This window comes from Thunnus thynnus, chromosome 1 (genome assembly GCF_963924715.1).
Source record: "Thunnus thynnus chromosome 1, fThuThy2.1, whole genome shotgun sequence".
NCBI classification, from domain to species: domain Eukaryota; kingdom Metazoa; phylum Chordata; class Actinopteri; order Scombriformes; family Scombridae; genus Thunnus; species Thunnus thynnus.
The window spans coordinates 24,194,554-24,316,449 of NC_089517.1; the positions used below are offsets into that span (position 1 = coordinate 24,194,554).

Consider the following 121,896-nt stretch of genomic DNA (forward strand, 5'->3'; position numbering starts at 1 on the left):
TTTCACTCTATTCTATGATAAAGGCGTCTGTCTATATGTGTTATGTATGTCAGGGAGGCTGTATGTGTCATGAGGAGCAGCTGTTTGTTGTTGTCAGTCTTACCGGTGGTACGGCCGGAAGCGTACAGGGACAGGACAGCCTGGATGGCCACATACATGGCAGGGACGTTGAAGGTCTCAAACATGATCTGGGTCATCTTCTCTCTGTTGGCCTTGGGGTTCAGGGGAGCCTCAGTGAGCAGGGTGGGGTGCTCCTCGGGGGCAACTCTCAGCTCATTGTAGAAGGTGTGGTGCCAGATCTTCTCCATGTCGTCCCAGTTGGTGATGATACCGTGCTCAATGGGGTACTTCAGAGTCAGGATACCCCTCTTGCTCTGGGCCTCGTCGCCGACGTAGGAGTCCTTCTGACCCATACCGACCATGACACCCTGAAGGGGGAAGAAAGGGGGAGATCATGGAAAGGTTAGACGGGGACTTGAAATAATCCAAAAAGAGGTATGACCTTTCTTCTGGCCAGATTAAAGTCTTTACTGTGTGGAGCAAACGGCATGGTGACCGTGCCATAAATGTGCCAAATAACAGCGTGGGTCACAGAGATAGACAGAGAGCAATTGTGTGACAGTCAATTCATCTGTGGCTAATTTTGTCTCCAACAGGTGAAGGCCACATTGCTGTTTGTAAAAGGAGCCAAAATTACATGGCTCAAGATACAAAATGCCACACTGTTATCACCTAATAGTTTGTAATTGCACTAAACAGCTCAATTCTCGCATTAAAATATAAAAATCTTAGTTAAATATCTCTGTGACTCCAGTAGGATACCTCTGCCAAAATAGTGTACAACTGTCTGAAAGAATATCCAATATAATTTTGTAAAACTAGTTTTTAGACCAATTTGTATTTCTCTGTATTTGATAATTAATTGGCTGAGGTGTGATTATTATAATAATTTAAAAAATATTTTCATAAGCTCCAATCAGTGCTTCCAATTAGCCTCTCTTGTTATTGTATGGAGGTGTTCTCCGCTATTTACCTGATGACGAGGGCGGCCGACGATGGAGGGGAACACGGCCCTGGGGGCATCGTCTCCGGCGAAGCCAGCCTTCACCAGGCCGGAACCGTTGTCGCACACCAGAGCGGTAGTCTCATCATCGTCACACATGTTGGCGTCTGGAGCGGAAGAAAGGAGGGGAAGAAAAGGAGTTCAGGTTATTAAATCAAATCCACATTGTGATACATACTGTATGTGAAAGAAATGTTGCCCCTTTTCTCACTTTTTTGTTCCTTGTAAGATCAAGTCTGTGTCCTAATTGCTAAGACTAAAATTTATTGTAACATTTACTGGAGCATGAATATAATCAGGCCAGTGCCTTGCGCGCTAAATGTATCCAAGGCGCACTGACATCAAGCCATTACGCATGACGTATTAGCTTGAATAGAGCTATAAAATCACATTTAAGATGAACAATACGGAACTAAAGTACTGTTTTCCTTCAGAGAGCTATCTGAATTTGGTGAGTCTCGATTAATATCTGTTCTTTATACTATTCTAACTTGGCATAGTAAACCTATGCGAATGTTTAAGGATCTAATTGGTACTGAAATCAGGTAAATCTACAGGCTTTCTATCGCACTATACTTTTTCTCAGGTAAGCTATTCTGGTTTTTAATCGGTCTGGATGCGAATTGCATCTTACATTATCAATATCTTTTCAGGAATCAGTGTTACACCTATAAAGGTGCTGAATCATACCAATCTAACAGTCACGATACTCCACCTGCTTCGTCTATCAATCAATAATTTCCAGACTTGGAGAAAGTTCAGATGAGAACTTCTCCAGTCTTCTTTAATCTCTTTGACACCAGTCTGTTCTGGCATGAGTCAAATCTCAACTAAAGTTTTTTCTCTTTTCCTTTAGTAGCAGGTCTCTCCTACAGTCTAGCCTCTCCTCCAGTGGAGTTTCCCATGTTGCCTCCAGTAATCTTTGGTCCTAGGCGGCCTGACTTTAGCGGTCCTGGCTGACTTCTGCTCCAGTAGATGCTCCAGTGATGTTCAGATAATGGCCTAGTCTGGTGTCCCAACCTGGATGTGAGGCTTCAGGGGAGGCCGGTCCTAGCGGGTCTTACCTTAGGGAGTGAGTCTGCGGCTCGGAGAGAATAACCCAACCAGTGCTGCTGCTGAACCAGCTACGGTCCTCTGTGCTGCCCGTCCACCTTATATACCCGACCTCCACCATTCACAAACCGTAGCACTGGCCCCCATCCCGGCCCTCTGCCATATTAGGATGCTGACAGGCCGAGGATGAGGAGTGGGTGGGGGGTGCTGCGCGCCTCGCAGAGGGGAGGGGGGAGCTCCATCCATCGGACTTCAGCAGAGGATCAGGAGTGACGCTGCGCGCCCCCGACGAGGAGAGAGAGCGCGCGCCATATATGGAACTGTCGCTTTGACCTCCCATGGAGCCTCGCGGTCCCACCTCGAGGGCCGTATAAGGAGCGCGCAGCCACTGGGGGGTTTCTAGGGGAGACGCCAGTTGCTACCAAGCAGGGTTATAGATTTGCTGCTATAGGCCTCATACAGCCTTAAAATGGGAAAATGCTGCCCTCATCTGAACAGATTTAGGCCACAGTGAGAGCCATGACCTAAACTACTGACTGACAGGTCAACCAGGGAGGCGCAGCAACCATAAAGAGTCAATCAAGAGTTCAATCACATTATAATGATCAATTCAAGATGACACAAAATCACTTCATAAAATCTGAGGGAGAAAAAAATGCATGTAAACCATTAAATTTATGTACTTCCAGCTCCAGTCATCATATTTTAGTCATTAGGGTTTCAAGTACAGATTATTTATAATTGATTTAATTATATGCTGTGGCCTGAGTGACCCTGTGTTGCATAAAGTTACATAAAATAAACTGGAGGGCAGCAAACCTTCTCACTGTGGATCATAAATCTGTATACTAAAGATTGATAGACTTATAAATGCAAATATAGATTTTAAATGCATTTTTCACCATCTTCAAGTACAACATGTTATAATAAAAAAAAATCTATATCACCAAGATTATTGGTGCGTGTATGAAAGATAAACCCAGGTAGATGGGAATGTCTTTTTCTATATTAAACGAGTGCAAACTGGGAATCATTTTTATCAATTTCACGGCATACATTTTGAAATATGTACAATGACAATTTTGTTCAAAATCTACTGTTTTGTACTCAAAATCCACCACATGGCCTGATATGCAGACAGATCTGCCCAAGCCTCATTGAATAAATAAGGAAAGACCACTGAAACAGCCAACACCTGAAACCTTATCTGCAGGGGCTACTCTGCTCTGTCACTGGAGCAGTTGGATTAATAATAACTCCAATGGAGGAGGGGAGCTGGTGCCTGTGTGCATGCAGGAGAGAGAAATGGAGAAAGAAATAGTGTGTGTGTACATGCATACATGTATGTTATAGCATGTGTTGTGGCATGAGAGGCCTCAAGGAGTGGAAGAGGAGGCGCAAAAGGAGGTTAAAATAAACCCAAAGGATGTGATTGATGGCAGAGGAACAGAGGGAAGTGTAGAGAAAAAGACAGAGATTTAAAACAGGCTAAGATTTGATAAGTTAAAAGAACACACAAACCCCCCATGAGAACTGGCAGCGAGTGACTCCTGAGGATCCTTTGACAAAAGCAACAAATTTACAAAGACATAAAGTAGAAAATAAGAAAAAAATCAATTAGCATGTGGAACATTATGAAGCATATACATCATAACATGTTGGTCACCACCTTTAGGTCCCAAATAGCTTGTTAGATGTCCTACAAATAATGAATAAAACTTGGTACAAATACCATATTAAGCCTTCATATTATATTCTTAAAGCTGGATTCATGTGGGGGTGGAGAGATATGGTAACATATAGCGTTTCATGACCTGGGTTCTCATTATAGCAGCAACAGAAATCTTCAGTATGGATTGCAGGTGGTGGGGGGTTTGACATACTCACTGCCTGGGTAAACACCAATTAATAGAAAGGGACAACTGGGAGAGAAAAGAGATGTTAGGGCTCATAATCGGATCAGCTACTCAAACAGAAATGTTCAGCTGCATTGGTTGAATCTAGACATTTACAGAAAATATTCTTTATGCACTGTGTTGAGATACAATTTCAGTCCCACATTGTTCATTAATATTCCAAGAAAAATGAGGTAAGAAGAGGGAGGGAGGAAAATCTTCAAAGACCTAGAAGGAGCATGAGTGAAAATGGGGGAGGGCTTCATGCAGGGTGTGCATGAAGAGGTGTGTTGTGGGAGTGGGCAAAGGGGTGAGGGGGCAGAAGAGCAAGGTTGAGCTACTTTTATGCACTTGTTGTGAGCCATTTTGGATCAGAGGGCCTGTGAAACGCCTAAAATGTAAATGGGCTGGCAGTTGTTGGGGGGAGAGAAAGAGAGAGAGAGAGGAGGGAGGGGAGGAGGAGGTGAGGGGAGGTCAGAGGGGCCGAGGGGGAGGAGAGTCGGGAGGAGGAGGAGGAGGGGAAGGGGGAGGAGAGAGGGAGGGAGGTGAAAGGGCGTGTGTAGCAGGTGGCAGGAAAAATATGCTTGTCAGAAGCAGCTGAGGGAAAGGCAGAGACTTTGGACGAGGAGAGAATCTTCTAATGTTTTATAGGATAATTGTTGCAGTGAAGATGAGTCACACGTGATCATTTTAGCCAGTAGATTCACAGAGAGAGGTGGATTTTTAATTTTTTTTTTTTTGTACGTTGTTGTAAGGCACAGACGGCTGTTTACCTTGATGCCTTTTCAGTTAAATTTCTTTTAGCCAGAACTCTCCTGAGAGCACAGTGGGTGAGAGAGTGTCAGGAATAGTGTAAGAATAGCACAAGCCTCGATGGAACCAGTCCTACCTTTTTAAGTGCGTCAGTGTGCAGTAGACTGGTTTTTTAAAGAGCGAACAGACAGGACGCCTTGTTGCAGATTTTAATATGTTTTCTATCTTAGTTGTTGCAGTGAAGAATGACTGAGGATATTGTAAATGAGCAGGTAAAAGTGTGCAACAAGTAGCACAAATTCTGTACTCTGCTCTTATTTAATGGATCTCTGATGTTTCAGCACAGATCAGAAGAAGTTCCTGACTGAGTCTGCACCACTTTCTAATGAAGACAAGCATCACACAGAGGACGGAAATGTGTGACACTCTCTTGGTTAGACTTGTCCATATGCTAAAGAAAAATGATATTTTCTTTTGATTTGTAGTGGAAGGTCTTTCTTTTGAGAGTGTTGTCACACTCAAAGGTGGGAGCGTGAACCCTGATGAGCAAGTATGTTTTACATACAAATCATAGATGAAACCTGCTGATGTGCATCTTTTCCCGTGTAGTGGTGGGTTGTTGTTTCATTTATTTTTCTGTTTAATGTTGCTAGAAGCTTTCTGAGCTCCTCTGCATGGTTTCCAGCCATGATGGTGAGGCATGATTGAACTGAACCAAAATGCAGGTTGAACTTAATGCATTTTGGGCCAAGCTACTAATTGCACATCTTAGGTCCCCATTTAATGAGCAAACAAACACTTATTTGTTTAATGTTTTCAAGTAATAAACCAAAATGTCCTGTAATATTGTAGTGAAAAAGGTCAGAGCCTCATCTCCAGTAGTTCCTCAAATAGCACCGGGTGGATACAGACAAGTGAGGGGAGCTGTAGCACATGGAGTTGGAATTGGAAACCCACGCAGGGCCGAGCACCACTTGATCAGCTCCATGAGCCAGCTGCTAGCTTAATGATCACAAACAGGGACCAAATACTCCACAGAAACCGTATTATTCATAAAATATTTCCAATTGTTCTAACTGAGCTGTATTTTACAGCATGGCCTCGCCTCTTGTGCTTTTGTCTGACTTAATTTTTGTCTCACACCAAATATAAATCTGAATATTCTTTCAAATATCTGAACTGGTAGATTTAAACTTGATCAAGCTTGATAGTCTTAAACCTGTGACACAAGCACCCCCAAGAGAGGATAAATCAATATCATTTTCATTTGTCTGTGTGCCAGCAGAGGGGACAGTGAGCGGAGTCCTCTGATGCTGCCAGTTTAGCTTCTGGCACGAGCAGCTCACCACACTGTCAACATTCAACACAACCTCCCAACAGCTGAGTACACATTACTCACATCATTACCATGAGGTTTTATTTTAGTGGGATGGACTGAATGTACATTGATCCCACCAACCTGCAGCGACTGCTCTGAGTATGAAGCAACAGCACCACCTACTGACAGCTTGAGTCACTGCAGGGACACACAGGGTTACTTATGAGAAAGTTAAGAAGGAAAAACTGCGTTACAGCAAATGTAAAAGTGTTAAAGTGAATCATAAATGTGATCTAGATTAGAAAAATGAATGTTTAATTGCATCTGAAACATCAAAACCATCTTCAGACAAATAAAACCTATTAATATTTCACTTTATTCTTTTACATAGAAGTACCATAATTTAAACACACAATGGTTAAAAATCTATCATACATCATTTAGGTTTTATATATTATTTAGGACTCATGACATACACTTTTTAAACAAAATAAGTCCCCAACAGTCTGACACAGATTCATCATCATCTGACGAGCTTTCACACACCTTCAGCATTAACTTTAGTCCGGAGTGAGAGGCGACATGAGGTGAGGGGGCACATTTCATCTTTATAGAAACATTTTTATGGACTTTGGTCATTTTACCAAAACACAAAATGTTTGGACGCGTCCTTGTTCATCATGTTGCTCATTTTAAGTAAAATTTGAAATGCAACATGTTGTAAGGACATAAAAATCTGTTGTGATTCAAGTAAAAACTAGTTGCCTTTTAGGTGAAATAACAAGAAATACAGAAAAACTCTCCATAATAAATCATCTTGTAAGTAATATATGAACTGATAAAAAGCACAGAGGTCGAATTCTGCTGACATACAGTCTATAAACTGTAATAAATAAATATATATCACCAGAAATGATGACTATTGTACACAGACAACATTATGAGACTATTGCATTGGCCAATTACTGATTATTGTTGTTGCATTCATTAATTCTGACACCATCCATTGTTCAAATACCATCAACACTGATCCGTTTCTGTTTTTGGAGTTTTCTATGTATCACTGCCTTCAAATAGTTGATGAAAACTGACATTCATGATGATTCAAGTTTATAATCCTTGTCAAAAATAAAACAAATAAATGTTGCCCTTAGCACAGACCTTCAGAGAAATGTAGACAAGTTTGCAGTTTGATCTTTTTAGTCACATGTTGAAGAAAATAAATGTTATGTGAAAAAGATTGTTGATTATATGATGTTATATTTCTGCAATTATTAGAGTTAACTGATGTGCCTCCAACATGCCATCTAACCTCTGGTTTAGAAATCTGTGTGTCAGAAACAAACTATTGTGACAGATTCAAATAATATGTTGTCATTTCTAAGTGCCCTTGTGTGTAACATGCTGTACATAATTACTTGTTGTTGCTTAGAGATTCTAATCAGACATCTGCAAAGGTTAAAGATAAATGACTAGACCACGACAAACTTCACACAACCGCAGTTACATTTTCCTCTTTTTGTTCTTCATTAGCCTGTTGAATTCATGCAAAAGTGCATCAAAAAAGCCAAAAAGTCCTTAAAATGATCTTTTAAATGCAGCAACTAAAAACTGAGCTACTTTCTACAAATGTCAGCCTCAAAAACCAAAAAAAATTGTACTTAAATTCTTTTATTTTTTTTGGTTATTAGAAAAAAAACTCAGCATCAACATGTGGCTAAATTTCCTAGCTGCAGTGCCAGAAACAACCCAATATTTAGGAGCTGTGGGAAATTCAGACTAAGGGCATTTACATGATTGACTAAACAAGGAAAAAAGTCCTCCTGTCTACACTCCTCCTGAGTGATGAAGTGGGCATTTACAAACTAAATATTTACCGAGTAGAATCTTGACTTCTTAGTCGAGCTCTTGAAGCCAGTTATAATGTTTATCTGGTTTAACAGCACTGTGGCTAACAAGTACGAGGCTTCAGAGCTGTTTATGTGAAACTGAATGCTGGCTAGGTACACATCCTGTAAACACCAGCATGGAGGTGCAGTTATGTCACAGACTGTCAGACCCAGTGTTAAAAACTATGTAGTACACAGTTGACTAAGATTACATTCAGATTTATGCTGGTCAATTTTATGGAGAGAAGAGAAAACTATGAAGGAACTTTTGATTTTGGACAAGAGGGGTGAACATGACATGCAGACAGGCTGCACATTTGACAAACTTTGATGACATCTCTTCCGTACCCTCCTCCTCCTCCACCTCCTATTCCAGGAAAGAAGCTGCTTACGGAGCCTCAATCAACTTTCCTAAGTGACTGTTCACATTTTCACCAGAGTATGAGATGGTAAACTTGTAGTTCCAGGCAAGAAAAACTGAGGAGAGACTAAATGAGTCTAAATGCATTAGCAAACCAATCCCAACATAAATATGATTCACTAAGACCAAGACCTTTGTAAAAAAAGAATGATTTTTTTTTACGTGTGTAGCACCTCAGCAGACAGAATAGTGTTCAGCTTATGGTATAAACACCATGTTTAGTTGCTTCAATTGGCCTGTTTAAACCTTAAATGACTGTAAAAGGCTCTGTGTGTGAGCTTCAAGTAAAAACAAAATCACTTATACATAGACAGAAGTAGAAATACATACACAAATACATACTTAGCAGTGCTTTACGTGCCACATCAGACTGTTTTTGGTTTAGTTAGTGGAGAATGAAGGAGAGATTTGTCATTTGCACCAGACTCATACTGTTACATTTACACATTTACATGATTTGGGATTTTCCACAAAACCGTGGCAGCGACTTGAGTCACATGTCGGCCATGTGCTTCCAGTGTGACGAGCATCCGTTTTACTTTCAGCCTCTTATTCTGTCTTCCTCCCTCAGTGTAGAGTTAAATATTTTCCAAAACGAAGCATCTCTAGTAACTAGCTAATGCATGTTTCAGTTCTTAGGTCTTCACTGTGGATTTCTGTTTGTCCTCTCAAAATAGCTCTTTATGTTATTCTACTCAGTCGTGTCAGTAGTGAAAGGACACTTGCAGCGTTTAAGAAAATCCCATCTCCTCTCTCTCCAGTGCTTCTGCTTTTATCCATCTGTAATTCCAGGAAAAAAAAAAACTTTTGTTCCTTCATCCTCACCCCTGCTGTCTCTCAGCACGGGGGACATTTCAACCCCTTCTGGTGAAAAGCTCACAATTAATCTCACCTCTTATTCACTCTCTCGTTTTCATCCACTTGTCTCCTCTCAGCGCAGGGCTCGTTTCTGTTCCTCCTGCAGAAAAGCCTGTTTCTCCATCAGTTTCCTGAACAGTCCTTGTCTGTTGCCTAGCAGCTCTGTGTGCTGGCCACACTCAGCTATACGGTGCTGGTCCAGCACGGCGACAGCGTTCGCGTTCTGGATTGTGGAAAGACGGTGAGCGATGATCATGACTGTCCTCCCTGATGATTGGATGAGAAGGGCAGGAAACAATAAGAGGAGGGAAGAAAAAGCGGTATTTAATTTTAGCTCTATTATATTTGAGTGAGTGTAATGTGAAAGGGAGAGAAAGAAAAGAGAATTACCTTCCATCAGACGCTCCAAAGCCTCCTGGACCAGAAACTCATTCTCTGCATCCAACGCGCTGAAGAAAGGTTTTTTAGGATTTTCATTCACAAAATACTCAAAAATGCATCTCTAACAAACACAATGGAAAACAGTTTCTAAATGCATATTCATAATTTTCAGACTCATTTACATGGATACAGATTTTATGACAGTTCTTTATAAACAATCGTGTCTTTGTGTCTCTCACCTTGTAGCCTCGTCTAAAAGCAGGATCTTAGGATTCTGAGGACACAGAGCACAAATAGTGTGTTTAAGTAAACAGAATGATTAGACGCTAATGGTGACAGACAATGATAAATGACAGGAACATCCAGTTTTGGATCCAGGTTAATGAATGACAAATGTTGCCTGCAGATGACAGGTTGTGCTTTCTCTGAATGTTGATCAGAAGTAAAACAAATGATGCTGTACTTACCCTGAGCAGAGCTCTGGCTATGGCTATCCTCTGCTTCTGACCCCCTGAGAGACACACACACAGGTTAACCATGTATGCACAAAAAACACTATGTCTAAATATCTAAAAATGTGTCTACTGTAATATACGGAACCAGGTAGTTAATAGAAAGGTTTTAAAGATAATTAAAAATTATTCTACTAAGTGACACACACAAAAAGAATAAACACACTTTATGAAAAAGTGTAAAAGAGGATTACTACTGAGAAAATCTTTTGAAGTCATAGTTATAAAAAGATTTTTAAACAATAGGTGGTGTCATCTTTCAAAAATGTGAAACTAAATTTGTTTTAAAGTAATAAAATTAACATGAATGAATGATTTTGATATGGTAACTTTAAAAGGACTAAACAAGAATCCTTCCCAACACGATATATAATTACAACCATGTGAGAGTGATTACCAGATGAAAATCTGTATTATGAAAAATATCTGTATTGTCAACCCTACTAAAACTCAAGGAAAGCCGACTGTTGGAGGTGCAGGGTTCCTTCATGTGTTTCTTTCTCTCACCTGACAACAGCACTCCTTTCTCTCCCACCACAGTGTCGAAGCCCTTGGGAAAAGCCTGGATGAAATCGTAGGCGTTGGCCACTCTGGCTGCTCTGTAGATGTCCTCTGTGGTCACAGCATCTTGGTCCACTGCACCGTACGCTATGTTGTCTCTAATAGAGCAAGAGAACAGCACCGGCTCCTGGGAGAGAAGTGGGAGGAGGAGAGGGACCATGTGAGAAGGACTGACATAATCTTATGGTTCTCAACATATTACACTTTGAAATTGCATAAACTGAAATACAAACTGTCCGAATGTAAATTCAAAACTTTCTTCTTAACACTGAATCCCATAAATACTATAACAATAAAACTGTAGGGAAATGCTTGTAAACGCTTTTCTTACCTGGCTGACAGTCCCGATGTGCCTTCTGAGCCAATAGGGATTTAGATCCCTGATGTCATGGCCATCTATAGTGATGACACCTGCAGAAGAGAGATTATTCACAGAGATAAAACCACCACTTGACATGGTCTCATACTTTTTAATAACAGATTTTGGTTGATGTAAATGGGGTGAGGGAGGAGACAAAAGGAGACAAGTCTGCTCTCACCAGCATCTGAGTCATACAGCCTGAGCAGCAGTGACACCAGAGTTGATTTTCCAGACCCACTGGGTCCCACAATAGCCATGATAGTGCCAGCCGGGACCAGCAGACTGAGATTCTGGAAGATTGGAGCCTCCTTACGGGTCGGGTAGGCAAAGGAGACATCGCAGAACTCCAACCGGCCCTTCAGCTGGTCTAGAGGAAGAACTAGGCCCTCTTTGGAGGAATAGAATGGTTATTTAGATTAACTTGACAAACTCTTGATTGATTTAATACAGTAATAAAATATGAGGAGAAATTAAGTAAATAGAGATAGAATAGAGAGGTAAATGAGGCAAAAATGAAATGTGAACTATACATAATGGTTATTATATGCGTAGACAAATATAGGCACAAATTCAAGGCAAAACATGTTTGATACTTGATGAGACTTACCTCCATGTTTTGCAATAATAATACAATACTGACAGTGAATATACTGTACATCTAGTTATAAACGTTAAAACTATAGATGTGAAATGCCCCACCATACACTTTATACAATTATGAAATATTAATATTCAAAATATTATTGTTTTCTAAACGCAGATGTTAATAATGGGTTTATGGGACAGAACTGAGCATGCACGAGTGTAGTGAGATAAAACTCTCCTGCCTCTGTGTGTGTGTGTGTGTGTGTGTGTGTGTGAATACTGACCATTTAGTGGAAACTCAGGCTTTCTGTCCATCAGCTCCCACAGTCGGGCTCCTGCTCCAAAACCCTTCATCAACTCCGAGTAGAACGAACTCAGACCTGCACATCACACAGAAGAAGCTATTAGCCACCACGTGACCAGTACACACAACTCAGACATTAACAGTATAGATAAGGAAGTTCATATAAATAATAAAGTGTGAATAAATCTACGTGTGTGTGATTGTGTGTGTGTGTGTGTGTGTGTGTTACCTGCAATACTGATTCCCACCCAGAAGGTGTACATGAGGAAAGATGAGAGCTCTCCCACAGTCATGTGCTGGCTGGCCATCAGCAGGCCTCCTTTGTAGAGCACCGACAGGATCATGATGTTACCACTGAGACCAGTCTGAAACACACACACACACACACACACACACACACACACACACACACACACACACTTATTTGTTTATCATAACATCTGGCGTTATTGCTACTCTCTGACTGATTGATTAAACTGATTAAACTGATTACAGCCCATATGGGCACCAGCTGGATAGGGTAACTGGACACGTCTTGCCACCAGTATCATTTGATATCAGTGTGTGTTACAAAATAAAATTCACCGAGCATGAAAAGAGACAAATTGGAATATTATTCACCTGAAACATTGACAAACAATATGTGTGAAATAAAGAAACACACAGATTACACACACTGACACCAGCAGTGCAATTTTGACGGCAGAAAGAGAAAAAAAATTTTTCAACAATAATCAGATGAGAACTACATACTGATTTGCCAGTTTATTAGATACAGTTAGCTAAATTGAATCCAATTTAATATCCCTACAATGACTGATTATCTTATCTTCCAGCTTATGGTTTTTGCTGACACTGTGTTGGATAGATGTTGATTACATTTTATGGTCATTTTGGAGGCTGCAGTTTCCAGTGCTGATGAACTGTACTGCATTTTACTGAAATGTTTTTAATAGTTTGTTCACAATGATTGATATAATTAATTAAAGCCTGATGTTATCTTATCTTAGCAACAAATTCACATATGAAAAAGGCACACAGATGTCAGACTAAGTGCACAAGTCTGATTTCCAAGGAGATTGGATAACACTTTTTAATGGTGAAACATCCGTCATATACAGGCGTGGCAAAAGAAGAAGCGTTTGTGCAACTGGTCATTTGCTAACAGTGGATTTGGTTTGCATCAGTAACAGGACACACACACACATACACACACACACATACAGACACACTTACCACTCCAAAGAAGCCAGCTCGTAGTACAGCCTCCTTCCTGGCCAGGCTGAGGACCTGATCTGCTTTCTGTGTGTACGAGTTGACCTCTGACAGCTCTTTACCAAAAGCCCTCACTGTCCGCAGGTTGCTGATGCGCTCCTCTGCCAACTGTACACATATACACACATTGACTACCGACATAGAACATTGTCTCTATTTGCAGTGTGATTAAGATACTGGAGGCAGTGCAGCAGTTTAATCAGATAAACAAGAGATGCCACTAATATGAACTGCTGTTTTCAGCATAAAGCTAAATCATCTAAAGGCAACATTATTAATAAAATGAGTTTATGGACACAACTACTTTGCAATGCTATTTTGTCACAGCTTCCTTGTTTTTACCACATCCTCAAACAGCAACTTATTAATCCCTGCTGTTGAGCAACTACCAACAAAAATCTGATCATAAAACAAAAAATTATCACCATGGTGTTCAAAGTCCTGCCCATATTTCCTATACAACCCACCCCCCCACTTCTCAGCTCTTTACTCCCGTGTGTTTCTGTGCACTGTACCTGTGTGGCTTGTGCGAGAGCATCCTGAGTGCGTTTGGAGATGGAGCGAAGGTATCTGCCGTAGACCACAGCAAGAACGGCCACAGGAGGCACAATTAGCAACACAAAGCTTGCTAGAGTCGGGGAGACGTAGAACTGGAGGAGGAGAGAAAGAAGAAAAAGTAGAAGAGTTAATGGAAAAAAAAGAAATGGGAGAAAAAAAAGCTGGGGAACAGAGGAGGAAGACAGAAAAAAACTGTAATTCACACCAAATGGCTTTAACAAGAAATTACAGGAATTATTTCCATTCATTTCCTTGAACCTTCATTACACCAGGAAACCATTAAACTTCCTTGTAAGGAAAATGAAAAGTCTGTGGTGAGCATGCAGGCGCCAAATATGGAACTAGAAAAATTCCTGTTTTGTAGAGGAAGACAAAGTTACCATCAGTTACCAGACCTGTTGGTCAACAACAAACACACACACGCAACGCTTAGTGCCTCAAATTAACCACAGAGTGTGGTTAGGGTGTGGTGTTTTTTCTACTGAATCTATTCATTTCCTTGTATTGATAAGTGTTTTTGTAAACCTGTTTCCCAACAGTCCTACAGTCCAGTCTACAAAGTGTTAAGTTCAGGGAAACCCTCAGCTCACATACTGACAACACAATAGGGAAAGACACAAACAAAAGTTGTCAAGAAAATAACAACTACTTCCTTATTACATCCTATCCTTACTCCTTACTGCTCTACACTACACACACATTTTACTCTGTTATCAACTGACTGCCGTAAGTGACCAATACATCATTTGTATAAACAATTGGGACATTTATGACTGCAAACATGTGACATTTTAGGTTAAGACCACATTTCGCATGCTTCCTTATCCATAAAAGTAAGACTGATATCAGTTTATTTTGGCTATCATCAAAATAGTCGACACATTCGTGAAGAAATAATGATTTCACAGGCTAATAGAACATTTACTGTGTCCTTAATTCACAATAATTATCTTGAAGTTCAAAATATTCCATTTTCATCGGTAGTTTAATATTATAACCTTCATTTCAAGTTATAAATCCATCCCACAGGATGCTTGTTGATTTCTCTCTCAATCCTGCCCTGACAAATCACAGCCGACGTACTCACCATCATGCTGACGCCAGCAGCTGCCTGGGCGACAGCTCTCAGACCGTCTGACAGGTTGTCTGTGACTGAGCGGCCCACCACGGTTGTATCAGCAGAGAGCCGGTTGATAAGCTCACCGGTCCTGTTCTTGTCAAAAAATGCCACTTCCTGTCTGAGGATGGAGGAGAAGACGGAGGTACGGAGATTACGAACAATCTGTTGGCCTGAAGGGAGACGACAAGAGGCATTAGTCGAATGTCTTTTGTTGCTTTTTTTGGTGACTGTGTGTCTTAATGTGCTCCTGTAGAGTTAATCTCCCTCCTGGTCTCACCTGAGGCTTGCATGAGGTAGACTCTGGCAGCGTTGGCTGCCCCGCCGCACAGGAACACTCCTGTCAGCATGATACACAGCGATGTGAGGGAGGCTGTCATGGTCTCTGTGTCTGCTCCAGTGGTGTAAATGGTGTCAATTACTCTACCCAGGAAAAATGGAGCCGACATGGTTACTGCACTGGAGACAGTTAGGAAGCCTAGAGCAGCTGGGGTGGAGGAAGGAACAGATAAGACAAAAACAGAGAAAGACATCGATCAAAACAAGGATAAAATGACTGTGGGAAAAACGCACCAGCACTGGCATTTATAAAAGGAAGTCTTTACTTCAAATAAGGAAAATGTGTACCAGCAAACTCCAATTACTTTTGTATTAAGTACATTAACAGGGCTCTCCAAAGGAACATCAGAAACAGCTGACAGAAGCAGGGCAGCTTTCACCTCTTGCTTTTTTAGAAGAAAAAACAAACAAACATCCACCTGCCAGATAGAAAGTTGAGGGAGCTGAGGGGAGGCCTGAGAAATGTCAAGACTACATCCTCCAGTCTACATTTCTCTTAAATTAATATTTTCATTTTATACTTTGTCTGACTTTGAAAGAAAAGCGTGAACAAAACTTGCTCAAAAAACAGGAAACAACCCCTACTGTAACAAGCAGAAATAAGATTTAGCTACTAAATCAAAATCATACCTCTGTGAGGTAATGGGGAAATGATGCTGCAGAAAGGTAGTCATGTGTATATCCTCTCCTATATTTAGGCGAGGTGTAAGATAGATAACAGAGCCATGGAAGGAAAAAATGCAGAGTATCCTCATACTGAATTAAAGTTCCCAAAATGTTTATTGGTCTAAAAAAAAGTAAACTTTACTACTTAGTGTGCAGATACTCTCCATTTTTTCTTTTAATGGGAAATTATGCTTGAAATGGTGAGGTGAAATTAAGTGTTTTACCAGTAATGTGAAAGCTTTTAACATTTTGACAGCTCTCTTTCTGTTACAAGGAAAGACTGAGTTTTTTATTTGAGTGTGGTGATGTAAGGGGACAGGTAAGTAGAAAGGGGGGACTCAATATCTTGGTACACAGGTTTACCTGCCAGTCTCAATCTCTCAGGGTGAGCAAGCCGCAATATCCTCTTAACATCTTCCAGGGGGACGGTGGTCGATGTGCGGTCTCTGTCTGGCTGGGTCTTCACTGATCCGGATGGAGTGGGTGAGGAGGCTGCAGAGGAGCTTGCAAAGGCAACAGATGTGTGTGAGACTGTCCGTGCTCTGTCTGCTGGGTTGGAGGTGTGTGAGCAGCAGAGTAAAGAGAGACCTCTGAGAGGGCTGTAGCAGGGCAGGACCGACATGAAGGGCCCCGGTGAGGAGAGGCGGAAGGCGGGTGTCGGAGGAGCTGAGCACCTGGCTCCGGTCGGTTGTCTCTTCCTCCGGAGGGCAGCAGAGAGGGTCCGGCGGTACTCCAGCCATAACACTCCGGACTGTGGAGGCTTGAGTTTGGATAAATCCCCTCCGTGTGTGCACCGTGACATGCGAATTAAAAGCCTCATTGTCTGAGATACTAACTAAAGTTGACAAATATGAAAAAAACGATTTGCCCGAGTGATCCGGTTCAGTAATTTTCAAGTGTCGAAGTGTTTCTTCTCAAGAAAGTCCACTCGGAGAAACATTTTAGTCCCCCAGCTGTTTGGGTAAACGCACCGTAAACATAGCAGAGCCGCTGTAGAGCTTGTTGTCACTACATTGTCGAGTTTTGACCGTTATTATCCGTTTTATCTGCGCGTGACAGCCGCCTTCACCCAGTTTATCTCTTATCACCGAGCAGCTAACAACACCCTGCCTGTCACTGTCATCTGTCGCTCAGTATCAGGCTGGCAGGCGGCTGGAGTGGAGTCACAAAGCTGCCGAAGACCGACTTACCCCCAAATCACTCTCAGAAGTAAACCAAACACGCCCCCAAAGAAAGAGGTTAAAAGAGGAAAGGTGACCCTGATTCGCATAACGTACACACGACCGCTCCTGTCCAACGGGGAAATTCAATGGCTGATATTAGCAAACTTCCAAAGGCGTAACCAAGCAAACCCAGATCGTTCTATCGCCCAGCCATTAGCGATTTGTGAATTGTTATTTTTTAAGATGTCAAAAGAAATTTATAATATTTTTTTACGCAAAGAGAAAAAAGGCTAATATTTCTGTAAAGGTCATAAAATATGTTACCAAAGAATAGGGTGACATAGGATATTAGCTGAAAATAATCTTCTCTACGAACGGCAATCATATGTCATGTTTTTTTTATTTTATCTGTAAATGTATTTATTTCACCCTCATCCGCGAAACCTCCATTAAATATAATTCATTTATAATTTCTACCAGCTATGAGCGAATATTTGGTTGATAGTGGAGCCAACCATTGGCTGATTATTTCGATCAGCTATCTGTTGCTTTTGCCTGGCCGGCGGGGTGAAAGTTGAAAGTTCGTCCTAACGTGAAAACAGGAGACACGTGCAAATTGAAAAGTCGTAAGTCGAATGAGTTACGTTTTTAACAACTGCATGTAACTGTTCTTTTTATTTCAATTTTTGTGTCAGTTATGGTTTTCTTGCGTGCCGACGAGCAGCAGCCTCCAGTATTGGCTCATTAACTACGTTAGCAGAGATATGCTATCCAGCTAGTTGCCGTTCGCGTTAAATTCATTTTAATTGTGGGAATCGAACAGACAAGACATTCAGTTTTCACACAGGTGTAAAGTCATCTCTGAAATAATGTTAATACCTTTGTCCACCAACATATGTGTCACACTGTAGGGAGCTGTTAGCTTTGCAAAGTCTGGTCATACGTGTGTGGGGGGCTCAGTCTCAGCTGTACTAGTATAAGAAGAAGATGTAACTAAGCTGGAATAAGATCTACTTGTCTTGTAGCTCTGGGAACAAATTGTCCGATGACCTGTGTCAAAAACACTTATTGCGTCCTCAGCCTTGTGATTATTTACTCTATTTAAGTAGGCGTATGTTTACGCATACAAGTAATTTGACCCCAGTTTAGTGGCTCTCAATGTACTTACACAAAATAACAACAATCTTTAGAAATATACACGAGGAATGACTATATACAATGCAAAGAAGTGAAGAGTGCAAAGAGTGCTGAGATACATATAGTAGGAAGTGAAATGTATTTCACATTTTGTATTTTAAACTAAACAAAACATAGCAAACATATAATATGTAGGTGCAGTGGGTATTATAGTGTTTCAGGGCTATTGCACAGTGCCACATTGAATGAACCGTTCATAAGTGTGACAGCGAGGGGGAAGAAATTATTCTGTCTCTGGTGGTTTTGGTGTGCAGTGTTCTGTAGCGCCCACCAGAGGGGAGAAGGTAGAACAGGTTATGTCCAGGGTGTGAGGGGTCTGCAGTGATTTTCCCTGCCTGCCTCCGGACTCCGGAGGTGTACAGATTTTAAATGGTGGGCAGGTCAGCACCAATTATCTTTTCTGCAGACCTGACTGTCCGTTGTAGTCTGTCCTTGTTCTGTTCCTTAGTTATGCACACTGAGTTAATTTGTAACTAAATGTGCTGTATAAGTGCCTTGCCTTGCACTTGCTGCATGACTGACTTATGTTTTAGTCTGGGACCCAAATAAATACAGTCTCTAAAAAAAAAAGTCTGATACAGTAATACTAATATATTAATGTATCACTATGATGAAATGAATCCCACACTGATCACCACTCCATCTGACCAGTATTTAGGCTCCCAGTATGTTTTTCTTATCTTCCCCTCTATGCTTTATTCCCTCCCTGCAGCTCTGACCTCTCTCCTCCTGCCCTTCTCTTTAGGCTTGTGAAGCAGCATCTCCTGCAGCGATGGCTGCCATCTACTCAGGTATCCATCTGAAACTGAAGAGTCCTCAGACTCCATGGGAGGACAAGTTGAAGCTGGCACGTTTTGCCTGGATCTCCTCTCAGTGCCTGCTGCCCAACAAGGAGCAGGTAACAGGCCGAGTTGTGTTACATGATATTTATGTCCTCATGTGACGGTGATGATACTTTTTGACCATGTTTAGGGATTCAGGATTTGTAAAGTGCTATCTTATCTACTTGTTGATTGTTCTTCTGTCATTTAGTTGACAAGTTTATGAAAAATTCTCTCCCCATAGCTGATCAACAGTGAAGCACGGTGTCTGTTAAAATTCATTTAAAAAGCACATTAAGGATTTCTACCATCTATCTGTACACGTGTGTCTTGATCTTCTTTCTCCGTAGGTCTTGTTGGACTGGTGCACCCATGCTCTGACAGGCTGGTATAATCAAAAGGTCGATTTTTCCCAAAATGTATTGGAGGGCCTGTGGTGTTATCTTGATGATCTGCTTCACAGCAGGAAGCTCCACACTCCTCTCAAGCAGGGCAAGACCGTCAGCCTGAGGCTCAACATGGCACAGGTGTGTCCACAGTTAAAGAGTAGTGTTTAAAAATAACATATATACGTTCTTAAAAAAAAGAAAAAGAATAGTGTCTTTAATGCAGAAACACAGTTCTGATTTATTGTTGATTATTTGTGCAACTTTTCTGTGTCTTTTATCAAGTTGTTGTGGGACCTCTGCAAATATGACAAAATCTATGGGTCAAAAATACACTGTACATGCACCAACTAACAGTATATCATGAATACTGGTGGCGTAGAAAACAAAACTCTAAAATGTCATTTAACTTTTTGAGATTGCCTCTTAATGTCCTGTCAGTAATTGTGATTGATTAGAGTCACTACTTTTTGTGAAAAACAACGTGCATATTTCAATCATTCTGTTCACAAAAAAGCAAAACAAAGAAACGGCTGCATAAACAATTGTAATCCCAATACTGCCATAATATACAACTGTATGTGATTGTTCACTTGATAATCACATACTAGACACTGGCTGTAGCACATTCGCACTCAAGAAGATTAATTATCACTAAAGGCTGTGTGCTGAAATAACTGAGAATGATAGATGGAGTTTCCACCGACACTTTTTTTCCCTGTTTGCCTCTAGCTGCTGCTCGACCGACTTCAGGAGTGTTCACGTGCTGCCACTGGACCTCCAGCTTGTGTGTCCACTCTGCTGAGTGTGTGTCGGGGCATTCTCTCCTCTCCTGCTCTCTCATCTGTCTTCACCACCAAATACGAGCTCATGGTCGACCTGCTGGCCAAATTCTGCTCCCTTTCCTGTCGTGAGCTACAGCAGCCGGTGCTCACCGGATCCTGTCAGCCTGCAACTGAGTGTCTTCAAACTCAGCCTGGTAGCGATTTGGACTCTTCCCAAACTGAGCTGATGACTGAAAGTCCTCCAGATCACCAACTGTTAGATGCTGATAAGTCCCCTTCCAAGCCAAAGGAAAAACTCGGTTTGGCTAATTTGTTTGAGGTGTTGCTCCAGGTGTTATCATGTTATTTGTCAGTTCAGCGACAACAAGCCAATCCCAACAGAGTCTTTACTTTGGTAACCAACCAGCTGATCCAGCCATTGGTGCTCCTCAGACACCTGCTGACCTCTGGTGAACACTCACCTTCTCACACACATCTGCGTCTCCGTCAGCAGCTGTGCAGAGACATCCGTGTCAAGATAGACGTGATCCTTCAGTTAGCTCTTTTCCCCTCCGAGCACCTGACGTCCTACAAGGAGGAGCTCTTTCCATCCAAAGAGGATTCTGGGAAGCGTGGTCCTGGAGGGGCAAAAGGCCCCTTGAAGCCAGTCAGTGCTATACTTGGCAAACTGAGCGCCGAGGGCTACTGTGAGCCGCCACTATTCTACTCTGTGAAGTCGAACGCGTTGTCTCTGCTGTTTAAGTTCTGTCTTGAAAGCTACGGAAAAGGCAGCAGAGAGAGCGAGGAAGAGCAGAGGATGCTGTGTTTCTATTTTCTCACCAGATTGGTCCCGGTCTTGGATGTGGGTCTGGATGGACACTCACTCTCACCTGCCAAAGATGACCAGACAGTCTCTGTGTCCTCTGGGCAGAAGTCTCCCCCAGCCTCCCTTTGTTCCCCAGAAAGCTGGAGTCTGGCCCTTCTGGCTGTGGAGTCCCTACTGAGCCAGGCTCTGTCAGCTGATATTTATAACGTAGCAGCAGACAGGATAAGACACAAAGAGGTGCAACTCAACTTTTACAGAGCGCTGGGACAAATGCTCTTCAATCAAGCACAGCCAAGGTAACATAAAGTGTTCACTACCTCCTTGTTTGTGTTCTAGGGAATAAAAACAACTCCTCTAGATGTGGATCAAGTGTTTTTTTTGTCATGTTAACTTCTCATCATGTAGAAATCTCCTTGGTCAAACAGTGAAAAACTTTCCTATTTTGTCTTTTAGCATTCCAGCATGGTACCGCTGTTTGAAGGTGCTGTTGAGTCTTAACCATCTGATTCTTGAACCAGACCTGGACCAGTTGTTGTCTTCAGCCTGGGTTAACGCTGACTGCATGGAAGCACGAGTGCAACGTGCCAGACAGGTCTTGATTCAATCAATCTTATATTTCATTGCACATTTCAAACAGTAAATGCTAAAAAAAAATGCAACATGACTGGTAATTAAATATTTTTGACTGAAGATGTTTGTTTCCCCAACAGCTCACGGTGTGTAGCCTCCTCCAGACCTACACCAAGCTCCGCCAGCTGCCACGCCTCTTTTCTGAGCTCCTGTCTGTGATCTGTCAGCCAGCTATGGATGACCTCCGACCTCCTCTGCTGTCTGAAGGGATCTCTGCCTCCCTCAGGACCTGTCTTCTGGACACACCCGCTTCCCAGGGCTTAGAGATCTGCTCATTAGTGTTAGAGAGCATCAGGAGATATATTCTACCTGACCTGGTGAAGGAGGACGGAGAGGCAGAGAAGATGGAGATTGATGGAGGAGGAGATGATGAAGTGAAGGTGGATCAAGAGAGAGACTGTGCATCCCTGAAGCTCTTCTCCCTCAGCCAGCTCCTTCATGCTGTTTTATTTAGCCTGAAGACTCTTGACAATGCCTCTCCTCTTCCTCTAGTCAGACAGAGTCGAGGCCTGATGGAAGAGATGCAGAAGGTAGTCAAGGACTTGCTGCAGCTGTTGTCAGCAGAAAAGACAGCTGTAAAAACAAATATGAGTTCAGTTAAAGGAACTCCAAGGAAAGGCAAAAAGAATTCAGACCACAAAGAGTCACAGAAGTTGTCAGACTCTGAAATGAGGATAATGTGGAAACAGAAGACCCAGGAGGCTGCTCTCCTCCTCAGATACACCTGGGTGGAAGTGGACACACTCTTTCATATTCACTGTAGCAAATATACATCTCTTGACTCAGCCCAGACAGAAGCTGAAAGTGAGACTGAAGACCGACCTCTCCTAACACATATAGAGAGTCTTCTATCCTGTGAGATAGAAGAATCTGTCATTTCCCCCACCTGCAGCCCCATGAGCTGTTTGCTGCTCAAGCTCCTCACTCTGCAACAGATGAAAAAAGTTATGTTAGATACCCCCTTACTCACAGAGCAAAGCACAGCAGCACTGCTTAACAGGGCAGCCCAGTTTATTTTAGCTAAAGAGGAGCTTGAAGGGAGTCTGGATGGAGAGCAGGTGTGGGACGGACAGATAGACAGCGTGAATGCCAGCTCCTATCTTGTAGCTCACTGGTATCTTGTCACGTCTAATTTGCCTTTGATTGCTCCCCACCTGAACGGAGAAGATGTTGGCTGTGTGGCAAACGTACTTGTCGGATCGTTGCTCAGCAGACAGACAGACAGAGGCAAAGATGGCTGTCTGACTATCTCCCTCTTATCTTCACAGCTTGTCCAAAGCTCCGTTCTCACTGAGTTGCCTTCACTGTTCTCTGCCACAGTTTGTTCCCTCACGCAAAGGATTTTTAGTGTTCTCGTAGCAGCACACGCACCCAAAGTTTGTCCTACGCTCCTGAAGTTTCAGGAAGCAGGGAAAGGGAAAGGACAGGATCAGCCTTTGTCCACACTGGTGAAAAAAGAGACTATAGTTGAGGATATAATAACATCCTCGAAGACTGGAGAGGTGTTTGCATTGCTGACTGGCACACAGACCAAGGAGCTAGTAAACTTACTCCAAATCTTAACAAACCTAAACCCAGATGGGATGAACTCTGAGGATCTCTCATCCATTTTCCTCCTCCTTCTCTTCTTGCTCTCTTCCACCTCCTGTCATTCAGACCAGATGGCTGCAGACCCCCCTGACTCTGGAGATGATGCTGTATTCCTGGAGAAGCTGCTCAGAATTCTTGCTTGTCTTGTGGAGGGTAAAAACTTCCAAGGAGTTTTAAAGCTCATCCACGGTGGCACTCTGCTGCAGGCTGCGGTGTCGTCTCTCCTCTGGCATAGCAGCAGTGGAAGATTTTGCTCCACAAGCAGTTCTGATTGGTTGGATTTGATCAAAGCAGTGCAGGGCTTCATCAGATCCTTGGTTCAGTTGATTATAGTCAGAAACAGCAGCGTTCGCCTCAATCTGGAGCAGTTTGCCTCCTATCTTACCAGTAAAGAAGTGGCAAGCAGGCAAATTGTGGCACCCACTGTTTCAGAACCGGATCCTGGAGCGTCTGTTCTGTCCGTTCCTCTTCTGCTGGCATCACTGACCTCTTTCTCCCAGACAATGACTTCTAACCTGGGAAGAAGCAAACCAATGGATCAAACTTTGACTCAGATGCTCACAAGAACGACCGCTTCGCTGGGACCAGCTGTTGAGTCCATCCTCAAGCTGCAGATTGTCGGTCAGCCAGCCACCGCCCTCAGTCAAGCTTTTGTTGTGGAAGTTGTTACTGTCATGCTGAACTGTGAACTGTCTGTGCTGTCAGCGGAGGATGAGAACAAGCAGAGCGGCACCCAGCTTACCCTGAGTCACATCACCCTCTATCGGGGTTTCTGCCAGCAGATTCTTAAAGAAATCAGCTCTGCCCCCAGACCCATGGACTTCCTGATTTCCTCTCTCCATTTCCTTTCGGCTTTCTACCAAGCAGTGGAGAAGACTGGACGAGAGAGGGAGGAAGAGCAAGGAGAGGAGAAGAAGGGAGGAAAGGAGTTGGATGAGCTGTACATTCAGATACTGCAGAATGTGCACAGACTGCTGACAGGTAGATGGACACATATTAAGAACAAACAATCGATAATTCATTTGTGAAATCACCTCTACTTATTGAACATATTTACATAAATTTACAACTGATGGTTTTTGTTTTTTTCAATGCCAGCTCAGGAAAATTAGCATTTCTGTTTAAGTAGCTACACAAATATGACATATATCTATTTAATATAGTTGTTGACCATATTTAACTTTGTCACAGTTAGAAGCCAAAGTAACTTATTTACAATTATTTTAAAGACAGACACAGAATTTCACAAAATAACAAGAAAAAAAAACAAAAAAATTCATCACACATCACATTTTTCTTACAGACCTAAAGATTTAGCAACAGTTCAGAATTACATGTATGTACATACGTTTAATGACAGGATATTACATATATGTACAGTATAGTGAACTGAATATCTTTGGGTTGTGGACTGTGATATATATTATTATTATAAACCTCAGGTAGAATTCATTGCTGGATATTTGTAATGCATAATGTTGTGTTGTTGTTTCTACCCCTTTATCAAATAGACTGATTTACTTAATTAATTAATTTTAACATTTTTAACATTTTAGGTCAGTTAGGAACTTATTTTGTGAAGAGAGTATCAGTGCAAAAAACAAACAAGCAAATCAGTCAAAAAAAAGATAAAAGCAGTATAAATTCCACTTAAGAACAGTATTAAAATTTACCGGAGTGGATGGAGTTTTATGTTTTAAGGAGTCATCATTACACTGAATGTAACACATTCTCACTCTGCCTTCAGCTCCTTGGTTGTCTGCGACTGATTTATGTGAGCTGGAGCCGACTGTGCAGGAGCTGCTGCGCCGCCTGGTGGAGAAGAGCACTACAGGTCAGTTCAACCTGCTGCTGCTGATGATCAGAGAAGGTCTGGACACTGGCAAGCTGAGAGCTGGAAACTACAGGGTGAGGCTGAGATTAAATTTAATACCTTGAACAGTCTTGTTGTTGCATGTTCACACATCCAGAAACTGATTAGATATTCTTTCAAGTGTGTTACGACACTGTTGTCTTATTATGAAAAGCTCTCTTGGGAAATTTGTATTCAGTGTTGAAACTATGAATCCGATTTGCTGCGACATTATATATCTGTCAAATTAACTGTTTTCTCACTACTCCTCCACCTCCTCCTTTACTCTGCTCCAGGAGGTGCTATCTGCAGTAATCATCATTAAGCTGCTTTCCTGTTGTCAGTTACCTGAACCCTCCTCTAAAGCTCTGTGGCTCATTGCACCACAGATCATATCAACTATGGTGGTGAGGAAACACACACACAAACACACACAAACGCAGACATATTTGTCTTTATATCCTTGTGAGGACGCTCATTGATATAATGCATTCCCCAGACCCTTACTCTAACCTTAACCATCACAAATAGATGCCTAAACCCTTACCCTAAACTGAACCTGAACCCAATTCTAACCTTAACCTGAAAACCAAGTCTTAATCCTCAAATTGCCCTTTGTGAGGACCGGCCAAAATGTCCTCACAACACAGAAATGTCCTCACAATGCTGGTTTTCACCTGAAATTGGTTCTCTCAAAGATAGAAAGACATGCACGCACGCACACACACACACACACACACACACACACACACACAGACACACGAATGTACAGTAAATACAAGACACAGACACATAAAACTCAGAGACATGTATATGCACTTGTACTAAGAGTATCATGTTTGTAAGATTAGATGTTGCTTAGGCTAATGAATTAATTTTGTTATCAGCACTAAACCAGTCATATCAGTCTTGCTGACTATTTGAACTATTTTGAAAATGCTCAAATCTAAACTTCAGGAGTGGTGACAGTATTTCAGTGACTACAGACGACTGCTAGTGGATTGAAAACCCTTCTTTTTTTAACTTGCGTAATGAGGAGAAATGTATATAAGGGAGATTAGTTTCTCTGTCACCATTGAACAGGTAGGGTGGAGACAACCTGGCAAGAAAAGCTGCCTTCCAACCTAAAAGAATTTAAACTGTATTGTGTCGGTCCAGTCCTTTACTACAAATGAACATATCTAGTTTAAAATCACTGGAAAGAGGATACACTCTGTAATGTTTTTAGAACATGCCCCTCTGAAGCCAGCTTTGTGTTTAAGGCTACTCAGAGAAAATCTGAAAGTGCACCTGTTGGACGGATTGAGATTGTGATTGAAATAATTATTCTTTTGATGTGTAGTCAGAAAGAAAACCAGAAAGCTAAAGTGCTCAGTACAACCACATCTGTGTTAAGACAAGCAGGGAACAGTGCCACACTTTCTCTGAGAGCTTTTTACAGTTTGTTCCTAGGCCCTACATCAGTAATCGTTTAGCGACAGCATGCTGGAAGTACATGTGACAGTTGTCTTGAGTGATTCAGCAGCCAAATGACAATTACAGTCTGCTGATTTCTGCTGGAATGCCTATTCATTTTAATTTCGACTCAGGCTCTTTTGGTCAATGTGTTTTCCATCAGGCCTGCTGGGTGGAGCACACAGACAACAAGGCAATCTGCTTAACCATACTGTACACACACACACACACACACACACACACACACACACACACACACACACACACACACACACAGCACAGAGTACTTTAATATGCTAACCATGCTGTTCTGTCCTCTGTTACCCACACTCACTATATCCATATGCCTGTCATCTATCGTTTCTGTATTTCTTTCATACTCTTTTAAACATAATATGGTTAATGCATTGCAGTGTTTTAAAGGTCCTACTTTTTTGAACATGCAGCTCTCTTACAACATGTATTGAGTTAATAAAAAAGTAATATCCAAAATATATATTCATCATAATTTGTTCAAACACAATCGATGTTGTCAGCTTTGTCAGTTTCTTAATTTTTATTCTTATTTTTAAATTAATTACTCCTAGAAAGCTTTAAGAAGTTGAAATGAAATTTGCAGAATATAGCTGGCTTGTTTACACTACACATCTGTGTTCGCATCTCTCTGTGTTGCAGTCTCTAGTAAGATCGTCCAGTCAGGACGTCTCTCTGACCCTTCCCTTTACCATCCCAGCAGTAATGTCAATGACATCACTGCTGCGTCAGGGAGAGGGCCTCATCAGCAACCCTCATCATGTGATCTTGGTACTTGGGGCGCTTCAGTCGGTGCCTCTTGACCACTTGACCCCAGTCGTCTACCAGTCAGCGTTCCTGGCCGTTCATGAGACGCTGTTTGCCATCATCCAGTGTCATCCTCAGGTATGAAGAGGCAGATGGGTGGAGGGAGGGAATGAATGGCTGGGGGATGTATAAATGTATGGAAAAAGGAAATGTTTCTTGCCAGTGTATACCGCTTCAAAAAAGTGTTTCCAAATTGATTGGGGTTTTTAGGTGCAATTCATAAATTTAAAAAAAGCAATTCATAATAAATCAGGGGTTATATGTTCAAAGGAATGCGTATAAATAAAAAGAACGGAGCAAACGGGGGTAGTAGGACTGGGCAGTGCCGACAATTTATCAACACCTCAGTTTTGATTACTTGTCTTTATTTGTAACATTGACTTGATGACCTTTGGTGCTTTCAAAGGATATTTACACACACGATAAAAATAAAATATTATGAATATGTTTATTTATGAATATGTTAAAAAATTGTAATAACTTAAAGCTGGAGGGCGGGACTTTTGTCTCCCCCTTCTGGCAGTGAGAGTAATTACAAAAACACTGTTTACGCGTGCTTTCGTCATAGGCTCAGCCCTAGCCTACTCCGTCACTACTGTTGCAGCTGTAAAACGGTGGATAAATTGTCTTTAGCGTCACACAACCCCCACAAAATGACTCATTTCATTATCAGAATTTGTTCCATTCAGTCCGATAACATTTGGAAAGTCAAGAAGAGCCGCACGATTCAATTATTTTATCCCCATTCAAGTTAGCAGAGAGCCAGCTGGATTCATCCGGCCAGCGGATGTCAAACCCGACACGAGATTAAAAACTCTGTATACTGTGAAATACAGAGAGATTTATCTGGCGGTGATAGGCTTAATCAGCATTGTGTGAACTCGTTTGGCAAGCGCTTGAATGTAACAGACGTTCATTTATATGTAAAAGTTCCGCACTGCAGGTTTAAAGACAGCTTTTAATTACCGAAAAGCCATAATTAAAGCTATATTACAATATTGCAGAAGTCTAAACATATCAATGGACAAACAGAACATGAAAACTCCTCCAGAAAAACCTTAGTGTGCATCATGTGCCGGGTTTTTATGTGAAATCATATAAAGGTTTTTCCTGCTTTATCAGATTGTGTTCAGTGACTTGTAATGAAGTTAATTGTAAGTCAAGGCTGCTGTTCAGATCCATGATATGCAGAGAATGCAGTACGTGCCTCAAACTCTGCTGAGCCCACATGATGTCCCAGAGGAATGTCGCTTTAAACCAAAGGATATTGCAGCTCACCAGAGTCGTTCTGCAGCTGCACGAAAACCTCACAATGTCCACATTTTCAGCTTTTGTGTGTGTTTTGTGTCAAATAAGATCAACATTTTTTCCTCCTGTAGAAACATACTTTACGAGAAATGTAAAACTTTTAAATTGGAATCGACATTCCAACCCACTGACAACCATCTTCATGTTAAAATAGTGTTAATGTGATAATTTCTTTGTTTCTCGCTTTCTGAAATGTTGACAGTTTTTTTTGTTTTTTTTTTTTGTTCAGAAACAGTGACAGAGTGGGACTGAAGGGGCCAGCTGCACCGAATAAAACAGGGCAAGAATCAGCTAACTGATATCAGATGTTTGTGAGGACAAAAGACAGTGGCAAAGGAGACCGGTGGAGAAGGAGGGAGGGATGGGGGGGGAGAAAAGGGAGTACATTTATAGGGGAAGAGAAGCGAGTAAAGACATAAGTGATAAAGAGAGGAGGGAAGAGGCAGGGGATGGAGAACAAAAGAGGAAGATGTGATTGGAATGCAATACACGAGGGAGGTTTCAGGACAAAGTAGAGAAAGAGGGGAGTGAGCTGGAGAGAGGAGGTGTGATAGGACAAGAGAGGAGGGAGGAAGTGGAGAGAGAAGGAGAGGTAGGGGAGCTGGCATGCAGTGTAGGTTGGCATCGAGGGGTTTGGGTTGATGGAAACCATTACTGACTAGAGCTGGTGACATCATCCCCCTCTCGTTTCTCTCTCTCTGTCTTTATCCCTCCCTCAGCTCGCTATAGGCCTCGAATAGAGAACAGAGAGAGGGAGAGGTAGGGACAGAAATGCAAACGTAGCTCTTGTGGGAATCCAACTTTTACCTCACTCATTTTCTGAGCTGTAAGTTTATGGCTGCTCTGTTACAGCTCGAGCAGTGAAAATGATGCGATCGATGAACTGCAGGATTGTTTTGTTGTAAAAATGTTTCTCTTTTCAGTTTCTAACACCCTAAAACTTTTATTTAAACTCAGTATAAAACATTTTACTACACTGAATGACAACATCACATTTATACTCTATGTTTCCCGCAAGGCTTCATTGAAGCTGTTTGATGTTTACAGAGTGAAATCTTCAAACCCAAGACACTGTTTTTTTTATGCTTTCACCACTACACCAAGTGGAACTGTTCTGCATATTTTGTGAATCATTTTTTTACACATTCCCCTGTAATCCAACCTCAAACAGTTGAAAAAAAAGTCTCTGCACACCTGAATATGTGACAGATGTGTCAGAGGAAGGCACAACTTTAATAAAAATGAGACACAACTCCTGCACACCGTCTCGCTTGCTGCTGGAATGTTCATTAGTTTTTCTCATTTTTATCCCATAATTCAACACGTTTGTTTTTTGGAAACAATTCAATCACCACTAGAATATGAAGTAAAGTTCTGGATGAATTTGTGGGTCTGGCAGAGTGGACTACTGTATAAAAGCTGTGAATTAGTATTATTCATACACTGTGATGTCAATACTGGATATCCTTACATAGTTCAAGAATTAATGTATGGATAGATTATTTAATATACTAATTAAGCATTCTTAATGTTTTACATTCATTTACAAGCAGAAAAAAACCAAAGGTGCCATTATGACCATCCAGCATACAATACAGGTTCATTCTACTTCCTAATCTGACAACAACTGTATAAAAGGAACATATTGTATAACCGTTTACTTCTCGTGTGTGTTCAGGTGATGTTGAACGCAGCTCCGACATTCTTGAATGTCTTTCATCGTCTGGTGGCGTCCATCATGCACGAGGGTCGGCAGAGAGGAGACAATGACACAGGTAACACATACAGGCTCAGACAAGTAGACTCATTACATTGCCAGAAATTAAAGTGGAGGAAAAGCTATAGGCTTGGAGTGAAACATTATAATTTCGTCTGTGCGAAGATTTTGTTTGTATATACTTGGAAAATTGGGTAGTTGAGAGATGACGCTGCCTGAGTCTAGACCTTTGAATCTGCCCACTCCACCAAGTTGAGTTGGCAATTCTGTCTGATATTAGGCAAGGGCTGCCTCTGAAGACTTCATTGAGATAGAAACACTTATGAAAGTCCTCACGGTCTAACGGAATAAACCTCATCAATATGATGTTGGATGCATTTTAAGTTTTTACACAGGGTTTAGTGTGTTCAGTAACAGATTAGGAGAAATGTACTTAATATTGAACTTTAACCTCAGTTTGATGCTTTTTGACTTTAAAAACATATCTTTCTACCATTTGCTCCTGAGAGAGGTCAAAGGTCGTGGCACTGGTCAGTAAGAACTCATGTCCAAGAACATTTCGGCACTTCATCACTGATAGCAGAGCTTGATATTTACTATGCAGCAGCCTGCCAGAGAAATGTTGAGACAGGGAACACTGACAATCTTGACTCATTTTTCAGTCTAAATTCACTGTAAACTGCTGACATCTGTGGCAGAAATCTCTACATAGTCATCACAGAAATGACTCTTAACAAGCCAACAGGAGTGCTGTTTTAGCAAGTTGTTGAAGTATCCAATCCTATTTTCCGCTCCGCTAATAACCCAATTTCCTCATAGCCTCCAAGTTGATTTATTACTTTGGCTTGAAAAAAAAAAACATTTAAGTCTGATAGTGCAATTACAGTGTCGTATAGCAGCATCATTATTGAAATAGAGGCAATTCGAAAGCCTAGGGGAAACTGCCAAAACATTAAGTCTCGGCTATAACGCTCTACACTCACTGTAAACTCCGCTTTCGTCGTGTAAACAGGTTAATGAAGTAACATCAGTCTCTTCTTTTTCTCAAGGTCCAGACAGTGAAGTGTATCTGCAGTGCTCCAGACTGATTGAAAGGATGTACTCTCACATTGCTGCCGTTGCTGAGAGTTTCACTACACTGTCGGCCTTCATGGTGGCAGAATATGTCACAGAGCTGCAGAAGGTAGGCACACACACACACACACACACACACACACACATTTTGAGTGCTTACTATGTCTTTTTTTGCCAATATACAGGTTGGAAAATAACTCTTTCTGATGGTTTTACAATGTGTTGACAGAGGAATGAAACCGTAAACACACACACACACACAGTCATAGTATTATAGAGTCAATACACACAGTTATAGTATTATAGAGTCAACAGAGTTCCTCATCTAAGACCATCTGTCATCCCCGGTGATTTTCTACAGCTGTGAGTGACACACACACACGTATGAATGAGGCAGCAGGATCTCAGCTGATCCTTTGATCCAGCCTAGTTTGTCTGCTGGTTCTGTGTTGAGCTGGCGAGGTTCAGCTGAGCAGAGTGACGGAGATGCTGACGCTCAGAAACAGAGATGGGGAAGTGTTCTTTTTTCATTGGCCAGATTGTAAGTGTTCACAAATCTCAATGAACAGGCCGAGGCTTACTGTAACTGTACCAGTGTGCTGGAATAAAGCATCAGGGTTGATGTTCCCTCAAAGCGGTGAGTCACGTCTGGTTTGTGAACGCAACTCCTCTCTGCTACCAGACTGTACTTAACATGACGCCAACCTGACTCAGCATTTTCCAGCAGAGAGGAAGACATGAAAGTACCAGACCGACAGAAAGACAGACTGGATGAATGGACGGACAGACAGATAGAAATAGTGAGGAAGAGGTATACGAGATTCTTTCAGCTCTGCCTGAGTCATCTAATATTCCTGAAATTGGATTTTTATTGTGCTTTTAATGGGGCTTTTTAAAGAGATGGACCTCTTTGTGAGTCAGGGGTGATTTAGCTTTTCTGTGTCAGAACTGTTTTTAATGGCTCATAGCCTGAACTGAACTTTCTATGCAGCAGCCAGGTGTTATTAGGCCAGAATAAAACAGCGGCAAAAATTGAGTTTTTATGACTTAATCATGAATAAGGTGGGCTTGCTTTTCTATTAAAAAACCTTAATTAAATGTAACTTTATTGTACTTGTATTTATTTTAGTTAAACGTGTCGTGATTGCACTTACAGTTGCAAATTGGACACAACAGCAGCAAAGAGAGACATTAAGTTTAGGTGACAAAGCTTTCAATAAGCCGAAAACAATGTTATATATTAGGAAAAGATATTTTAATATTTATTTGTATTTGTTGATCTACCCAAATGTTACATAATTCAGCATACAGTAAGTAGTCAAGTCCTCTTTACCTACTGTATAGGTACCCAGAGCACTTTTGAGTGATACATCGTTCTCATGTTGGACTGAGAAATGCGTTTTCATTTTGCCTGAGGGAAGTATAAGATCATTGTGATTGATTTACAGTGAAACAGTGGCCATAATGAAGAGTGGGAACTTAAAACACCACCAAATATGTCTGTTTTGAACAAAACTATCCCAAAAACACAGAGGGAAGAACCATAAAACTAAACCCTTTTTATGCTCAAGTTTAAGGACTTGGTTTCACAGCGAAGGTGTCACATCTCCCTTTAATACAGAGATGCTGTTCATGTACAGAGTTCTGGAGATTTTGTATTGAAATATCATTACATAATGCAGCCTTACCAGACCTTTGATGTGGTGGAAATGTATGAAGTGGACTTGTAAGACTTTTATGTGAGTACACCTGGGATAGGCAGTAGTACAGGTAAGAGCCTCATGCACAGTGTAAACAAAATGTAGCATTTGTGTACTTTGGCAAAACAGCTTTAAGTGACAAGTGCAAAAGTGTTTGGAGTAAAGACTGTGACTCATCAGCTTCCAGGTGCCCCCGAGGACTGGTAGGCCACAAAACTAGCTCTGTACCACAGACATAAACATCACTTTGGCTTCACAGTAGTGTGTTACCACTGGGCTCCTGTTCTCTGCGGGCAGCACTGAACTCAGATTCAGGTATAATAACAATACCAGGTATTTGTTAATTGTTCGGCGTGCCACTTACTGTAACTTTAGTAAACTACTGCTCCACATGATATTTGAAAACCTAGCTTTGTTTGTCAAAAAAAGAAAACCCCATGTCAAGCCTGTCATTAGGAGAGCCGGGTTTCATTTCATCATTTAACAAAACACAGCGAGCAGCACAGAGCGGCCATCATCTTCACACTCTTTGTGACGATGAATGTCAAAGGACTGTGCGGATCATCGGGTCATGGTGCTGTAACACCTACACCTGTGGGGATATAATGTGTCAGGGATGAATAACTGGCCACTTTTTGAGTATTGTGCTTGCTTGTTTTGCAGGGTTCACTGAGCACAAGAGGTGTTGTTTGTCATGTGTTTCTCTGTGTGTGTGTGTGTGTGTGTGTGTGTGTGTGTGTGTTGTGTAGCTGGCTCAACACACTGCTCAGCCTCTGTCAAACAGGTAGATGTGTTTGCACCTCCTGGTTTTCATAAGACTCGGGAGCCTTTTGCTGCTTCTATTAGGGGACATAGACTGGATCAGATTTTATGGATCTGTGTCACTTAAGAAGCTCAGTATAGTTTAAAAATGATACTGTATGAAACAAAAAGAACTTTAAAATGAATTAAAGCTGCAAGCAGCGATGATCGGGCCCTCGCGTCCTTGCGTATGTCGGGGCTCGGCGCTGGTGAAGGGCTTCTGTCACGGGAATATAGATGTCCCCAGACCTGGGGTCCGTTTTACAAAGCAGGTTTAGTGAAAACTCAGAGTCTGTTAACCCTGAAATGAGGGAAACTCTGAGTTTTCCGTTTCAAAAAGGGAGGTAACTCAAACCAGAGAAAGAGGGATAACTCTAGCCTGTTTCAGAGAGAGGGGTAACTTAAGCTCTCGGTCAGTTACCGTAGCAACAGACTCTATGAATCTAACCTGGTCGGGACCAGGTTTTTCTCAATGAACCTCGACTTTCTCTCAGTCTCCGCCCTCTTTCAGAGCCACACACTCCATTTGATTTCCTCATTCATTCAGGCAGCAGGCGAGTTTTGGCGTAGCCTAGTTCTGCCGTCTGTCATTTAAAGAAATCATTAAAAAAAATAAATAAATTAAAAAAAAAATCAGAGTCAGTATATTAGAAGTCCATTAGGCACAGTAAGTGGCGACTTTTTTTCACTAACATGGCATGTCCTTTTGATAACGATCCCGTGGATGAAGGTGCAGCATTACTGCGCAGAGAATTAAATATTCGTCGAGAGATGGTTATCAGACCGCGCATAGATGTTCTAGCATTTCCAGCCATTATCTTTTTGAGCGGTACCGTTTCACGTCACAGTCCATCATCTACATACACAACCTAAGCCGTCTTTACATTTGCAACATTACCAATCGTAGTCATGCTCTCACATCCCAGCAGATATTGTGTGTTGCGCTGCGTTTCTTTGCAAATGGTTTGCAAAAGTTTTTTGTACAATGTCGGAGCCAGCCACTGGCCTTCCTAAAGTCTGGCTTAGGGCCAGCTCCTCTGCCTCCGTTAGAGGTGGCGGTGCTGGACCACCACCCGTTTTACGGGCATCTGCCTTCTTTCTGTTGGCTGAGTAGAAGTCTGTGTTAGTTTAAATAGGATTAATTATTTAACAGAACATGATGTAGATGAGAAGACATTTATGTGTGTGAAACCAGCATTATGTTGGGGATAAAACAACTGCACAGTCAAACAGCCACTTAATATTTACTTTACAATGTAAAACATGATCAAAATGAGGTTCCCCCATGAGATTATGCCGAGGTCTCACCTGTTTGAACAATGTTTTTAAATTTCATCCTAAACTGCTGCCAAGTGCGCTTGGACCTAAATGAAATAAATTAATAGGCCACCATTCAAGCAGTTTTCCTCTGTAATATTATTGTGATTACAAAGGACTACATTTAAACTTACGCAATGACCGAGCAGCAGCCGTCTCCCTCTCTTTTGCAGCTGCAGCGGTGTTGCACTTCTTTCTGAAAACATGCTCAAACTCGTCGTATGAGCGAATTAAGATGTCTAGTTCTAGGGGGGCGAAAAACGCAGCCATCCTCTTCCCCGTTGCCATGGTGACTCGTTGAATCGGGGCTCCATTGATGCTGGCTTTTTATAGTTGTGGTGCACGCGCTTAACTCCAGGTGAAACTACTCCGAGTTGATTAAACTGACTCAAATCAGCTGTTCTGGAACCGGAAACTCAGAGTTTTCTATCTCAGAGTAGATCAACTCAGAGTTCAGGATTAGACTCAGAGTTTGTTGAACCTGCTTTGTGAAACGGACCCCTGAGCTGTTTTCAGACAGTGCAAGGGGAAATTAACGTCACATCCTCAATCACCTACTCTGCCTGCTGCAGGGGCTGCTGCATTGAAATGTGGTAGGGGGCGCTATGGAGCCAGTTTTCATCACTGACTGAATATTGGTATTTAGACGTGTTCAGGCTGGGAGTCTTATCAAACATGTAAAGTTTGGTGTAGACTCCAGCATTTACACTAAACTTATAGCAATTTCGCCTGTCATGGCGAAACATCAAAACTCAACGCCACGCCACGGCCACACGCTTCAATGCTAAGTAAATGTTTTGATAACTTTTGATCACACACTAGTGTAGATGACACACACTGATTTTGAAGTCGTTACCATGAATTCTGTAGGAGGAGTTCGTTAAAATACAAGGTATGCGAAATGGTCAAAAAAACGCGAAAAATGACCACTTTTATCAAGATGGCCGACTTCCTGTAGGACTTACGATATGGCTCCAAGAGGCTTTTTTGTGCGTCTTGACATGATACATTAGCCTCCCGAATTTCATTTTCCTAGGTTCATCTGGAAGGCGGGGCTACAATTTTGAAATTTTCAAGGGGGCGCTGTTGAGCCATATTGTCACGTCTATGCAAATGACCTATCCAGGATTTTAGCTGGTGTCGCTCCAGACATGTGTGCCAAGTTTCGTGACTGTAGACCCATCCCTTATCCCTAAAATACACCATCGTATTTCATGGCGAAGGATGTGTCGCCATGGCAACGGCGTTTGGTCATAGGTCATGACCTACCCAATGTAGCATCACCAAGGTCTTACATCTTAGCTGAGTCAATTTCAGATGCATCGGCCAAATTTCCTAGGAGTAATACAACAAAGAACGACGCATGATACTTCCTGTTGCCAGTAGGTGGCGCTATGACTCTCACTAAATATGGGCCTGAAAATGTGTTCAGACCGGGACTCTTAACAAGCATATGAAATTTGGAAAAGATCAGACCATGTGGAGTCAAGTTATAAGGCATTGAAATTTCATGGCGTCACATCGAAATTCTCCGCGTCGCCATGGCAACACCTTTCCACGAAAAGTCACCAACTTCATAATATACCATCTCCAAGGTCTTTAGGCTATTCTGAGTAAATTTGAGGTGGATCCCATCACCGTGCCACCCACAGAGCGTCAAAGTGTAAAACATGTAACTTCCTGTTGCCAGTAGGTGGCGCTATGACTCACATCCAATATTGACACATGGATGTGTTCAGGACGGGACTCTTTCCAAGCACAAAAGGTTTGGGTCTCTTAGGATCGTGCATGCCGGAGTTATGGCTGTTTGAATTTTCACGGCGAAGGATCGAAATTCGCCGCCCGACCACACCCCCTCAACAATGTCGAAAACTCACCGTTTTGATAACTTTTCATCTCCCAGGTCTGTAGATGATACTGACCGAATTTCAAGTTGCTGAGGTCAAATCCCTAGGAGGAGTTCGTTAAAGTACGCGGGCTAAAAACGGCAAAATTGGCCTGAAAATCGCAACTTTGAACCAAAATGGCCGACTTCCTGTTGGATTTAGGGTATGGCTCCAAGAGACTTTTTGGTGCGTCTGGTCATGATATATAAGCACACCAAATTTCATTGTTCTACGACCATCTGTATCGTGGGGCTCGCTTTTCTTAATTTTCTAGGTGGCGCTGTCGAGCCATTTTTCCCCGCATTTTTTGCGAGACGCATAAAATCTGCGATTTTCACCAGAACTGACGCGCACGCCAATTTCGGTGAGTTTTGGTACACGTTTGTAGAAGTTATTTGAGGTCAAAGAGTCGCAATAATAATAATAATAATAATAATTAAAGCTGCAAGCAGCGATGATCGGGCCCTCGCGTCCTTGCGTATGTCGGGGCTCGGCGCTGGTGAAGGGCTTCTGTCACGGGAATATAGATGTCCCCAGACCTGGGGTCCGTTTTACAAAGCAGGTTTAGTGAAAACTCAGAGTCTGTTAACCCTGAAATGAGGGAAACTCTGAGTTTTCCGTTTCAAAAAGGGAGGTAACTCAAACCAGAGAAAGAGGGATAACTCTAGCCTGTTTCAGAGAGAGGGGTAACTTAAGCTCTCGGTCAGTTACCGTAGCAACAGACTCTATGAATCTAACCTGGTCGGGACCAGGTTTTTCTCAATGAACCTCGACTTTCTCTCAGTCTCCGCCCTCTTTCAGAGCCACACACTCCATTTGATTTCCTCATTCATTCAGGCAGCAGGCGAGTTTTGGCGTAGCCTAGTTCTGCCGTCTGTCATTTAAAGAAATCATTAAAAAAAATAAATAAATTAAAAAAAAAATCAGAGTCAGTATATTAGAAGTCCATTAGGCACAGTAAGTGGCGACTTTTTTTCACTAACATGGCATGTCCTTTTGATAACGATCCCGTGGATGAAGGTGCAGCATTACTGCGCAGAGAATTAAATATTCGTCGAGAGATGGTTATCAGACCACGCATAGATGTTCTAGCATTTCCAGCCATTATCTTTTTGAGCGGTACCGTTTCACGTCACAGTCCATCATCTACATACACAACCTAAGCCGTCTTTACATTTGCAACATTACCAATCGTAGTCATGCTCTCACATCCCAGCAGATATTGTGTGTTGCGCTGCGTTTCTTTGCAAATGGTTTGCAAAAGTTTTTTGTACAATGTCGGAGCCAGCCACTGGCCTTCCTAAAGTCTGGCTTAGGGCCAGCTCCTCTGCCTCCGTTAGAGGTGGCGGTGCTGGACCACCACCCGTTTTACGGGCATCTGCCTTCTTTCTGTTGGCTGAGTAGAAGTCTGTGTTAGTTTAAATAGGATTAATTATTTAACAGAACATGATGTAGATGAGAAGACATTTATGTGTGTGAAACCAGCATTATGTTGGGGATAAAACAACTGCACAGTCAAACAGCCACTTAATATTTACTTTACAATGTAAAACATGATCAAAATGAGGTTCCCCCATGAGATTATGCCGAGGTCTCACCTGTTTGAACAATGTTTTTAAATTTCATCCTAAACTGCTGCCAAGTGCGCTTGGACCTAAATGAAATAAATTAATAGGCCACCATTCAAGCAGTTTTCCTCTGTAATATTATTGTGATTACAAAGGACTACATTTAAACTTACGCAATGACCGAGCAGCAGCCGTCTCCCTCTCTTTTGCAGCTGCAGCGGTGTTGCACTTCTTTCTGAAAACATGCTCAAACTCGTCGTATGAGCGAATTAAGATGTCTAGTTCTAGGGGGGCGAAAAACGCAGCCATCCTCTTCCCCGTTGCCATGGTGACTCGTTGAATCGGGGCTCCATTGATGCTGGCTTTTTATAGTTGTGGTGCACGCGCTTAACTCCAGGTGAAACTACTCCGAGTTGATTAAACTGACTCAAATCAGCTGTTCTGGAACCGGAAACTCAGAGTTTTCTATCTCAGAGTAGATCAACTCAGAGTTCAGGATTAGACTCAGAGTTTGTTGAACCTGCTTTGTGAAACGGACCCCTGAGCTGTTTTCAGACAGTGCAAGGGGAAATTAACGTCACATCCTCAATCACCTACTCTGCCTGCTGCAGGGGCTGCTGCATTGAAATGTGGTAGGGGGCGCTATGGAGCCAGTTTTCATCACTGACTGAATATTGGTATTTAGACGTGTTCAGGCTGGGAGTCTTATCAAACATGTAAAGTTTGGTGTAGACTCCAGCATTTACACTAAACTTATAGCAATTTCGCCTGTCATGGCGAAACATCAAAACTCAACGCCACGCCACGGCCACACGCTTCAATGCTAAGTAAATGTTTTGATAACTTTTGATCACACACTAGTGTAGATGACACACACTGATTTTGAAGTCGTTACCATGAATTCTGTAGGAGGAGTTCGTTAAAATACAAGGTATGCGAAATGGTCAAAAAAACGCGAAAAATGACCACTTTTATCAAGATGGCCGACTTCCTGTAGGACTTACGATATGGCTCCAAGAGGCTTTTTTGTGCGTCTTGACATGATACATTAGCCTCCCGAATTTCATTTTCCTAGGTTCATCTGGAAGGCGGGGCTACAATTTTGAAATTTTCAAGGGGGCGCTGTTGAGCCATATTGTCACGTCTATGCAAATGACCTATCCAGGATTTTAGCTGGTGTCGCTCCAGACATGTGTGCCAAGTTTCGTGACTGTAGACCCATCCCTTATCCCTAAAATACACCATCGTATTTCATGGCGAAGGATGTGTCGCCATGGCAACGGCGTTTGGTCATAGGTCATGACCTACCCAATGTAGCATCACCAAGGTCTTACATCTTAGCTGAGTCAATTTCAGATGCATCGGCCAAATTTCCTAGGAGTAATACAACAAAGAACGACGCATGATACTTCCTGTTGCCAGTAGGTGGCGCTATGACTCTCACTAAATATGGGCCTGAAAATGTGTTCAGACCGGGACTCTTAACAAGCATATGAAATTTGGAAAAGATCAGACCATGTGGAGTCAAGTTATAAGGCATTGAAATTTCATGGCGTCACATCGAAATTCTCCGCGTCGCCATGGCAACACCTTTCCACGAAAAGTCACCAACTTCATAATATACCATCTCCAAGGTCTTTAGGCTATTCTGAGTAAATTTGAGGTGGATCCCATCACCGTGCCACCCACAGAGCGTCAAAGTGTAAAACATGTAACTTCCTGTTGCCAGTAGGTGGCGCTATGACTCACATCCAATATTGACACATGGATGTGTTCAGGACGGGACTCTTTCCAAGCACAAAAGGTTTGGGTCTCTTAGGATCGTGCATGCCGGAGTTATGGCTGTTTGAATTTTCACGGCGAAGGATCGAAATTCGCCGCCCGACCACACCCCCTCAACAATGTCGAAAACTCACCGTTTTGATAACTTTTCATCTCCCAGGTCTGTAGATGATACTGACCGAATTTCAAGTTGCTGAGGTCAAATCCCTAGGAGGAGTTCGTTAAAGTACGCGGGCTAAAAACGGCAAAATTGGCCTGAAAATCGCAACTTTGAACCAAAATGGCCGACTTCCTGTTGGATTTAGGGTATGGCTCCAAGAGACTTTTTGGTGCGTCTGGTCATGATATATAAGCACACCAAATTTCATTGTTCTACGACCATCTGTATCGTGGGGCTCACTTTTCTTAATTTTCTAGGTGGCGCTGTCGAGCCATTTTTCCCCGCATTTTTTGCGAGACGCATAAAATCTGCGATTTTCACCAGAACTGACGCGCACGCCAATTTCGGTGAGTTTTGGTACACGTTTGTAGAAGTTATTTGAGGTCAAAGAGTCGCAATAATAATAATAATAATAAGAATAATAATAATAATAATAATAATAATAATAATAATAATAATAATAATTCCTTTGGAAACAAGAGGGCTTCGCGCTGGTCAGCGCTCGGGCCCTAATAATAATAATAATTAAAGCTGCAAGCAGCGATGATCGGGCCCTCGCGTCCTTGCGTATGTCGGGGCTCGGCGCTGGTGAAGGGCTTCTGTCACGGGCATATAGATGTCCCCAGACCTGGGGTCCGTTTTACAAAGCAGGTTTAGTGAAAACTCAGAGTCTGTTAACCCTGAAATGAGGGAAACTCTGAGTTTTCCGTTTCAAAAAGGGAGGTAACTCAAACCAGAGAAAGAGGGATAACTCTAGCCTGTTTCAGAGAGAGAGATAACTTAAGCTCTCGGTCAGTTACCGTAGCAACAGACTCTATGAATCTAACCTGGTCGGGACCAGGTTTTTCTCAATGAACCTCGACTTTCTCTCAGTCTCCGCCCTCTTTCAGAGCCACACACTCCATTTGATTTCCTCATTCATTCAGGCAGCAGGCGAGTTTTGGCGTAGCCTAGTTCTGCCGTCTGTCATTTAAAGAAATCATTAAAAAAAATAAATAAATTAAAAAAAAAATCAGAGTCAGTATATTAGAAGTCCATTAGGCACAGTAAGTGGCGACTTTTTTTCACTAACATGGCATGTCCTTTTGATAACGATCCCGTGGATGAAGGTGCAGCATTACTGCGCAGAGAATTAAATATTCGTCGAGAGATGGTTATCAGACCACGCATAGATGTTCTAGCATTTCCAGCCATTATCTTTTTGAGCGGTACCGTTTCACGTCACAGTCCATCATCTACATACACAACCTAAGCCGTCTTTACATTTGCAACATTACCAATCGTAGTCATGCTCTCACATCCCAGCAGATATTGTGTGTTGCGCTGCGTTTCTTTGCAAATGGTTTGCAAAAGTTTTTTGTACAATGTCGGAGCCAGCCACTGGCCTTCCTAAATTCTGGCTTATGGCCAGCTCCTCTGTCCGTTAGAGGTGGCGGTGCTGGACCACCACCCGTTTTACGGACATCTGCCTTCTTTCTGTTGGCTGAGTAGAAGTCTGTGTTAGTTTAAATAGGATTAATTATTTAACAGAACATGATGTAGATGAGAAGACATTTATGTGTGTGAAACCAGCATTATGTTGGGGATAAAACAACTGCTCAGTCAAACAGCCACTTAATATTTACTTTACAATGTAAAACATGATCAAAATGAGGTTCCCCCATGAGATTATGCCGAGGTCTCACCTGTTTGAACAATGTTTTTATATTTCATCCTAAACTGCTGCCAAGTGCGCTTGGACCTAAATGAAATAAATTAATAGGCCACCATTCAAGCAGTTTTCCTCTGTAATATTATTGTGATCACAAAGGACTACATTTAAACTTACGCAATGACCGAGCAGCAGCCGTCTCCCTCTCTTTTGTAGCTGCAGCGGTGTTGCACTTCTTTCTGAAAACATGCTCAAACTCGTCGTATGAGCGAATTAAGATGTCTAGTTCTAGGGGGGCGAAAAACGCAGCCATCCTCTTCCCCGTTGCCATGGTGACTCGTTGAATCGGGGCTCCATTGATGCTGGCTTTTTATAGTTGTGGTGCACGCGCTTAACTCCAGGTGAAACTACTCCGAGTTGATTAAACTGACTCAAATCAGCTGTTCTGGAACCGGAAACTCAGAGTTTTCTATCTCAGAGTAGATCAACTCAGAGTTCAGGATTAGACTCAGAGTTTGTTGAACCTGCTTTGTGAAACGGACCCCTGAGCTGTTTTCAGACAGTGCAAGGGGAAATTAACGTCACATCCTCAATCACCTACTCTGCCTGCTGCAGGGGCTGCTGCATTGAAATGTCGTAGGGGGCGCTATGGAGCCAGTTTTCATCACTGACTGAATATTGGTATTTAGACGTGTTCAGGCTGGGAGTCTTATCAAACATGTAAAGTTTGGTGTAGACTCCAGCATTTACACTAAACTTATAGCAATTTCGCCTGTCATGGCGAAACATCAAAACTCAACGCCACGCCACGGCCACACGCTTCAATGCTAAGTAAATGTTTTGATAACTTTTGATCACACACTAGTGTAGATGACACACACTGATTTTGAAGTCGTTACCATGAATTCTGTAGGAGGAGTTCGTTAAAATACAAGGTATGCCAAATGGTCAAAAAAACGCGAAAAATGACCACTTTTATCAAGATGGCCGACTTCCTGTAGGACTTACGATATGGCTCCAAGAGGCTTTTTTGTGCGTCTTGACATGATACATTAGCCTCCCGAATTTCATTTTCCTAGGTTCATCTGGAAGGCGGGGCTACAATTTTGAAATTTTCAAGGGGGCGCTGTTGAGCCATATTGTCACGTCTATGCAAATGACCTATCCAGGATTTTAGCTGGTGTCGCTCCAGACATGTGTGCCAAGTTTCGTGACTGTAGACCCATCCCTTATCCCTAAAATACAGCATCGTATTTCATGGCGAAGGATGTGTCGCCATGGCAACGGCGTTTGGTCATGGGTCATGACCTACCCAATGTAGCATCACCAAGGTCTTACATCTTAGCTGAGTCAATTTCAGATGCATCGGCCAAATTTCCTAGGAGTAATACAACAAAGAACGACGCATGATACTTCCTGTTGCCAGTAGGTGGCGCTATGACTCTCACTAAATATGGGCCTGACAATGTGTTCAGACCGGGACTCTTAACAAGCATATGAAATTTGGAAAAGATCAGACCATGTGGAGTCAAGTTATAAGGCTTTGAAATTTCATGGCGAGACATCGAAATTCGCCGCGTCGTCATGGCAACACCTTTCCACGAAAAGTCACCAACTTCATAATATACCATCTCCAAGGTCTTTAGGCTATTCTGAGTAAATTTGAGGTGGATCCCATCACCGTGCCACCCACAGAGCGTCAAAGTGTAAAACATGTAACTTCCTGTTGCCAGTAGGTGGCGCTATGACTCATATCCAATATTGACACATGGATGTGTTCAGGACGGGACTCTTTCCAAGCACAAAAGGTTTGGGTCTCTTAGGATCGTGCATGCCGGAGTTATGGCTGTTTGAATTTTCACGGCGAAGGATCGAAATTCGCCGCCCGACCACACCCCCTCAACAATGTCGAAAACTCACCGTTTTGATAACTTTTCATCTCCCAGGTCTGTAGATGATACTGACCGAATTTCAAGTTGCTGAGGTCAAATCCCTAGGAGGAGTTCGTTAAAGTACGCGGGCTAAAAACGGCAAAATTGGCCTGAAAATCGCAACTTTGAACCAAAATGGCCGACTTCCTGTTGGATTTAGGGTATGGCTCCAAGAGACTTTTTGGTGCGTCTGGTCATGATATATAAGCACACCAAATTTCATTGTTCTACGACCATCTGTATCGTGGGGCTCGCTTTTCTTAATTTTCTAGGTGGCGCTGTCGAGCCATTTTTCCCCGCATTTTTTGCGAGACGCATAAAATCTGCGATTTTCACCAGAACTGACGCGCACGCCAATTTCGGTGAGTTTTGGTACACGTTTGTAGAAGTTATTTGAGGTCAAAGAGTCGCAATAATAATAATAATAATAATAATAATAATAATAATAATAATAATTAAAGCTGCAAGCAGCGATGATCGGGCCCTCGCGTCCTTGCGTATGTCGGGGCTCGGCGCTGGTGAAGGGCTTCTGTCACGGGAATATAGATGTCCCCAGACCTGGGGTCCGTTTTACAAAGCAGGTTTAGTGAAAACTCAGAGTCTGTTAACCCTGAAATGAGGGAAACTCTGAGTTTTCCGTTTCAAAAAGGGAGGTAACTCAAACCAGAGAAAGAGGGATAACTCTAGCCTGTTTCAGAGAGAGGGGTAACTTAAGCTCTCGGTCAGTTACCGTAGCAACAGACTCTATGAATCTAACCTGGTCGGGACCAGGTTTTTCTCAATGAACCTCGACTTTCTCTCAGTCTCCGCCCTCTTTCAGAGCCACACACTCCATTTGATTTCCTCATTCATTCAGGCAGCAGGCGAGTTTTGGCGTAGCCTAGTTCTGCCGTCTGTCATTTAAAGAAATCATTAAAAAAAATAAATAAATTAAAAAAAAAATCAGAGTCAGTATATTAGAAGTCCATTAGGCACAGTAAGTGGCGACTTTTTTTCACTAACATGGCATGTCCTTTTGATAACGATCCCGTGGATGAAGGTGCAGCATTACTGCGCAGAGAATTAAATATTCGTCGAGAGATGGTTATCAGACCACGCATAGATGTTCTAGCATTTCCAGCCATTATCTTTTTGAGCGGTACCGTTTCACGTCACAGTCCATCATCTACATACACAACCTAAGCCGTCTTTACATTTGCAACATTACCAATCGTAGTCATGCTCTCACATCCCAGCAGATATTGTGTGTTGCGCTGCGTTTCTTTGCAAATGGTTTGCAAAAGTTTTTTGTACAATGTCGGAGCCAGCCACTGGCCTTCCTAAAGTCTGGCTTAGGGCCAGCTCCTCTGCCTCCGTTAGAGGTGGCGGTGCTGGACCACCACCCGTTTTACGGGCATCTGCCTTCTTTCTGTTGGCTGAGTAGAAGTCTGTGTTAGTTTAAATAGGATTAATTATTTAACAGAACATGATGTAGATGAGAAGACATTTATGTGTGTGAAACCAGCATTATGTTGGGGATAAAACAACTGCACAGTCAAACAGCCACTTAATATTTACTTTACAATGTAAAACATGATCAAAATGAGGTTCCCCCATGAGATTATGCCGAGGTCTCACCTGTTTGAACAATGTTTTTAAATTTCATCCTAAACTGCTGCCAAGTGCGCTTGGACCTAAATGAAATAAATTAATAGGCCACCATTCAAGCAGTTTTCCTCTGTAATATTATTGTGATTACAAAGGACTACATTTAAACTTACGCAATGACCGAGCAGCAGCCGTCTCCCTCTCTTTTGTAGCTGCAGCGGTGTTGCACTTCTTTCTGAAAACATGCTCAAACTCGTCGTATGAGCGAATTAAGATGTCTAGTTCTAGGGGGGCGAAAAACGCAGCCATCCTCTTCCCCGTTGCCATGGTGACTCGTTGAATCGGGGCTCCATTGATGCTGGCTTTTTATAGTTGTGGTGCACGCGCTTAACTCCAGGTGAAACTACTCCGAGTTGATTAAACTGACTCAAATCAGCTGTTCTGGAACCGGAAACTCAGAGTTTTCTATCTCAGAGTAGATCAACTCAGAGTTCAGGATTAGACTCAGAGTTTGTTGAACCTGCTTTGTGAAACGGACCCCTGAGCTGTTTTCAGACAGTGCAAGGGGAAATTAACGTCACATCCTCAATCACCTACTCTGCCTGCTGCAGGGGCTGCTGCATTGAAATGTGGTAGGGGGCGCTATGGAGCCAGTTTTCATCACTGACTGAATATTGGTATTTAGACGTGTTCAGGCTGGGAGTCTTATCAAACATGTAAAGTTTGGTGTAGACTCCAGCATTTACACTAAACTTATAGCAATTTCGCCTGTCATGGCGAAACATCAAAACTCAACGCCACGCCACGGCCACACGCTTCAATGCTAAGTAAATGTTTTGATAACTTTTGATCACACACTAGTGTAGATGACACACACTGATTTTGAAGTCGTTACCATGAATTCTGTAGGAGGAGTTCGTTAAAATACAAGGTATGCGAAATGGTCAAAAAAACGCGAAAAATGACCACTTTTATCAAGATGGCCGACTTCCTGTAGGACTTACGATATGGCTCCAAGAGGCTTTTTTGTGCGTCTTGACATGATACATTAGCCTCCCGAATTTCATTTTCCTAGGTTCATCTGGAAGGCGGGGCTACAATTTTGAAATTTTCAAGGGGGCGCTGTTGAGCCATATTGTCACGTCTATGCAAATGACCTATCCAGGATTTTAGCTGGTGTCGCTCCAGACATGTGTGCCAAGTTTCGTGACTGTAGACCCATCCCTTATCCCTAAAATACACCATCGTATTTCATGGCGAAGGATGTGTCGCCATGGCAACGGCGTTTGGTCATAGGTCATGACCTACCCAATGTAGCATCACCAAGGTCTTACATCTTAGCTGAGTCAATTTCAGATGCATCGGCCAAATTTCCTAGGAGTAATACAACAAAGAACGACGCATGATACTTCCTGTTGCCAGTAGGTGGCGCTATGACTCTCACTAAATATGGGCCTGAAAATGTGTTCAGACCGGGACTCTTAACAAGCATATGAAATTTGGAAAAGATCAGACCATGTGGAGTCAAGTTATAAGGCATTGAAATTTCATGGCGTCACATCGAAATTCTCCGCGTCGCCATGGCAACACCTTTCCACGAAAAGTCACCAACTTCATAATATACCATCTCCAAGGTCTTTAGGCTATTCTGAGTAAATTTGAGGTGGATCCCATCACCGTGCCACCCACAGAGCGTCAAAGTGTAAAACATGTAACTTCCTGTTGCCAGTAGGTGGCGCTATGACTCACATCCAATATTGACACATGGATGTGTTCAGGACGGGACTCTTTCCAAGCACAAAAGGTTTGGGTCTCTTAGGATCGTGCATGCCGGAGTTATGGCTGTTTGAATTTTCACGGCGAAGGATCGAAATTCGCCGCCCGACCACACCCCCTCAACAATGTCGAAAACTCACCGTTTTGATAACTTTTCATCTCCCAGGTCTGTAGATGATACTGACCGAATTTCAAGTTGCTGAGGTCAAATCCCTAGGAGGAGTTCGTTAAAGTACGCGGGCTAAAAACGGCAAAATTGGCCTGAAAATCGCAACTTTGAACCAAAATGGCCGACTTCCTGTTGGATTTAGGGTATGGCTCCAAGAGACTTTTTGGTGCGTCTGGTCATGATATATAAGCACACCAAATTTCATTGTTCTACGACCATCTGTATCGTGGGGCTCGCTTTTCTTAATTTTCTAGGTGGCGCTGTCGAGCCATTTTTCCCCGCATTTTTTGCGAGACGCATAAAATCTGCGATTTTCACCAGAACTGACGCGCACGCCAATTTCGGTGAGTTTTGGTACACGTTTGTAGAAGTTATTTGAGGTCAAAGAGTCGCAATAATAATAATAATAATAAGAATAATAATAATAATAATAATAATAATAATAATAATAATAATAATAATTCCTTTGGAAACAAGAGGGCTTCGCGCTGGTCAGCGCTCGGGCCCTAATAATTAAAGCTGCAAGCAGCGATGATCGGGCCCTCGCGTCCTTGCGTATGTCGGGGCTCGGCGCTGGTGAAGGGCTTCTGTCACGGGCATATAGATGTCCCCAGACCTGGGGTCCGTTTCACAAAGCAGGTTTAGTGAAAACTCAGAGTCTGTTAACCCTGAAATGAGGGAAACTCTGAGTTTTCCGTTTCAAAAAGGGAGGTAACTCAAACCAGAGAAAGAGGGATAACTCTAGCCTGTTTCAGAGAGAGGGGTAACTTAAGCTCTCAGTCAGTTACGGTAGCAACAGACTCTATGAATCTAACCTGGTCGGGACCAGGTTTTTCTCAATGAACCTCGACTTTCTCTCAGTCTCCGCCCTCTTTCAGAACCACACACTCCATTTGATTTCCTCATTCATTCAGGCAGCAGGCGAGTTTTGGTGTAGCCTAGTTCTGCCGTCTGTCATTTCAAAAAATCATTAAAAAAAAAAAAAAATAAAATAAAAAAAATCAGAGTCAGTATATTAGAAGTCCATTAGGCACAGTAAGTGGCGACTTTTTTTCACTAACATGGCATGTCCTTTTGATAACGATCCCGTGGATGAAGGTGCAGCATTACTGCGCAGAGAATTAAATATTCGTCGAGAGATGGTTATCAGACCACGCATAGATGTTCTAGCATTTCCAGCCATTATCTTTTTGAGCGGTACCGTTTCACGTCACAGTCCATCATCTACATACAAAACCTAATCCGTCCTTACATTTGCAACATTACCAATCGTAGTCATGCTCTCACATCCCAGCAGATATTGTGTGTTGCGCTGCGTTTCTTTGCAAATGGTTTGCAAAAGTTTTTTGTACAATGTCGGAGCCAGCCACTGGCCTTCCTAAATTCTGGCTTATGGCCAGCTCCTCTGTCCGTTAGAGGTGGCGGTGCTGGACCACCACCCGTTTTACGGACATCTGCCTTCTTTCTGTTGGCTGAGTAGAAGTCTGTGTTAGTTTAAATAGGATTAATTATTTAACAGAACATGATGTAGATGAGAAGACATTTATGTGTGTGAAACCAGCATTATGTTGGGGATAAAACAACTGCTCAGTCAAACAGCCACTTAATATTTACTTTACAATGTAAAACATGATCAAAATGAGGTTCCCCCATGAGATTATGCCGAGGTCTCACCTGTTTGAACAATGTTTTTATATTTCATCCTAAACTGCTGCCAAGTGCGCTTGGACCTAAATGAAATAAATTAATAGGCCACCATTCAAGCAGTTTTCCTCTGTAATATTATTGTGATCACAAAGGACTACATTTAAACTTACGCAATGACCGAGCAGCAGCCGTCTCCCTCTCTTTTGTAGCTGCAGCGGTGTTGCACTTCTTTCTGAAAACATGCTCAAACTCGTCGTATGAGCGAATTAAGATGTCTAGTTCTAGGGGGGCGAAAAACGCAGCCATCCTCTTCCCCGTTGCCATGGTGACTCGTTGAATCGGGGCTCCATTGATGCTGGCTTTTTATAGTTGTGGTGCACGCGCTTAACTCCAGGTGAAACTACTCCGAGTTGATTAAACTGACTCAAATCAGCTGTTCTGGAACCGGAAACTCAGAGTTTTCTATCTCAGAGTAGATCAACTCAGAGTTCAGGATTAGACTCAGAGTTTGTTGAACCTGCTTTGTGAAACGGACCCCTGAGCTGTTTTCAGACAGTGCAAGGGGAAATTAACGTCACATCCTCAATCACCTACTCTGCCTGCTGCAGGGGCTGCTGCATTGAAATGTCGTAGGGGGCGCTATGGAGCCAGTTTTCATCACTGACTGAATATTGGTATTTAGACGTGTTCAGGCTGGGAGTCTTATCAAACATGTAAAGTTTGGTGTAGACTCCAGCATTTACACTAAACTTATAGCAATTTCGCCTGTCATGGCGAAACATCAAAACTCAACGCCACGCCACGGCCACACGCTTCAATGCTAAGTAAATGTTTTGATAACTTTTGATCACACACTAGTGTAGATGACACACACTGATTTTGAAGTCGTTACCATGAATTCTGTAGGAGGAGTTCGTTAAAATACAAGGTATGCGAAATGGTCAAAAAAACGCGAAAAATGACCACTTTTATCAAGATGGCCGACTTCCTGTAGGACTTACAATACGGCTCCAAGAGGCTTTTTTGTGCGTCTTGACATGATACATTAGCCTCCCGAATTTCATTTTCCTAGGTTCATCTGGAAGGCGGGGCTACAATTTTGAAATTTTCAAGGGGGCGCTGTTGAGCTATATTGTCACGTCTATGCAAATGACCTATCCAGGATTTTAGCTGGTGTCGCTCCAGACATGTGTGCCAAGTTTCGTGACTGTAGACCCATCCCTTATCCCTAAAATACAGCATCGTATTTCATGGCGAAGGATGTGTCGCCATGGCAACGGCGTTTGGTCATGGGTCATGACCTACCCAATGTAGCATCACCAAGGTCTTACATCTTAGCTGAGTCAATTTCAGATGCATCGGCCAAATTTCCTAGGAGTAATACAACAAAGAACGACGCATGATACTTCCTGTTGCCAGTAGGTGGCGCTATGACTCTCACTAAATATGGGCCTGACAATGTGTTCAGACCGGGACTCTTAACAAGCATATGAAATTTGGAAAAGATCAGACCATGTGGAGTCAAGTTATAAGGCTTTGAAATTTCATGGCGAGACATCGAAATTCGCCGCGTCGTCATGGCAACACCTTTCCACGAAAAGTCACCAACTTCATAATATACCATCTCCAAGGTCTTTAGGCTATTCTGAGTAAATTTGAGGTGGATCCCATCACCGTGCCACCCACAGAGCGTCAAAGTGTAAAACATGTAACTTCCTGTTGCCAGTAGGTGGCGCTATGACTCATATCCAATATTGACACATGGATGTGTTCAGGACGGGACTCTTTCCAAGCACAAAAGGTTTGGGTCTCTTAGGATCGTGCATGCCGGAGTTATGGCTGTTTGAATTTTCACGGCGAAGGATCGAAATTCGCCGCCCGACCACACCCCCTCAACAATGTCGAAAACTCACCGTTTTGATAACTTTTCATCTCCCAGGTCTGTAGATGATACTGACCGAATTTCAAGTTGCTGAGGTCAAATCCCTAGGAGGAGTTCGTTAAAGTACGCGGGCTAAAAACGGCAAAATTGGCCTGAAAATCGCAACTTTGAACCAAAATGGCCGACTTCCTGTTGGATTTAGGGTATGGCTCCAAGAGACTTTTTGGTGCGTCTGGTCATGATATATAAGCACACCAAATTTCATTGTTCTACGACCATCTGTATCGTGGGGCTCGCTTTTCTTAATTTTCTAGGTGGCGCTGTCGAGCCATTTTTCCCCGCATTTTTTGCGAGACGCATAAAATCTGCGATTTTCACCAGAACTGACGCGCACGCCAATTTCAGTGAGTTTTGGTACACGTTTGTAGAAGTTATTTGAGGTCAAAGAGTCGCAATAATAATAATAATAATAAGAATAATAATAATAATAATAATAATAATAATAATAATAATAATAATAATTCCTTTGGAAACAAGAGGGCTTCGCGCTGGTCAGCGCTCGGGCCCTAATAATAATAATAAGAATAATAATTCCTTTGGAAACAAGAGGGCTTCGCGCTGGTCAGCGCTCGGGCCCTAATTAACAAATGTGTGGCTAATCTGAAATCAGAGTGTAATGGTTACATACTGCAGTATCACATGTACAGTAGAGTATAACAATAATCTTGCCATATTTAATTGATCCTGTTGTGAAAGTTCTTCCTTCTGATGCCTGCGGCAGTATTTCTCTAACCAATAACCATCCATCTGTTACTCTTTCCCTTCTTTGGCTTCCAAACAGGAGTAATTAATTGATCATCAGCGTCGCTCCTTTGTAGTCCGTCGTTAACATTTGCATCAACATACGTTTTGCCAGAACAGATGTAGTTGTCTGTCCTTTGATGTCGCTCTAATTGAAACGTACAGTTTTAAAGTTAAGTGTGAGACCTAAATGAATATTAAACTATTCTGGCACATAATTTATGGCTTTATGGATATGTTCACCTTGGGCTTGTCCTCGGGCTGTCTGTGGGTTGCCACGTTCTGTTTCATGTTGTCATTAATTTAATGAGAACGAGGAAAGGATGATCTTGTTAAAGTGCATGTGGTAAATGGGGAAGCAGCGATGACTGGCAGAAAGTGTGTGTGAGACAGGAAGGATATTCACTGCCTGGTCGCCTAAGCCTGATATTGGTATTTCAACCAGTGACACAAAGATATCGTGATTTGTGAAATAAATATGAACCTCAGCTTCATCTTTCTTGCCTTTGCTCCCTTCTTTTTAATTTTTGTCTTTAATTTTCAATAACTGACCTCTTATTTGTCTCTCCAGGTTACTCTGCGACCAGACATTAAGCTGCATCTAACAGAGGGGATCTACCGGATACTGGACCTGTGTATGGAGCAGGATATCAAATTTCTGACGGCTGGGTTGCAGATGGGAGTCAGAGAGGTGTTCAATGAACTCTACGGCAGCTACACCCATTACCACAAAGCCCAGAGACAAGGAGAAGACAAGTACACAGTTTGAACCTTCAATTTAGATGCCAATTACATTAAAATAGAATAAAATTCCTTGCTGTCAAAAGAGTATGGTTATATATAATTTCTGCTTTTTGCGGAGGAGCGTAAACACAGCTGTCACTGCGAAAGCTCACAGTAGATTTGTTTTTGCTCCTTTGAGACAGTTTTTTGTTTAAGGAAAAGAAATTGGACATCACAGTTGCCTTGAATTCTGCACCTGAACACAACAATCAAACATATACTCTTTAAGAAAAACATCTGGCAGGACAGGTGGATGCCAAAGCTCCTCTCTTTTTTTACATATTTAAACAGATCCAACTAAAATAGTTGAGTGGAAGCTTGTAAATCAGTTGCTCTAAAACAACTTGAGGAGGGTTGTAACCAGACCCACAGGTATTAACAACTCAATAACATTGCCTGATGTAACAGGTTAATATTTGTTGTCTGTAAAAGGGCTGTGAAACACAAAGTTATCTATATTGTGATCACTTCACACTGATGGATTCAGTGCAGGAAGTTGTCACTGTGTTTGAAACACTGTGCTTCCTCAACAGAATCATCTCTCATTGCAGCCATGATAATGTATAAAATGATGCGTGTACATTGTTAAAGAAACTGTTTTCAGTCAGGAGTGATTATCATTTTATTGAAATGCTGAAAAACCTTATGGATTTATGTGTAAATTGTCTTTTCTAAATGTCTTGTTTTATTACTGTTGATTCAGATCAATTTAAATACAATTTAATTCTCAAACCTATTTGATCGTGTCATTTTGTGAGCCGTATTGTTGACTTGATTACACCAGAAACAAAATAAGACACAAAAAAACATATAATAATGGAGTCAGAGCAGCTTTACAGTTAAAGAAATGAGAGGAAACCAACTCACAGAGACTTGACTTGGCTTTGACATGATAAAGACACTGACAGAACAGGAATTCCTGTTGTTTCTGTTATCACAACTCTCTTTTAAGCACATTGATTTAAAGAAAAGCTATGATATTTCTGTTGGTGTTTTGTGCTTTAGGGCAGTAAATGTCTGCTATTCACCTCCTTCCAACCTCAGTAACTGTTTGCATTCACTTCACATGTTCTTGAAAAACAAAACATACAAACCTTTAAGTCAAGTTCAGCTGCTGAAACTAAATGTTTGTCTTGTGAGTATAAAGCTCTCTTATTAACCAATGAAGGTATCTACATTCTACTGTAAGTCTGTCACTGTAAAACGCCCCCAGTAGGAACACTTGTCACCCTAACTGCTGGTTGTTTTATGCGTAGATAAACTGAACTGACAGTCGTTTTATTTCACTTTTCCTCAATAGATCAGCTGCTGAAAGTCTGGCAGTCAGTGACAACTCAGGGTTTTCATGCTGTAAACTGATTTTTGAAGTTTAAACTGATGAAAAACCTGAAGAATACTGATTCAGGGCTGTGACAAAATATAAGTCCACATTTATAAAGACTCTAGTTCTCCTGGATTTACAGGGTTTAGGGACCTTTAAAGAAAACTGTTTAGATTAAGATAAACGTTGTGAGGGGAAATTATTTGTATCTGCTCACACAGCTCATATTTTCTCATATTATGGTTGCGAAAAGGTTTGAGTGCACTAGCTGAGAACTTTTCCTTTTACAGCTCACAGTTTTACCTCAAGGTTTTTGTACAGTAGACATAAAACAGGACTATCAAAGAAATCTTCAAGAAAATGGAAAGTTGTTTACAAAACCACTTAGTTCCTCTAAGAGCCTTTTACCTCAATAAAAGCTTCACAAACGAGACATTCAGTCAACAGTTCAGACAGCAAACGGCTTGAACTCATCCTCCCAGCTCCTTTGCAGCACCAGTTCCTTAAAATCTCAATGGAAGCGGGGTCTATGAGCAGGTCAGTACATCAGTTTAAAGTTAACCTTTATGTTGCTTCTTTGCCAGTTTCTGTAGACAACAGAGGCTTGTTTTAGGCTTGTGTTAGTGTATTAATATCTGTGGGTGTGACATAGTATGTGTTCACTTACATTAACTGTAAGAATATTGCAGTACTACAAAGCTGTTCGGTAAAAAAAAATCACTGCTCACCAGATAAATGTTTGTTGGAGAGACTATAGCTAAGATCCAAAAACATCAACGTACTGTAATCTGTGCAATATTGATTTAATGCTGCAAAGCTGAAGATTATAACTCTAAATACAGTTTATGGGAAATTGTGTTAGAAATTATTATGAATCTGGTAATGCTGGATAAAATGTTCTGTCCACGCTTGCAGAGATGTCTATAGAGAGCCAGTAGTGAAATTAATCAACAACTTGAGACAAGCCACAATACTAACAAGATGTGTCTCTGAAGAAGGTAAATCCTCTGTGTCTGTGTTTCCAGTACAGCAGATCCAGCTCATACATAAAGACATCTGGAAACATGCAGGATTCTCTGCATCTCACAAATACTTGGCAGCTGCACCTCTTTACTGTTGTTTCAAGCAGTTCTTCCAGTAAGACCAGTTTTACACAATCTCACCCATCCAGCTAAAAGACCTTTACTTTTACTTGAATTCATTTGTTTTTTAGATCTTTGGGTCACCTGCCTGACAGACCATTTGATGGTCTTAGCTTTAACAGTTTTTTATTTGCTGAACTGAGTATATTGTGCATTTTTCTGCTCCCTCAGTGACAACAATTACAAACTTGTGTGTGTGTGTTCTACATACAGTATTTACATGGTGGTAGTTGACCTACATATGTTACTGTAACTGACAAAACGGGCATCATATATAAGTCGTTAGTCTGTTGGTAACATTACATCCATCTGGAATCACCTGCCTGTCTTCATTGCAATATTAGCCTTTTTATTATTGGTCTTTATTGTTTTCTGAACTTAAGTGCATGTACAGAAAAACCAAAAGTTTCACACTGATGCCTGTTATTCCAGTTACTCTGCTTGCATGAATAAGTCTGTCAATCTAAGGCAGAGGTTGTGCTGTAGTTTGGCTGATGTTTGAATGACCATTTAATTGAAACTTACAAGATTTCTGTTTTTATCTTAAAAAAAAAACACCTTCCTGCAGTTGTCCTCTGATTATGTGTCTTTTTGTACAACTTTAAACACACAAGTTAACCCCATTTAAAGTAACTCTTGACAGGTACTACACTGGTTAGATGGTCAACAAGTTCAGACCTGTGGCGTGTCCTCTATTTCTGGCAACCAAACTGCCCTTCTTCACGGGTAATTTGAGACCCTCTTAACAGTTATTCTGGACATCCGAGGCAAAGGGCAGAAGATAAAAACCTCTTTTACCTCCGTACCACTAAACTTGCACATCTGTTTCTCTCTCCCATGCTCTAACACTACTGTAGGTAACATAAACACTCTGAGTCTCTCCTCAGACCACCGTAGCGGCAGCAGCAATGAATAAATGTGAGTGTGTGTGTGTGTGTGTGTGTGTGTGTGTGTAATACTGCTGGGACACTCTATGGAGGCAGAGCACAAAGTGTGTATTGAGAGTATTTTTTTTTTAACCTGGACTGCGGGGCATTTTGCTCTCCAGTTAAAATCACATTTTGTTGCCATTAAATTGAAGAATGTCAGAGGCAGAATGAAGCAGACCTTCAGTTCAGTTTAGTCAAAGGTGTTCAAGTGGAGATCTGTCTCAAGCAGAGATGATCTGAGTGTCACACACCTGAGAGAAATCTCTTATAATTGGGCTTTTGACTTGTTCAACACTTACAGGTCAACTTGCTCCCAAAGGTCTCAAAATATTTAAAGGTTTTCAAAAGACAGTCTGTCACCTACAAGATGCGTTAATGCTTCTCTTTTCTGTATCCAAAAGTCATTAACTGGATTTTACGGAGGCCAATTTCCACTATCATGCTTTAAAGAAAATGCATCACCTGATCTGATTACTTCTTCATTAACTTTCATTATTCAGTTTTCTTCCTTATAATTAGTCTTTGTATCTTTGTATGACTTTGAATCTCATAATTATGTGGCTCAGTGAAGTCGAGGCATGTCTCTCTTTAACCTTATCTGAGGTATTCCTCTGACTTTAAGCATAAAATCAACATGTCGTGTTCCAAATCTAATAAAATAATTACTGAAATTCCCACTGTGACAGCAGACAACAAACAAGCCATTCATAGTTAGTGTCTGACTGGAAGCAGTGGGTGACCTCTTGCATTTCACTGGTTTTATCTGAGGTCTGTACTGTGACATGCAGCCAACTAAGAATACTGATGTAGAGACTTAACTCACCATGCCAGTAAATACTTTTGAGGTCCAGCTGTTAAGACCAACATGTGTGTGCTCTTTTACTCTTTTAGTTTACACACAGACTGTATAGAAAGTTCTGCTGCTGTGATCAAGGGTTGAGATGTTTGGTTTGACATTCTTATTATGGCTGCAACTAACAAGCTCATAATTAATGTTGTATTAAGTATCATTTGACTTTGAAAAATTACAACTTCCTAGAGCCAAGTAAGTAAGGTTATCAAATTACTTGTTCTGGCCGACCAACACTCAAAAACCTGAGAATATTCAAGTCAAGTCCATTTTTAGTTATATAGCCAAATATAACAAATCACAAATTTCCCTTGGGTGGCTTTTTTTTTACAATCTGTACAGCGATACAACTTCCTCTGTACTTAGACTCTCAGTTTTTATTCAATTTATTATCACATACGATAAAGAAAAGCAACAAATCCCCAAAAATGATGAACTTGAACGAGAAAATGTTTGCTATTTTTGTTTGAACTTTAACGATTATTCAGTTACCAAAACAGTTGTGATTACTTTTCTGTCAATCAACTGCTCAGCTGTTAAATGTTTGTTTGTGTTTTCATTATTTATCAAATGTAAAACTTTTTTTTTTCACGTTCATGTTTGTTTATTCATATTTAGGACCTGATAATGATTTGTTGGCTATAAATTTGTGTGTCAGTTTAATTTTCTGGTTGGGAAGATTACTTGAGAGGGAGAAAATGAGAAAGAAAACGGATAAAATGTTCTATGTGGAGCTGATTTGTATGCATTAAGCTGTTAAAAAACGAAAAAATATCAAGAAAAAAAAAAAGTCCTGGACTTATTTCCATAGCTGTGCCTGAGGTTTTCCACCAGACTAACAGTAACCACAGGAAGGAGACTCAGCACAGAAAGAAGTGAAAGTGAAAGGAAGATTAAAGATGACTTTCAGGTTGTGTTCAGATATTTCCTGCAGTCTGTCAGGAGGCAGCCTGATGTGATGTGAACCAGACAGCTTGTGTTTCCTTATTTTTCTTTTGTCTTTATAGCAATCCTACATATCTGGTGTGACATGTAGGATTGGCCAAAATCCAACATTTTTTCTCTTCCCCATTTGACCAGATGTGATATTACATTTCAAGTTATAATGGACGAAAAGAAAACTATTTATATACATTTTTTTTATCCATAAATGTAAATGTATTAAGACACAACCGTTATCGGTGGTTTGTATGAGAGAACTAGCACTGCACTACAAATCACTGAAGTATGAAAAACAGCAAAAAAAACCAAACAAACTACTGAGCATTACTGATCCTCAGAATAATGAGAAGCGACCCCTTAGCTATTTTATTTTATTTCTTGTTTTTGTCTTTTATTAGGTTATAATTCTGTTTACATTGTGTGCTCCGTTTTCTAAAGAGAACTGATGATGTATGTCTTGCCATATATTATTGTACAGTTTCTTCTTCAAAAAAGTTTTTGTTTCCTCCTATTGATTTATTTTTAACATTCTTTATTATACAAAGAGCGTTCAATCACAATAGAATAAACAAGATAAGCAAAATGCCAGGGGACAGTATATATATATATATATATATATATATATATATATATATACACATTAGTCATTCAAACAAATAGATTAAAGGAGGTGCACAAACTTATTGTTTTGAGAGCCTTCTTGTTTTTGCAGGTAAAAATATTTTCATGTATTGTTTGATTTCATTTTTAAATAAAGGTTCAGAGATATTAAATTTGGATTTGTGGACATGAAATTTTGCTAAAAGAATGATTCGATATTCTTTGATCTTATTGCCTTTAGGGATGGGTGATATGGACAAAATCAAATATCACGATATTTTTGACCAAATACTTCGATATCGATATTGTGACAATATTGTAGGGATGACTACTGGTGCTTTCACAAAATATTTACACAGTGAGATTTTTGATAAATAATCAGTAACGTGGATATAATGACTAAGTGGGTAAGAGCAAATAATAGAACAGCTAAAACAGTCTGGTAAGTTCAGAATATTGCATCATTTTACTGTAACGCAGCTTTTAAAACCACTTATGCCATATCACAATATGACAATATCCAAAATCTAAGACGATATCTCGTCTCATATCGCGATATCGATATAGTATGAATATATTGCCCAGCCCTAATTGCCATAGTAATAAATCTACTCTAGTCCTTCCACAGTCTTTTGGTATCCATACAGTGTCCAAACATATGAAGAAGTGTTTCCTCCTATTTGACCCGGTTTAAAGTCTCTGGCGCCCCTAGAGCACAGCTTCATAGCAGACAGTGAAACCACATAATCACAGACCCTCTCTCACAGCTCCCAGAGCCACATATCTGACATTTTACAACAATCCTTTCCTACAGGGACCGTCCCCACCCCCTCTGCTCTTATAGCACGGCACGGCTCGCCTCTCTGCCAGCCCCGGCCCTCCCTCCTCCAGGGCTGCCTGAGCCGGTGTTTGATTGGATTAGAGTCGGCTAGCCTTTGCCCTCTAACCCCGTTGATGTTGGCTGGCTGCTTCCTGCTCCCTCCGCTCCCCCTTACCGACTGGCGAAGCCTGCCGAAGCCGCACGGCGGAGCGCCTTGCACGGACACAGCAGACCGGGGCGAGCCGCTGAGTTACAGCCACACCGGAGCCACGACGCACATACGGGCAGGCGGACGGCAAAAACGACACAATCATGCGGAGGAAATCGAGGATATTGTTATGTTTTGCGGTGCTGTGGGTGCTGGGAATAGCCTACTACTTCTACTCGGGGACAGCGTTGAGTCGAAAGGTAGGAATTCCGTTCCTCGACTGCTTTTTGCGGCCACACGATCCGCCTCGGTGTCCGTGAAGGGGTTTTTTCTTCCAGGACAAAGCGAAGATGTTTTGTGCTGTTTTTCTCGGGGGCTCGACTGCGGCTACACCGATGCTGTGAGGAATGTGATAAAAGGCCTGCTAGTATCAGTGGGCAGGCATCGATTTGGGAGAGATGAGTGTGGACATGGGCAGCGGGGTAGATAGCTGAGGCTGGCCGGTCGGTGTGCACGGACCTCCCGCTGTGCCGGTGATTGCCTTCCCGTGGCAGGGGGAGCGGAGCACGTCCACTCCGGGCAGCGTGTTAACCACCTTAATGGGTTAATATGAGAGCAGGATGTAGGTTGAAAGCATGCATTGTGATTGTTATTAATATGAGGCTGCTGGCCTGGCTCACAGGGCCGGGGGGGGAGGTGGGGGGGTTAGCCTATAGAGCACGTCAGCACTGCTGCTGCTGCTGCTGCTGGAGAAATGAGCAGAGATCAGGAAGTGTGCAGATTAACGCAGGGTTACAGCACTGATACAGCATGCTGTCAGGATGTGATGGCTTTAAACATTAGTTCGTTTTTTTTCTACTGTGGGAACAGCCTAGATTCAGTTAAACGTGACTGCTGTGAAGTCCAGATTGTCTGTCTGCTGTGTAAAGACATTTTTACACTGTTACTCAGTTTGTCAGGCGCACTGATACAATACAGCAGCCCTGCTATAAACCCCGATCTAATGTCCCTTTTTTAAACTGTTTAAAGAGAGGTGTTGATTCAGTTTTATGTCTCCCATATTTTGTCCAACCCACCAATAAGTGTGAACAAAATATTAGAAAGTTGGAACAATGAATCCATTAGCTGATCAACACAAATTCAATATGTTGATAATCGACTCCTCATTTAAATCATTTCCCAAGCAAATAATGTCAGAAAGAGAGTAAACTGGACATATTTGGGTTTTTAGATGTCAGTTGGACAAAACAGGACGTGAAGACGCCACCATGGACTCTAGGAATGAATATTTTCACTATTTCCTGATGCCTTATAGAATAGGGCTGCAACTAACTATCACTGTCATTATTGATTAATCTATAGGGATGCACCGATCCAGCTTTTACAGTCCCAATACCTGGGCTTTAGGTATAAGCCAATACCTAGTACCGATCCGATACCAGTGTTAAATTAATAAGCTGTATGCCTCACTGTGTGGAAGAGACTGGGATCATTGTTTTATGTTTAAGGCAACATCAGGCTTGACTTAAACATTGCTTTCCTAACTTTGTAAAACAAAATGTAACAAATAAATACATAGATATAAATTAACTGAATTGTTGTATATTAAAATAATGGTATGCGATACCAGATCGGCCCATTGTCACTGGTGCCTGATTCAGCTATTTGAGTCAGTCACTATCGGACAGATTAGTTATTCGTGTGGTCAGCAAATTTTGAAAAATGTTCATCCCAAGTCCCTAGAGCTCGTGGTTACTCTTCAAAATGTCTGGTTTTGTCCAACCAACTGTCCAAAACCCAAAGATATTCTGTTTATTATCACAGAGGGGCACAAAAACCAGAGAGTATTCACATCTGGGAAGTTGGAATACGAGAATTTTTGTCATTTTAGCTCAAAAGAATTGCTGAAATGATTATCCAGATGATCAAAATCATTGTTGATTAATTTTCTGTCAACTAATCGTCGCAGCTCTACGATCAAGTAATCAATAAAACACTCATTAGTTGCAACCCTATTAGATAACCATGTAGGTGTCACACAACACAACACAGTCTAACAGCACCACACAGCCTCTAAACTGACAATAAAGTTGAATCAACACCTCTTTAAATCAGAGTCATGAAGTTAGGATTTATTGCAGGGCTGCTGTATTAGGCTGGTTTAGTTTTAGTTCAGTTTACCTAATAAACCACCATATTCTGTAAGTCAGAATGATGATTACCCTATTTTACCAGTAAGTCATGTAGCGGGTTTACTGTAACTCCTGAAACTTGTTGGTCTTGAATCACTGGATTCACATTCATCGTCATGCACTATTAAAGCCATTGTGAAATGTAGTAGTCATGGTAATAGCTGGTGAGATTGACTCAGTGTATGTGGAGGTGTTGACTCCAGCCATCACATACCAGACTTGCAACAGTATGTCATGTGTGAAATGGAAGTAAAATATCCTCCAGGTGTTCACATGTAGAAGAAGACATGTTACCATAACACACATATATATTCTGTGTGTGTGTGTGTGTGTGTGTGTGTGTGTGTGTGTGTATGTGTGAGAGAGAGAGCAAATTCAGTTTTTGTGGTGGGAGAACAGCCAGTTGTGCTCACTGTGTGTGTGTGCTAATATAGTTTAATATCCTGTTGTGTCTATGTATGAGGTGCTCTGTGTGGGTGGTTGTGTACACAGTACACTGCCTGTATTACCCATCTAGATTTGGTTGTGTATGTGTGTGAACGACATGTGTGTATTCCACCTGTCTCTTGTCTTGTCCTATCTGTCTCTCGGTGTTTGCTTGGCTCCAGTCAACCAGAGCAGCCCTTTTACTTTTCCATTAGGCTGATAGCTCTCTGTGTGTGTGTGTGTGTGTGTGTGTGTGTGTGTGTGCGTGTGTGTGTGTGTGTGTTTTGTGGTTGTTAAGGGGTCAAAGTGACACTCCATGATAAGCAACTTTCTCTCTCCGGTTTTGCGGGCAGCATTAATATAAGGAGGCTGGATGATGGGCTGCACCTGGCTGGTGTCTTTACACAGAGGGAGATTTAATCTGTGTAAAGAAGGGTGGTGCCACCAAGGTAACTGTTCCATTACATCCTCCTTCTCGTTGAAAGCCTTTTAACGTATTTAATAATTTCTTACTGCTGACATGAAATAAACTTTGGAGCTGTGATTTAGTGAATTTTTCAATAGTACTCCAGGCTTATACGAAGGCTTTACACAGATGGACTAAATTTCCTGAACCTCAGGCCCATGAAACCGATTCAAAACCAAGATTTTAAACCCTTGCAGGTGACTGATCCCGTTTTAAATCTGCAGGAAATTAAAAATTCTGAATTTGTAGCTAGTTGTGTTGGTGACCGATCAAGGATTATTTTCATTAACAATTAATGATGATTTTGTTTGTTTATCAAATGTCTTTAGAATAGTTTAAAAAATGCTCAGGTCTTCAAATTGCTAGATGTGTTTGACTGAAACTTCAAAACCCAAAGAGAAAAGCAGCAAATTATCACATTTGAGAAGCTTGAACAAAAGACTGTTTGTTTAATCAGTGATTAAAATTGCTGCTGATTCATTTTCTGTTGATTAATCAACTTCATCATTTTTGCACTAGTATACTTGCCATCAACTCCTAAAAACATCATCAACAGATCATCTGTGCCTCATTTTTGCCAATGGCCGAATGGTAAAGGTCATTAATTGATTGTGTTATAAACCTTTGTGTGTGCGTTCATTCTTTCGACAGTCTGTGCAGTGTTGAGCAGTGCAAAGAAAATCAGACAAGAAGTGTGTTTCTGGGCAGTGGTTTCATTTTTAACTACATAAAAATCCAAACGACTCATATCAACCAACAAAAAACAATGGATATTCATATGTAGCTCCCACAGCCAGGACTCAGCCACCTCTTACTGTTCACAGGAAGTGCCTCCATCCAACATTACACCTCACAAAGCGACACGTTTGTAGTGTCATTGCTGCCGACAAGGACTGTGGTGAATTCAGAGTCTCCAGTCCAGCAGCTCTGCTGCCTGCCAGCCTGAGCAGGACTCACACTGTCATAGCAGCTAATTCAAAATGCCCACTTCTGAATAATCCGAAGAACAGTGTCTCTGCCAGAGGAATTAGTTCAACTAGCTTCCCCGGCTCTGTCACACACAACCATGATACTGTGGCACTTAAGATCAAAGTGCTTACCAAACAGCATTTCTACTATTATCAGTTTAAATGTACCGAATGTGGAAGAATGTCTCACTTGTTGGAGTCTCTATGCCAATTAACGATTTGAAGTCTGTATCAGTGCCTTGTGACATTGCTCTGAGCTATTACAGTGTCCATTTCTGACAGATTTCTTCCAAGCTGTTGTGGTACGGCAAAAAAAAGTAAAGTGCGTATGTCACCAAATGTCTCCAAAGGTCAGGAGCACACCTTTGTACAAAATGTTCCTCCTATCTTTGATCGTGGATTCAGAGCTGTTAGTGGGAAACTTTGTCTCTCCTTTTATTCTAATCAACAGTGTACACAGTGATAAGTGTTCCTGAGCATTTCTCAGGTTCACTGTCCTGAATCACACTGACTTACAGTGTAAACTGAGAGGACAAGAGCTGACACTTGAGCTGAGCGCTACGTGAGCTTGACCTACCCATCAACAGGCTGCAACCTCGTTTTGGTGGTTCTAAAACTAACGGAGATGAGATGAAAAATTATAGTAATATGGAGGATTTAATCTTTGCATCAAAGTCCATGGTTTTTGCTGCAGGAAATTGGAAATGCCTTCCTGTATTTCTATAATGATAACTGTGAAAATCTCCTTCTTTTCTATCATGATATTACGTGCACTTGATTTAGCACAAGTGTAGTTTCCCCCTCGTTCCTCCTGTCATGCACATCACACAGTTTGCATGTAGAATGACAGGAAACTTTGGGAGACACCCAGCAGCTGAACTCAGTATAAACCCGTGTCTCTGTGAGTACATTGTTTTACGCTGGACGTATAATGTTGCAAACATGAGCCTGCTCGCTCACCAGGATGCCCCATTAAAGTCTTCCTTGCTGGACAGACCTCAGAGGCTTTTTTTTTCTCCTTCCAGCACTTGAGAAGGAAGCGTCCCTCTGTTGAGTCTACTTTCCTGCTAATCAGCGGTGTGGGAGGGAAGCTAAGTGGCAGCGTCGTGCAGGGTGGCACCGAAGCACAGGAAAAAACGAAGAAACACAGACTTTATTAAGACACTTATCAGATGTTGGAGCAAAGCTGCAGACAGGCGGTAATTGGATTTATCAAAGCTGTAAATAGAGTGTTTTTCTTCCTCTTGAGATGAGAGGTGTGTGTGTGTGGCATGAGCGAATGTCAAACGTCTCTCTAAAACATGTAGAATAGCATAAGAATCATTACGTTCACATTGACAGAGATTAGATGCCGGGCGAGGAATGACTGAGCTTGCACACAGTCCACTGTTTGATATGGAGCTCTCAGCCAAAGGTGGATCAGAACAGTGAATTGCACGAATTTCTGAGTGTTGTGAGCAGCCAGAGGTTTGGATTAGTTTCTGGTTGGTGGCAGAGGATTGAGGCTCCTGCAGGAGTTCAGTGCTTTTTTCTTTTTTCCAGCAGACTGAGGAAAGAGAGAGAGAGAGAGCACACATGAATCGGCTCAGTAGGGATTCTGAGTTTGTAACGCTGGCTGGTCCAGAACTCGTGAGTGAAAAAGTTAGTCTCTTGTTATCTGCAGCTCTAGGCGTTTAGTTTCTGCCTGTCTGCGCATGTCTCAGACTCCCGTTTTATCAATACATCTGCCTCTCATCGCATGCAGCGTGACTTCGCTGGCTCTGAGCGTTTTTTTTTTTGTTTTTTTTTAAAAAGCGGAATTTTTTTTTTTAGAAAAGTAGAGCAGTTGCAGATCACACTCTCAGTGACGGTGTTGCATTATAAAATAGATTAGACTTTGTGTTTAGTCTTTGGTGTTACTTAGCGTGCGGAACAAGGTGGATGCTCATCTCTGCTGCTCAGCACAGGAGCCCGCACTGTCTGCTGCACGAAGACACAACATCCTTGTCCACCATGACATCACTGATAGACATTCACTCGTGCATTTCATACAGTAATACACGCTATGCACATATGACAGATTCATACACGTGGCCGAGTTCCTGCTGTTGTGTAACTACAGTCATCGAGCTAAAAGAAATCAGGATCTGAAACCACTTGAGGCCCCAGCAGTTCAATATGTTTATAATGGCAGAATACAATGTAATTTCAGCCAGTGAGCAGACCCATTGTTGCTAGCTAACTAAATGCAGTGCCACAGAGCGAGGACTGGATCGATAAAAGGTTTAAATTAAGCCAAGGGATCCCTGGGTACTTTTTCCAGAAATACAGTTTAAAGTTTAAAGTATTGACTGTTCCTCTCTTTTAATGAATGATCTCTTCTGACAGATGCTCGACTGAGTCAGGGCACAAATAAAGATACCACTTACTTTTTCCCAGACCAGTAACTGTGATTCAGTCCCCTAAAGAAGGAGGAGCTGGAGGGAGAATGATGAGACGATGGGGAGAAAAAGGTGGTAGGAAAAAAAAAAAAAAAAAAAAAGAGTTTGGCTGGATCCAAATGCGGAGAATGGTGGGTTGTGTCGGGTTTTGGCAGCTTTTGTTTCCACCAGTCAGAAGGAGTTAGTCCTGATCTGCCAGACCTGAAACGCGATGACTGACTGGCTGCAGTGAACAGACAGACAGCTGTGTAGATACAAGGAGATACAGACTGCCAAGAAGACACATAGTTTAGTTAATAGCACCGTGAAGGTTTATTTCTGCTGATAACCAGCTGTCATTCTTCTGCTCTACGTTCTGTTCTGTGGCATGAGAACCGTTTATTTACTGCCTTCAATTTTAGTTTCATATGTAATCTGTCTTTCTGTGTCTTGTATCCACCCTTCCTGGTCAGTGGCAGGTTTCTTGTGGTTAAACACAACAGCACGTTGCATCCGAGGGTGTGAAGCTTCTTCTTCCCTGACAGATGACGTGCATTCATGGAAAAGTTTAAAGGAAAGAGGATATCCGTTGTTTATGATGATGGGAGGAGAGCTCTCTCTTTTTTATTTAAAACATCAAGACAAAACAGAGCAACTTTCTTTTTGTTTCAATTTGTCACTGAGAAGAAAACTAACGTAGCCGCGTCACAGAAATGAAGTTGACGTCGTCGGAACTCTCGCCATAAAAACAAATGGTCAGGTCAGCAGCAATCTGTGTTCCTGTTATCAGGGTGAACTATTCAAATAGGCCTGATAGGGAGCGCAGGTAGCCATGATGTTTTGCCTGTGCCCTATTTGTGGCAAGGACATTCAAATCACTAAATAAATGACAAGTATAATTACAGCAACCACCCATGTAAATTAGATGGTGCGCTTCCACAGTCACTGCTACTGGACTGTGATAATGCTTTAATTGAAATAATGTACTCTGTCTTTTGCCTGACTGGAATGTAAAAAAAAAAAGTGTTAAATTGTTGGGAGCAGATCACTTGAAAATGAATGCGGATCTCTGCAAATACAAGCTTTTTTGCTGTTTCTCTTTAAATGTAGCTGCACTTGAAACTCAACTCGGGTGTCTCTATCAGGATTCACTATTTGAATATCGTTTTTATATTCAACGAGCTGAAGGACAAATTGTTGCACTGACATTATACCAGATGACTCAGAGAAGTTGAGCTCAACCTTTTGTGACATATAATGGCTTGTCAAGAGTTCAGATACCACAGATTTGTGTCCTGTGATCTGCAGTTGAAATGGCCTTCTGTTGGACATATTTATAAGGCGAGCAAATAAAAGACAAACAGCCTGTATCGGCATATGTCTTTTGAAAGATACAGAGTCTCTGTCTGCCCCGCTCTCGGCTGTTTGTTACCGCCGACTTACGAGGCAAATATAAACCGGCATCCTTTGCCACCCACCTCCTCCTCATCCTGAAACCTCCACAGTAGATGTGTGTGGATCTGTCACATTTGGGTCACAAAATCCTGATGCTGACATTGTGCATCTGCCTCAAGCTCCCCGTCAGGATGACTGTGGCGCAGAGCGTCTTCTTGCATTCTTCTTGGGTTGAAATAGAAAGAACATATTTATTTCAGATATTATTTATTTAGATATCATTTAAAAGTATTATTCTGTGGCAACATGATTGTAGTTTCTTCTTTATTCATAGTTTTACAAAGAAGAGAAAGGATGAACTACAGCCAGAGTGATCCATAAGAAGTCTTGTATGTAGCAGAGTCGCTCCTGCGTTGAAACTCCAAACTGGTTTTTCCAATAGACGAAGTGTCCAGATAATGTCTGGACTTCTGCCAAAGTGGTGGGCAGATAGATTTTTCAACACTGGTTTGGTTGGAGGTGTTAATTTCTCACCCTGTATCACATCACGGCCATTCAATAATGAACTGGCATTTGTTTCTGCTTTGCTCAGTAAAAGTGTCATTCTGTGAGGAACAATCCACCAAAAACACTCATAGTTCTGTTCGCTCCAGGTATTTTTACTTTGAATCTTCTCCTCTGACTGTCCGAGCAAGTGATTGGTATCTCTGTTTAAGTGCTACAAACTTGACATGACTTCTTGGCCTATTTTGTTTTGTTTGTTTGTGTGTCAGAGTAAATAAGCAAGGCCTTCTTTCTTGCCATGTTTGCACTAGTTATGTCAACAATTTCTCAAGAATAAGAAGAAGAAGAAGCAGATATATGACTGACAGCAGCCTCAATAGACCAGAATGCAATGCAGTCATAAGACAGGTTGTGTTATGTGTGTAAAATCAACTCAGTTTTTCTCAACCAGGAGCAACTGTCACTATCACTGCTGCTGCTGTCAGATGCTCAGTTCTCTGGGGGTTGCCTAAAGGAACTCTGGGAAATGTAGGAAACAAGTAACTACAGTTAAAGTGGAGAAATCAGGTTGAGGAAAATGTATGTTGCAACACATTTTCAGTAAAATGATTATTGCATTATAAAAAAGCAGAATCCAGGAAGTCTTGCTGAGTATTAGTCCTTAAGTGGCGCAGACAGCCATGGAGAAAAAAAACAAAAGGCACTCCATCTTCAAGTGAAATAATACATCTATTCTTTGAGAACAGGCAATCAAACAGACCAATGCGTATCGACTCTAAGTCTTCATCAGGGTGATTATTGCATTATATTTTGATTGTCAATTAATCCGCTAAGTGTTTTCTTGATGAATCTGGTAATCATTTGGTCTTTTAAAATGGCAAAAAATAGTGGAAAATGTCCACTACAATTTCCTTAAGTCCAATATGACACCTTCAAATGTGTTGTTTTGTGCAATCAACAGTCCAAAACCTAAAAAAATTGTTTGTTACTATCACTTATGATAAAGAAAAGCAGCAAATCTTCACAACCAGGAAGCTTGAACTAGGTAATGTTTGCTGTATTTGCTTGAAAAATGACTTAAACGGTTAATCAGGAAAATTATTTTTTTGATACCTGATTTATTTTCATCATCTAATCGAATTGAACTCATTGAATCGAAACCAACATCTATAAACACGGACCTACTCTGTTCCTGCCTGTTACTACTGGTGACCTCTTCACCCTCATAACCACACACACGCCACTGCGCAGGAACGAAAGGATGAGTGTACATGTGAACACACACTGTAACATTCACACACAAACGCCAATAAAAAAGGTCCAAATTCCACAGTAATGTTGGTCAATACTAGCAAAGAAAAAGCTTGTAAACTGTCTTTTTACAGTTATGTTGAAATGGATTCCAGGAAGCAGAGGTGCTGACTCAACTCTACCAGCTCCTTGTAGTTTAAAATAAAGAAGATTCATAGTGAATGACTGACAGACAGACTGGCTGTTAGGGGTTTGAATCATTTGATGACTGAATGTTGAAAGTCAAACTCATCACTGGAAACTAAACTGACCATTTTATCCACAGACTCCACTGTGTTTGTGTATTTACAGCCTGTTAGAGCTTTGGATTGAAAATCCTGGATTGACATGGATGAAATGAGCAATTAGAGTTGGTGTGAGTCTGTCTCCAACCACATGTTTTCCCATTTTGCTGCCTTTTCCTGTGGGCTTGTCTCTCTCTCTCTCCTCTGACAGACACGTCATCAGATGCTGGACTCTGTGTCTGTGTGAGCATTTGTTGTTTGTGCCTGAGACTGTCATGTGTTTATAAAAGTTGTTACACAATCCGGCAAGGCGGAGGAGACAGACAGGTTTTTTTTTTTTCCATTCATCCCCTCCAGTTAAGTTGCTCTGTCTGACTGGGATGGCTGGAAAAAAAAAAAAAAGCTGAAAAAAGGTAGCTTGAATGCAGCATGAATAAGAGCCATCTGTCCAAGTGGGTGAAAATCTGCTGGAAAAAGCCTGAAATTTGCATCACTTACAAAAAATTAAAAAAAAAAGAAGACTCCTGAAGCAGCAAAAGTAGTGTTTAAAAACAGACTGCTACGCCATAATGCTCTGGTGATGGAAACCTCGCACAGCGGTTGTCTTAAACAGAGACATACATTTAGTGTGATTGTAAAGTACGCTTGTTTCAACATAAACCTTCCATTTTTAACGTAAACTCAGTCCAAGACTCTTTATGTGTAACAGCATCTCCTCAACACCAGACTAGTTGTGCTGCTTCAGGACTGAACATCCTGTGCCAGTTGTAATTGTATGAGTTCATGTACGGTGATTTATGGTAGGAAATTCTTTGTTACCCCAAATAAGCTGCCGTACCCATCAGTTCCAGTCAAGAATACCAGCGCTGCCAGCAAACAGTTTGTAGCTGGGTGGAATAAAAAGCGGAAGCTAATGTTAGGAAGAATTCTTTGCTGTATTCCTAAAGAAAACAGGCTGAAGTGTATAAATGTAAATGTATGAATGAACTACAGCTGCAGCGATTAGTTGATTGGTTTCCAACTATTAAATGAATCACCTATTACTATTTTGACAATTGATTATTCGTTTTCAGTCATTTTTTTTAAAGGAAAAAAAAAGTCTTCTTTGATTCTCAATTATTAAACGTGAGCTGGTTTCTTCTATGACGGTAAACTGAATATGTTTGGGTAGTGGACTGTTGGTCGAGACAAAAGAAGACATTTGAGGACGTCATCTCGGGCTTTTGGAAACAACCGTTAAACTCTTTATTTGAGATAGTGTTATGTTCGTCAAACACATTCTCCTAATCTTTCCTCTTGTAGCATTAAAAGTGAAAAAATGCTGTTTGAAAATAGGATTCGCCGCTTTAAATCCATCCTAAGTCTTTTAGCATATTTAAGACTCCTTTACAGGCTTCTCACTTTAAAATGAACTGGAAATATTTAAAAAGTTGGCCGGAGACGCTGCTTTCTGTCAGCTCATGGAGCTAACGTCAGCTTAATTAGGAAGGTAGTAGCTGATAAAATCTGTGAGCAAGTTGTCTTTTCAGCCAGTAAAAATAAACAGTTGCAGACTACAAATGAGAAGTCCGCTTCGTCTACCTCAGTCTGAAATCAAGGACCCACTCTTCTGAAAAATTACAAGAAAAATTAAGAGTAGTGAATCTACATATGTGCCATATGAGAGCTTGAAAGCTTGACGGATGTAGCAACAGTAACTAAGGGACGAACAGTGATTGTCCAGATATGATCTCACCACAATTATTGATGATTGTATATAGATTTTTGCACTTTTTATAGTCAGAGTGCTTCCTCGTATCCAGGAAACATCCATTTATTACTGTGTATACACGTGCTCACATAGATGGGTCTGAATGTCACTGTCCGTGTCTGTCTGTGAGTGTGTGTAGTGATGCTTGTTCCCCTGACTCCGGCCATATTTCAAGAGTGTGTGATGATGTTCAACTCTTGGGTTCCTCTTCAACAGGCCATATGGTAAAACACTTACTTCTCTTTGTGTCTCCCACCATCTTTCTCCGTCCACTTCATTTTCCTTTTTCTCTCCTGGTTATTTGTTTTCTTTGTGAATTTTTCTCTGTTCTCGTGCACATCTGCTCGCCCACACCATTTTTTTTTTTTTAAATTTTGATTTAGTTTTTTGTTCTTTTTGAAGTAAAAAAAAAAATCACCCTGGGAGCCAATTATGAAAACAAAATATTCTTGTCACGTGTAGACCCACTAGAAGCAATCCCGTGTCCCACTTTGGGCCCTAACCCACAGTTTTAGAAACCACTTGTGTAAAGAGAGTAGCAGAATATCATGAGCTCTCGGGCCAGCAGCCTTTTTTTTCTGTGTCTCTGCGTGTGTTTCTGCCTTAAAAGGTTGGTTTGATTTATCTGTGCTTCCAGCTCAGTGGGGGTGGAGCAGATGTGATTGTGTCAGACCCCATTAAGACGAGCTAAGAATAGCTAAAACCGTCTAACACCTTAGCTCGGGTTGGTTTGAAATGGGTTGTTTCGCACCCTCTCTTCTGCTTGTTATTATGCTCTGGAGTCTAACGTCATGTTACAGATGAGGCCAAGTCTGCTGCTAATTTGCAGTTTGACGCAGGTACAGCTGGCCGGGCCCAAACTTCAGGAAGGAGGTGGAGTACTTATGTTTGGATGGTGTACAGTACGGGACACTTACAGACTGTTTTTTTTATGGACTTTTTCATTATTACAGTACAATCTGCTGTCTGTCAGCTGTCTTTGTTCCTGACACAACTGGCGGTGGCAGAGCGTGTCACAAGGGTTTGTAAATTTTGAAACTTCACTGTTCCTGCCTGTAAATGATTGACCCAACAGGTTGTAACTACAGCAGCACGAGGATCCAGAGCCATAAACAGCCAGCAGAGATGGCTGTGTGTGTGCATGGCTCATGTCAGCTGACTGATTACAATGTATGAACACAGCTAAATGAAATTAGATTTACAGAACGACATTGCCAGGACTGAGATAAATTGTGGCACCAGAGGATTTGTGTTCTGGTTGGACTGATGTCTGTGCTGTTGCTATTTCTGATTACTGAGCTATTACTGACTTCTCACAGTTTACTAGAAATTAAAATCAAACTTGTATAGATATTGCACTGCTGTTGAATGTGGTGTTGAAAGTAAAGGTCTGTATAGTCACTGTGTCTTGGTGTTTTTGTTGATGTAGGTACAGGTTCTGATAGCTTTGGATCTGTTTACCAGTCAACAAAATATCCAGATTCTTCAAGCTCTGAAGATAACAAATCTCTTTTCTCACTCTTTCTTTATGAGCAAAGAGCAACAGAGGGTAGCAAGCTTCTCATTTTCTTTTAGCAGGACGCTGCTGTCACAGGTTGATATAACCGACAGCGGCGGCAGATTAGATCAGCTTTAGCTAATTAACGTTAATTCCGTAACGACTAAAGTAAAAAGTCTGGCTCTCGTTAGTGTGCTCTCTGCAGCTGGTTCACAGCCAAAGATTGTTTGTGAAGAAATGTTAGTGTTAGTGAAGAGACATCACTGTACGGCCGACTGTGTGAGTGGTGTACTGTAGCTGATCAGGAACCAACTTTGTGATCACCTCACGTCGATTTAATTTAAGAATTGCCAAGTTCAACTTTGATTATTTGAAGCTCTGAAACAGAACCTTCAATATTTGGAGTACGAAGCTCTTGAAGTACAATAGATTATAGGTGTGAACTGAATAAAAACTGTCATTTTTCTACCAACAAAAGTTGATTAGACATATTTAAGTTGTAGTTATTTTAGCCTTTTTACTTTCAAATTCAGTTTACTTCAGTTTACTTTAATGACCACACAGCTAAGCTGGTGAAATTATTGAAAGGTAAACATAATAAGATTTGATGCGGGATTTGACACTAGATTCTAATTTGATAAATTGATCTACTTATACTGATGGGAGAAGTTTAAAATGTGTAGCTGAACTACAAGACAAGAGCAGATTATTCCTGCAGGGCCATACTGTCTTAATCCTCTCCCAGCTTTAATCAGCCTGCATCGATTCAACAAATGAGCATAGGACAGAAACAAGAAATAAACCACAGAAATGCAGCCCAAAGGACACATAGGAATAACACTCGTGACCAGTTGCAGGTGACGGTGTCTTAAGGGTTGTTAGCAAAAACCATGTCAACACTTTAATTAGTTCAGCCTCAAGTGAACCTGTGTATGCTGTGGGACGATTTCAGATAATGCAGCACAGCTGTACTGTTGGAGAGAGTTCAGCTAGTTTCTCAGCAGGATGATCATGAAAATACAAAGCAGAAGTGTGAGAAAAACTCAAATGTGGTTGAGTAAAATAAAATAATACAAACTCTGCTGGACTGATCTATGGAAATAAAGGTCAAATGTTACACATGATGCATTTCTCAATATCAGAACTGAATAAAAAGGAAGTATTGCAACTGTCAGTCCAGTATCACAATCACTAACAAGTTGAAATAAAAGCAACAGATTCAAATCACATCACCAAACTGAACAAAATACCACAGAATGGACAGTTTATTTTCTCTGATAATTTGACAAATGAATAGTAGATGTTTGTTGCTTGCGTGTCACTGATGTAATGTTATGATGAGGACTCTTCTCATAGCCTTTAAAATGCTTCAGGGCCAATTATTCATGATAAATGAACCAAACTGTGAAAAACACCCCCTGAAAACAGTCCACACCCCTAAACTGTTCATAAAAACGTCTTGATAACGGTCTGTAATATGTCATTGTCTAGTTACTTTAACAACAGGTCATAACTCAAAATGAGACGTATGCCTTTCCTCAGGGAGAGCTGCATGATGAGAGTAGTAATTTGTTTCAAAGGGCCTGTATCCCATTACAAAAAAAAAAATCTCCTTCGTGTGCCAGAAAAGTTACAGAACAAGAGTTGGAGTGTGTAATTAGCGTTCATTTAAAAGTCTTACATCTGCTCCTTGTCTGTAACCTTGCCTGTCCAACATGATGTGTTTTAACATTTTGTAAGCTGAGTTCATGACGTGATCTCAGCGTGTGCTATAACGCACACACGCATGCATACAAACGGATCCACACTCACATCAAAGAGGACCCATCGAGACCAGATGTACGCAGCTCTTGTCGCACAAAAACGTATATGAAGAGGGAACATGAGTGGTTCCCAACCTGAGGGTCAAGACCCCAACAAGAGGTCAAAAGATGAAACTGAGGAGTGATCAAATGAGAAACAGGGTTGGCAAGCAGAAAAATATGTTTCTGCTCCACAAAAGTAGGTGTATCTTTTTTCTAATCTTTGCTTTTTGTTATGAAACATGGCTTCATTTTAACGGGTCACTAGTCAGAAAGATTGGCTTTACACCACAAACTTAGATGAGTCTGGTGTTGCTTGAGTACAAACTCCAGCAGCCTAATGTGGTGAAAAGATGGCTAACATCCAAGAGGGACTTTGGTTGATGGTATTTTGAGTCTTAATCTTTTCAGGACATCATATAACAGGTTTGTAGATGCTGTGTTTAGATCTCCTCTCACCTCTAACCTCAATGTTACTTAACATACAGACACGAGACTCACCTGGATATTATAACGATCATATAGGTTTATGCTCTTGACTAACAGTTTAAATTATTTCAACTTCGTTAGTTTTGCGTGGTGGATGGTTCTAATTACTACAGTAGCCTCAGGCGCGGTTGCTATGGAGAAGAAACCCATCAGAAGTGCAAAACAGAGCGTTAATTAATTCAAAATGCTTCATTGTTGCAGTTGGGAACAATATGCAGCGCCATACTTGGTGAATCTATCCAAAACTGACCAGAATTCAAAAGTACTGTGTTTTAAGTTCTAAGTTTTTTTTTGCTTCTACCTGCAGTAGAATTGCTCCAACTGTGAATCACGTAACACTTTCTACCGGAAGAATGCATGGACATATTAAGGAGAAATTAAAGATATTGTTATTAATATTAAGTAGAAATTAATGAGACTTTTACTTGTGGAACCAGGAAAGCCTGAAATGGCTCTATCCACTTCACATCTCTATTACTACACATACGACTCATGACTCTGTAGCATGAATAAATATGCTTACATTTCATCATCCACATTGTGTGTTAATGTTGGAATAAAACCAGCGGATTTCAGACTTGACCTGCCAACAGGCTCACAATCTATACCATTGTGTAATGGCAGAAAGGCTGCATTGGCATTTTTAGAGGATGTTACTGGTGCCAGGCCAAAGACAGAACAGGTCTGGTTTATGTTCAAACAGGAGTTTGTCGACATCCATTAATACACTGCAGTGGGAGTTGGAATCAGGCTTGTACATATGTGCTTAATTTAACAAAAACAGATGTTTAACAAGGAATAATATGAACACTGGGTTTTTCAAATCTAGAGCAAAGGTTATGCATGCACATTTCTGTGTTTGGTCTTACAAACATAACGTTTTTATGCAGCACACACACATGGGGCAACGTAGGTCGGGGTAAAGAAAACTGACGGAGACTGTAGAAATCTTGGCTGTAGTTCAGCCTAAACAAACACACACATAGCAACATACACGCATTACTCACCACTACTGCTCACATCCATACATGAAACCATGAAAACACACCTTCTCCTGCTGCCTTACAGAAAACTTTTCTCCTTTTATGGGAAAGAAAACATTTATAGACTTACAGCATTTTGTTGTTCCAACCAAACTGTCTCCATATACACACACACACACACACACACACACACACACACACACACACACACACACACACACAGACTCCTATGATATGAGGTAACATTTCAGTGGCTATCAGTACCGTAACATTCATGACCTCAACCTTGTTTTTGGGGGTCTTACTGTAAATTAATCAATCTTGCCAAATCTATTTGCAGTTTAGTTCTTTCTGCCCTTTTCAGTCTAACGTCTCTCCCAATATTCTTCATCATATCCTCTCTAAAAAAAATCACCAGGAGCTGCAGTTTTCACAAATCACCATCATTTTCATGTATTAAACAATGTAACGAAAGCACCTCCCAACATGCAGATTGTCTTAAAGCAAGGAGGAACTATTTTTTTGGTCGTAGTAATCACAAACTACCGCTGTGGTCAAGGAGGGGACAATCATTTACTGTGAGCAGGGAGGAGGAGGAGGAGGAGGAGGAGGAGGGAGGAGGGCATCAAAGAAGGCAGGGAGGAAGGGGGGTGTAGGGAAAGAAAAGAGAGGAAGCAAGTGGTTGATGAAAGACTTTGTATGACTGAATTGGGGATTTTAACATCCCCACTCTGTGCACCCCACCACCCTGACCTACTTTTTTCCCTCTGCTGACACACTCAGATGATTCAGCACTTCACTCCATCTCCCTCCCTTCTTCATCATTCACCCTCCTCTTCTCCCACTCGCCCCGTCTTGTTTTCGCATTCCCTCTTTCAGTGTCTCCAGCAGCGCCTTCCCTCTTTTCCGAAAATTGAATCTGAACTTGCCCATTATCAAGAGTCATTTGTTCAAATTAATTCTCAAACTCCCGCCGTCTAACAGCGGGGGAATAAGCAGCTTTCACAATGCTGAATAATCATTACTGCCACATGAAAATCTGGCGTTTTTTTTTTTTTTAAACCTTCCAGGAATTGAAATTTAACATTTTTGTTTTCAGACGGATGATTGTAAGTTTGTGATTGTATAATGCCTCCAGATTGGGGTGTTTTGACTCTCATACAGCATAAAGGATCATCTTTAAATTCAGGTAGAGAGATAAAAGACATAGTTTGGATAGTTTTACATCATAACAGTGAGGAAAATGTAACAGGTGTCGTCTCCTGTCTTGTTTTTCACCCCCACAGATCTCTTCACTGCTTCTGTCAACAGCTGTGAATCAACTGTGTTCTCCAGTTTTCTTTTTCTTTTTGGCATTCTTTCTCACTTTTTATCTATCGCTTTTGATGCTCTCTCGTGTCCTCCTGCACTCCCAGACAGAAACACAGAAGGTCCTGTCTCTGACCCTTCTCACTGAACATAAAAAGACCTGTGTGTGTGTGTGTTTTTCAAAGGATAACTACAGTGCTACAACAATAGATGTAACGGACACCACAACACCATGAACCTGAGCTCTGTTTATTGTGTCTGTTGAACCATCGCTGACAGGCAGGGAGACAGATGAACAGGCAGGTTGGTCGTCCTGGGCAACAGGCCGACCTTAAAGAAAATGTTTCGGGAAAGTGGCCACACCGGTCATTTTACTGGTTAATGATTGTGTTTGGGTCAAATTTACACTAAAATGAATGGTGAAAATATCGGTGAAGACCCACTGAACGTGGTACAAAGTTTGCCCCCATTCATTTTTATTAATTAATTAATTCATCCATTCATTATGGGACATGAGTGATCGCTTGACAAGGCATTGTGGGATTCCAGGCTACGCGGGACATTTTTATTGGAGGCAGTCATCATTATTGAAACTCCTGCCCACCTTCAACATTAACCCACTTCAGTGAAATCTCTCTGTCTACTCTGGAATGTACTATTGCACTCTCAAAATCATCCACCTGCCCCTCAGACTACATTCCTACTTGGTTTTTAAAAGCTGTATTTCAGACGGTTGATCCAGATATTTTAGCCATTATTAACTGCTGTCTGTCTGCTGGTATTTTCCCCTCCTATTTTAAACATGCCACTGTTTACCCTCTTTTAAAGAAGGCCTCTCTAGAGCCCTCTGTTTGAAGCAATTTTAGATCCATCTCCAAGTTGCATTTTTTTATCGAAGATTTTAGAAAAAAATGTCTCCACTCAACTGATCTTTTATAAACAGCAAATATTTGAAAAATTTCAATCTGGTTTCCGCTCCCTACAGAGCACTGAGACTGCTATTGTCAAGGTCACCAATGACTTACTGCTTGTAGCCAACACGGGCCTGTACTCCATTTTAAATCTCCTTGACTTCAGCTCAGCATTTGACACAGTGGATCATAATGTCTTAATAAGCTGCCTGAGATACTATGTTGGCATCAGTGATGTGGCTCTGGATCAGTTCATCTCCTATCTGTCGAACAGGACCTTCTCTTTAATGCTTTTGTGGGGTCCCCCAAGAGTCTATTTTAGGTCCCCTCTTATTCACTATGTACATGCTACCCCTGGGGCAAATGATGCCTAGACATAGCATCGATTTCCTTTGCTACGAGGATGACATCCAGTTGTATGTCCCGTTAAAGCCTGGTACCACTGATGTTTCGTGTATTATGTCCTGACTCCAAAACAGAAGTGATTATAATTAGCCCCTCAGGCCCCAGCACTAGCAGCATTAACAATCTCCCCTCTAGTCTGGGTGTCTCATAATGTATCTTATCTAATAATGACAATTGAGACAGCTAACCAAAATCAGTTCTTTCCTTTCCTCTGCAGACTCAGAAAAGGTCATCCATGTTTTTATCTCCTCCAGACTTGATTACTGCAGTGCACTTTATTCTGGTATCACCAGGCGTAACATCCAAAGACTGCAGTTGGTACAAAATGCTGCTGCCAGGCTTTTAACACGTACTAAGAGGAGTGACCACATTACAAAAACCCTTGCTGCCCTTCACTGGTTACCTGTGAGCTTTAGAATTGATTTTAAGACTTCACTGCTTGTTTTTAAAGCCCAGGATGGTCAGGCTCCTGTCTGTATCTGTGATCTGCTAACTCCTTATGAGCCTGATCGCTGCTTGAGATCCTCCACCAGGGCCCTGCTAATGGTTTCAAAATCTTGACTTGTCACTATAGGGGACCGGGTCTTTGATGTTCAGCCCCTCAGCTGTTGAGCCCCCTTCCTGGAGATCTCAGGTGGGCAAACTCAGTGTCATCTTTTAAATGTCTTCTTAAGACTCACTTTTATCTTATGGCTTTTTCTTAACAGATGGTAATTGTTGTACTATTTATCTTGTCTGTATCTTTGTTTTGGATCTAATTTACTTGCATTATCTGTTTTTAATATAATGCAATTTGTAACTTTGTTTTTGAAAGGTGCTATATAAATAAAGCTAAAGCCTCACCAGAATCTCAAATGTGAGGAATAGTTGCTGTTTTGTTTCATATTATTGTAAACTGAATATCTTTGAGGTTTAATGAAGTGATCTTTCACTGTTTTCGAACATTTTAGAGAGTAAATGAGTAAAAACATTTGTAGATGCAGCTCTACTCAAATTGAATATTTTCTTCTCGCTGTTAAAATGTAGTTGAATCAGTAGTCAGTAGTCCGCCCACTTCCCTCCAGTGTCACTGAACTGCAGTTTCAGAGAATCACTGATGCAGAGAGCTCAGATACTTAAAACTCGATTTTCCCCGTGGGAAAGATGTTCCACCCTGCGGACATTTTCTGAGCGCCGAAAGTGCATTTGTACTTCTTACTATTAAGAGCTTTAATAAACGATAAAATGGTGGAAATCACAGAATTGTTTGTCTTTCTAACAAACAATCTTTGTGTAAGACAATGGGCATGATAGGCAAGGGTGACTTTTTTCTCTCCTGACTGATTTTTGACTGAAGTTTGCCAGTTCGCTGTTTTTGCATCTAGGCAGCAAGCAAGAGAGAGCAAAGTCGATTATTGGACGTCTTAATTTGAGCTGCTTGGGTCCTCCTCTTCACGTCAGATCATTTAGCCGTCACCCACCTCAGTCTGACAGGAACTGAAGACAGTCAGTTAGATTTCTGGTTTGGGTGTGCGCTGACTTTAGGTTGGTGATGATGTGTGTGTCTGTGTGGGAATGTGTGTGCATCTTTCTGTGCATGTCTTTTTTTCTCTGTGTGTGTGTGTGTGTGTGTGTGTGTGTGTGTGTGTGTGTGTGTGTGTAGGATGCAGATGGGGTTTTGGGAAGGGGGCCAGCACACACAATTGCTCCATTGAGCTGTCTTACACCCCCCGAGTCTCTCTCTCTCAGTCTCTCTCTTTCTCTCTCTCTCTCTCTCTCTCTCTATCTCCCACACACACACATACACACACACACACATATACACACACACACCTTGGTGTGACTTGTCACAGTTTGTTCAGTGACGTCTGAATTCTCAAACGAGTGCAGTTGAAGCAGCTTCAGGGTTGAAGTCTTTTACAAACCCCCCTCTCTCTCTTCTTCTTCTTTGTTTTCCCTTGCTTTCTTTCTGTCTTTCTCCTTCATTTTCTCTCTTGCATAGAGGTTTTATTATGGAGTGACATTATTTTAAAGTCACACACTCTCTAATGAGTTCCCTGACATGTTTGAAGTAGAGCAGGCATTTCCCACAGCCGTGTATCAGCAGCGATGTGAGTGCGAGTCTGACACACTTCTGATAGTTCTGTGATGTTTTGGATGACTTTCCCTCTCTGCCATGCCGTATGAAATGTTAGAGAGACAGACGGACGCAAAGACACAGAGAGACGTAGTGGTTTTTAAAAAAAAATCTTTATTTATACAGTGTTTGTTGACTGAACAAATCCATGAGCAGAACTGTGTGAAAGTCCAGGTAGATTTATTATATCTGTCTGTCCTCCTGTCTTAATCTCTACTTGTCTAATATTTGGACATAGTGAATCCTGCAGAGTTTTTCAAATGTCGCAGAAAAAATATCATCTTACTGAAACCGACAGGCTGCCTGCTAAAGTACACCAGCAGACTGACAGTTTAATTACTGTTGTATAACTGGTGTCGATGCCATCTTTTGTTTAGCTTTGTTTAGGTTTTAGAAAAGCAGATACAGATTGTTCCACAAAGAGGGGCAGATTATGGAGTGACGATTGTATTATTCTCTCTGTTAACAGGCGCTTTGTGAAATAGAAAAAATGTAATTAACTCTGAAGGGAGACGAATCACTACAACATGATGAGTTGCAAGTAAACCAGTCAAATTGTTTTTTAACAATCAAAATGTGTTTCCTCCTGAGAAATCAGTCCTAATTGTTCTTGGGAATTTCAAAACTGAAAGTCTGGACTCTTAACAGCTCAGAAAGTAAGTGATGTTGTTTAAATATTGTTGAGTGTTCAGATTTTACTTGTTATTGTTTAGTGTCAAGTTTTATATTTTTGAATTCCTGGTATGAATATTTTTACTAAATGTGGACGTGACCTGCAGAGACCAGGAGCAGTAAGAGCTACAACTACAGTGTTGGAGCGCTATTGAATGTAGATTGAGCAGCATGAAAGTCATAGTGACTGTGCACGTTAATGTTGTTTTATTTGCCCGTTGGACGTAAGTGGGGGAATTTCTTCCTTGGAACAGGATAGTGTGTCTGTCATGTGGAAATATGCATGACAGCAGTATGGATGATTTTCAAGCTTTAAAAAGTAAAAGTAAAAAAAAATGTATTTCAGCGTTTCTGAAAAAAAAGTCATACAGCTTGGGGAAAAAAACACAGAAAAGTGTTGTTTTCATGCTGCTGACCACTCCCCCTCAAGTGTTGTTTAAATCGTAGGTGAAGACCTAGTCTTCAGTGAGTATGATCACTATTTGATGTCTGATTAAAGATGGCGTGGTCCTCCGAGGCTTGTATGACTTAATCAACATGGATAAACCCTCCACAGGCTGACTGTTTTTCATCTTTTCACTCCTTTTGGTTTTCATTTATAAGTTTCCATCTCTCTCTCTCTCTCTCTCTGTCTGTCTGTCTTGATCTCTTACAGAGAGCAGCTCTCACATGTTTGCCAACCAGCCGTGGCAAGAGTTTAATCATGCGCAAAATGTTCCGCTATAATATTTCCCTTCAGCAGTATTTAGCAGGAGCAGTTAGATAAATTTAAAAAATTCTCAGCATCAGACAGAGTTCCTGAAAAGCTCTCTTTTTTTTGTTTTGTAGAGGCTTCAACTTAAAGCCTCATAGTCTCACTTGAAGTCCTTTAAGCTACTGGACCATATTGTTAATAAAAGGACTTTGGATGTGTGAGCTTTCAGCATATGTTAATACTGGGTCTCTTCCAGGCATGACAGTAGATTTTTTTATTTTTTTTATTTTGCAAGTAGTACTGTGCAGCATCTTGGGGGGAAAAAACACCTGAATAAAATTCAAAATGTGAAATTGGTGACTGAGGAAGACAAAGAAGGAAGAGGAGAGTAAAAAGTCTAGGATGATCCGTGGAGGTGGCATCTGGTGGGGAAATATGAGAGAGGAGAAGCAGAGGGAGTATCAGCAAGGGGAGAGGAGATGGTAGGAGATGCAGCCACATGACAAAAAGCTGAAGAGAGGAGGGAGATGAGATGCATTAAAATGAGATGAAGTTAGAGGGAAACAGGAAGGAGGGGGTGAAAAGTTCAGTGATATGTAATTTGACAGTTTCATTCCGACGTTTGCCGTCACGGAGGCATGAAAACAGTTAGTTTCAGCAGGTTGAACTTAAATACTGTAATGCTGGGGAGCTCTGCTGGGAGGCAAAACAAAACAACCACAAATGCCAAAACCTTCCCTCTGCCTCCTCATCTAACCTCGCTCTCCTCCTGTGTGTAATGACATCCCAGTTATGGCTCTTTTTTTTTTCAGCAGCAAGCCCGTTTCACTCTTTTCATCCTTTCATGTTGAACCATTGCCAGAAGAAACTGTGTGTGTGTGTGTGTGTGTGTGTGTGTGTGTGTGTGTGTGTGTGTGTGTGTGTGGGGCCTGAGGACACATAGCTGTGATTAAAGAGGAGGGAAATGTGACTTGTTCTAGATTCTTTCTTCTCCTGGATAAACAACATGCAGTGCGAGTCAGAGAGGACAGCATCACTGCAGGGAGCCTGAATCAGGGTCATTAACATGGTCACAGCGTGAACGCACAAACTCTCACTGAATCTTGTGTAGATGAAGATCTTACATTTTTGAGCAAAATACATACTGAACCATGTCTCCAATTTTGTTTCCATGCCATTATATTAGGGGGAATAATAGATTTAACTGGCGGGTTGCAATCTAATTTTTGTTTTCCAGCTTGTCCAACAGCTTTTGGCAAACTCAACACTCTTTGTTTCTAGTGATGGACCATGTGACATTTGTTTTACAAACTCCATGAACTACAAAGTTCAGGAACCGTTAAAGTCCCTTTAGATAATGTGCTTTTCAGGAACTGTGATGATCAGGCAAATTAGGAGGTACTGATTGAAAAAATGGTGTTTCTCTCATTTTTTAATAGTTTAATGTTTAGGTTTCTTAAGTTTCTTCTGTCAGTGAAGGGTGTGTGTCTTGTTGTGGAGCATGAAAAGAGTTTTTAGTAGCCAGACTTTCCATCCGAAATCTTAAAGCAAGTAAGCAAGCAAAGTTTATTTATATAGCACCTTTCACAAACACCAGTTACAAAGTGCTTCGCAGTCAAAGAAATAAAATAAAATAAAATCAGAATAAAGAAAAGCAAAGACACTAGATAAAATACACAAGTAGAGCAGATAAAATGGGCAAGCTAAGATAAAATAGCACATACTACCCAAATGCCTGTCTGAACAAATGGGTTTTTAGCTGCTTTTTAAAGGAGTCTCCATTATCCAAGGACCTTAAGCTTGTTGGAAGAGTGTTCCAAAGCTTAGGGGCTTCTGATTGGAAGGCATGATCCCCCCGGATCTTAAAATGTGTACGAGGTACACTTAGAAAGCCCTGGGTGGAGGATCTAGGATCTCGACTAGTGGTGTAGGGGTGCAGAAGTTCACTAATGTACTGTGGAGCCTGGCCATGTAGGGCTCTATAAGTGAGCACCAAAATTTTAAAATGAATTCTAAAATTTACCAGGAGCCATGAATGAGCCAATGAGATTAAAATAGGAGTTGTATGTGACCATCTGTTGGATTGTGTTAAAAGCCTAGCAGCAGCGTTTTGGACAGTTTGTAAGCGTTGTATGAAAGATTTTTTAAGACAAGTAAAAAGAGAGTTACAGTAGTCCAAACGTGATGAGATAAAAGCATGTATTAACATCTCCATTTCATTTCTTGATACCACAGACCGGAGTTTGGCTATGTTTCTCAGGTGAAAGAAACATGATTTAGTTAGCGCCTTAACATGCGCTTCAAAACTCATGGATTGGTTGAAAATTACACCAAGATTGCGCAGGCAAGACCGAAAGGATGAAGATAAGGCACCAAGGTTTTGCCTGATTGCTGACTGAAGATTGTCAGGGCCAAAGATCAGGACTTCAGTTTTGTCTGCGTTTAACTGCAGAAAATTGTTTGCCATCCAACTCCTAATTGCATTTAAACAATTGTTAAGTACAGAGAGTTTGTGAAGCTCATTAGGTTTAAATGAAAAGTACAACTAGATGTCATCAGCGTACATATGATAGGAGATGTTCTTGAAACTGCTGATGATTTGTCCTAGTGGCAGCATGTATATGGAGAATAGAATGGGTCCCAAGACTAATCCCTGGGGGACACCGCATGACAAAGCTGCAGTGTCCGACTCAAATTCACTTACAGAGACTGACAAAGATCTATCTGTGACGTATGAGGAGAACCACTCCAATGCAGTCCCAGATCAGAATGTGATGGTCCACAGTATCGAATGCTGCGCTAAGGTCCAATAGTACTAGAACAGAACAGTCTCCGGCATCTACAGCCATAAAAATGTCATCTGAGACCTTCAGGAGAGCTGTTTCAGTGGAGTACAGTTTATGGAAACCAGATTGAAATGTATCAAACACCCTGTGCAATTCTAGTCTTTGAACCAGTTATTTCTCCACAGTCTTTTCTAAAATTTTGGAAAAGAAAGGGAATTTTGAAATGGGCCTGTAGTTCTCCAGCAGGGAGGGATCCAGGTTTGATTTCTTCAAAAGAGGCAAAACAATAGCCTGCTTAAGATAACTGGGGACACACCCTGATAGGAGAGAGCTGTTTATAATATTGGCTATGCAGGGTCCGATACAGTTAAAGACCTTTTAAAAACATAGTGGTTGGTAGGACATCTACTGGGCACGAGGAGGGTTTCATTTGTCCTACCAGGGCTGCTATATCCTCCATGGACACTGGACAAAAGGAGTCCAAGATGGCTGGATTTGAGGGGCCACTAGTAAGCAGACTGGGCATGGATGAGATGTTTGCCCTGATATTGGCAACCTTGTCTATAAAATATTTGAGAAAGTTATTGCAGTCATTGTTTGATAGGATTGGAAGTTTAGGGATGTTGGGAGAGTCAATGTGATTTACAGTATCAAACAGGACTTTTGGGTTTTTCTCGTTGACAGAGATGAGATTAGCAAAATAAGAGGATCTCTCAGCCTTCACCATGTTATTGAGGGTACCCATGAGATCTTTGAGATACAGTCTGTGAACTTCCAGCTTCGTAGCTTTCCATAGGCGCTCACTGTACTGCCAGCCCCTGAAAGGGACTTCAGATGTGTGGAGGCCATAGCACTCTTTATTCTCTTTGTTATTGCACTGTTTGTGAAAATATTCCCAGACAGCAAGATCACTGGACGGTTTACATGTGGGTGCACAAAAGCTGCCTTCCTCAACACATTCATTGCTGTACCTTCCTTGTGTTTGTTGTAAGGGCTTATGGAGCGGTTTATGAAGGACATGGTCCTGAAACAAGCCACCAACATGCAGAAGTTTCTCCTGATCAATACTGACAATTCTTCCCTCGACTAGGAGGTTGGCAAACTTGATATTGGATTTGTGGCAGAAACATCCATCAGACAGCTCAGAGGCCATCAAAATCACAGAGAGGCAGGTGCTAGAAATAAGAAAGGAGACCAAGGCCTTTCTAACAACTCTTCATACACTGGTTGCTGCAAGCCAAGTGGATGCATCAATGAGTCATGAGTCTTCTGTCTTCTGCTTTTGCTCATTTTGAACCCAAGTCTGACAGTCTTGATGTGCTGCTCCATGAAACCATTGCTGCACAGTCTGGCTGGAGAAGTCTTTGGGATGTGATCCGAATTCTGTTGGTCATGTCCCATGGACAAGTCAGTGTGGAGCGAATAAGTGAGTCATGGTGGAAAATTCGATAGTAAGGAAAGTTCGATACTTGATGACAAGAGAAAAGGAAAAGAAAGCAAATCAAAAGCTGTCAAAAGGAAGAGCATGGCCAATGAACTTCAAGAACTGAAGTAAAAAAAAGAAAACAACTTGTGTCAGACATTCAACATCTTGTGCAATAAATGATGAATTTGTAGAGAAGGCAGAGATGACACAAAATATGACATTTATCATTAATCAAATAGGCTGCAGCAAACAGCAAACAACAAGAGAGCAAACCTGTCAGATTTAGAGGAGGAGTAGACCTGGGTGTTGAGTTCAAATTTAAAACACAATCCATGACGGTTGAATGTTAGTTGTTTTCTTGAATGTAGCATCATACTGCTTTGTTTTCTTATGGCTGTCATGTGTCTGTAATTGTTTAAGAATACGTTGTGGAGCTCAATATTTTCTCTTTTGTTAATGTGTGCACAGCCTTGTTTTGCCAAACAGATCATAATAACTTCAAAGGAAAGCCATGCAAGTGCAGTAAATAATTGAAATACACTATAGCATTATATCACATCTTGTGGGGCCAGAGGTGTTTTTTGTTAAAGCCCCTTTTTTAGTTGATAATGCAATTTTAATTGTGTATTAGCAAGTCAGTTCAGTTCAGTTCCCTGATGCTTGAAAGCCATTTCCAGACTTTATTATCCTAAGTGCCTGCAAAGCTGTGCTTGTAATAAAGGGCATGTAATGACAGCATCTGTAGTTTGGAGTGTTTGAAGTGAATATGATGATAACTTACAATTAGAGAAGAAGTAGAAAAAGATTGCTGTTTAATTTTCATGCAATAATTAACGAAAGTACACCTCTGTTCATGTAACTAAAGGTTGTGAATGGTCATGGAAATTCTATTATGGATCCTTGAAAAGTCATGGAAAACCCTGTGATAAGACCAACATGTTATCAACAAATCCAGAGGTTGTACGTTTATGCTAAATTCCCTCTGAAGTGAAAATGTTATGAACGTGAAGTGAGTTTCAAATGTGTCACGGTGAAACATAGTTTAAGCATAAATCCTAATTTCTTTTCTTCTGTGATGATTTGTTGGTCGACGCAGTCTTTCACTCTGGTTTCTTGAAGTTTAGCAGCAGTGTCAGTGAAGTTTGAAGCAGCTTAACCTCAAGCTTCAGGCGATGATACGATCTTTCTCTATGCTTTACATAAAAGCACACAATAGACTGTGGTTATAGTTGGATATAAAATATTAACAAGAATTAATATTTTATACTCAAGCATAACTGCAGTTGAAATATTTTTGCCTTTTAATGTAGACTAATGCTCCATTTGAGTGTATTTTACATTTTCACATTTAAAGCATTTAAAACGGTGTGCAGTCAGGGACACAGTGCACTGAAGGTAACCCTGATTATGTTGGGAAGCTAGTAAAAGACAAAGAGGAGAGTTTGAGTAGTAGAGATTTTAGTAGATTAAATTAGAGTGGAGTAGTAAAGAGATATGATTCAGTTGGGATTTGGGGGACGTAAGCTTAACGTTAAAAAGATTAATTTTCCTCATAACAACAAACCTGAGTGGCACTCCCTGTTGCACGCTGCCCTGTGACATAAGACAACATACTGCAGTGACTAGAAAACCAATAACATCCCTTCTCAGGGTTCTAGTGACATCGACACATCAGACACACTCAAACCCTAAAAATCCTACAATTAGTCACATTTCTAAATGAAAATGTGTATTAAACGGACAGTGAGGCACTTTTCTGTTCTTTTGTCTTCAAAATCAGTTTAACGCAGTAGATAAATACATTTTGTTTAGCGAGGACTCAGTCTCTTGGCTTTCTACCAATACAGGATATAAACAGATTAGCAAACAGTAGCTTCAGCAGGATATTCGACCTTCTGCACCAGCATCACTGTGTGCTGCTGCCCGTCAGTGCGTTTCACTGCTTCCTCTCCCTGCAGCTCCTGATGCCTGATGTGCTTCACTGTACTGTCGTCTCTCTGAGGGATTTTGTGATGAATTAAGCCTCCAGAGCAAATCAGATCATTGGCACTACTTGTTGTATGAGAAACATGGTTTAATCTGGATTTACGCAATGAAATCAAAACCAGAGACTTGAGTTTGAGGTTATTGCTGTAAAAAAAAAAAAAAAAAAGTCCCACATAGTGTTTATTTTACGACGACTGTCTGTGCTTTTTGTTTGTGTTTATAAGTGTGTTTTTGACTTCATTCATTCTGAGTACTGAATGTGTGTGTGTGTGTTAGTGAACTCTTGGCTCCTATCTGAGTTAATCTATCAGTGGATGTGATCAGATTACTGTGGATTATACTCTGACTATTAGAGGCTGGAACCAGATAAAACACACACACACATACACACACACACGCATGCCAGTCTGCTGATAAGTGCACAAAGCATGTGTGTAACCGGCGGACTGACACACTAATGCATTTGAGCGTGCAAGTGCACACACACACACACACAAATGTGAGCTGACACTTGTTAACACACACACGCATGCTTGGTCTGATCTGTTGGGGGCTTAAAGTCCATCCCATTACCAGAGAAGCAGGTGTAAGAGCTCTGCTGTGCCCAGCGTAGATCTCTCAGTTGGCAGAGGAAGAAAAAAACAAAGTTTATTAGTGCTGGTAACCGCTCTGAAAAAAATCTGACTATAAATTGATTTAAAAATGGTTTAAAACAATCTAAAATTTGAATTTTTAATGTGGAAATGTGCATAAATTGACTGTGGCTTCTGAATATATTAGTAGGTTGCATGTGGCTTTTCTAGTTTTTATGTAAATTCTTGAGAGATTTCAGTTGGTGTGTTTTGGCTTCATCTAAGTGGAATTTAAATATCTTTTTCCACATTGCAGAAGAAAAGAGGAGCAGTGCTCTGTTTTCTTCATATGACATCAGGAGCCAGAGATGCGTTCAGTAGGATCAGCTGTTAAATATATACAGTATATATAAACATATATGTATAAAAAAGAAACTGCAGTTTTTGACATGACACTTCTTTTGACATTTCTGACGTTTAGAAATTCAGTGTCTGTCTTAAGTGTGTCATTTTGCCTCTGTGTCAGGATGACCTGCTGTTAAATGTCAGACTAAGATAACAGTGACAGCAGAAGAGAGAAAGCAGGAATGAAAGGCTGAAAGAAAGATGTGCAGAGAAGCAAGGAAACTGTAACAAGGAGGAACACGTGAGGAAGGAGAAGCAGATGAACATGATCGTGAACTGAATGTCTTTGGATTTTGTAGAAAACATGACATTCAAAGACGTCACGTTGAGCTCTAAGAAATTATAACAGGCATTTTTAAGAATTTTCTGACATATTTTAGTCAAAATGATATATCGATTAATCAAGAAAATAATGTAATTGATGGTGAAAATAATCATTGAATAATCATGAGAGTGTTATTGATCTTCTCATCTAACTCTCGGCAAGAAAACGAATAAAAGTATTTCCCCAAATGTTGAACTTTCCCTTTAATTTAAAATAATAAAAACCCAACTGATACAGGTCCTCAATATGACAACACCTTATAAAACTAATTGAACTTTTGCTCATTAACCAAACTTTATTCAAACCCACAGAAATGTATTTAAAACTCATCTATAAATCCGAGTTTCCAAAGATACCAAATAGGTCTGGTTGAATTTTGGGGTAATAAAATGATGCACATAGAACAGTCATGAGTTTGAATCTTTCAGCCAGTGAGTAAACATCATTTACCTTCAGTGAAGAGTTAGAAATAGTTGATAGAGATTATTTTTGATAATCTCAGACAGCGTTCTAACCGTAAAGCTTCAAAAGGGCAATTAAAAGAGTAAAACTGGATCTTAAAGGATTAACAGTCATTCAGAAAACCGCTGTTTGCCTCTATTTCTGATATCTGTGTTTGTAGCAGGTGCACTGTGTGTTTTTGTCTCTATGAGTGCACAGTTTTAATCAATCATGTTTGTGTTTAGAGGGCAGCAGATACAGGCTGAGACCATTTTCACTAAGAGGTTTTCAAAGCAGTTCGTGTGATGAGAATTATAAAAATAGCTCTCCAGCATCTGCTCGCCATTTACCCTTTTAAATTACGTTTCAACCGGTGATAAGTCATATTTATAGCAACCAGTTGTTGATAAATCACGCACGCAGGTCCTTAAAACACTGCATTGTTCTCATTGTCTCCTAATGCCTTCTGTCTTGGTCCGATCTGTGATAGACTGTAATTCCCATAAATCACTGGGAGGTCTAGTCCAGAAGTGGGCAGCACAGATGCTGCTGGATTATATGTACTTTCTTTCTCGTCATTTTTCTCTCCTTTGCTCTCCTTTCATTTTTTTCACCAATGTTAAGTGTGCCTTTGCCCATTTCTTCTTTATTTCCCCTTCTCATCACTGTGCTCTCCCCTGATGTCTGTTTATTAGAAAAAGTAAAATGAATTCCTGCATTTAAAACAAGTTAAAGTTGAGCTCTGCAGCCATGAAATAAATATTTGCATTTACAAGCAAAATGATGTATTTCCCATCACAGGTTCTGCATTTTTTTAAGATATTAAAATTGAATTTAAATCCTTGCGATCAAGAAAAACAGAGGAGGTAGTAGTGCATTTCAAATAAGAAGCGGTGTATCATCACATTCACTGTTGTGACTCAACAACACACTGACAGATATTCAACAGGCTGTCAAAACAGTAATTGCGTAAACAGTTGGTTCTTTGTTGTTTTAAGTTGCGTGCCAACTATCTGTCATTTAAATTGACTTTCTGTTAATTGGCTGTTCTATAAATTGCAAACAGCTGTTCAAACTATCTTACAGCTTTTGTCAGCATGTTGGAGCTGTATCGAGCTGGTAGGTTGTTAACACATTCGCTGTGGAGATGAAGACAGATATTTTAGATGGAGTGTGATGTATATTGTGGCTTTAATATTAATTCAGACCTCTGACACAAACACAGGTTTCACTAACAGCATTTATAACGACTGCGTCACGTTTAGCGTTGTGCAAAGAATTCCTGACCTATTCATCGTTAATTAATCGTTATTCTTTGCACCTGTGCTTTACTGCTAAAAATGTCAGGTCTATTCCACAGACGTCACGGTCGAAGTTTTCATTTGGTCTCAGTGAAAAGTCAGATGATGATGCGATGAATTTTTCAGGGCTTTCCAGTCACGACTCTTGAGTTTTTATGAGGGCAGCACTCCTTCGCTATAAAGTGCAGCATTAAGGTCCCCGATGTCTTTGTGCCCTTGCCCGGGTTAGAGGTTAAGTTACACACATGCTTTGTGCAGCATCGTTTCCACGTCACAGTTTCTAGATGTAACTGCTTCTACAGTGAGCTGTGAACTGTGAGGCAGCCAGTTAGTAAAAGGAGGCAGCTGACAAGTTACGGGGTGGGAGGCTGGATGAGACTCAGAAGAAGATGAAGGACATGACAGATACAATCAGCTCGATCTGAGGAAGAAGGACACACCTTGGCTCACTTGTCTTTCTCTGTCAGCCTATAAGGGTCTTAAAATAGTCTTATAATAATGTTTCACTCTACTTATAACAACATACAAAGTTACACTGCAATGAAAGGTGTTGTGTGGGTGTCTTTATCTGCATGTTTACTGACTCTTAATAGGCAGCGGAGACACTTTGAGATTCAAGAAGATAAGATAATCTGTACTTTTCTGTCATGAAGGTGGAAGATTTTGTAACCAGTAAATGTCAGCTGGAGGAGCCTTTTTCCAAAACAGCCCAACAGAGCAAAAGTCCGAAGCCAATTTGGAGCTTTATTTTAACCTGAAAATGTGTCCTGTTTTTCTCGAGAGCCTGTCAAACTGTATTTCTTCAGCGGGTATACTGCCAGCTTTAGTTTTCATCCTGCACTGAGCATTACCATCCAACTGTGCACGATACTCAGCTGTTGAGAACACTTATAAAAATTGATTTTATGTAGGATTTTCTTTATACTAGATGTGGATATTGGACAGTTTTGTCAGTCACTGAAAAATAGGGTGTAGTTGAAGAACAGATTGTCTGTCCACACCAGATGAATGGACAGGCTGGCACAGAGAGAGATGACGGGCGACAATCTGATTGATCTGTTTTGGTTTTTAGACTTTTCCATCTTGAGAGGCAAAATAACTGATGTTGTTTCCTGTGACTGTCACGACTGGTGTGATAATCCTTTCTGTTTCTACCCTTCACCTCTTCTCTCAGATGTGGAAATTAGCAGTTAAATACTGTTTGACCACCTGGCTAAAGTGGTGGTTTCTGATGTCACGTTGTCCTGAAGCAGTGAAGAAAACAGATCAATACATTACAGAGCAAATAAAGGAGCTGAACAATAGTTCTCTACAGTCAAGAGCAGCGGTCTGCATGGGAGCTAATAGCCGTGCTTCCCAATGTATTGATCCAGCTGGTTTTAATGGTAACGGAGATGGACACAAGGAAAGATGACTCGGCTGTCCGTCCATTTGTGTAAACGGTGAGGACACGGATACGACTGTGTTGTTCAATTCATTGATGAACAACTGAACGAATGACCGGATGAGCGGACAGGAGAAATAGATGAAGGAACAGATGAGCGAGTGAATGAAAGGACTGGACAGCCAATAGGAAAACGTTCGCTGGGCGTCTTGTTGTCTAAACGAACTCAGACCTGAACAGACTTGGCTCAAACAGATTAGGGTCACGTTTAACTTCTCAAGTATCTGCTATAGACTCTCGTTCAAAAGCAACTTTGGTGAAATATTCCTTTAAATTCCCCCTCTACTCAAGATGATTGTGCTTCTTGTTACTTCACTTGGATGTCAAAGCTGATGTTTGTGCAGAGTTTGACACTAGAAGGCTGTTTTCTGTGGTCCAGTCAGTACAACTTATGCAAGTCTGATGTGGAAACAATATTATTTCAATGAGGGAGAAGGAATAAATGTCATTTTAAGACCTTTAACCGGGAAATTTAATTTTTTGTGGAAAAAAACACGTCATACACAAATTCAAAGCAGAGTGTTTTATATATTTGAGCATGTCTGGAGGGGATATTTTAAGAAGTAAAATTCAATTTAAGGTTTTACTGGATGGATGGAAATGTACGTGCCGATCAGGCTGTATTTATAATGTGTGATGATTCAAGGACTGTATAATGACTAATTTCTTCAGTTAATAATAGATTTCACCTTTTGTTTCTGACGTCGTTCATACAGTCTCACCCTGTTTGTTGGGTTTCAGGTTAATGTGTGTGTGTTTTGTTTCTTTCAGGATGATTGGGGCTCCAGTGACTCATCCAGTAGAAACAAAGCTCACAACTCTGACGACAAGGCTAACAGCCTGGAGACTCTGCCGCCAGGTAGGAAACTCCAATAACCATCATGCACCACAACCACACCCTGATTATATGGAGACATTAATGTTGGGAATGGAGACGGAGAGGGATAGAATATTTTAAATAACTTAAAGTATTGTTTCTTAAGAGTAAAACCAAGCTATCTTTCTTTTTTAATTCAATGAAAAACAAATAAGGAGGCACTTCTCAGATCTGACAACAATATAACGCAAAACCAGCGCTCTTGATGCATGAGTAAGCAATCAATGTCCACAAAAAAAGGCAATGAATTCTTAAAAAAGTCCAGGTTTTCAGTTACAGTTACAAAAGTTAAAAAGCCTTTTTTATACAGTAGAGACTGGTATGCAGTCGATCTTTTGTCATATTCACAGCCAGGATCTCCCTCAGGATCTGGAGAAAGTCTAATATCTCATTGTTTGTGATTTAACTGAAGGAAAACACAGGATGAATACATCTCAGCTGTAAAGCGTATGCATGGCAAAGCAACAAAACTGTACACCGCATCACGTTCTCACAACCAAAACTATTTCCCTCTTTAAATGTGGTAACACTGAGGCACATTTTTAGCGTTTAAGACCAAGAGAACATGAACATCCTTGACCTCTTTAACCTTCACATGTTTAAATGTTTAAATAACCAGAGACACAGGGGACAATTCAATAAAGCCAGCAGCGCAACACTTAAAAATCCATTTTCAATCTTCCCGCAAACCCAACTATGCGTCCCCACCCACACTTTTGAGAAAGATTGTTTAAGAGTCCAACAGTAAAGAGGAGATGGAAAGACGCAGCAGAGAGAGAATCTGAGCAGCCATTTCTCATTCAGCTCTCATCCTCAGCCTCGCTCAAGGCGGCCCCCCTTCCTTCACAAACTCCTGACCTAGCGAACGCTGAACACACACTCTCTTATCTGATCCGGCACTGGAAATGGAATCCAATTTGAATGTTGAAGTGGGGGAATTTCAACTTCAGGGTGACTTTACACTCGATGGCAGTGTATCACAACATTACTCACAAACACAACACACACACACATGCATAAGAGGAGGCAGAGAGAGAAGGGAGGAGAGGAGAGAAGAGGGAGGCAGAGACATGAGAAAAGTGTTGAGAAAGTGTTGAAAAGGGAGATGGAGAGAAGACAGAGACGGGAGGGGGGGAGTAAAGGATAGAAAATATGGATGATAAAGTGATGAAAGAATGCCGAGAGCAGAGAGAGTGAAGGAGGCAGAGGTCAGGTTGTCGGAGGTGTACGAATGCTTTGCTAAATTTGAATAGTCACAAGATTAAGTGTTTACTTCTGGTTTATGTGACTGTTCTGCTTAAAGCCATTCAGACAGTCTTGAAGGAGCAAAAAGACGGCACCTAATTAAAGTGTAAAACATGTAAAGCATGTTAATGCACCAAGTAAACTTATTACAGTTATTATTTGAGACATTGATGGAGTGATGCTTTTTGGCATCTTCCAGGGTCTTTTTAAAGTTTTTAATGTTATATTTATTTATGACAGGTTGACAGAACATGATTATTACTTCAAACTCACACTGTATTTCACACTCATACACACATTTTTACACACGTGAGCAATCTTGACGTCTCTGGTAAACATCCTCATCTATTTCCAAAGATTTTAAATAAAATGTCATTTGAGAAACAATAGTTTAAGAAAATGAATTACTAGCTTTTTTTCTGGGGCTTTCAGTCACATCTCACAGTCTTCATCAGAGTATTGATATACGACTGTTCCACACTTGGGTCTCGTGACGACAGTTGAGCTGACTTTGATATAAAGATATAAAAGAAAGACATAAAGATCATCACATGCGGTTACAAAAGGCTGCTGTAATGTGTGTTCAGGGATGCAACTAATGATTGTTTTCATCATCAATTATGTAATCTGCTGATAATTTTCTTTATTAATCAATAATCATTTATTCTATGAAAGGTCAGTACATAGTGAAAAATGGGAATTATAATTCACTGAAGCACAAAGTGTCTTCAGCTTGCTTGTTTTGTCTGACCAACAGTCCAAAACTTAAAGATTTTTAGAAAAAAGCTACAAATTCTCAAATTTGAGACACTTGAACAAGGGAATGTTTGACATGTTTGCTTGAAAAATGACTTAAATGATCAAAATAGTTGATTATCAAAATAGTTTCTGTAGTTTGATTTATCAAATCCAAAAACTCTGCATCATAAGTTAAATTCAAATGCATCTACTTTTAGGTTGTAATTGGATCACTTTCAGGCAGTGAACTGAGTAAGACGTGTATGTGTGTATGTGTGTGTGTGTTCACACTCAGCGATGGTGTCCTCTGAGCTGGTAGGCGGAGAGTTCACGGTTCAGTACAGATCGAGGGAACGGTACGGCGTGCGAGTCCTGCCAGATACCATCAGTGGGAAACACGACAGCGTCAAGGGATTTCCAGAAAATGTTACAGCAAGTAAAAGCAACTCGTCAGCAGCTGTGGGTGGAAACAGCTCAGTGACGAGAGGCCGAGGGAAAGTGAAAACTAATGAAACCGACGTAATGGGCAACCAGTAGACCACACCGTTTACCAGCATAGACTCAAAGCAGCAAACCACTTGCTGGGACTAGATGGGTGTACCTGCTAAAGTGCCCTCGGAGTAGTATTGGAGAAATGTCAAATGAATGAGTAATCCCTGTGAGGAAGTGGACACTTAATCTGCTCTGAGTGGTTCAGCATTGAAAGAAAGCAGGAAGACTGAAAGAAAAACTCTCTAATAAAGATTTATTTTCATCACCGAAGAGTCGAAGACTGAGCTTAAGACTCGCAAAGTGAGAAGCTGAAACGTTAATTTCACTATATTAATTACTCGCTGCCACTAAACACAGATATCAGCAAGGACATCACACACTCTGACACATGCAGCAGCGTCTCGGAGGCGCTGTTATAGAGACGCAGGCAGATCATTGTGAGTTTCAGCTAATTAGCATGCCAGACACATTCACATGCTGTCAGCGTAGACACACACACACACACACACACACACACACACACACACACTCCTTGTCAGGCTCCGTTTCTCTCTCTCTCTCTGTCTTTGTGTCTGTCTTTCTGCGTCTGCCTGTCATGCACACACTCCTCCATACTGAGAGATAGTGTAATCTCACACTGCCATATGTTTAACACAAGTCATTAGCATAGCAGCTGCACCCGTCTAATTAGTTGCATTATTATTTATATGTGTGCGTGTCTCAGTAGTCAGTGATAAACTGTGAAATTAAACATGACAACTTTCTCTGTTTAGTGCGCAATGATCACAGTAATCTGGTCAGACAGACACAATGTGTGTGAGTGTGTGTGTGCAGGTTTGATAATGTGTCGTTCAAAAAAATATGTTTTCCAAACTTGTATTCTCAGCCGCAGTAAATTACTTAAACTCACTGTGCTGCATAATAAATGCTCTTTTGTGTTTTCTAGCTTTGCCAAACTGCTCCCATCGTGTCTCCTGAATTTTGTTCTGCATAATATTTCTGCTCACAAGAAGCATAAATTTCATGTCAGCTTTCCTCAGTGCCATGTTGCCGCCTTGTCAAGCAGCAGCTCGAAGCAGTGAGTTTTCCTTCCCCGTCAGTGAATGGTTCTTGCATCAGCCAGGCTGCTGCCCACACTTTATATTCCCACTGATGTATAATCCCGTTCACTGCTCAGACACATTTTCAGCCTTCGTGAAGGTTTGAAACGTCGTCTTTGGTCGTGGCTTTTTATTATTTTTGGATATGCTGTGTTTATTTAACATCACCAGGGTGTTGCATCGAAAATAACTTTTTTTAAAATTAAAACCTACTGATACTATTTGTTTTCAACAGGGTCTGAAAGTTTAAAACATTCAGAGGAAGTGGGAATTCTGTTTTGTTGTGTTTCTCACCATCATAATTAGCTAAAAAGAATTAAGCAAAAAAAAAGTGGATAAATCAAAGCTGTAAATTGTCAACTTGAGGAGCAGCAGTGTGTTTTTGTTCACCCAAAACTGTGCTTTCTTTTCCCAGAATACCATGTTTTGTTCATGGTGGCTGGATTTAATTAAAAGTTTTGAAATATCTGGAATTTGTGAACATTTTTGAGCCTTTCCTCCATTTTTCCACCACGACATCCTGGTAAAACCACAAATGCAGCAAATTACACAAACAAAGATGGCAACGAATAGTGTATCCTCTCAACTCCCTCGGAAGTTTATTGGCTGTACAGCTGTGCTTAATGTGTGTGTGTGTGTGTGTGTGTGTGTGTGTGTGTGTGTGTGTGGACAGGTAAGGTACGCTGGCAGGATTTTGACCAGGATCTGTACGTTGGAGCCACGGTGGTTCGACCAGGTCAGGACCCGTACGCCAGGAACAAGTTCAACCAGGTGGAGAGCGACAAACTTCGTATGGACCGAGCTGTGCCCGACACAAGACATGACCAGTATGTATCTTTACACTCCCCATCAACCTCTTTTACTGCACGTATGATTGCAGGGATTGTGTGTGTGTGTGTGTGTGCGCGCGCGTGTGTGTGCACGCTGTCCTTTGTTGTCAGTCTGTTTGACTAATTGGAACGGATAAGATCTCCCGGAAACTCCCTCTATTGTGATCTATCAGATGACACCAGGAAGTAGCAGCAGAGCAGATACACATTGGGCACTGTCTACCCCATTCATAACACAAACCCCTGATAATGGCTGTTTATTGTTCCGCTTGTTACATGGATGAGGGGACAAAAATAAATAAAGGCACAAGTCGGGTGGATCCCCTTAATACAATATTATGTTTTAAAACAGTTGATTGTTTCGTCTGCCAGATTCGCTTGTCGCCTCCTTAATTAATGTACAGGATATTGGTCATACGCAAAAAATAAACTGCCTATTTTAATCCTGGATGCAATCACAGACGTTGTAAAATTTTAATTGAAATCGTTTAGGTTTAAAGAAGTTGGCAGTGAGCAGGTTTTTCATTGAGCAGAGAGTCTTGTTAGATGTCACAGCTCCTGCTCTCTTGTCACTCTGCACTGTTATCTTTAACAAAGCAGAAATACCTTGAATGAACTATTCTGGACAAACGTTATAACATTTAGGCCTACAGCTAAATAATGAGAAGCGTTAAAGGTTTCACGTGTGTGTGTGTGTGTCTTGTATGTGTTTGTCAAACTGTCTGTGTGGAGATTAGCAGTGTGATTCCTGCGGCATGTTGTCTGTTTGACTGCTGACTGGTTTCAAGCGAGAGATGTTGGTGACTGTTCTTGCCTGTCGAGCCAACAAGGCTGCGCAAAACACACTGAACCTGTTCTCAGACAACAGAGTGATACTATTTTCATACCAAGTGAAAGGAACACATCCTCATTGTTTTCCGGCTGCGCAACAACCTGCTATAGAGACAGATAGGAACATTGTGGAGTGTTTCCCTTTTTTTGGTGGGGGGTGGTAAAGTATTTTTTAAAATTAAAATAATGAATTATTATTTTAATAAATAAATGAAAGTCACAAATAATTACTTTTGATATAATATTTGGATACACTTACACACCCGCTATTATCATATTGTAGCTTTTTTGGTCTTTCTGGCAAATAAATGCTGATCACTTCAGTGTTTTCAGTATCTAGCACACTGTAATACATGTGTTCTTTTATAGCCCATTCTGAGTTTAGATGTAAATAAATTCGACACACAAAGAAGTGAAACCGCTGCCAACACTGTCATCTTACAACAACTTCTCTATTCGTTCTGTGGTTTTATTCCCGCAGAATCTCTCTCAATACATACTGTGTGAATCAAAGACTATTTTTATAAAGGCAGTGATCTGGCCTCACTGAGGTATCGACCTAACTTAGACAGCTAGAGCCATTAGCCTACTAACAGAGCATGGATGTGTCTCCTATTGATTTGGTAGCGATGTGTCATTTGCCCAGAGTGGAGCAGCGCTGATTGTAGAAGGATAAAAAGAGCCTGGTTGAATTTCTTCAAGCCATGGCCGTTTCACCAGTGCTTTCAACACAGGATCAAAAGAACTTATACTACTATAATACACAATTCTTTTTTTTGTCAGTACAATAAACATACTGGAAGATGTCAACTGAAGATTGATGCAGCTGCATATTGACCACACATTGTTTCCAGGGTTTGAGAGACCAGTCCTGCTCTGACAGTCAAAAGGACCTCATACATCAAGCACACAGACAATTCAGACATATTGAACTTCATCTTCAGTTTGTACTTTACATGCTGTACATACACAGTAAATACTGTACATCTGGTGTGTGTAAACCATGACAGACAAGCTGGAAAAAACTGTTGGCAGAGTCTCTTAAAGTTTGGTGAAGGTTCATTTTTGTACACAGAATTTTGGATTTTTCCAACTGGACATACATCTGGTACTAAGGCTGCAACTGACAATTATTCTCATTATGAATTAATCTATCTTTTATTTTCTCAATTAATTATTCACGTTTAAGGAGCTGGAAATCAAATTAATTAATGAATTAATCGTTGCTTACCTTGGAAGGAAACTGGATTCGCGAGATCATGCAACAATCCACCTTGTCAGGGTTCAAGGTATGCGCTCGTTTCCGAACCATCGGTTGTTCAGATCAGTCAGCATACTATGAGGATTTTACATGATCTCATGATCTCACAAATCCAGCTGCCTCACATGGTAAGACTGTGATAGATGATGATTGACAGATGGTTCATCCAATCACCTGCCAAGTATTTTTTGAAAGTTCCTGCCCTTTTCCAAACAGTTTCCTGGACGACGTCTCAGATGGTTCTGTGTAACAAACCATCTGGTGCGTCAGGTTAAATTGTTTCAGGTCTGTTTAGAACATACATCTCATATACAGTGTGAAGGATCTGACAGATGGTTGTAGTCTTATGGTCAGATGTGACAGGATGTAGGTGGGAAGGAGTTTGTACTACATTGGTGAATGCCCCATTTTCTCCTCTTTATCCTCTCCTTGGCTCAATCCTCCTTGTCCTCCCCTCCTCGTCTTGTCACTCTTCTCCCATGTCCTATCACCCATGTTCCTGACTTTTAAGTCGGGCAGGATTTGTCTCTGTTGGAGACCCACACACACACACACACACACACACACACACACACACACACACACACACACACACACACACACACACACACACACAATCTCAAGAGATTTTGCCCTGCGGGCTGCAAAACCCACTGTCAATCCCAGCTTCAGCAGAGCATTACCGTGTGTGTGTGTGAGTGTGTGTGAGAGTGTGTGTATGTAACATAGTGTCAGTGTGTACTGAATCCTATTTATCGTGTTCATGTATTCAGAATCTGTTTAGGGAGCGGTTCCAGCTCACAGCTTGGCTCGTACGTTCAGCTGTTCGCTTATACCAGAAGGAGTTTTTGTGCATGTGTGTAAGCATTTTTGTATTTTTCTTGGCATTTTATTCCTAATTTGTGTCGGCGGGCTTTTTTTTGTGTGTGTGTGTGTGTGTGTATAGTTGCAGACACAAACAGTGGAAGTCAGACCTGCCAGCTTCCAGTGTGGTCATCACCTTCCACAATGAAGCTCGCTCTGCTCTGCTGCGGACTGTGGTCAGGTAGGTGAATGGTGTGTTCTGTCCACTCCAAAAAACTTTTCTATTTTGATCTCACCATCAGCTTTTTTATCACGTTTTATTTATCTGGTTTTTTTTTTTGCACCTTTCATCTCCACAATATCTCCGTGTTTCTCTTGGTTCAGTGTCTTGAAAAAAAGTCCTCCTCACCTGGTCAGAGAGATCATTTTGGTTGACGACTACAGTGATAACCGTGAGTAACGCACGAAAGCACATTGTACGCTACAAAAATCAAAAGTAGGAGTGTAAATGCTTATGTAATGTGTGTATCATTAGTGTGACACCTGTTTCCTGTGTGCTTTCTAGCGGAGGACGGAGCGCTGCTGGGGAAGATTGAGAAAGTGCGCGTGTTGAGAAACGACCGCAGGGAAGGTAATTAGAGGAAGAAGAAGAAAGTTTTATATCATTTTAATCCCCAAAAAATCATCTCACTGATATTATCCCTTGTTTCTGATTCGGGATGAAATCTTTCTGTTTTGCAGCAGGACGGTGGATGTTGATTTGGTGGTTTTTGTAACTGATGTTTTTTTCCTCAGGTCTGATGCGTTCAAGGGTTCGCGGTGCAGATGCTGCCACCGCGCCGGTCCTCACCTTCCTGGACTCCCACTGTGAATGTAATGACCACTGGCTAGAGCCGCTACTGGAGAGAGTGGCAGAGGTACACACACACACACACACACACACACACACACACACACACACACGTAGAAATACACAGAACACAAACACACCTTCATACATTAATACAGTATATTGTCATGACCTGGAGTGAAGCAAAATTCAGGTTTACAGCACCTTTAGGATGTAAAGAGAGACATAAGAGGTTGGTTCAGCTCAATGGTTTAAGAACATAGTACTATAAGTCTAAACAACCAACACACACACTGAAGAGCAGCTCTCCAGTCAGTGAAGTCACTCTGGTTTGACCTCTTTTGTTCTTTAAAGACTGTTAGAAATAAAATAAAAAAATTGCCCAGCTTCTTTTAAAAGTGATGTTTAAGGGAAAAAAACACATGCTAACAGTCTTCAGCTGTTGTTGTGTTTTCTGCAGCACTAAGAAAAATACACTGACCCAACCATTAAATGTCCTAGAAACGCCAATAACACAATGAAACAGTTTTGCTGGTGGATTGTTCCCTTACTGTATCGCAGTATTTTAAAAATCTACCTCATCGCAGTGCTTTAAACGGCCTCATAATAGGGACACAGTTTGGTGATTTATATCTGTGGAAACTTTGTTTTTTTTTCCCTGTCCTCCTTCACTCAGAGGTCAGAGGTCAGCGAGGCACCCCTGGAGCTGGCTGGCAGTCAGTGTCTAGTTAACACGCATATGAAAAACAAGGAGCACATGATGTGGCTTCAATAAAACAGGAATGTTTGGACTCTCACTCTCAGTAGAAGAACATTGTGATAGATGTAGAAATGCATTCTTTTTAGCTGGAAATGTAAGTATATAAACCAGTAGCAGTAGATCAGTACTTGCTCTAATGTGGTATTACTTTTAAGTTATTTCTGGAAAGAAATAAAGATGTAATCACTTTTTTAGGTGACAAGATGGTTTGGGTCTTTTTACAGTCATGACAAAACAGTTTTTATTAAGATACAGTTGTCAATCCAAGACATTCAGTTTTAAAAAGTCTAAGTTTTCACAGATTTATGTTTCCTTCTGTCTGTACCACAGAGAGCTGCAAAAGGAAAATCTTAAAAACCTTAAACAGAATAAACATAAACAGCTTCATTATAGATTTACAGTCTATTTGTATTTAGAGTGAAGCCTTTTAGTAATGACTTCAGAAGGAACTTCTTGGTTGAATAAAATCTTAATCTGAAGTGGAATACTGCATGTAAAATGGAGGTTGTGCTTTAAATATTTATCTGATCTGACTGAAAATTCCCCCGATTCTGCATTTGATCCTCCCAAAAGTGTTTTTTTTTTTTTCTTTTTGTCATTCCCATGTTAATAAATGCCTGGAGCCAAATTTTAAAACATTTTGCCTTCAGAGTAGTTGACTTTGCTCTGGTTGCACTGCTAAATAATAAAACACCCCGTACAGAAAAGATCAGTGTGTGTGTTGTATCAAAATGTCTCAGCCTGAGATATAAACTCAGTATCTGGGAGCTTGTTTCTGTAATTGTCATTGCAGCCACTTGAGCAATCCTTTCTCTAAACTGTTGTGGCCCTGTCTTCGTGTTTAAGGGTTTGATTTGGAAAAAAACAGGCTGCTCTGCTGTCATTTACTTTATAAACACAGTGATAAACCAAATGAAGAATTTAAACTAGATGTATGAATCACTGGCGTCAAGGGGAATATTTACTTCACTCTGATGTCCCACAAAACATGCTTAAGAACTCAGAGCGGTCTGTAGCTCTGCTTATTTTTGTCCCTTTTGACACGACTTGTGAGGCTCATGAATATTTTTCATGAGCCTCATTCTTGGCTATTTCTGATTTTGGCACCTTAGAGTTTGTCTGAAAAGTTCTAATGAATTATTTTTGTTTTTCAGGATAAAACCAGAGTAGTTTCTCCTATAATTGATGTCATCAACATGGACAACTTCCAGTACGTAGGAGCCTCGGCTGATCTGAAAGGAGGTACGGTACACAAGCAGAGAGAGAAATGAACAAACACACACACAAAATCCTGTGTAATTCAGTGAGTTTAGTGGTAACAAGGCTGTGTGTAATGCTTTCAATGACAGGTTTCTAGCAGCACTGATACCTGTTGTTTCAGCATCCAGAGTGCTTCATAAACAGTTTTAACTTGAGTGTTTTTACACACACAAGACACTTAATCATGCTAATTATGTATTGAACACCGTCAGCTGACTGGACATAAACTTGTCTCTCACTTACAGATTCTAACTTGCTTTTGAGTATGTTGTATTTTCCTGCTGAATAAGAGACAAAGTAAACTCCAGTATGTCAGTGTACCATATGTTGTAAATTCACTTGTTCAGTTGTTGGGTGTGATGTTGAAATGACGGAGCTGCTCACATCTGGAAAGAATTGAAACAAACTGGACTGAAGTGAGGTGGCTCCAGCAGCATGTCTGAAAACCAAAAATAAGTAATTCAATCTTTGGTTTAACATTTTACTTTCTCTTTAACTTCATTAAATTTTACACGGCATGTTACATTAATGCAATTCTTTATGTATTATTTGTACATTTGCATACTGCACACACTGTTTGCAGTATGAACATTTGCATATTTCCAATATATGTAAATTATCTTTATTTTAAAATCTAACAGCTTTTTTCAGGTTAGAATATATTTTGCATATTTTAATTGTAAATTTCTGTTTCATATGATTTATGATTACTTGACTTGTGGTACTTGTACTTTCTCTAACTTTGCATATTTGGTTGTCATGCACCATAGCACAGAGGCAATTTCCTTGTAAATGCAAACCTGATTCTGATTTCCTAAATTTGAAACTAGCAGCTGCGTTTCAGATCCAGTCTGACTGACATCTGTCTGTTCCTGTTAGTACAAAACTATTAAGTATATTAATGGTATGATAATTGCCAAAATTGTATTTAGTACTGTGCAGATGAGTAGTGTGTAATAGTGTATGATGAAGCTCTCTGTACAGTCTTTTACATTGCTTGTAATTTACATAATGGTATCTGATAGGCTGCATTCATTCATGCATTGCTCAGCCATTTATACTTTGACTCTGCCTTTATTCTACATGTATATTTTTCTACATTTAATATTTACTATTTATATATGTACATTTCACTTTACTATGTGGTTATATATTCTTGTACTACTTGTATACATTTATTTTACTATGTTAAGGTAAGATAAGATATACTTAATTGTGCCCAAGGGGAAATTTGTCCGGTCAAGTGTTACACACAGCTACATATAGAAAAATAAAGCACACACATAGGTACATAAACTCCATATGTACAGACACAAGAACACAGGATAGATTCATACATAATACACTATTGTACCACAGTACATAGCATTTACACTATTCCTAAAATAATAGAACACAATGACCAGTGGTCAGTAAAGTGGCAGAGCATATTTATAATAATTAAAACAGTAAAAGGTTTAAAAAACAGATGTGAAAAGAGGCAATGTCCATAAATTACATATAGAGAGTCCTCTCTCTGCTGACACATGAACACATACTGACATGTAAAATCAGGCAACTACAGATGTATGCAGTTCACTAATATACTGTAATCCTGCTCTATGTAATTATATAACAACAGTGTTCTTAATCCCAACTAATAGTCATGATGATGGTTTTTTGTGTTCGGTGTGTGTGTGTGTGTGTAGGTTTTGACTGGAATTTGGTGTTTAAATGGGACTATATGACTCTGGACCAGAGACGAGCCAGACAAGGCAACCCCATCGCCCCCATAAAGTAAGACACTCACACTCTAAGACAAAGCCCCTTACACGTTCACACAAGTGTTTATACACAACTGACACACCAGCAACCACTAATCTCCCTCTTTTTTCTTCCCCTCCAGGACTCCTATGATAGCAGGAGGTTTATTTGTCATGGATAAGGACTACTTTGAGCAGCTGGGGAAGTATGACATGATGATGGATGTATGGGGTGGAGAAAACCTGGGTGAGTGTTGCAACTGTACAGATGCAAATTCAGTAGAATCACAGTAGACTGATGATGGTGTTTAGGAGATTTAAGTATTACACAGTAATGGGAGACCAGTGTTTCCCATACAGTCACTTCTTGGGCGGCCCACCCAGGTAGATTAAGACCCGCCCAGGTAGATAAAATCCAAATTCAAAACACAGATTTGTCCTGTTTTCTTTGTATTAACTGCTGCATTAGTTGGGTGTATTGAATGAATGAAAAGGAGAAATGCAGAGGAGGAAAAGGAAACTAAGAGCGTCTGTTTCCACAGTAAATCATCTATCGAGTGTCAGAAAATAATGTTTTATCTCTCTCGTTCACGGGCTTTGTTCTCGCTACCGCTGCTCCCTCCCCTCGCTCGACCATTGCTGCACTGTCTCTCTCTCTCTCACTCATGCTGTCAGCTCGCTCACTCTCTTTTTCTCTCATCTTTTTTTAAAACGAGTCGGGAAGCTAACAACAAAGTCTAACTTTACTTTTAACATTATCAAAAGAAGAGAAATGTCCCCTCATCCTAAACTGGTCCTAAATCGATACTAGAGCACTTCCTTGTTTTGTGAATCCACAACAGCACTGTGTCGGCTGTGCGATCTTTCAGGTTTCTGGGATCTACAATCTCCCAGGACCTCAAGTGGGAGTCCGACATCAACACAGTCATCAAAAATGGCCCAGCAGAGGATGTACTTCCTGCACCAGCTCAGGAATGTGTAAACATATTTGGCCAATAAAAATGATTCTGAACGATACAAAAGTTGAAGCAGCTGGTTGTGTTTGACCAATCAATGATGGTTATCCCTGCAAACCCCGCCCCAAAGTTCCTGTATTTTTGAAAAGTACTACCCCTCCAGCAGGGACTTTTTGCGGGGTAAAACAATCTCCCTAGAACTTCATTTAGACCCTGGTCCCAACGGTGGAAACGCAGGTCAAGGAACTGAGTTCTTCAAAAGTTTCTTAGTCCCTGAGGAAAGATCTTGCGGAGGAACCGAGGCTACAGTGGGACTCTCTGTCATGGCTGAACTGTCAAAACATCTAAGCAGAGTCTTCAAGTCTCAAGGAGTCAGCACTTACCACAAACTATTCAACACCTTAACATCACTACTGGTACTCTGAAGACAGGACCCTCCTGAGAGGAAGACTGCAGTGGTGTATGACATCATCATGACATCACATGTGACAACTGTGAGGAAGACTACATCAGTGAAACAGCAAGGACCCTGAACAAGAGGCTCAGTGAACCAGAAACAGACATCAGCTGTATGAAAAAACTCCAGCCACTGATGAAGGCCGAAAGACGTGGGCGAAAGCTCTATAAATGTTCCCAATAAGAGGACCTTGAGTGTTTTTTAATTTTTTGTATTCTCCTACAAAGAACTCTGTAACTTTGTTATTCATAAACTTTTGTTTGACTATTTTTTATTACTCATCTGGTCCGTCACACACCATGCCACCCACCACCACAAGTAACTTCTCAACTTGTGGGAAACACTGAAGACTAAACTGAACTGAAACTAAAGCTACTATACACATGAACGATTATTACGTTTGGCTGCTGTTATGATCTGATCTCTGCCTTCCTCCTCCCTGACTATCAGCCTCTGAAGGTGAAACGGTGACTCAAGTTTTTTTCCAGATGCTTTTAGTCTCAAAAAGGCACATATTTGAAATTTCTTTCTGACATATTTTTTGTGTGTTTGTGTGATGAGGCTCAGAAAACCACAGATTTCTGCTCATTTATGAAACCCTGCCATGAGATTAGATACTAAAGTAGCACCAAGGATGCGTCTCACACTGTGATCTAGTAATGAGATCATCTGTGTTTCCACGCCAAGAATATGACAACTAACAGAAAATCCTTCATAACCGGGTAAAAGAGTCTTCCAGAGTGCAGTTTATCTTAGAGAAATGAGAGCGTTAATTTGATAATAAGTTTGTACTGAGTGAAAACAGAGATAATGTGCAAACAGTACAATGATATAATAACAGCTGCGTCTCCCTGTTGCCTTTGTTTGAAATCATTTTGGAAATCGTTAAGAATAAACAGTGGACTGAATGATTCATGCTTCTCTTTAGGAGGTGTAATGATTCAGAACTGGGTTGACAATTCAGATATTGGTTTACTTGTGTGCTCATTTTGACAATACTTATTCAATGGTGGAGAGGGAATCTAACAATATCAACGTTTACATCTTTCTGCTTTCATTAATTAACTGTGATATTTTTATAGAAACAGCTTGTTGGAACAAAGTGTTTATCACCTCTGTGCGTGTGTGTGTGTGTGTGTGTGCGTGCGTGCGTGCGTGCGTGCGTGCGTGTGCGCGCCTTTGTTTGTTTCAGAGATCTCGTTTCGTGTGTGGCAGTGTGGTGGCAGTCTGGAGATCATCCCGTGCAGCAGAGTTGGCCACGTCTTCAGAAAGCAACATCCATACACCTTCCCCGGGGGCAGCGGGACTGTGTTTGCAAGGTAACACAAACACACACAGACCGTTGAACACTCATTAATCACCAAGAGTCCACCCATCACACTCATACATTTATTTAGTCAGATGTCCTGTTCCTGCCACTCGTGTTGTCTCTCCTGGATATCCTGCACCTCCTCCTTTTAATAACATTGACATTCAGGACTTTATTAGTTCTTAATGTTTGGGTAGCATAACCGACAACAACAAAATATTTACATACTAAATTTTGAGAATTAATCATGATTGGATGTGATGACCAGGTAGGGGTAGACATACAGGAAGATTTTCTCAGCTAGAGCAAGTTATTAAATTCAGTGGTGTGACTTCATTGCAGTACAACCTTTAAGACCAGGTAAAGAGGATGTTTAAGCTTTAAGTTTAGAAGTTCATTCTTGACCTTGGAAACAGCAGTTGACAAAGATCTATTTAGTAGCTGTCACATGATATTTAGCTGCAGATGGAGTTTGACCAGTTGTCATGTAATTGTCGAAATTTCCATTTTTTTCGGAGATCACGTGATGTGATTGAAAGCTCCAGAGCAGCTACTAAATAGACCATGTGGTGAGATTGTTTTTGCCCATTTTCAAGGTCAAGAATGAACTTTGAATCTCAACTTTTTAGTCAACATGCATGAGATGTCCTTGAACAAAAAGTTCAACATTTTGGGAAATGCGGTTATTCACCATCTTGCAGAGAGTTCGATGAGATGATTGGACGGTTTTGTTACCTCTGAACAGAGCCAGGCTAGCCGTTTCTCACTTTTCCAGTTTTTGTGCTCAGCTACGCTAACTGGCTGCTGGCTGTAGCTGGCTGTATTAAACAAACAGATATGAGAGTGGTATCAGTCTTCTCGTCTAACTCACTGTAAGAAAGAGCTAATTTCCCAAAATGCTTCAATTTTTAATTCTTTGAATTCCATGACAATAGGTCAAACTCCATCTGCTGGTGGAGATCATGTGATATGATAAAAGACTCCAGAACAGCTACTAAATGGACCTTCTCTCAACATTTTAGCTGTAACATAATATTATGATAACTGTAACCCTGCAGGCGACATCTAATCTAATATCAGTGTTTTAAAATATTGCAAATCTCAACCAATAATTATATTTTGGTATGTTTTTACTGTAATAATGATTTTCTTTGATAATCTTTTTTCATTTGGGTTGGTTACTCACCCTCCCTGCAACACTCACATTTCTCTTCATACTGAAATGATTTCTGTTATTTTGGTACTCAAGCCACTTGCATCAAGCACTGTTGTAAACGTTGGAACCTACATTATTGAGTTTTACCACAGCTCTGAGAATTAAACCCATGCTACATGATTAAAGCCTAGCGCAGACAATTAAAAAACAATGTTTAAATATGGAAGATCAGTTCTGAGAGCTGATAAATGGGACGACATAATCACTGAACATCGGTAAATGGGGAACATGATACATGGAAAGATATGGATCTCTGCTTTGAAACACTCCAACCACAAGTAACCACTCCTGGAACAACAAGCCTGACAAACCCTCATGGCCCTGATTAAGAACTTATGGGTAGATCAACAAACAGATAACAGGGAATTGAAAGTGGCTGCGGTTTCTCTGGTCCTCCCAGTGATGTACATAGCAGAGGGAAAACAAGAAAAAACAAGAAGTGTAGGGAATAATAGACCAATAAGTATCTGGGTCATCAGCTCATCATTGTTTTGAGATGGTTGTGATGTCTTTTCAATGACAAATGCAGTCTACTATTACTGCCTGTAGCAGGCAAGAATGTGACCAACAGGGATGCTCATGAAGTACAAATTAATCCAACAGTGAACAACGAAGGTTCACTGTCTTGCCACTTGGTTAATACTTCCAAACTATGAATTAGATCCTCAAGAATGGACCCTGGGTCGTATGAATAGACTCCTGTGAAAACGTATGAACGTCAACATTATATCAAACAGTATAAGAGCTTATTATGACATGTTTCTATGGATGTGACCATTTTATCTGAGGCGCCTCCTCTGGTCCACATTCCCAGTATTTTTTTGTCAGTTGCATAAAGCTGAACACAGTCTCTTAAGTGGTGACATAATCCTCCTCAACAATTTAAGACATAATTTATTAATTGATGGGCGCAGTGCTGCTCTCATGTATCAGCCTCAACGATGCAGAACAGCTTCATGCGTGCTTTGGGGCCGCTTCAGTTCATTACTTTGCCCTTCAGTCTGAAGAAAGCTCCAGACACCCTCCCTTTGTCTGCAGGTGGTCACCCCGGGGAGCTACAAGACAGCTCCTATTTTGTCTGCTTGGATGACATTATAGTTGCTCCTCTGGGAGCATCATTTCCCAGAAGTTATACTGGACATGTTGAGACAGGGCCAACTTTCAATCAGTATGAAGAAAAGCCTCTTTTGACACGTATAAAATTCCTTCTGTGCATTGTCTGTTGATGGATTGCAGGTGGATCAAGATGAACTACAGATATTTCTGCACAGGGCAGACTGGTTGCACCAGTTCACTTCAGACTTCTGCCAGAGTAAAGAAACATGTCATGCATGAAGTTATCCTGGAGTGAACCTTGGAATATTAAACTACTATTGCAATATTAAAACAGCACCTGGAGTCACCTTCAGTTGTAGTGAATCTGAATTTTGAATTACCTGCACTGGTCTACACATTCCAGTACTGATGGTAGTAGGTTTTTTTTAGGTTTGTGTCTTGACACGAGCCTCGGACCAGCACATTATCTGCTTGGTAGAAGAAAAAGAAAGATATTTGTCCAGTGTCCTTGATGAAACCACGTAAGGCAGCTTTCCCTAAACTCACCACAGTAACACTTAAAGACTCACATTGTACAAGTTCTGTATCAGTCTAGAGCAGAATAAGACGAGTTATAATCTCAACTTCTTCAGCTGTTCTATGACCATCACTTTGGGCCTGTCTAATGATACAGGTTTAATTATTATACCTCATACAATTATGCAGCTAAATCCTACTTAACAAGACAAACGCTAGGTGTATAAAACAGTGCAATATAATGGCCCATAGGTAGCAACAGTAAATCAATCAAAATACACAGTACAACCAGTATAAACCAGTTTGAATTCAGTAATCTAGAAAACACACATGAACAAGTTGTGTTTTACTCTGACTCCAGTTGACACACAGTAGTCAGTTACATCATCAGAAAAAATGGAAATCTGTCAAAATGTCACTGGGCATCATGTCAACACTTTGCGTTGGTCGGCAACGCAGACTGTTGACCACTGAATACAGAAACTGGAAAAATAAACACACATTCACATTTGTCTGTCTGCCCAGAGGAACTCTGCCCTCTTATGGCTGTAGAGATGTATGAAAAACTGAGACATGAGAGCAGGAGAGAGTGTGTGTTTCTGTCTGTCTGGTGCCACACACACATTTTCCTTCTCTTACCTCTTCCTCAGGAACACACGGAGAGCAGCAGAGGTGTGGATGGATGAGTATAAAAACTTCTACTATGCTGCTGTCCCCTCAGCGAGAAACGTCCCCTACGGAAAGTAAGTGTGAACCCTACAGGAGTTGGATGGCTTAATGTAGCCAAATCAGAATACTACAAAGGCAGCCACATGAATAGGCATATTAATTGGACTGTCAATTAGCAGTATGTCAGCTGTAAAAGGAGCCATTTATCCCTTTTTATTGAAGTGACATGAAGCAGTTAATGTGGCTCAAAAGAGGCCAAAATGTCTGTGCCTGACTTGCACCGATCAAAAGACTGCAATATTATTTGATGTGCTGAGTGGAGTAGTTTTAAAATATACCAGGATGTGGCAAAACGAAGGAACATGGTGAACACAAGTTAATTGCAAAGCTCCATGAAAAGGGTGAATGGATATTTGACAGGACAGTTTCAGAGTTTTTAGTCACTAGTAGTCAGTTAATATAGCATCCAGACTTATATCTCAACAACTATTAGATGGATTGCCATGAAACTTTGTACAGACGTTCATGCTCCCCAAAGGATGAGTCCTAGTGACTTCAGTGATCTCTTGACTTTTCCACTCGTGACATTTGTGTTTGGAATGAAACATCTGGCCTAGCTGGGGTTGTAGGAGTTATACGTAAAGAACACCATAACCTACTGGTTTTGTTTAATTGTATTTTGTTTCTAATTGTATTATTTGATCCATGTATTAGTTTAGTGTTTTTGGTGTTTGGCGTTTTTAAATTTGTATAATAGCTGTCTGCTGCTTCATGCTTTTCATACTTTCACACTTTTCCAGAAAACTCTGCACAACAAGAAGCCCTCTCATAGTCATACTTTGTAGCTCAAAATGAAATGCTTATTGTGTGACCTTGTGGGAACTCTTGGTATCTCCCTCCAGTGCCAGCCTCAGCAGTTATTTTCCCCCAAAGGATGCTGTCTCAGACATGCCCCGGGCATCTAATCTCTGCCCTTACAGGATGCCTGTGTAGGGCTATAATTCAATCAAATCAAACACATTGAGAACCACAAGATCAACCCTCTTATTCTCTCAGTCTGTCTCTCTCTCTCTCTCAGTATCCAGAGTCGTATGGAGATGAAGAAGAGATTAGGCTGTAAGCCGTTCAAATGGTACCTGGAGAATGTCTACCCTGAACTGCGGTAAGGAAATGAGAGCAGTTTATGTAATATGAGGTAACATTGTATGACAAAATACATAATATTATGTAATGAGACATTCATTTGGGAAAACATGGACTGCAGCTGTGGTGACACTAATGACTAACCCTTAGTAGCAATTATGACTCAAGCACATTATTAAATTTTGGCAGGTTAGCAATTTGTCACTTACATTATATAAATGTATGTCTGCATTGTAATAATTTCAGACATGATGACATAAAGGTTATACTATGTGGTGTGTGTGTGTGTTTTCAGGGTCCCAGATCACCAGGACATAGCGTTTGGAGCGTTGCAGCAGGGAGGAAACTGTCTGGACACGCTGGGTCATTTTGCTGATGGGGTGGTGGGCGTCTATGAATGCCACAACGCAGGGGGAAACCAGGTAGCGTTACCACGACGACTTATACAGGTCAGCTTGTCTAATCATTGCTCTAGAGACACCTGGGTGGCAGGTGGTGGCACTTGTGGTGAGAGCACACCGGGGTATGTCAAAGGATTGAACTCATTTAGGTTTGATTTTACACACGAGGTCACATCTTTAGCTTTAACCAAGTTCATTCAAAAATTAGTGAACCCTTGTTTTTACACACTTGAATGGTTTTTATTAGGGTCAGCAGCTGCAAACTTGCATGTGTATTAAAGTCTCAACTTGCATACAGAATTTAAAATTTTTTCTGAGAGGCAGTGAAGGATTCTTGGAGCACTCTGGATGTGGAGGACGTGTGTAAATGTGTGAGTGTGTGTGAGGACGTAGGAATGTAGCAGCAGTGTGTTAATGTCTGCAGGTTCTCAAAAAGTCATTCCTGAAATAGAACGACAGGTGTAGATGACTAACAGGAGAAAACCAGGGTCACTATGTTACAGATCATTGGCCTGACATGTCTGGTTTATCATTTGACAATGTTCGCCACATACTTTGTTTTTTCAATTATCTTTTTTTTTTTTTTTAAACTTTGCAGTGAAATTTGCTGCAACAGCTAACAAAGATGTTAAAAAGACATGAAAGTGACAATATGTTTTGTAAAACCACGTGTTTTGAGACAATGTTTGGTGTATGATCACATTTCTCTCTGTGGGTGTTAAGTAATTATAGAGTGGAATATGATATGCTTCAATAGAGATATTGATATGAAGTCACTCAACTTCACTGCTGTTATCATTTTAAGAAGTTAAACTCTGAATGTGAAATGTAAATCATAGATGGTGGCAAATACTGTAACAAAATGACGGTGTTCCTGTTTTTGATTGTGTAAAGATGGCAAACCTCAGATTTAACCAAACTGATTGAATATCTTTTATATCTTTTGATTTGATTGTTTTCGTATCATATTAATCATAATTAATAGCTGTCATTTCATATGTGGACATTATCTAAAACTTGCCACAATGTGATGTGCATTTTAAGAAATTTAATAACGGCTAAAATGTCTACAGATTTGAAATTTCCACTTGTATGTTTGGCATTGTAGCGCCGATGTTTCATGAGTCAGCAGCAACAAACAATTAAGGCAAACTTTTTGGTCAATGTTTTTGTTTTCACTAAATACTTATGGTTTCTTTAGTTTGTATATTTGGTTATTTTATAGGTAGATTAAAAAATTAAGTGAAATCTGTGATACTGTATGTTTATACTCATATTTTATCTACATTTCTTTTTGTGAAGGAATGGGCCCTGACCAAGGATAAGTCAGTCAAACACATGGACTTGTGTCTGACTGTGGTGGACAGAACAGCCGGCTCCCTCATCAAACTACAAGGTTGTCGAGAGAACGACAGCAGACAGGTGAAACATTGATGCTTGTTGTACACTTTTATCTTTAAATGAGAGCAAATCGCAAAACAAGACCGCATCTGGTGTATTTTTCGCTTTCACGGTAATTATCATATTTATGTCCTGTCTCACCAGAAATGGGAGCAGATTGAGTCCAACTCAAAGCTTCGTCACGTGGGCAGTAACCTCTGTCTGGACAGCCGCAGTGCCAGGATGGGTGGACTCACTGTGGAGGTCTGCAGCCCCAGCCTCAACCAACAGTGGAAGTTCACCCTCAATTTACAATCATAGGGGGCGCTGCAGACCCCGGGAAGAGTTGGACAATGGATAGAGACACCAACAGACTCTGAGACACGGTTAAGAAGATGGATGTAGACTCGAGGAGAAAGACAAACTTGACGGATAAATCGATCCTTCTTGCTCCTCCTCCTCCTCCTCCTCCTCCTCAGTCAGAGGTGCAGCCAGTCATGTCTATACCCCTCTCCCCCACCTCACCCCTCCCTGAAAAAAAACAAAGAGCCACGCCCACTGGGGGAGGGGCTTGTAGACCATAATGGCGTTAACAGGAAACTGACTGTATTTGGTGGCTGGATGGTGATGGTGATGATCATGATGAGGATAAAAGCGATGAAGAGGCTTTCCATCCAAACTACATACCTCAGTGTTTTTTCATTGATGGTTCCAGAGGCAAATGATGTGTGAAATCTTTATTTTTTCTCTCTTATACTTTCTTTAATGCTGGTGAAATAGAACTCTTTGATGTTTTTACTTTGTAATTATTTTATTTTCTTATTAATATTTTTTATTTCTTACTGTTAATTCTCTGTGGAAGTTTGCAGGAGCTTTTTTTTTTGTTATTGTTGTTGTTCTTGAAAGAATCGGATGTTGTCACACCTCTCCGTTGCTCTCTCATTGTTGTTTTTCCACACTGAGCTAGAGCCTGCGTAGGCAGACGGAGGCTTCAGGTTGTGGTTTCTGTGAGGTTTGGTTGTTTAGAGTGTCGTAAACGGAAGAAAAGGACTCTATTCCCCGAGCTTTTCCTCTCGTTTAATCTCATTGGTTTACAGGATCAACAGAGAAGAGAGAGGAGGTGGAGAGAAAGATGCTGTGTTCTGCTTGGTTTTTCTCTACAGTTTTTTTTTTTTCCTACAAATTGGGTCTGAAGTCTCTGCACTTGGGGAGGGGAAGGGGTTAATAAGGAGGAGATTCCCTGTTGGCGCTCGGGCCTGACTCCAGTTTGACCTGGGAAGCGGAGTTCCTGAGGAACTGCGGGAGTGTCTCGAAGCCCACCCTGAGGATTGACTGTTTGTCTTCAGGCTGTAGCACTGGCTGCTGCAGCATCCTCGCTTCCACACCATTATGTCTCTAAAGAAACAATACACAGAAAGAAAAAAAAAAAAAAAGAAAAATTGAACCAAATTTCAACAGGACTTGTTTAGTGTTTCAGGAATACCAGAGGAGCGAGTAGATGTATTTTCTTTACTGGTTCAGTTCATACATCTTCTCTGTCTGTATTGCCATTATAGGAGGGTTACTGTCTTATAATCACACCCAAACTGGATTTTAGGAGTTTCATGTTGCAGCTTCTTCTCTATAGCTAACAGGTGTTGGCTGCAAACAGATAATCGTGACATTTATAATATCACCACCATGAGATGCCACATCTTTTACAGTTCTGTTACCATAAACATGAGTGAGATGGTTGTTTTCCCACTTTTTAACACCCCTGCCTGCACTGGGCTGGCAGTAGAAGGACAAACCAGTGTTCATATGCGGCTAATGTGAGGAATAATAAGGAGGAGCTGTAACAAAGTAAAACCTTGCTTATTTCAGCTTGTGAACAGATCAGAGATTGACCGTTATTAGCTTATTGCAGACAGTATGTAATAAGTAGTACGTAACAAGAGTTGTACAGAAATGCCAAAAAAAGTTTTAGGTAATTTAGAAACCGTTACCATTAATATATCAGACAGCAATGACAATGATTGATGCTGAATTCAATGATGAATTGATTTTCATGCTATAAAATGTACCGCTTGGTCTCAGTCACAATTCTTTGATTCTTTTAAAAACAAAAAAATATATAAGAGAATTGTAGAGAGTATTTAAACTCTCAGATATTGATATCGGTATCTGCCTCAAAAATCAAGTATTGGTTAGAATGTAGAATAGATCTCATGCAGAAAAGTCTCATTTAAAAAGTCCTGACCAGTCAAACTGTATGAAATGTGCACGCACATACATACTGAAGAGTTTTTTCTAGCTGTAAGTATCGCCAACAAGGTCCTGCAGTTTGACTCAGCCAGTGTTGTTTTGCATCAACATATTTTCTTTGTTCATTGTGCCTGTTAGACAAGCCATCTGTTCAGAAGTTTTAAACTGCAATAAACAAGGTTTTACAGTTTGTACTATTTCTGCTTGACGTGCGCAGGCTTTTCTGATTACACAAGCAGGACTGTTCAGCTTTTGCTGATACAAAGTACAAATATGAACACTTTTCTTGGGGTTATTTTGGCGAACGACTTTTCTTCAGCGGAACAACACTCTCATTTATGTTTTGTAATGTATTCTTCAAACTGGATGTCACCAAACAGCATTGTGCCACTTCTTAGTTTCATGTTACTTGATAGTGTTACTGACACCATTTACGGTACATGTATCTGTTTTCAAGTCTACTTGATGCTTGTTGTGTAACTTATACACCACCAGCCTCTCCTGGTCTTCATCATCAGTTCATATTCACTGCTATTATACACCGTTTCTGTTAGTCATTGATGAGTAATGACAGTGGAGTTTGGGGAAATTGATTTTGATTAAATTTGAGGCGACTCATCACTTGGCAGCTTTGAGGCAACTACATTAACACGAACATCTCTGAACAGATATACTGTGTTACAGAAATTGCCTAAAAATCACATCCTCTATTTCCTAGTTGACTCTAGAAAGAATTTGCTGCCTCAAGTGTTCTTTAATGTCAAATATTCCTTTTCTCCTCTCTCTCTCACAAACACACACTCACATTCTTATAAATGTTCCATAGATTTTTTTTTTTTTTTACTTTTACTGAGCTATCAAATCTGACAAAGACAGCTGCTCATGTTTGCTGTGCTGTCAGTTTTCTTGTTTTCTGCCATTTTGTTCCTTTGAATGCCTTGTCTTATACATTCATCCAACTGTAAGCGAAGTGAAATGAGTTGAGAAGGTCGGCTGAAACTGCAGCTGGTTGAAAAGCCTATCCTGTGACTTGATAGGTTGCTGCATTGTGCTGCGAGGCACAGGACCCGCGGGTATGAGGCCAGAGTGGGACTCGCCCGTAGGCGAGCGTAGATGTGAGGAAAGTTGTGTGTTGCCATGGTGACCAGACTCAAAGGCCCAAATCTGATTTAGGGTTCAAATACTGGAAAAGGTGTTTGGAAAGTGCTCAAGAGAATGAAAGTTCTTTTTATTTGTCTTAATTTCTAAAGAATGTTGCAAAACAATAATTGTAAATGTTGATGAGTTGGTTGGAATTTAAGTTGATTTTCCTCTATTGTGCAGCCAGTGTGACCTAACAGTCAAATCACAGGTAGAGTACACAACACTAGAAGACAGACACTCAGTCCATCATTCTAGTGGACCAAGTGTGTGAAGATGGCAGCCTCCTGATTCACATTCACGTTTCCCCTGGACCGCTACACGGTGCAGCACACATGTAACCCGAATCCTTCAAACTGGCTGAAACAAAAGACAGTTTAAAAATGAAAGCAAAAGATGTATTTTACATGTGTGTGCAGGAATGCTTCCATCTTTTCACACAAGGAGAGTTATTGTATTATCTGGGATAGTTTGGGTGCAGGTAGTATTGTTTTTAATAGTTGTTCATTCACATCTCCCTCACTAGTACGAGAAGAGTGTGTCATGTCTCAATCTGGTCATGGGCTAGATAAATAAATACAGGACACTCATAAGTTGGTGTCATTTTACTGACTTCCAGTCGTGTGGTGTGACCACAACAACTCTAAAGTATTTATGTAAGTTCTAGGACGTCTTCATTTTCGAATTAAATTTTCATTCAAAGCATCTGGTTCACCAAACATGTCCGTAAAGGTTTGTAGTGGTGTGTAGCGCCCTCTACTGTTGCTTATTTTGGTGGTAACAATTAGAGAACCAGAAAAGGAAAGAAAAAAGGACTCAAGGTTGTAAACTTATGATGCACCCCACCAGAGTTTCAAACTTTTTTCTTTGCATTCTCTTTGTGTTTGGTTCTTTCTTTTGTTTTATAAACTGTTAATTCAGCCCTGCTAATGTGGCCGGGCTGGAAAAAAAAGCCTTTTTACGCCACAGAACAGGCTTTTGAACCAAACTGCACACACCTGAGTGACCATGGCAACACTGTCTGCTACTATGGTTCAGATATGTTGTTTAAAGCCTTTTCTTTTTTGAACCAGTCTTATTCTTGTGAAGATGAAAAGTTTGCTATTTTATTTTCTATTATTTTTATGTTATACACAGATGATAAATGACTGTAATAATTAAGTAGTCCAGCACCTGATTTTGATTGGATGATTAAATGTTTACATCTTTAGCACAATGTGCCAAAGTCCCTTCCTGCTTTTTCTGTATGAGGAAGAATGAGAAGGGGTAAAAGTCTTTGGAAATACAGGACGAGTCGCGCAGGATGAGTCCTGTGTTGAGTGCACATTGCGTACAGTATGTTGTATATTTCATTGTTCCTTCTAGTCTCAGTTCAACCCGTAGGAAAGGCCAGGTGGAGGGTGGCTCTTAGCTGCTGATCTGGTGTCAGTTTTATAATGGACCAGGAGAAAAAAAGCTCCCAGACTCCTGATTTAATGTATTTACATTTGTGACAAATGTAACACATCCAAATGTTTGCAAAATGTGTCTGTTCAGACAAAATTGAGGATGCAGAACCAACTCTTAATTAGCTATAAAATGGGGTGTATAGCTGAAAACCAGTCAGTGAACAAGAGCATCTTCCACACTGTGCCGGTAGGACTTCATTCATACTCACTGTGTTTTGGAGGTAAACACTCATTTGATGGAATTTAAGAGAGGAGATGTAAAGGTGGAGCTTTGTGTTCGCTCATCTTTTCTCTTAAACAGGGTGAAGAGTTATGTCATGTTTTGTCCTAACAAGAGGGGCATCTTCCCTTCTCAGCCCACCTCAAATCCTTTTTGGATTTACAGAAGAGGACCCTCTCAGATATGTGAAAAGCCCTGCTGAGACATCCAGCTCAGGACTGTTTAAGCTCAACTTCATCTTTTGCTACGAGTGACTGTAACAGTGTATATGTGAGTCAGGGAATAAGATGGGCCTAACATACACATAGACAATATACTAAACAAGTCTCATGAACCAATAATGACCAATTATAACAGATGAAACAATAATCGGTAGGGAGGGACATGAACTAATGTGTTTTTGAAGAGGAATGTGGCTTGATTGAGGTGGGGGGTTGGAGGGGCTGATTATGGCATGAGGGGGCACACATGTAAAAGTGTATATTTTTGTATATACCTACATCAGTGTGTACAGTATGTACATACAGATGGGTGACAAAGGAAAAACCTGAGTAAATGAGTGGAGAAACAACAAATACAGATGCTTCCACACAGGTGTACTGGATGGGGCAATTAACATCCCATCATGCTCTGTGGCATGTATAATATGCTGAGCGGGCCCAGTTGATTCTGATTTTATATCAAGATGACGAGGAAAATATCTAAGTGACTTTGAAAGATGGGTCATTGTTGGGGCATGAATGGCAGGAGTTTCAGTCACACAGACTGTTCAACTGGTTGGTGTTTCAATAAGAACAGTGACTGAAGTGAAATCTGCATTGAGATCTGTGGGAAAGACGTCAGTAAACGGTTTAAATTGTGGTCCACAGCGCACATTTGATGACTGTGATGCTTGTGCATTAGTGTGATATGTAAGGAAAAACAGAAGAGCAACTCTTCCTCAGGTGACTGATAATGTCAATGCAGGACTTGATCAGATTGTCAACAAAAACAGTCCGTCAATGATTAAATAGAGAGGGATGTTATAGTAGGGTTGCAGTGGATAAACCCCTCACTATGAAAGCGAATGCACATTTGAGAGTTCAGTGGTGCAAAAACCAAACTGGTCTACAGAGATGTGGATAAAAGTGATATGGTCAGATGAGTCATCCTTCACCATATTCTCAACAAGTGGATGAGTGCATGTGTGGCGTTCACCAAGAGAACGGTACAGGCCTGAATGTTTGACCACTACGGTGAGGGGATCTAGTGGCTCTGTCATGCTATGGGGGGCATTTTGCTGGCCTGGTTTGGGCCCACTTGTCCCCTTAGAGGGAAGGGTCACTGCAAATCAATACAAAGTTGTTTTGAGTGATCACCTTCATCCTATGATGAAACATTTCTATCCCGATGGGAGGGGTCTCTTCTAGGATAACAATGCACCAATTCAGAGGTCACAAAGGGTCACTGAATGGTTTGATGAGTGTAAAAATGATGTGAATCATATGCTATGGCCTTCGTAGTCACCAGATCTCAACCCTATACCTGTGGGAGATTCTGGACCAACGTGTTAGACAGCGCTCTCCACTACCATCATCAAAACACCAAATGAGGGAATATCTTTTGTAAGAATGGTTTTCAGATACTTGTAGAATCAATGCTGAGGTGCATTGAAACTGTTCTTTTAGCATGTGGTGGCCCAACACCTTACTAAGACACTTTATGTTGGTTTTCCCTTTAATTTGTCACCTGTCTGTATCTACACAGTGTACTCAGCCGCAGGTTCCTAGTTTTGTTGTCAGACTGTACAGCGCTTCTAACTGTTCCCTGTTTTATAGATACTGCAGAAATTCAACTTTGAATGAGGAGAAATTATTAACTTAAATAAATGCATTTATATATATAAACTACAACAGTGTGAAGTATTTTGCTTCAGTGGTTCATGGTAATGAATAAATATATTTCAGTCACACAGACACACCCAGATATACAGTATGTAGACATTTCTGTTGGTTTGTTTTCACAGTCATGCAGCCATGCATCTGGAC

At 40.9% G+C, this 121,896-nt stretch overlaps 4 protein-coding genes across 8 annotated transcripts in view; 2 read left to right on the plus strand and 2 right to left on the minus strand.

The window, feature by feature from the left end:
- Positions 1 to 2,287, minus strand: part of acta1b (actin alpha 1, skeletal muscle b) — a 4,326-nt gene extending 2,039 nt beyond the window's left edge. Inside the window, exons 1-3 of the mRNA XM_067592119.1 lie at positions 2,128 to 2,287; positions 1,034 to 1,170; positions 104 to 428 (exon numbers count right to left, since the gene is read on the minus strand). Of these exons, the coding sequence (XP_067448220.1) occupies positions 104 to 428; positions 1,034 to 1,162 (454 nt within the window). The 5' untranslated portion in view covers positions 1,163 to 1,170; positions 2,128 to 2,287. The remainder of the gene's footprint in view (positions 1 to 103; positions 429 to 1,033; positions 1,171 to 2,127) is intronic.
- Positions 2,288 to 7,170: 4,883 nt separating this feature from the next.
- Positions 7,171 to 17,204, minus strand: abcb10 (ATP-binding cassette, sub-family B (MDR/TAP), member 10). Of its 2 annotated transcripts, XM_067592105.1 has the most exons (15): positions 16,273 to 17,204; positions 15,185 to 15,391; positions 14,875 to 15,077; positions 13,745 to 13,879; positions 13,191 to 13,337; positions 12,184 to 12,319; positions 11,935 to 12,030; positions 11,244 to 11,453; positions 11,036 to 11,115; positions 10,651 to 10,831; positions 10,099 to 10,142; positions 9,871 to 9,905; positions 9,641 to 9,699; positions 9,285 to 9,517; positions 7,171 to 9,172 (listed from the first exon to the last, which is right to left on the minus strand). In XM_067592105.1, the coding sequence occupies exons 1-14, from the start codon at positions 16,727 to 16,729 to the stop codon at positions 9,324 to 9,326; spliced, it is 2,184 nt and encodes a 727-aa protein (XP_067448206.1). In that variant the 5' UTR covers positions 16,730 to 17,204; the 3' UTR covers positions 7,171 to 9,172; positions 9,285 to 9,323. The 2 variants fall into 2 exon arrangements, with proteins under 2 accessions (XP_067448206.1, XP_067448198.1); XM_067592097.1 differs by having other exon boundaries at positions 7,171 to 9,517.
- A 396-nt stretch (positions 17,205 to 17,600) lies between these two features.
- Positions 17,601 to 53,707, plus strand: urb2 (URB2 ribosome biogenesis homolog). The gene is made up of 12 exons (XM_067592085.1): positions 17,601 to 17,698; positions 19,015 to 19,167; positions 19,441 to 19,617; positions 20,209 to 21,362; positions 21,520 to 21,658; positions 21,777 to 24,267; positions 25,034 to 25,194; positions 25,435 to 25,545; positions 27,269 to 27,511; positions 30,420 to 30,516; positions 31,508 to 31,641; positions 52,762 to 53,707. Exons 2-12 carry the CDS (start codon positions 19,042 to 19,044, stop codon positions 52,957 to 52,959), a joined length of 5,031 nt encoding a protein of 1,676 aa, XP_067448186.1. The 5' UTR covers positions 17,601 to 17,698; positions 19,015 to 19,041; the 3' UTR covers positions 52,960 to 53,707.
- Positions 53,708 to 59,529: 5,822 nt separating this feature from the next.
- Positions 59,530 to 119,417, plus strand: galnt2 (UDP-N-acetyl-alpha-D-galactosamine:polypeptide N-acetylgalactosaminyltransferase 2). Of its 4 annotated transcripts, none has more exons than XM_067592165.1 (17): positions 59,530 to 59,985; positions 79,331 to 79,390; positions 93,696 to 93,783; positions 98,050 to 98,203; positions 101,245 to 101,343; positions 101,487 to 101,554; positions 101,668 to 101,733; positions 101,898 to 102,019; positions 103,867 to 103,954; positions 105,661 to 105,748; positions 105,858 to 105,961; positions 108,320 to 108,446; positions 111,875 to 111,967; positions 112,972 to 113,055; positions 113,332 to 113,485; positions 114,740 to 114,859; positions 114,983 to 119,417. In XM_067592165.1, exons 1-17 carry the CDS (start codon positions 59,890 to 59,892, stop codon positions 115,136 to 115,138), a joined length of 1,767 nt encoding a protein of 588 aa, XP_067448266.1. In that variant the 5' UTR covers positions 59,530 to 59,889; the 3' UTR covers positions 115,139 to 119,417. The 4 variants fall into 4 exon arrangements, with proteins under 4 accessions (XP_067448266.1, XP_067448276.1, XP_067448284.1 ...); XM_067592175.1 differs by having other exon boundaries at positions 59,532 to 59,985; positions 113,332 to 113,458; XM_067592183.1 differs by lacking the exon at positions 79,331 to 79,390 and having other exon boundaries at positions 59,533 to 59,985.
- The last annotated feature ends 2,479 nt before the right edge of the window (positions 119,418 to 121,896 follow it).

Coding starts and splice junctions, on each gene's coding strand:
- galnt2 (XM_067592165.1), top strand. CDS start 59,890: ATGCGGAGGAAATCGAGGATATTGTTATGTTTTGCGGTGCTGTGGGTG. Junction 101,344..101,486: donor CTGCTGCGGACTGTGGTCAG/GTAGGTGAATGG, acceptor CTCTTGGTTCAG/TGTCTTGAAAAAAAGTCCTC. Junction 114,860..114,982: donor GAGAGAACGACAGCAGACAG/GTGAAACATTGA, acceptor CTGTCTCACCAG/AAATGGGAGCAGATTGAGTC.
- urb2 (XM_067592085.1), top strand. CDS start 19,042: ATGGCTGCCATCTACTCAGGTATCCATCTGAAACTGAAGAGTCCTCAG. Junction 19,618..20,208: donor TGAGGCTCAACATGGCACAG/GTGTGTCCACAG, acceptor GTTTGCCTCTAG/CTGCTGCTCGACCGACTTCA. Junction 25,195..25,434: donor TGAGAGCTGGAAACTACAGG/GTGAGGCTGAGA, acceptor ACTCTGCTCCAG/GAGGTGCTATCTGCAGTAAT.
- abcb10 (XM_067592105.1), bottom strand. CDS start 16,729: ATGAGGCTTTTAATTCGCATGTCACGGTGCACACACGGAGGGGATTTA. Junction 15,078..15,184: donor CTACCTCATGCAAGCCTCAG/GTGAGACCAGGA, acceptor GTCTCCCTTCAG/GCCAACAGATTGTTCGTAAT. Junction 9,518..9,640: donor TTTGGAGCGTCTGATGGAAG/GTAATTCTCTTT, acceptor TCCAATCATCAG/GGAGGACAGTCATGATCATC.